The sequence below is a fragment of the Parasteatoda tepidariorum genome, chromosome 8 (genome assembly GCF_982258835.1).
Source record: "Parasteatoda tepidariorum strain Cologne lab strain chromosome 8, Ptep-v5.0, whole genome shotgun sequence".
Lineage (NCBI taxonomy): Eukaryota > Metazoa > Arthropoda > Arachnida > Araneae > Theridiidae > Parasteatoda > Parasteatoda tepidariorum.
Window position 1 is genome coordinate 105819129 of NC_141762.1, and position 121896 is coordinate 105941024.

Here is a 121896-nt window from a genome sequence, read left to right on the forward strand (position 1 = left end):
AATAAATCTACGTGTACACCCCTGCTGGCTACCATTTTTATGTACTTTTGAAAGAGTTGCATCCCAAAAGATATTTTCACGCTACGTAAGTACTTTTTTTGATATTAGAATATTATATTGTAACAAAGTACTTTTGTTTAAACAAATAAAAATTATTAACCGAATATGTAAGTGGACACCTTAATTAACATTTCAAAAAAATATTAGTTTTGTTAATTAACAAGCATAGTTTTTAACAAATGAAGCTGAAATGGTGTCTTGGGGACGATTGTAACAAAAAGTAAAGGGACAATTGTAACAGCTGAAAATAAAACTCATAATTTCAATTGCAATTGTTTAACCCCTAAGGTCCCATTTCTTATGTTTACAAACCATTACTTAACTCTTTAAGAACCACCAATAGTTTCCTATATCATTTATATTATGTTGCATGTGCATTATTTTATTTGTCACCTTTCACAGCATAAATTGAAATTTTTAACCCCTTAAAGTTAGAAGTTTAACCCTTTAGGACTCTGCTCATTATTATTTTTACTCCTGAAATATCCTTACTATTTTGATCAATTAAAAAATATATCACAACTATGATAATATGTATAATTAACTATGTTTTAGTTAAATTTATGAACTGTTACAATTGATCCCGTAAGTGGGGACAGTTGTAACAAGTGCAGGACTGTCAAAAATTGTTAATAACTAATATAATAACATTTAAAATAAGGTATTAATTTTTTTTTCTAGTAGAGGATAGTCTACTTTACTCGTCCGTCAATTAATACTAATAATATATTGGATTTTTTGTTAGTTAAAAATAGTTAAGTAAAAAATGTTACAATTGACCCCACTCTCCCCTACAAATCGCTAATTTAGATAATCAATTATGACGTGGTTTATTTGTGCCGATTTTGTCGCAAATCAAGTTATTTATAGTCACATGATTTGAAAATCATATATCGCTATTCGTACTTACGCGTTTTAAAAATCATACGTTTTTATTCTTCTCGCAATTTAAAAATCACACATCGTGATTCGCTAAAAATCACGTTCCGTATTGACATTAACGAGATTTAAAAATCATCCATCGCGATTCGTATTCATGAGATTTAAAATCGCATATCCCGATTTGTATTCTGGCGTTTAAAAAATCATTCGCTGTTACACTTCTCGTAATTCAAAAATCATACACCACGATTCGTATTCACACGATTTAAATACCACATTGCGATTCATATTCACGCATTTTAAAAATCTGACCTTGTGAGCCTTCTCGCAATTTAAAATATCAATTTCGATTCGTATTCAAGCGATTTAAAAATCACGACATCGTCATTCTTATTTAAGGGATTTAAAACTCAGGAAAGGAAGAGCACCATTTGGGATAAATTTCCAAAACTGATAAAGTTATCTGCATAAGTTTAATACAGCAGAGAACAATAGCTTCTGTAAAAAGACTGTTTTCCAGAATGAATTGGGCATGTTCAAGATTGTGGAGCAGTCTTTAAACAAAATCATTAAATTTTCACTTAATTGCCCAAAAAAGCTATCAGACAATTACATAGGAAATATAAAAACAAAAAACATTTTATTCACTTTAAAGAGATTTTAAAATGGTTAAAGCATTAAATGAAATTCTTACCAGAACCATTTAAGAAAAATGATGTAACACGCAAAACCTACCATTCCCCTTCATAGATATAAAGACTGCAGTTAATTCTGTAAAATGCAAAGAAAAAAAAGAAATTTTTAGATGAAATACTCAAAATTTCAAATAACACATCAAAATAAAAATTTACTCAGGACACTGATATACAACATATTGAATATGTCACAAGTGACTAACTGTAAAAAAATGGTAGCTGAAAATAGCTGACTAAATTGTATCCTCTGATAATAAAAGTAGAACACAGGTTGGAAAAAAAAAACTTTTAAAAAGTAGAGACTGAATGTTTGATAAAGGCAGACATTAACACATTATTTTTTTCTATTGAGGATCATAAATGAAAACAAATTGGGGATCGCAATTATTATTTAACCAGGGGGGGGGACGAAAACACTATCGAAATCTGACAAATCACAGCACAGGAAGGTGTATATAATAAATAACAAGGCAAGTTTGATTGCGTGTGGAAACAAATATAAGTTGAAAGATTGTTGAAAGCATGTTAAAGTTTCGACGTCCAATTAAATCTGTTTTGATGATTACTACATTCCTCTTATTCATTATTTTTTCTCTTGAATATTAATTCAGGACTCCTCATGTGTATACTTTTTATTTTCATTTCTTTAAAAGGATTTAAAAAAATACATATTATGAGCAGACTTTTCGGAACACTCTGCATAAGACAGGATTCTTTATAAACCTCAAATGCTTTTTTTTTGCTTCTTTTGCCATTTATCTCGTTATTATATTTTAATTCTTAGCAATTTCGACGTCATTTTTCGAGTTTGAAATTTTGCATTTGAGTAATCACTGATTTTTTGTGCACCGACTTCGAAGTCTAAAAAAAAAAAGCTTAGAAATTATATTCTTTTTTCATCGTTATAGTGACCCTCCAGGTAGAATTTTTGTCTGCGACAAACCTCAACATCTTTCTACAAGATATTTTTAATAGTAACAAATAGTACATTACCTATTTAAACTAACAGACGAGCTTCGTGTTTACAACAACGCCTGTACGCACAGAAAAAAACTGAATGTCAACCGTTATTGTATTTCTAATCATTATTTTTAAATTATTTAATATTTAATTGAAAATGTGATATTTTTTTTCATCTACATATAAAAATATTTCATATTTTAATATTATGGGCAATATTTTCACATTTTGAAAGAGTAAAAAAAAACATAGTAAAATTTTACACAACCATAAAATATTTCACTATAAAAAATACACATTATTGACATGAACTTTCACAGATTTTGTTTATTCATTATCATGGCGAACAACATGGTTATCTGTGGTTACGGCTAAGGTCTCCAACGCATGTAATTTTTTTGAAGGACTAGAGATCTCTTACATAAACTTGAATCTAACGCTCCTCTCTTCCAAATCTAATTTTTACGATGACTAAGTTTTTTTAATACACACATTTCATCGCTACACGGAAGAAACATTTTAATCAACTACTGAGCAATACTTAACTTCGTTATGGCTCGTAATAGATACGAAAACTAATCATGGAGTATCCAAATTAGGATCATTATCAATTTTTTTTAAATAGTTACCAAAGCACAAGTAGCTGTTAAAATCATTGCAAGCTTTAGAAAATAATGTTCGAGCTTAGATTAAGAATATAGACAAACAGTGACTAGTAGGAATAAAGGCTTAACAACATTCATCTTGTTAAACTCAAAAAATATTTGGACTCAATACTATAATAACCTACTCACTCTCGAACTGGTTGGGGCATAATAACTAGAAAAATCATAGAAAACAAAAAAAAGCAAAACAAAGAAAAATGTTAGAAAAAAGTAAGCATTATTACCTCGACAGCAAGTAAGCTTCCAGTGCCCGGAAGGCGGACAGGTCCTAGATTAAGAAATTCATTGCAACTACACTCTGCAGATGAATTTCTAAATCGTTACTACGGCCCCGGCAATACAAGCACATAGATTAAGTAATTCTTTTACCGCTAGCGATACAGAATTACTCAATCATATTCCGGACTTTCTGGAAGACATACCCCATCATCAACCAGTGCATCAATCGAACTGGTTGGGGCATAATAAGTAGAAAAATCATAGAAAAGAAAAAAAGCAAAACAAAGAAAAATGTTAGAAAAAAGTAAGCATTATTACCTCGACAGCAAGTAAGCTTCCAGTGTCCGGAAGGCGGACAGGTCCTAGATTAAGAAATTCATTGCAACTACACTCTGCAGATGAATTTCTAAATCGTTAATACGGCCCCGGCAATACAAGCACATAGATTAAGTAATTCTTTTACCGCTAGCGATACAGAATTACTCAATCATATTCCGGACTTTCTGGAAGACATACCCCATCATCAACCAGTGCATCAATCGAACTGGTTGGGGCATAATAAGTAGAAAAATCATAGAAAAGAAAAAAAGCAAAACAAAGAAAAATGTTAGAAAAAAGTAAGCATTATTACCTCGACAGCAAGTAAGCTTCCAGTGTCCGGAAGGCGGACAGGTCCTAGATTAAGAAATTCATTGCAACTACACTCTGCAGAAGAATTTCTAAATCGTTACTACGGCCCTGGCAATACAAGCACATAGATCAAGTAATTCTTTTACCGCTAGCGATACAGAATTACTCAACCATATTCCGGACTTTCCGGAAGACATACCCCATCATCAACCAGTGCATAAATCGAACTGGTTGGGGCATAATAACTAGAAAAATCATAGAAAACAAAAAAAGCGAAACAAAGAAAAATGTTAGAAAAAAGTAAGCATTATTACCTCGACAGCAAGTAAGCTTCCAGTGCCCGGAAGGCGGACAGGTCCTAGATTAAGAAACTCATTGCAACTACACTCTGCAGATGAATTTCTAAATCGTTACTACGGCCCCGGCAATACAAGCACATAGATCAAGTAATTCTTTTACCGCTAGCGATACAGAATTACTCAATCATATTCCGGACTTTCTGGAAGACATACCCCATCATCAACCAGTGCATCAATCGAACTGGTTGGGGCATAATAACTAGAAAAATCATAGAAAAGAAAAAAAGCAAAACAAAGAAAAATGTTAGAAAAAAGTAAGCATTATTACCTCGACAGCAAGTAAGCTTCCAGTGCCCGGAAGGCGGACAGGTCCTAGATTAAGAAATTCATTGCAACTACACTCTGCAGATGAATTTCTAAATCGTTACTACGGCCCCGGCAATACAAGCACATAGATCAAGTAATTCTTTTACCGCTAGCGATACAGAATTACTCAATCATATTCCGGACTTTCTGGAAGACATACCCCATCATCAACCAGTGCATCACTTGAACTGGTTGGGGCATAATGGCTCAAAAGAAAATAAAAAGATATCGAACTGGCAGGAACATAATCGTTTATAAAAATATTAGTAGAAAAAAAGAAAAACGAAGTAGAATAGTTATTAAAAAATAATTACTATCAGGATAGCAGCCGTGCCGATAACGACACATAATTTCTGAATCATAATCAGGACATAATATAATTTATATCGAGAGTATTATTAATTAATTTAGATTGACCTTCTGATCAAGAGAAATAATGATGAAGTTATTGTATGTAAATTAATTTTCATATTCAAAATTTAAATACTTAAAAAAATATGAATTAAAGCAATATAAGACTTACTAATATTCTATAAGCTGCGTGCAAAATAATTTGATAGTTAATAAACCTTTCGCTACATCCACCTTCTCTATTTAGTTTTGTTTATTTAAATGCAATTCTTCAAAACTTAATAAACACATGTCTTGGTATATAAATAATAAATCAATTCTGTGAAGAAAAATGCAGAATAGTGTTTTTTTAATGTTGCATGTTCTAAACTAATTTAATATTTAACTGAGAAATTAAGGCTTTGTTTTTCCAAATTTATAAAAGCATTCTCTTTTTTCTCTTTTTATCCTCTTTTTGTTTTTATTGTGCTTATATACAATTATATTTATAAATGAAGTAAAATAAATATTATATATATATATATAATATATATATATATATATATATATATATATATATATATATAATTTGTTCTAGTTTAGAACTTGAAAGTATTGACATGTTAGGTTTTTTTAAAATCTACTTTTGTTTTTCAATTTTCATCATGGCTGATTTATTAAAAAAATTATTTTTACATAGCTGCCAACTCTACTGGATTTTTCAGTAGACTACTAGTTTTTGGCATTTTCTCCGGGTCTACTGGTTTAATTAAAATTCTCCTGGTTTTTCATCATTTTTGAAAATTCCCTAAAAGTAAGTTCCCTAAAAAAATCCGTATTGAAATAGAATTTTTGCACAGCGATTTTAAACTGTTTTCCGTATATTCTAAAACTAATTTTGTTAAACTTACTAAAATATTATTTCGCATGTCTTGATTAAATTTACTAAAATATTATTTGGCCATTCTTTTTACAAGAATACTAAAATGCTTTATCCTTATTAGTAATTTTATTTTAGGTGGATGTAACAAATTACATATCATATGCTTTTTCTTTACTTATTGCATGTAATGAACAGATAAATATTTTGTTATTTGTTTTAGTTTTTCACAGTCCATGTTTTGGACTAATGTAAGAAAATGTTGGTAAAATTATTTATGTTTACAGGCCTAACTTTATAACTTATTTTTTATTATGAAGGGGTTAATATTTTATCATAAGTTAATTTTTTTTCCAAATCTATTTTTAATTTGTTAATTCATATATATATATATATAAATGTGTAAAATTTTTTAGATTAGAAAACGTTCCATACTCCATACTTTTGTTATACAGTGGAAGATTTTAACTATGCAAACCATGAAACAGGAAGCTTTGCTTTATATGAAATTTTTTGTTGCATAGATCATTTCCAAATAATTAAACTGACTTAATAAACATGTCAGATCAATATTAATGCTTTAAAATAATTTTTTAACAAAAGTACTTTAAAATACAAAAATAAGACCTAAAGTTTTTATTATTTGCAGGAAAAATTTAAATTATTAAGAGGATTAGAAATTAAACCCAACAAATGTATTGATTTTTGTTTGCTTTAAAGATAATAATTTTAGAGTTATACAGAGAATGACGGTTTACATAATTACATCATGTGGATCTTCTACTGTACTAATTTGTTATGCAACTTACATTTTATGAATATTTTTCAAAAATACATAGTTTTTGTGAGGAATTAATTTTAGTGAAATGATTTGTTGCACAGGTCATGGAGCTGATGTTAAATGTTGTGATTGGCATCCTCAGAAATCTTTCATAGTATCTGGCAACAAAGATTCTCAACAACCTATAAAACTATGGGATCCCAAAAGTGGACAATCATTAGCTACAATGTAGGAAACATTTTCTTTTATCGCAACATAATTTTTTACTCTATAGGGCATGATTATTTTATAAAAATCAAATATTTTCATTAAAATAAGATTTATTTTATTTCATTATTATTATTTTTACGTATACTAATCAAAGCTTTGATGTAATGTATTAATAATGCTTAATATTATTTAAAAACAATATTATAACTAAAGTATTTAATATCTCTAACTGAAATGGTTAAATTATTGTATAAGTATTGCAAATTTAAACAGGATGTCTGGTTCTTAGCCCGTTATTTTTAAAAAGGTAGCAAAATTTCTTAAAATCAATTTTAGAAATCTAAAATTGTATTTAACCCCTTCTCTGTTGGTGTCGCATCTCATACATTTTTGTGGCTATATGACATTCCTTGTGGCGTGAAGAAAAATTGTATAATTAATTTCAACACAATCGAGCTACGTGGTGTAACCCCACTATCAGATCTTATCCTTTTCTTCCCAACATAAATTTAATTAAAAATGGGGATATTTCCACATTGTGATCTGTCGCGCCAACTCCAATTGACAAGGTGACAAATAGATTTGAAACTAGCAATTTAAAAAACAAAACAAAAAACATGTAGATGTTTGTCCAGAGATTGCTAACTATTTTTAATTTTCACAAATTATGTCTAAATTTTCACAAAATTGTGAAATTTTAGACATGAAAACAGAATAACGTAGACAGACCCCTGAAAGCTGTAACATAGTTTCAAGTATTATTGATATTAAAATAAATTTGATATTTCAATATACTTCTTATAAATTTTATATAACTCCATTTGAATCAAAAATTACTGAACATAAGTCCCTAGCTACTATAAAATTTCCTTTTTATGTTGTCAACAAAAATACACAAAATCTTTTTGTAATTGCTTCTCTAATGCTTGCAGCTATTTAACTTGAAGAAGAAGAAAAAATTATGCATTTGAACAGTTAAAAAAAAAAATTTCATTTGCCCATATTTATGAAATTGTTGCATTATAGTACACTAAAAATTTATATATTTTATTCTATGTGCATTTTAAATGTTTTATATTATTATTTTAGATAATTTGGATGTTCTATCACTTTTGTTTAAATTGTTGACAAAAACTCTGATTGCACATGGTTCAGAACCTGAGAATACTTTATTAGGTATGAATGTTAGTTCCTTTTATTTGTTATTTTATTTGAACTAATTATATTAGTGATACTTTAATAGTAAATTAATTAATTAAATCAGTGCTGAAATTAACTAGGTGTTATGTTACAAAGTGCAGAATAGATTGTTTCATCCAATTAATTTTTGGATCCCTTGTAAATTTTGTAATGGAATGTCAAAAAATCCACCAGGAGTTTATTAAATATATATGCTCCTAAAGTTTTTAATATTAGGTTATTTGCGGCTAATATTTTTAACTGTTTAGTCTGTTCAAAATAAAAATGTTTGTGTTCATGTTTTACTTATGTAAAAGCATAATTTTGCAGAATTTATAAGATCATGTTTCATATTAGCTTAAATAAATGAGGCTAATCTGAAGTAATTTGTAACTGATTTTCGGCACTTAAAAAATTGAGAAGCCAGTCTTAAATATACGTTTGTTTCTTTGTTTTGTTTGCTAAATATACTTTTTCTTTTATTTTATCTTAACCTTTTGAAGGTTTTATTAGTAATAAAGAAAGTAAACATTAGGAAAATGCCCACTAATCTATAAAGTGATATTTATTCTGTGAGAAAAATAAATTATTTACTGCATTTAAAAAACATTTTTTTATAATACTTTAAAAGTTAAATTATAATAATATTGTAATTATCAAAATATACCATTTTTGCGATCAAAAAAATTGCAATGAAAAATATTTTTAAATATGATTTTAAAGGCAGGCTAGATTGAATTTACTTCTTTTTTCCTTACTGCACTTTTTAAAGTTTTAAGAATTTATTGCAGGGTAATATGAGCAAAAAATCTTAACTTTTAATTTCATTTTGGATTTATTTTGTATGGGCTGGAAAATGTATGGTCCTTTTTTTTCATATTAAAAACAATTCCTTTTTTTATCTGCTTATGAATAAAAAGTATTTAATGTTTTGAGTATTTCTTTTAAATATAAATCCTATCAGAATTATACAAGTTAAGCATTGCACAAATTTATTTTCCTTGTTCGAACATTAGCTTATTTAATGTTTATTTATTTTTCTTTTTATGTATCATACATATGTTTGTAACAGGTATAAATAATTAGATCATTTCTAAACAATGAACACGAACTCTTTTTTATCATTATGGAAATTGCCCTGTTTTTACATTATGTTTCATATTACCCTCATTATTCTTTGATTTCATTTTAAATTTCCTATTTTATTTAAATTGGACCTACATTTTTTTTTAAAGATCTTTTATTTTATTTTTTATTAATCAGAAAATTAGTGCACCCAATTAGTTCTCATTCAAAGTTTTGGGTACTTCATTAGATGTTTTATTTTAAAATTTAAACAAAAAAAATTATAATTTATGCAATTAATACTTAATATAAATTTATATTGCAGATGAATGTAGCCTTCTCCCGAACCAAGTGCTTGTACCGATAATTGAATTAGGAACACAAGCTTTAGGTGTGTACTTTGCACTTGCATTTGTGATCAATAACAGTGTAATTATTTATCACTTTTCTTTTGTTTTTTTATGATTTATATTCTTTATATTATGATTTATATTTTATGATTATCTAGTCACTATCGTAAATAGGACTGGGCTATAAATCGATGTATCGAGACATATCGATTTAACACATATATCGGCAAGACGATACAGCGACTTTCATTCAAGGCGATGCAACAGAAATCTGATTTAAGCCGTCGAGTAAAGACAACGAGCGCAAAACGATATAGCGATATAAGACACGCAAGGATATAAGATAACGATATAAGAGTCTTCTCTTACGTTCCGATGTCGACTCGCGCTGTGGAAGACGATGTTCGTTTCGTTATGTTGAAATGGCCTTGATTGGTGAGCTGTAGAATCAGAGTTTTGAGAACACATATCGTTATATCGCATGTTCCTTTTCGCACCTCTTAGCTTTTTTTTTGCTTTGTCGCGACTTTTCTTGTAGATTATTTTCAGTGGGACTAACTTCGTGATCGCCGATGTTACCTTGTTCTGAAGGCAATCTATTATTGAACAGAATATATAAAGAAGAGTTTCTTCATTAATTAGATAAGTTTTTTTTAAAAAAAAACTTCTTTTTATTTTTAAATGTGAAAATTATCAGCAATCTAATTTAGGCTCCCATAAAGAATTGAATTTGTTAGGTTATTTTTTTACTTTCTTTTAATTTATTAAAAACTTTTTGGATGAAACTTCTAATAATTTAATGAGTTTTTATTACTGATTTTAAATTTATAAATCTTGTTCTTTTTATTTTTAGAAATAAAGTTAAAACAAAATTTATTTTTGTCATTTGGATTTGGACATAAGTCAATCAACTTTGTTTATACAAAAAAATTTGAAAGGTTTGCGTATTTTATTAATTTTTTTAAATCATTTAGCACTTCGTTTTATTAGGGAGTATAATAATTTTTTTAAAAAAATATTCTTTTCATATTATTTGTTAATTAGCTAAATATATTATCGAATATCAAAATTTTTTATTTTTAAGAAATTAAATCTTACTTTGTTTTTTGTTCATAATTCAGTCATTATTTAATTTAATTTAATTATTTATCAGAAATGATAAGGTCCCGCAGTGGACTGATCGTTAAGACACGGTTCCCTGCAGATCACCGAAGTCAAGCATCACTGGCTGCGGGCAGCGTGAGGGTGAGTGACCACTTGGATCAACCTGCGTAGGGACTGAAGGTGTGCGGTATTGGTCCTCGTTAAACTGTTCTCCCATTCGTTTGATAGAATAATTGCAAATAAAAGTGCCTTTTTGTGATTTTTTTCAGAGTTTTTACTTTAAATATTATCTATTGTTGTAGAAAATTTATTTTTCCCCACGAAATCTTTATTAGTTTTTTTTAACTCACGTATGAGTAGTTATAAATCAAGCATTACAAAAAAGAGAGAGATTATGTGTTGTCAGATATAAATCTTAATATTTACAGTGAAGTTTTTAAAAATATTAAATAAAACTTAAAGAGTGCTAATAACCAGGGGTCTGTTTAGAAGAAATTTGGATCCGTTAACGAACCCTTCACAAAATATCTTTCCATAAAAACGGACCCTTCACAAAATAATTTATCTTTTAATTGGACCCTTCACAAATTTGTTTATCTTCATTATTGTTTTGTTAATTGAAGAAACCCTTCCCAGGAATAAAAGAAAGACCATTCGAAACGAACTAAGTTTTCCAAGTTTCCCTATGTTTAAATTCCAAATGTAGTATTCTAAGAAAATATTTCTACTTTTACAAGCATCATGTGCACATTCTTATTGATATTAAATTATATATTTTTTTTTGTAAATAAATAATTGATCAATTTATGATTCATAATCAATTAATTATTCTTAACATTGCATAATAGATTATTATGTAATAAAAATTAATTTCTAGCAATTTTTTAAATAAAATATTATAAATTTAAGAATTGTAAGTTTACTTAATGCGTAACACATTAAGAGTGATACATAACTAAATTGTGTTATTTAAAATATGTCAAATGAAATTATTAAATATGTGAGTGATTTTGTTTCCATTATTCGTCTGAGATGAATATTCTGTGTTGAGCAGTATAGGCTAAATGCCAAATATTTGTATGTTGCATCTCTAATTTAGAAGCAGCAATTGTTGAACAGAATCTTGTATCTATTTGCAATTTAAAAACTTCTTGAAAAGGCTTTTAGCAATTTTTGCAATAACTAGACCCTATTTGCACAAATTCAGAAAAGTACTACCCTGTTTGAAAGAGTACGACTTACCTCTTGTTTAATATTCACAAATTGTGAGTAGTTTTTTCACAATTTTATAAAAACAAGACCTTTCACAAAATGTCTGGACAGCCCCCTGATAACCTTTCTCTATTTGAATTGGTATAAATTTTGTAAATGAGTAAAATTTCTTTTCATTAATCTCTTCTGATTGAGTCACACATAGTCTGTTCTTTTGGATCAACTTTTTTTTAAGTCCAAAGGGTTATTTCACATAATATAACTCATGATTGTAAAGGTTGGGCCATTCGTTATTCTCATAGACTGCACCAAAAATTCTTCTAAGTATCCTCCTCTCTCTCTCAAAAAAAAAAAAAAAAAGTGTAAACAACCAGACCTAGTTTGTGTTATTAACACCAATCGCATTCGATGGCTGGGACATCTGTTGACCAAAACCCCTAAAAAAAATTTAACCTTTTTTATACTAGTAGGTACAAGAAAAAGGGGTTGTCCAACGACTAGGTGACTGGACGCAGTTGAGAGGGACCTAAAGATAATAGGAATAACTAACTGGAAGGCCATGGCACAGAATAGATCAAGATGGCAAAAACTTATTGGGATGGCCTTAGTCTTTCATAGGCTGTAGTGCCCAAGAAGAAGAAGAAGAAAGGATTATTTTACAAATTCAAGTGATCGTCCATTTCGTTATGTTAGCAAGTGTTCTTGCATAAAGCTAAAATGATTGTTTATTTAGAAACCAAAATGTTCTGCATGTTTGTGGAAAATATTGACATTTAAGAAGAAGTAAACAATGATGAGCGAGAGTGGATTGTGGGGGTTGGTGAGCGGAGCGAGCAGGGGTTGTAGCCTTCTAGTAAGATGAGAGTAAACAAACAAAAATAAAAAAAATGCAATTAAATTTGTATGCATTTTTATGGGAATTTCAGTTATAATGGCAATTTTTATGTCTTTGATATAATGACATTTTGTAACTTTTGATGTTTTTGTCCAATCTGACAGCCTCACATCATATCAAGGTCCTACTGTATGTATAAAATATTTTTCTTAATAACTTATGGAGATAATTTATAATAAATCTGAGTATCAAATTACATCATTGCTTTGTTACAAGTGTCTTGATTATTCAAGTTCTAAATTTCTTTGTTTTGTCTATCATTAGAGAGAATAGTTATGACTGTGCATATTAATGGATGAATAAAAAGTTTGAGATTTCACATTCAAATTAGGAAACCCACTTCTAGTGTAAGGAAATTTGGATGTATTGTTTCCTGAAGATCAATATTTTCCAAAGTCTGTTGGAATCTACTGGAAAACAATAATACTATATTATTTGTTTTCTTATAATGATGCTTTAATATATGTTAATTTTTGGTGTTGCTAGCCAAGCCCTGTTCATCATGGTGCGTAGCGTTTTTAAAAAGTGCTTAAAGGTGCTTATTTTCGTTATTTAATAGCCCTTCAAGGTGCTTTTTTCATAGGGTGTTTAAAAAGTGCTTAATTTTCCCTTTTGGAAATGGAGATTTCTTTCTTTACCCTATCGATTTTTTCCACGTATTATGCAAAATGTGGTTTTCTCATATGTGCTTTTCATATTGTTCTATGCAACGTTTCCACAATTCATTTAGCCACAACCCATTTCAACAATCAACAACAATCAGACCGTCGGTCATTAGTGTCCATGTTTCAAGAAATACTCGTGAGTCTGTATGAGTGTCTACTGAGCTGAGTTTGGTGAGATTATTGCTCTATCATATACAACTCTGTTCAATTTTGCAAAATATTCTCAAATTCAGACCTCCTGATATTGAACCGAAAAATCTCTTAATCAAAGAGTTCTTTGTCATTAACTAGTTATTTTATCATGATCAAGTAAAGTTTATAAAAATTATTTTGCATTTTGTTAATGTGTATAGTGCTTGAAAATATTTTTTGAGTGCTTAAAGATGCTTATTTTTTTTCTTTTAAGATTTCACTACTAACCTTGTTCATGAACTCTTTACCTTTACAGTTTGAGTACAACTCCCAACCTGAGTTTTTACGGTACAACAGTAAAGTTCGCACCATTGAAGGAACCATTCCTCAATTTCACAAGACTGATATTGTAAGGCATGTTAGCTTAAGACGCAATCCATCACTTGTAAGACAATGTACCAGGGAAGAAGAATTATTAAAATAATTATTTTAATTGCTCTCAGTATTCAACCGAAATTTTTGTTTGTTGTAAAATTATATACGTAACAAGTTTTCATTGTATAGTTTTTTAATATTGTATAATTATGTCGCCTGGCTAACCGTGGGAGGTTTTTGTGGTTTTCCTCTACACGTAAATTAAATGCAGGTTAGTTCCACCAAAAAGTTCTCCTTGAAGCAAATTTCTCCCGATACTCGATCCAGGAGTTCCCTTGTCTTCTGGATTGGGTTCAAAATAACAAGGCGACAGAGCTGAAGTCGTAGGCGAGTAGTCGTAAACCCAAAATTGAAACGGTTTGTAAATTCACTGTTATTTTATTTCTTCAATGTTGCATTGAAAAACTACTTATTTAGAAAATATTTAGCATGATGAACATAATTAATTTTTTCCTTGTTTCATCAGTCTTTAAATTAAGTGTTACAGACAGTTCAATTTACTGGTTTGGAATGACATCTAGTCTAGGTCTGAATTTGTTTTGGTGTCTGCACAAGCTGAAAATGAATATAATATAAATTTAATTTTCCACTCAATTTTAGTAATAAAATCTCCTGACTTTTCCAGAATCTTCATTAAAATTTCAATTTAATTCTGTATTACACTTTTGTTATAAAAGGCAATATTTTGTCAGAAATAAAATATACTTTTGTTCAATTAGCAATGAAACTTATTTCTTGATAGAAGATTTGCAAAATATTAAGTTTTGTAAAAAATAAAAGTATTTTTAACTAATTTGAAACAGGAAATTGTTTAACAAAAAATATTTTTCACAAATTAGTATTCCAATATTAATATTTCTAAAAAAATTTAATCGTAGCAAAATTTTTACACAGAATAATAAAAATATATGTTAGACATTGAGCCTCATTGGTTACTAATTGTTATAATCAATTTTAAAATTGATTATTTTTCAGGTTTGTCTGAAGCTTTTTTCAAGTTTTGGCAAAAACCTTAAACAAATCTTAAAAATAATAATAACTAGCCGATGAGTTTCAAAGTGAATAACTTTCACAAAAAAGTAAATAGTTAGTAAAAACTTAGTTGCTACAAGGTTAAACTTTTTTTGGATTATAACTGAAATTATATCATTAATTTGTAAAAGCTACTTTTTGTTTAAACATTTGTTTTAAATTTCTTCTTCAATCTAACAATATTTTCAGTTCTAATACTATGTTTTTAAGCTTTCTGCATAAATTAAATTTGGCTTTTAATCAGATGTAAGATGACTTACATCTTTAATAATATGTTTATTGATGAATTATGTTACTTTGAGTTTTAATTTTTTCAGATTTTGTGCTTAAAATCGTGCTTTGATCTGCAATTTATATACTTGTGTATTTTAAAATCTACATGGTAAACCATCAACTGAAATGTCATTTTTTACAAGAATAATATGTGATGTATGTTTGATCAAAAAGTAATTGTAATTTATTATATAAAAAATTATATATCTGATGACCTCATATCTTGCCTCATGGTGAAGAAATATATTCTGGAATTTTGTAAAATTTCCCTGAAAAAGTATGGGAATTTAGTTTCTAAATTTGAGTGGGAAACCTGACACAGCTTTGATTATGACAGCAAAAATTGCTATCTGAATTATGGATTTTAACAATGTGAGCAGTCAATCTCCCAATTCATTCAGATTAGCAGGGCTTTTGTGTAATTTGTATTTCTTTGATTACAATTATTACAGAATATGTTGTTTCTTACAGATGTTACAGTTCCTCCATATTAAAAGCTGTAGTACGATCAGCTGCCACAAGAGTTTGGGATCGACGTTGGTTGAGGTTTTGTCCTTATGGTGATTAGTGGAGATCAAAAATGAATATTTATTGTACTCTTTGTTGAACCACATTTTGTAATGTTTATTTTATGCATTTTAAATGTAAGTGCTCGTAAATATCATTTACTCAAGACTTTATATCAAGTTATATCACGTGTTTGAAATTGTTGATAATATTTTTACTATTTGTTTGATAATTTCAGATTTTTTCCTCCTTTCCAAACAGTATTTCCTGTTAAATAATATCAATGCATTTATTCAAGTCTCATTTTTTCAATACTTTTGTATTTATCAAGGAATAGTTATGGGGAAAAAATGTTTTTTTGCATAGTAACACAGAGTGCATAGCATTTTTAAGAAAGGCTTAAGGGTGCTTGTTTTTTATTTACATTTTTTAAAAGCATTTAAAGGTGCTTTCTGTATTCGAGGTTAGTAAAAAGTGCTTAATTTTCTAATTTTTAAAAAGAAATTTTTTCTTTCCCATATTGAATGTCATTCTAAATTTCAGAAAATGCATGATTTTCCCAATTTTCTCTGTAATATTTATCAGAAACTTGTTATTTTATCATGATTATTTAAAGTTTTTGACAATGTTTCTAAATTTTATTGATTTTATGTTTATAAATTAAGAACTTTAAACGATAGAAGAAAATGTTTTTTATTATTGCATAGATCCTAATTACGATTTTTTTTTTGGAGAGTAATTGGAAATATTTTTGGGTGCTTAAAAAGTACTTAAAAGGTGCTTATTTTTTGTTGAAAAATCTGGCTACTCACCCTGTAACATAAAAAACTTCAAAAACACGTTTTTCAAATCACGGATTAAAATTTAATGAAAAGTACAACTTAAAACAAGTATACGTTAAATAAAAAAAAATTCTTTTATTAGTTTCAAAATTAGGTTAGCTATTAACTCCCAAAAGAAGTAATTTCATACTATGAGCCCATTAAAAAATTTAAAATTTAGTTTAAAATTGTAAATTAAATATTTTTAAAATTAGATTTTAATATTTTTGATTGAAGTATCGCTAATTTTAAATGCAACTAAATGTCATTTAAAAAATATTAATTTGAATACAACTCCTAAATTCAGCATTTTTAAAATTCTGCAGTTATTGAATTAATCAATCAAGTTTTTTGTCTTTATAATATTTAAAAGTCCTAAAAATTCTGAAGAAAGCGGGTGGAATTTATAAGATACTTCAATCATTTAGTAGAATTATTTGTGAATAGTTCCACACTTCAACAAATCACAAATTTTTACAATTTGAAATTGTCTATTAATAGATTAGACAAAAGAGCGGAATTTCTTGGATCTATAGAAAAGTGATTTTTTAAAAGTTTTGTTGGAAAAATTACAATGTTGATAGGCAATTCTGAAACTAAATTGGCATGAATTTGTTACTTTTCAACCAATCATATTGAGATATATTCCTGAATAAAAATTTTATGAACATTATTATATTTGAAAATATTGGTGAATTTTTGTAAGAAATTTTTTTTTAAAGTATGTATAATTAAATAAAAATTGTAATACAATATATATATATATATATATATATATATATATATATATATATATATGAAAGGGTAGCAGTCATGGTGAGTGATGTTAGGCCACGCAGATAGCAGTTGGAAGGCAAAACATATTTTATTAACTTCACATAGTATATTTAAGACATTTTCTAGCAAAGGCGGAGCTCAAAATCGCACTCAAAAACTGTGTGCTTAAGTTTTTATCCTAGGGAAAGTAGCAAAGGAATTTCCCTCTATTTTGTTATATTTGAGGGGAAAAGGGAAGTGATAAGGATTACTATTGGTTTATGAAAGAAAACTAGCTTTTCCCACACAGAGTATAGGGAGATATGTCCTGCTCTTAATTAAATGCATAGTTGAGCCAAAAATAGATTTAAGAACAGGATGTGGCTTTTAAAAGTGTGAGAAAGTATTTCGTTTAGAATAATTAATTAGGATGAAGTTTTATAGCAAAGAAACTAACGTAAAAAGATTAATAGAAGCTTTTTATGTTACATCCCCCCTCTCCGAAAAATTTTAACTAACATCAAAAAAATTTTTAAAATTATCCCTTTGCAAAACTTTCCTTATGATGACACAATTAAAATAATAATAATAATATTTGTAAAATCAACAAGATATAAAGTAACATGAATTATAAAAAAAAACACACTCTCACACTATGTAAAAAAAAGTTTCATACTGAGTTAGAGGAAGAAAAAAAATTTTGAAGTGGTGCTACTATTGAAATGAAGTGTTAGATCTCCATTTTCAAACATTTTTTGTGATTAAGTTTTTTCAGTCCTTCTTTATAATCACAGTAAATAAAGTTATTCCTCATACTAACACAATTAAAATAATCTTTTCACTTAAGACAAGAAAATCTATAAAAATTTCCTAAAAGATGTAAATATTCATATTCAATAACAAGAAAGATACAAAAATATGAAAATGCAAGTGATATGAGATATAAAAATACAAATTGACACTTTTTATCAAAAAAATTTTCAATATAAAATGAAAAAAAACATTTGACACAATGGTCTTTAATCTGAAGTTTAAGACTTCAATATTTTTATTTCAATGAGATAATAAAAAGTTTGACACTTGGTCTTTAATCTGAAGTTTAAGACTTCAGTGATATTAGGGGAAATTGTTTTGTTGGATTAGGGGCTGTATTCCCCAAAAGGAGGAAAACAATCCCTATTCTCAACAATAATGTGCTGGAAGATCCTAGATTCAACAAGGTGCATAAATATTTATTTTTTTGGTTTTCACCAGAGACAAAACTACCATCGCCCCATATCCTACTAGATTTGGGTAAACGTTGAACTTGAAGAAACTTTGAAAGGTCGGATCTTCCAGAAAAAGGGGACCGCATGTTATATTGAACTATGCGTATTGTCGTCATATTCGGTGTTCTTTAATTTTATTTCAACAATGAAAAATCATTAAATTCAATATAAAATATAATCAATTCCATTTAAATAATTACATGTTTTTTATTCGTGACATAATTTCAGTTTGTCAGGTGGGTGGTACCTTCGCAATTTTGATGTATGAACTATTTCTGAATTTTCTTTATTATGAATATTCTTTTTATTTATTTTGTAATTAACATCAGAAATTTTTTCAAGAATTATATATGGACCGGAAAAAGTTGGGGTAAGTTTCCTAGTATTGGGATATTTAAAATCTTCATACATTACAGTATCATTAGGGGAAAATTCAATATGAGTAAATCTTGCATCATAATAAATTTTATTTTTCTCATGATATTGTTCAGTTCTTTCAACTGCAATTTTTCTTGCTTCTTCTACTGGTGGATAAATTTCTTCGGATAAAGGATGATTAAATGGGACTGTGCCAAACATTAAAAAAGCTGGTGGGAATTTAGTTACTGAATGTGGAGTTAAATTGTATTCTTCGGTTACTTCTTTTAATAATTTAGGCCAAGGAACTTTTTTAGAAGAATCATTAATTTTGCATTTTAATCGTGTTACAATGGTTTGTCCTAAACGTTCAACTTTTCCATTAGTTTCGGGTCTATGGGCTGTAGTTAACAATTGTTTGATTTTGCTATGTTTAAGAAATTTTTTAAAGTGGGAAGAAGTAAACGCGGCATTTCTATCACTCAAAATACTTTTAGGGGTTTGAATTTGAAAAATTTGGTGCAAAAAATTAACATAAGTTTCCGTAGTTATTGATTTAGATGCAAAAGACCACATATATCGAGTGTGCTGATCAATTACTAAAGTTAAATATTTTTTTGTAGAATTGTAATAATTAAAACCACCTACACTATCGATTGCAATTATTTCAAAAGGTTTGTCAACTGGGGGCATTTCCTGAAGTAATCCAAATCTTTTCTGTCTAGGTTTTTTATTAATTTGACAAGTATGACAATGTTTGTTAAAATTTGTAATGTCCAAAGTAATATTTTCCCAATAGTAAACAGGAGTAAGCAAATTAATAGTTTTTTGAATTCCCGGATGGCCAAATTTTTTATGAGTAATTTCAAGTAATTTATGCCTTAAAGAAAATGGAACAACAATTTTGGTAAAACCCTTTTTACGTATACACAAAACATTATCTATTTTAATAAAATTTCCAGTTAAATTATCATTTTGTTGGGCTTCGCGAATTTCGTCTAATTGCAAAAGATGTGAAAAATGGCTTACATTATTTAAATCAACATTACTATTGTGTTCACTATTGTCAGGAATATCTCGGGATAACATGTCAGCTTCAAAGTTTAAGGTGCCTTTTGTGTATTTTATATCATAATCATACATACTCAATAGTAAAGACCAGCGGAACAATCTACCTTTCAGATTTTTAACATTTTTTAACCAAACTAAAGCCGCATGATCTGTATGTATGGTAAATTTATTTCCAAATAAATAGTGATAAAATTTGTTTAATGCATCAACAATAGCAAGACATTCCAGTTCTGTGATTGCATAATTTTTCTCATAGTCTCTAAGAGAACGAGAATGGAATGCTATTGGATGTAAGACACCTGAAACATCTGGCTGTTTCAAAATTGCTCCAACACCACTTTGACTTGCATCAACAAAAATATGACATGGTAATTTAGGGTTAAATATTTTCAAAATTGGTTTACAAACTAAAGCATTCTTTAAAATTTCGAATGCCTCTTGACATTTGGGAGTCCAACACCAGGTTGTATTTTTCTTTAAGAGATTATTTAAAGGTGCTCTAATTTTAGCATAATTGTTTATAAATTTGTTATACACATTTATTGAACCTAAAAATCGTTGAAGAGACTTAACATTAGTTGGAGGTTTCAAGTTTTTAATTGCTTCAATGTTGTTGTTATCAGGAGTTACTACACCATGACATATTTCATAACCCAAAAATTGAATTTTAGTTTGCAAAAAAGAACATTTAGAAGGTTTTAATTTTAAATTTTCAAATCTACATATTTCAAAAATTTCCTTTAGATGATTTAAATGTTCTTCAAAACTATTAGAATAAATTATGATATCATCAAAATAATTAGCTGCAAATGAAACTTTATGTTTAGTGAGTATTCTACGTATTGTTCTTTGAAAAATACTAGGGGCGTTCTTCCACCCAAATGGCAATCTTAACCATTCATATAACCCACTATTGGTGACAAAAGCAAGTTTTTCAGTGTCTTCAGGGTTGATTGGAATTTGCCAATAACCACTTACCATATCAAGTCTACTAAAATAAACATTGTTCCCTAATTTATCTATAAGAGTTTCTATAAGAGGTAATGGTTCTGCATCCGATTTAGTGATTTGATTTAATTTTCTAAAGTCTATACACAATCTACTTTTTTTATTTTCATCTTTTTTATAAACTAAAGTTACTGGAGCAGAATAGGGAGAAGAGCTTTCTTTAATAATATTATGCTTTAACAATTCCTCAATTTGTTTATCTATTTCCTCTTGTTGTTTTGGGGAAGTTTTGTATGCTCGTAAGGATACTGGTAAGTCTGATGTTAATCTTACCCTTTGAGGTTCAATTCTTATTGTCCCTACATCATATTTATCTTTAGCAAAAATATCTGAAAAATCTTCTAAAATTTCCTGAAGTTGGGAATTTTTTTCATCATCATGAATTTGCATAATTCCGTCAACATGATTTTGACAATGTTGCGCACCATTATCACATTTAATCTCAAGAACATTTGAAAACTCAAGATAATTTTCAGTTTTGCTATTTAAATCTTTATTTTTAAGTCTATTTTTTATTTTATTCTTCTTTAAATTCTCTTTGTTTACATTTTTATTTTTGTTTACTTTTATGTCCAAACTTTTATTTTCCATAATCATTTCATTTTGTTTATTTTTAATTGATTTAACATTGTTTCTTTTATTTCTACTTTCCTTATTTTTATTCTTAGCTTTATTTTCTTTATTGATATTTTTGCTGCAATCATTAACCTGGATTTCAGGAGAAATGTGAAAAGACAAGTTGCTTTTATAATCCGAAAAAACTATCAGCTTCTTCTGATTTTGCATTACAACTCGTTCAACACAATCTATCACTAATTTAAACCCATTACATTCCTTTAAACCCAGTATGGCATAAGGTAGATCAGTATTTAAAATATAAAATTCCACTGACCTAGCTATATCTCCAATTTTTAAATTTAAAGTACAAGTGTGGTTAAGTTGCAAAATACCTTTTGTTTGTTTTACATTAACAAAGTCTTTTCTTTCTTTTAGGACATTATGTTTTTCAAAGAGCTTAGCCGGAATTATATTTAAAGTACTTCCTGTATCAATGTTTAACAGGATAGTTTTATTTGTCAAAATTGGGTTTTTGTCACTTATATTGTTTTTGTTTTTATTTTGTACATATCCCGTTACTATTAATTGACAATTTTGTTGTTGGTCACTTTCTTGTTTAGGCTGAGTTTGATTCTCAGCCGTAAAAATATTAGGTTTGTTTATACAATTTTGGCCCCAATGATAAGCATTGGTTATACCAAGCTTATCACAGTATTTACATGGCTTAGGAGGCAACTCCTGGGAAGCCTGGGCGAAATGACTTTGTTGTTCATTTCTTGGAAACTTTTCATTTTGAATTCTAGGTCTAAATTGGGATTGTTGGTTATAACTTTGACTAGGCCGGGAAAAGTTTTGATTTTGTTGAGGATTATAATTTGGATTACCCGAGTTGTTAAAGAATGGCCGCCTTGGTACCCAGCCTTGATATTGTGGTCCATACCCATTAAATTTGGATTCTGGTAATTTTTGTTTAGTTTCAGTTTGGGGTAAGACCGTAGGTACATCATGAATTATTTTCGAAACAATTGTGAGCCATTCAATCGGGGTTTTGGGTTCTTTTAAAACCAAAAGTGTCCTAATTTGGGGAGGCAAATCTATAGATAGACCCTCAATTATATGTTCATTACTTAAACCTATCTTTCTACCTAACTCTACCTTTTCAGTAAAATATGAGTTAAGGTCTTTAGCTTGGCCAGAAAATTTTAAATTTTGAAAATCGTTTAAGCCAAAGAGAGGTGAAAAATAATGTTCTTGAAAAATTTCAACTATTTCCTGATATGAATTACAATTAAGGCAGTTATTAATATACAATTTCAAAGCTGAACCTTTAATGAATTTTTGAAAATTTCTAACTTTCCATTCGTCATTACATTTAGCATCTAGAGTTTGTTTTTCGAAGTGTTTGAGCCAGGATGTGAATTGAACACCAATGTCAGGCTCAAAGACTAGTATGTCTGGTTTATCCTCTACATTTTGATGCATATTAAATTTGTACTTTTTGCCACTCAGTAAGGGCATTCAAATAACCAAAATAAATTTCATTAACTAAATATAACATTTAGAAGGAAGAAAAAAAAATTTAAATATATGAATAACACATATTTTGCTTTTTTAAACACCATAATAAAATAAAAATTTAAATTTTACTTCTACAATCAATATAATATACACTGTGATATATAATGCAATATAAAAAGTGATTCCTTAAATAATAATTAAAACTATAGTCATACTGAATCATAAGTGGAAAAAAAAAATATGTGATAGCACTAATTTTAATATCATTATTTAATTTAAACAAATAATATTATAAACCATTGAATAATAGCATCAATAAATGGAACTATTATCAAAATATAAATATTAATAGATAAATATAATATTACCGGAATAAATATTTGGAACAATAAACATAAAATTATATGTTCCTATTTCAATATATGAGCGTAAATGATTCAAAAGTATTCACGTTTAAAAACTTAAACTTTTGAGAGTAAATACCAATCACATCTGTAATTAATCACCAATAAATCACTTCTAATATTTGATGAATCACGCGCACACGCGAGCGGAATCATAGCTACCACTTGAGATCACATTTTTGGTCATCTTCCGTTCAAGGAAACACAGAACACTCGAGAAAATCGCCAGAAAACGAAATCAATTCGATTATATGCTGAACCTTTATCAATCCTCAATGAGACCGACAAGCAGCAAGCAAGTAGGGCAACAGAGCAAGCACTTGCTGTAAATCCGCAAGAAGCTAATTGTTGATGGTAACACACGGTAGGCGAAAACGAAACCAAAACAGCCAAGACATCAATTCTTTAACGGCGATTCCGGTACAACGGTGTAGAGGCAACGTCTGGATCCATTATGAAGGAAAGTCCCGAAATTCTCATTCTTTTAGTCAGGATATCTGTTTCACGAGCAACGCCGGCATCTCCTAAAACTTCATTCGATTATTTTCTTTCCTTTTATATTTATATATTTTTTACTTATTTGAAAAAAGCATTTTTTTTTTTTTTTTTAATGGAGCCAGTGAAAAAAAAAAAGTGCCAAACCAACTGCAAAATTTATCCTGCTAGGCTTGAAAGGGTAGCAGTCATGGTGAGTGATGTTAGGCCACGCAGATAGCAGTTGGAAGGCAAAACATATTTTATTAACTTCACATAGTATATTTAAGACATTTTCTAGCAAAGGCGGAGCTCAAAATCGCACTCAAAAACTGTGTGCTTAAGTTTTTATCCTAGGGAAAGTAGCAAAGGAATTTCCCTCTATTTTGTTATATTTGAGGGGAAAAGGGAAGTGATAAGGATTACTATTGGTTTATGAAAGAAAACTAGCTTTTCCCACACAGAGTATAGGGAGATATGTCCTGCTCTTAATTAAATGCATAGTTGAGCCAAAAATAGATTTAAGAACAGGATGTGGCTTTTAAAAGTGTGAGAAAGTATTTCGTTTAGAATAATTAATTAGGATGAAGTTTTATAGCAAAGAAACTAACGTAAAAAGATTAATAGAAGCTTTTTATGTTACATATATATTTCCAAAAATGTACAATTTAACATAACATTAAAATTTCTTTATATTAATTTAATTTTTTTCAAATATTACCTGTTAGTTTGAAAAAAATTATATATTGAAATATGATACTGAACTTTTAAATTTTTTTAAGGGAAGGCTGTAAGACATTCTGAATTCTTAAAATACTTTTTATATCGAAGTTTTAGTATGTTAAACTCCATTAAAAAAGTATGTTCACCATTCATTCAAGTTCTTTGTTTCATCTGTAAATTTTTCAATTTGATCTGTAGTGTTGACATTTAATGTTAAAAACATATATTTTTTTTAAATATTTTTGAATACTTTGTTTTAATTATACTTGTATTTTTTGTATGTACGGACATGTAATTATTTTTTTAATAAAATTGTTTTTTGAAAATAGTTAAGTTTATTTTTTTATTTGTTATACCATGAAATTACAGTGTATTGACATATGAAAAAGAAAAAAAATTTGAAATTAAATGAAATTGGTAATACTTAATGCTCTGAGCATGAGCTTTTAAGCTGTCAGTTTTTTCCCCCAACAAAAAACTGTTTCCCCCCCCCCATGTTATTCTATGGGAGAGTAGTGCAAAGCAGGAAGATTAGAGTGCAGGTGGCTCCAGGGCCCAACTTAATTTAATTGGGGCCCGGGGCAAAAACTTCTTTAGGGGCCCCTTTTGCTTTACTACTTCAGTAATGAAGAACCGAACTTCATGGAGGTATTTAGTTTTTCACCTCATTATAGGTAACAAACTACTATACTACTTTTATTTTACAAAAAAAAGTAGCACTCGACACTTCAAACTGCGAATAAAAGTAGTAACAACAGTAGTTTCACAACTTGTAGTGCTCTAATTCCGACCACTAAGTTCAATGTTCCAAGGATTTAAACTATGTTTTGTATGCAACCTATTAAGAAAGTTCATATATTAATTGCACTTAGCTCGCTTTGCATTCAGGAGCAGTGTTTGAACCTGTTTCGCCACTAAAAATTTAACGAGTGCAAGTAATTATAATTTACGATAAAATTGTAATCGTGTCTTTAAACCACGAATATGATTTTATTTTATGTCCGGTGTTGAAAAGCCGACCCATGTTTGGATTTACGTCTATCAATGTTCTATTCCTTGTTTTTTAATTTCGAACCCAGCCCAGAAGACAAAGAAATTTCTAGATCGAAAATTGGGATAAACTAGAAGAAATTTTTGATAGAATTTTATATGAAGAGAAAAACCATGAGAATCTCTAACGGAGCCTTAATGGCAAAGGAATTCTAACCTTTGATTTAATTTTAATTGTAAATTATAATAATATTCGTTTTACTTACAATTATTTATTCTGATCGTCTCTTATACTAACCAGAATATCAGGTTGGCCTATACTTATGCAAATCCGGAACCCCCTCTAGAGACGAAAAAAAAATTTGCATTTTTGGGTTATTTATTAAAACTTTATAAAAATCAGAATTTTTTTTACTCCATCTACTATATGGAATAAGCAATTAATATTCCAAAATATTAAGTAAAGGGACCGGGATAGCCTGGTTGGTAGGGAACTGGACCCATGTCCAAGAGGTCGTGGGTTCGATTCCCCGTCTGCCGAAGACGGGTGTTGTTAATGGTGACTGGTGCACGTTAAATCTGTCGGGTCGCAAAGTCCTCCATGTTCCTAAAGCAAATCAATGCCCTGGGGGTACTAATCCAGGGGTTTCCTTGTCTTTTGGATTCGTTCAAGAATACAAGGCTACTGAGTAGAACATTAGTAGTCGTAAACCCAAATTAGGTTTACGACTACTAATGTTCTACTCAGTAGCCACAGTGCAGACGTGACATATCCTCTGTGTTAGACTGATCAATGGTTAGAGTTCCCTTGCTGTCAGGCTAACCGTGGGAGGTACTCGTGGTCTTCCTCTCTATGTAACGCAAATGCGTGTTAGTTCCATCAAAAAGTCCTCCATGAAGGCAAATTTCTCCCAATACTTGATCCAGGAGTTCCCTTGTCTTCTGGATTGGGTTCAAAACGACAAGGATACGGAGTTGAACATCAGTAGTCGTAAACCCTTAAAATTGGGTCGGCTGTTCAAAGACGGTTACAAAAATAAATATTAAGTTAATTCTTTTCAAAGAAAGAAAAAGTTATAATAGCTTCTTTTTATGAATACTGTAAGTTTTCTTTTTTGTCATTTGTACTTTATAAACAAAATAATCGATGCTGTCTATTCTTTCTTTGAGGCGTGAGGTATTAAAAAAAGCAGACCGGTAAAAGGAAGAGCATGATAAAATTTTTAAAAAAGGGATTGGGAAACAATTCTTTGCCTCAAAAGACACGTTATATAAATTAAACGACGAATTGAATATTCAAAATTCGAAAATATCGTGATTCATTTTAAAATCTTTTAATGCGAACGAAATGTAAACGCATTTTCTTCTCGCGAAGATAATTTTTTTTTAAACTATCAGACTTAGTTTATCATTGAAAACATGAACCACAAATTGATTTTGTAAACCCCGTTTTCATTTAAAGATTAAAAATTAGCAAAATATAAAATGCTTTACATTTTGTTAATTGCTAACACTAATTTCAAAGCAATTTTAAAAACAAATCTTACACTTACCAATGAAGCTCGTTAAATCTAAGATAATTTGAGAAGAAAAATACTTTTTAATAATTATTTGTTATTTTCTATTATTTATGGCAAAATTTAAATTACAAAATAAATTTTTTTAAGTGACAAAATACAAAATTAGAATGAAATCTGCAGAGTAGTTCACAGTAAATCAAATTTAAAGTATACGACTTTTATAAATTGGATAACTCAGAAACCATTTAACCGATTTCGTTCAAATTTTGTCAAAATGTTTTGTTTTGTTAAAAAAGTTACATGCTTTGAAAAGACGTAAAAACTTACACACCATACAGTTAAAAAAATTGACAATTATTGAGCAAAATAATAAATAATGAAAAAAAAATTTTGTTTTTTGGAAAATCAAATCTTATAATTGTGTGAAAAAATGTTTTGGTGAACTTGATAAGTCCACGAAATACGGAAAAAGTAAAATTAACATTAAGGGACCCAAACGTAAGACAAAATTATAGGGAGCTTATTTTCCACAAATATGGCTACTTTTGTGGTCAAAAATCTTTCAGCTTTACAATCACTTTTGTGGTTTCAGCTATTATTCCCACTTTCCCAAAGAAAAATAATTATTTTTATTCATATAACACTTTAATTACGTTGAAATATCGAAAATTAAATTTAAAAAAATAAAATACAGTAAATAGAAAAAAAAATTTAAAATTTATCCGTGAGCAGGACCGAACCCCTGACCACCGAATCTACAACTTCTTTATCCAGGGCGCTAACAACCACAACACGACTCACACGTTGCTACCACGAATATATATCTTAAAGAACTTCCTTCCGGTAAATTAATGAAATCTATTTTGGCTCATTATGTGCCCCCTAATTAGCGTATAAAAATTCTCTTTGGTACGATTGTTTGGTATATAAAACTCTAATTTCTCTGCAGAGTTTGAAAATTATAAGTTAATATTGAAGGGAGTTACGGAGTGAGTCGTGTGCGTAGCTCCGGAGTCGAAATTTATCCGTTTTTCAGCCATTATTCCCTCCTTCCCAAAGAAAAATAATTATTTTAATACATATAACCCTTTAATCACGGTGAAATATCGAAAAATAAATTTAAAAAAATAAAATACAGTGAATAGAAGAAAAAAAATAAAAATTAACCCGTGACCAGGACCGAACCCCTGACCACCGAGGCAGCTAACTTCTTTAGCCATGGCGCTAACAACCACACCAAGACTCACACGATGCTTTCACAAATATATAGCTTAAAGAACTTCCTACCGGTTAATTAACAAAATCTATTTTGGCCCTTTATGCGCCCCCTAATTAGTGTATAAAAATACCCTTTGGTACGATTGTTTGGTACGTAAAACTCTAATATCTGGCCGAGTTTTAAAATTATAAATTTATATTAAAGGGAGTTACGGAGTGAGTCGTGTGCGTAGCTCCGGAGTCGAAATTTATCCGTTTTTCAGCTATTATTCCCTCTTTCCCAAAGAAAAATAATTATTTTTATACATATAACACTTTAATCACGTTGAAATATCGAAAAATAAATTTTAAAAAAATAAATACTGTAAATAGAAAAAAAAATTTAAAATTATCCGTGAGCAGGACCGAACCCCTGACCACCGAATCTACAACTTCCTTACCCATGGCGCTAACAACCACAACACGACTCACACGTTGCTACCACGAATATATATCTTAAAGAACTTCCTTCCGGTTAATTAACGAAATCTATTTTGGCTCATTATGTGCCCCCTAATTAGCGTATAAAAATTCTCTTTGGTACGATTGTTTGGTATATAAAACTCTAATTTCTGGCAGAGTTTGAAAATTATAAGTTTATATTAAAGGGAGTTACGGAGTGAGTCGTGTGCGTAGCTCCGGAGTCGAAATTTATACGTTTTATAGCTATTATTCCCTCTTTCAAAAAGAAAAATAATTATTTTTATACATATAACACTTTAATCACGTTGAAATATCGAAAAATAAATTTAAAAAAATAAAATACTGCAAATAGAAAAATAAACTTAAAATTAATCCGTGAGCAGGACTGAACCCCTGACCACCGAATCTACAACTTCTTTACCCATGGCGCTAACAACCACAACACGACTCACACGCTGCTACCACGAATATATAGCCTAAAGAACTTCCTTCCGGTTAATTAACGAAAGCTAATTTGGCTCATTATGTGCCCCCTAATTAGTGTATAAAAATTCTCTTTGGTACGATTGTTTGGTATATAAAACTCTAATTTCTGGCAGAGTTTGAAAATTATACGTTAATATTAAAGGGAGTTACGGAGTGAGTCGTGTGCGTAGCTCCGGAGTCGAAATTTATCCGTCTTTCAGCCATTATTCCCTCTTTCCCAAAGAAAAATAATTATTTTTATAGATATAACACTTTAATCACGTTGAAATATCGAAAAATAAATTTTAAAAAATTAAATACAGTAAATAAAAAAAAAATTAAAAATTTACCCGTGACCAGGACCGAACCCCTGACCACCGAATCTACAACATCCTTACCCATGGCGCTAACAACCACAACACGACTCACACGTAGCTACCACGAATATTTAGCCTAAAGAACTTCCTTCCGGTTAATTAACGAAATCTATTTTGGCTCATTATGTGCCCCCTAATTAGTGTATAAAAATTCTCTTTGGTACGATTGTTTGGTATATAAAACTCTAATTTCTGGCAGAGTTTGAAAATTATAAGTTAATATTAAAGGGAGTTACGGAGTGAGTCGAGTGCGTAGCTCCGGAGTCGAAATTTATCCGTTTTTCAGCCATTATTCCCTCTTTCCCAAAGAAAAATAATTATTTTTATACATATAACACTTTAATCACGGAGAAATATCGAAAAAAGAACTTTAAAAAATAAAATACAGTAAATAGAAAAAAAAATTAAAAATTAATCCGCGACCAGCACCGAACCCCTGACCACCGAGGCAAATAACTTCTTTAGCCATGGCGCTAACAACCACACCACGACTCACACGTTGCTTTCACGAATATATAGCTTAAAGAACTTCCTTCCGGTTAATTAACAAAATCTATTTTGGCCCTTTATGCGCCCCCTAATTAGTGTATAAAAATACCCTTTGGTACGATTGTTTGGTATATAAAACTCTAATATCTGCCGAGTTTGAAAATTATAAGTTTATATTAAAGGGAGTTACGGAGTGAGTCGTGTGCGTAGCTCCGGAGTCGAAATTTATCCGTTTTTCAGCCATTATTCCCGCTTTCCCAAAGAAAAATAATTATTTTTATACATATAACCCTTTAATCACGGTGAAATATCGAAAAATAAATTTAAAAAAATAAAATACAGTAAATAGAAAAAAAAATTAAAAATTAATCCGTGACCAGGACCGAACCCCTGACCACCGAGGCAGCTAACTTCTTTAGCCATGCCGCTAACAACCACTCCACGACTCACACGATGCTTTCAAGAATATATAGCTTAAAGAACTTCCTTCCGGTTAATTAACGAAATCTATTTTGGATCATTATGTGCCCCCTAATTAGTGTATAAAAATTCTCTTTGGTACGATTGTTTGGTATATAAAACTCTAATTTCTGGCAGAGTTTGAAAATGATAAGTTATATTAAAGGGAGTTACGGAATGAGTAGTGTGCGTAGCTCCGGAGTCGAAATTTATCCGCTTTTCAGCTATTTATACCTCTTTCCCAAAGAAAAAAAAATATTTATATACATATAACACTTTAATCACGTTGAAATATCGAAAAATAAATTTTAAAAAAATAAATACTGTAAATAGAAAAAAAAATTAAAAATTAACCCGTGACCAGGACCGAACCCCAGACCACCGAATCTACAACATCATTGCCCATGGCGCTAACAACCTCAACACGACTCACACGCAGCTACCACGAATATATAGCCTAAAGAACTTCCTTCCGGTTAATTAACGAAATCTATTTTGGCTCATTATGTGCCCCCTAATTAGTGTATAAAAATACACTTTGGTACGATTGTTTGGTATATAAAACTCTAATATCTGGCCGAGTTTGAAAATTATAAGTTAATATTAAAGGGAGTTGCGGAGAGAGTCGAGTGCGTAGCTCCTGAGTCGAAATTTATCCGTTTTTTAGCCATTATTCCCTCTTTCCCAAAGAAAAATAATTATTTTAATACATATATAATCCTTTAATCACGGTGAAATATCGAAAAATAAATTTAAAAAAATAAAATACAGTGAATAGAAAAAAAAATTAAAAAACAATCCGTGAGCAGGACTGAACCCCTGACCACCGAATCTACAACTTCTTTACCCATGGCGCTAACAACCGCAACACGACTCACACGTTGCTACCACGAATATATATCTTAAAGAACTTCCTTCCGGTTAATTAACGAAATCTATTTTGGCTCATTATGTGCCCCCTAATTAGCGTATAAAAATTCTCTTTGGTACGATTGTTTGGTATATAAAACTCTAATTTCTGGCAGAGTTTGAAAATTATAAGTTAATATTAAAGGGAGTTACGGAGTGAGTCGTGTGCGTATCCCCGGAGTCGAAATTTATTCGCTTTTCAGCTATTTCTCCCTCTTTCCCAAAGAAAAACAAATATTTTTATTCATATAACACTTTAATCACGTTGAAATATCGAAAAATAAATTTAAAAAAATAAAATACAGTGAATAGAAAAAAAAAATTAACCCGTGACCAGGACCGAACCCCTGACCACCGAGGCAGCTAACTTCTTTAGCCATGGCGCTAACAACCACACCAAGACTCACACGATGCTTTCACAAATATATAGCTTAAAGAACTTCCTACCGGTTAATTAACAAAATCTATTTTGGCCCTTTATGCGCCCCCTAATTAGTGTATAAAAATACCCTTTGGTACGATTGTTTGGTACGTAAAACTCTAATATCTGGCCGAGTTTTAAAATTATAAATTTATATTAAAGGGAGTTACGGAGTGAGTCGTGTGCGTAGCTCCGGAGTCGAAATTTATCCGTTTTTCAGCTATTATTCCCTCTTTCCCAAAGAAAAATAATTATTTTTATACATATAACACTTTAATCACGTTGAAATATCGAAAAATAAATTTTAAAAAAATAAATACTGTAAATAGAAAAAAAAATTTTAAATTATCCGTGAGCAGGACCGAACCCCTGACCACCGAATCTACAACTTCCTTACCCATGGCGCTAACAACCACAACACGACTCACACGTTGCTACCACGAATATATATCTTAAAGAACTTCCTTCCGGTTAATTAACGAAATCTATTTTGGCTCATTATGTGCCCCCTAATTAGCGTATAAAAATTCTCTTTGGTACGATTGTTTGGTATATAAAACTCTAATTTCTGGCAGAGTTTGAAAATTATAAGTTTATATTAAAGGGAGTTACGGAGTGAGTCGTGTGCGTAGCTCCGGAGTCGAAATTTATCCGTCTTTCAGCCATTATTCCCTCTTTCCCAAAGAAAAATAATTATTTTTATAGATATAACACTTTAATCACTTTGAAATATCGAAAAATAAATTTTAAAAAATTAAATACAGTAAATAGAAAAAAAAATTAAAAATTTACCCGTGACCAGGACTGAACCCCTGACCACCGAATCTACAACATCCTTACCCATGGCGCTAACAACCACAACACGACTCACACGTTGCTACCACGAATATTTAGCCTAAAGAACTTCCTTCCGGTTAATTAACGAAATCTATTTTGGCTCATTATGTGCCCCCTAATTAGTGTATAAAAATTATCTTTGGTACGATTGTTTGGTATATAAAACTCTAATTTCTGGCAGAGTTTGAAAATTATAAGTTAATATTAAAGGGAGTTACGGAGTGAGTCGAGTGCGTAGCTCCGGAGTCGAAATTTATCCGTTTTTCAGCCATTATTCCCTCTTTCCCAAAGAAAAATAATTATTTTTATACATATAACACTTTAATCACGGAGAAATATCGAAAAAAGAACTTTAAAAAATAAAATACAGTAAATAGAAAAAAAAATTAAAAACTAATCCGCGACCAGCTCCGAACCCCTGACCACCGAGGCAGCTAACTTCTTTAGCCATGCCGCTAACAACCACTCCACGACTCACACGTTGCTACCACGAATATATATCTTAAAGAACTTCCTTCCGGTAAATTAATGAAATCTATTTTGGCTCATTATGTGCCCCCTAATTAGCGTATAAAAATTCTCTTTGGTACGATTGTTTGGTATATAAAACTCTAATTTCTCTGCAGAGTTTGAAAATTATAAGTTAATATTGAAGGGAGTTACGGAGTGAGTCGTGTGCGTAGCTCCGGAGTCGAAATTTATCCGTTTTTCAGCCATTATTCCCTCCTTCCCAAAGAAAAATAATTATTTTAATACATATAACCCTTTAATCACGGTGAAATATCGAAAAATAAATTTAAAAAAATAAAATACAGTGAATAGAAGAAAAAAAATAAAAATTAACCCGTGACCAGGACCGAACCCCTGACCACCGAGGCAGCTAACTTCTTTAGCCATGGCGCTAACAACCACACCAAGACTCACACGATGCTTTCACAAATATATAGCTTAAAGAACTTCCTACCGGTTAATTAACAAAATCTATTTTGGCCCTTTATGCGCCCCCTAATTAGTGTATAAAAATACCCTTTGGTACGATTGTTTGGTACGTAAAACTCTAATATCTGGCCGAGTTTTAAAATTATAAATTTATATTAAAGGGAGTTACGGAGTGAGTCGTGTGCGTAGCTCCGGAGTCGAAATTTATCCGTTTTTCAGCTATTATTCCCTCTTTCCCAAAGAAAAATAATTATTTTTATACATATAACACTTTAATCACGTTGAAATATCGAAAAATAAATTTTAAAAAAATAAATACTGTAAATAGAAAAAAAAATTTAAAATTATCCGTGAGCAGGACCGAACCCCTGACCACCGAATCTACAACTTCCTTACCCATGGCGCTAACAACCACAACACGACTCACACGTTGCTACCACGAATATATATCTTAAAGAACTTCCTTCCGGTTAATTAACGAAATCTATTTTGGCTCATTATGTGCCCCCTAATTAGCGTATAAAAATTCTCTTTGGTACGATTGTTTGGTATATAAAACTCTAATTTCTGGCAGAGTTTGAAAATTATAAGTTTATATTAAAGGGAGTTACGGAGTGAGTCGTGTGCGTAGCTCCGGAGTCGAAATTTATACGTTTTATAGCTATTATTCCCTCTTTCAAAAAGAAAAATAATTATTTTTATACATATAACACTTTAATCACGTTGAAATATCGAAAAATAAATTTAAAAAAATAAAATACTGCAAATAGAAAAATAAACTTAAAATTAATCCGTGAGCAGGACTGAACCCCTGACCACCGAATCTACAACTTCTTTACCCATGGCGCTAACAACCACAACACGACTCACACGCTGCTACCACGAATATATAGCCTAAAGAACTTCCTTCCGGTTAATTAACGAAAGCTAATTTGGCTCATTATGTGCCCCCTAATTAGTGTATAAAAATTCTCTTTGGTACGATTGTTTGGTATATAAAACTCTAATTTCTGGCAGAGTTTGAAAATTATACGTTAATATTAAAGGGAGTTACGGAGTGAGTCGTGTGCGTAGCTCCGGAGTCGAAATTTATCCGTCTTTCAGCCATTATTCCCTCTTTCCCAAAGAAAAATAATTATTTTTATAGATATAACACTTTAATCACGTTGAAATATCGAAAAATAAATTTTAAAAAATTAAATACAGTAAATAAAAAAAAAATTAAAAATTTACCCGTGACCAGGACCGAACCCCTGACCACCGAATCTACAACATCCTTACCCATGGCGCTAACAACCACAACACGACTCACACGTAAATACCACGAATATTTAGCCTAAAGAACTTCCTTCCGGTTAATTAACGAAATCTATTTTGGCTCATTATGTGCCCCCTAATTAGTGTATAAAAATTCTCTTTGGTACGATTGTTTGGTATATAAAACTCTAATTTCTGGCAGAGTTTGAAAATTATAAGTTAATATTAAAGGGAGTTACGGAGTGAGTCGAGTGCGTAGCTCCGGAGTCGAAATTTATCCGTTTTTCAGCCATTATTCCCTTTTTCCCAAAGAAAAATAATTATTTTTATACATATAACACTTTAATCACGGAGAAATATCGAAAAAAGAACTTTAAAAAATAAAATACAGTAAATAGAAAAAAAAATTAAAAATTAATCCGCGACCAGCACCGAACCCCTGACCACCGAGGCAAATAACTTCTTTAGCCATGGCGCTAACAACCACACCACGACTCACACGTTGCTTTCACGAATATATAGCTTAAAGAACTTCCTTCCGGTTAATTAACAAAATCTATTTTGGCCCTTTATGCGCCCCCTAATTAGTGTATAAAAATACCCTTTGGTACGATTGTTTGGTATATAAAACTCTAATATCTGCCGAGTTTGAAAATTATAAGTTTATATTAAAGGGAGTTACGGAGTGAGTCGTGTGCGTAGCTCCGGAGTCGAAATTTATCCGTTTTTCAGCCATTATTCCCGCTTTCCCAAAGAAAAATAATTATTTTTATACATATAACCCTTTAATCACGGTGAAATATCGAAAAATAAATTTAAAAAAATAAAATACAGTAAATAGAAAAAAAAATTAAAAATTAATCCGTGACCAGGACCGAACCCCTGACCACCGAGGCAGCTAACTTCTTTAGCCATGCCGCTAACAACCACTCCACGACTCACACGATGCTTTCAAGAATATATAGCTTAAAGAACTTCCTTCCGGTTAATTAACGAAATCTATTTTGGATCATTATGTGCCCCCTAATTAGTGTATAAAAATTCTCTTTGGTACGATTGTTTGGTATATAAAACTCTAATTTCTGGCAGAGTTTGAAAATGATAAGTTATATTAAAGGGAGTTACGGAATGAGTAGTGTGCGTAGCTCCGGAGTCGAAATTTATCCGCTTTTCAGCTATTTATACCTCTTTCCCAAAGAAAAAAAAATATTTATATACATATAACACTTTAATCACGTTGAAATATCGAAAAATAAATTTTAAAAAAATAAATACTGTAAATAGAAAAAAAAATTAAAAATTAACCCGTGACCAGGACCGAACCCCAGACCACCGAATCTACAACATCATTGCCCATGGCGCTAACAACCTCAACACGACTCACACGCAGCTACCACGAATATATAGCCTAAAGAACTTCCTTCCGGTTAATTAACGAAATCTATTTTGGCTCATTATGTGCCCCCTAATTAGTGTATAAAAATACACTTTGGTACGATTGTTTGGTATATAAAACTCTAATATCTGGCCGAGTTTGAAAATTATAAGTTAATATTAAAGGGAGTTGCGGAGAGAGTCGAGTGCGTAGCTCCTGAGTCGAAATTTATCCGTTTTTTAGCCATTATTCCCTCTTTCCCAAAGAAAAATAATTATTTTAATACATATATAATCCTTTAATCACGGTGAAATATCGAAAAATAAATTTAAAAAAATAAAATACAGTGAATAGAAAAAAAAATTAAAAAACAATCCGTGAGCAGGACTGAACCCCTGACCACCGAATCTACAACTTCTTTACCCATGGCGCTAACAACCGCAACACGACTCACACGTTGCTACCACGAATATATATCTTAAAGAACTTCCTTCCGGTTAATTAACGAAATCTATTTTGGCTCATTATGTGCCCCCTAATTAGCGTATAAAAATTCTCTTTGGTACGATTGTTTGGTATATAAAACTCTAATTTCTGGCAGAGTTTGAAAATTATAAGTTAATATTAAAGGGAGTTACGGAGTGAGTCGTGTGCGTATCCCCGGAGTCGAAATTTATTCGCTTTTCAGCTATTTCTCCCTCTTTCCCAAAGAAAAACAAATATTTTTATTCATATAACACTTTAATCACGTTGAAATATCGAAAAATAAATTTAAAAAAATAAAATACAGTGAATAGAAAAAAAAAATTAACCCGTGACCAGGACCGAACCCCTGACCACCGAGGCAGCTAACTTCTTTAGCCATGGCGCTAACAACCACACCAAGACTCACACGATGCTTTCACAAATATATAGCTTAAAGAACTTCCTACCGGTTAATTAACAAAATCTATTTTGGCCCTTTATGCGCCCCCTAATTAGTGTATAAAAATACCCTTTGGTACGATTGTTTGGTACGTAAAACTCTAATATCTGGCCGAGTTTTAAAATTATAAATTTATATTAAAGGGAGTTACGGAGTGAGTCGTGTGCGTAGCTCCGGAGTCGAAATTTATCCGTTTTTCAGCTATTATTCCCTCTTTCCCAAAGAAAAATAATTATTTTTATACATATAACACTTTAATCACGTTGAAATATCGAAAAATAAATTTTAAAAAAATAAATACTGTAAATAGAAAAAAAAATTTTAAATTATCCGTGAGCAGGACCGAACCCCTGACCACCGAATCTACAACTTCCTTACCCATGGCGCTAACAACCACAACACGACTCACACGTTGCTACCACGAATATATATCTTAAAGAACTTCCTTCCGGTTAATTAACGAAATCTATTTTGGCTCATTATGTGCCCCCTAATTAGCGTATAAAAATTCTCTTTGGTACGATTGTTTGGTATATAAAACTCTAATTTCTGGCAGAGTTTGAAAATTATAAGTTTATATTAAAGGGAGTTACGGAGTGAGTCGTGTGCGTAGCTCCGGAGTCGAAATTTATCCGTCTTTCAGCCATTATTCCCTCTTTCCCAAAGAAAAATAATTATTTTTATAGATATAACACTTTAATCACTTTGAAATATCGAAAAATAAATTTTAAAAAATTAAATACAGTAAATAGAAAAAAAAATTAAAAATTTACCCGTGACCAGGACTGAACCCCTGACCACCGAATCTACAACATCCTTACCCATGGCGCTAACAACCACAACACGACTCACACGTTGCTGCCACGAATATTTAGCCTAAAGAACTTCCTTCCGGTTAATTAACGAAATCTATTTTGGCTCATTATGTGCCCCCTAATAAGTGTATAAAAATTATCTTTGGTACGATTGTTTGGTATATAAAACTCTAATTTCTGGCAGAGTTTGAAAATTATAAGTTAATATTAAAGGGAGTTACGGAGTGAGTCGAGTGCGTAGCTCCGGAGTCGAAATTTATCCGTTTTTCAGCCATTATTCCCTCTTTCCCAAAGAAAAATAATTATTTTTATACATATAACACTTTAATCACGGAGAAATATCGAAAAAAGAACTTTAAAAAATAAAATACAGTAAATAGAAAAAAAAATTAAAAACTAATCCGCGACCAGCACCGAACCCCTGACCACCGAGGCAGCTAACTTCTTTAGCCATGCCGCTAACAACCACTCCACGACTCACACGATGCTTTCACGAATATATAGCTTAAAGAACTTCCTTCCGGTTAATTAACGAAATCTATTTTGGATCATTATGTGCCCCCTAATTAGTGTATAAAAATTCTCTTTGGTACGATTGTTTGGTATAAAAAACTCTAATTTCTGGCAGAGTTTGAAAATGATAAGTTATATTAAAGGGAGTTACGGAATGAGTCGTGTGCGTAGCTCCGGAGTCGAAATTTATCCGCTTTTCAGCTATTTATACCTCTTTCCCAAAGAAAAAAAAATATTTATATACATATAACACTTTAATCACATTGAAATATCGAAAAATAAATTTTAAAAAAATAAATACTGTAAATAGAAAAAAAAATTAAAAATTAACCCGTGACCAGGACCGAACCCCAGACCACCGAATCTACAACATCATTGCCCATGGCGCTAACAACCACAACACGACACACGCAGCTACCACGAATATATAGCCTAAAGAACTTCCTTCCGGTTAATTAACGAAATCTATTTTGGCTCATTATGTGCCCCCTAATTAGTGTATAAAAATACCCTTTGGTACGATTGTTTGGTATATAAAACTCTAATATCTGGCCGAGTTTGAAAATTATAAGTTAATATTAAAGGGAGTTGCGGAGTGAGTCGTGTGCGTAGCTCCGGAGTCGAAATTTATCCGTTTTTCAGCCATTATTCCCTCTTTCCCAAAGAAAAATAATTATTTTAATACATATAATCCTTTAATCACGGTGAAATATCGAAAAATAAATACAGTAAATAGAAAAAAAAATTAAAAATTAACCCGTGACCAGGACCGAACCCCAGACCACCGAATCTACAACTTCATTGCACATGGCGCTAACAACCACAACACGACTCACACGCTGCTACCACGAATATATAGCCTAAAGAACTTCCTTCCGGTTAATTAACAAAATCTATTTTGGCCCTTTATGCGCCCCCTAATTAGTGTATAAAAATACCCTTTGGTACGATTGTTTGGTATATAAAACTCTAATATCTGCCGAGTTTGAAAATTATAAGTTTATATTAAAGGGAGTTACGGAGTGAGTCGAGTGCGTAGCTCCTGAGTCGAAATTTATCCGTTTTTTAGCCATTATTCCCTCTTTCCCAAAGAAAAATAATTATTTTTATAGATATAACACTTTAATCACGTTGAAATATCGAAAAATAAATTTTAAAAAATTAAATACAGTAAATAGGAAAGAAAATTTAAAATTTACCCGCGACCAGGACCGAACCCCTGACCACCGAATCTACAACATCCTTACCCATGGCGCTAACAACCACAACACGACTCACACGTTGCTACCACGAATATTTAGCCTAAAGAACTTCCTTCCGGTTAATTAACGAAATCTATTTTGGCTCATTATGTGCCCCCTAATTAGTGTATAAAAATTCTCTTTGGTACGATTGTTTGGTATATAAAACTCTAATTTCTGGCAGAGTTTGAAAATTATAAGTTAATATTAAAAGGATTTACGGAGTGAGTCGAGTGCGTAGCTCCTGAGTCGAAATTTATCCGTTTTTTAGCCATTATTCCCTCTTTCCCAAAGAAAAATAATTATTTTTATAACACTTTAATCACGTTGAAATATCGAAAAATAAATTTTAAAAAATTAAATACAGTAAATAGGAAAGAAAATTTAAAATTTACCCGCGACCAGGACCGAACCCCTGACCACCGAATCTACAACATCCTTACCCATGGCGCTAACAACCACAACACGACTCACACGTTGCAACCACGAATATTTAGCCTAAAGAACTTCCTTCCGGTTAATTAACGAAATCTATTTTGGCTCATTATGTGCCCCCTAATTAGTGTATAAAAATTCTCTTTGGTACGATTGTTTGGTATATAAAACTCTAATTTCTGGCAGAGTTTGAAAATTATAAGTTAATATTAAAAGGAGTTACGGAGTGAGTCGAGTGTGTAGCTCCTGAGTCGAAATTTATCCGTTTTTTAGCCATTATTCCCTCTTTCCCAAAGAAAAATACTTATTTTTATAGATATAACACTTTAATCACGTTGAAATATCGAAAAATAAATTTTAAAAAATTAAATACAGTAAATAGAAAAAAAAATTAAAAATTTACCCGTGACCAGGACCGAACCCCTGACCACCGAATCTACAACATCCTTACCCATGGCGCTAAAAACCACACCACGACTCACACGTTGCTTTCACGAATATATATATAACTTAAAGAACTTCCTTCCGGTTAATTAACAAAATCTATTTTGGCCCTTTATGCGCCCCCTAATTAGTGTATAAAAATACCCTCCGTCATTAGTATTTGAGTGGTATGGTGGTCAAGTCACCGGACAAGTAACTGACGTCTGTGGGGAGGGGTTCGCAGGTTCGAATCCCAGCCTCAGCAACTTTTCTAAAAAATTTCTTTTTTTTTCTTCCGCTTATTTTGCATTATATTATATTTTCAATGTGTTTTTCTATATTTTGGAGGATCCTACATATAGGAATTAATTTTTCTTAATATGGGAAAATAGCGAATTATGTGGAAAAACTGGAAAAATCCAGGAAAATTGGTTTATTTCCACTGTTCAAAATTATTTTTACAATATATTCTACAGTTTATCATGTGTAAGGTTTTCTATGAGTAGAATAGTGCATCTTTCTTTGTTAAAGATCGCATAAAGGAATAATAATAAAAAAATAAAAAATAAAATAAAATGGCGGGTTGGGGTTTGAATTTTGAAGCCGTCTAACTCCCTTTAATAATAAGTTATAATTTTCAAACTCGAATCCTAAGTAGGTGTCTATGGTCCAAACATAATGGCTGGATTAAATTTTTATAGGTGAATTAGAGGGTGCAGGGGGGCACTCAAAGATCTATTGCATAACTGACCATGAGAGGACTTTTGAAGCGAAATTGTGGCGGGCTTTTCGTATTTGAATGGAATGGAGGTCAAGACACCGGACTAATAACTGACGTCTGAGGCGAGGGGTTCGCAGGTTCGAATCCCAGCCTCAGGAACTTTTCTAAAAAAATTTCTTTCTTTTTCTTCCGCTTATTTTGCATTATATTATTTTTTCAATGTGTTTTTCTATATTTTAGAGGATCCTACATATAGGAAATAATTTTTCTTAATTTGTGAAAATAGCGAATCATGGGGAAAAACAGGAAAAATCCAGGAAAATTGGTTTATTTCCGTTGTTTTAAATAATTTTTACAATATATTCGACAATTTATCATGTGTAAGGTTTTCTATGAGTAGAATAGTGCATCTTTCTTTCTTAAAGAACGCATAAAGGAATAATAATAAAAAAATAAAAAATAAAATAAAATGGCGGGTTGGGGTTCGAATTTCGAAGCCGTCTAACTCCCTTTAATATTAAGTTATAATTTTCAAACTCGGACCCTTAGTAGGTGTCTATGGTCCAAACATAATGGCTGGATTAAAATTTTATAGGTGAATTAGGGGGTGCAGGGGGGCACTCAAAGATCTATTGCATAACTGACCATGAGAGGACATTTGAAGCGAAATTGTGGCGGGCTTTTCGTATATGAGTGGTATGGTGGTCAAGACAACGAACTAGTAACTGACGTCTGAGGCGAGGGGTTCGCAGGTTCGAATCCCAGCCTCAGGGTCTTTTCTAAAAAAATTTCTTTTTTTTTTCTTCCGCTTATTTTGCATTATATTATATTTTCAATGTGTTTTTCTATATTTTGGAGGATCCTACATATAGGAATTAATTTTTCTTAATATGGGAAAATAGCGAATTATGGGGAAAAACTGGAAAAATCCAGGAAAATTGGTTTATTTCCACTGTTTAAAATTATTTTTACAATATATTCGACAGTTTATCATGTGTAAGGTTTTCTATGAGTAGAATAGTGCATCTTTCTTTGTTAATGAACGCATAAAGGAATAATAATAAAAAAATAAAAAATAAAATAAAATAGCTGGTTGGGGTTCGAATTTCGAAGCCGTCTAACTCCCTTTAATATTAAGTTATAATTTTAAAACTCGGACCCTAAATAGGTTTCTATGGTCCAAACATAATGGCTGGATTATATTTTTATAGGTGAATTAGGGGGTGCGTGGGGGCACTCAAAGATCTATTGCATAACTGACCATGAGAGGACTTTTGAAGCGAAATTGTGGCGGATTTTTCGTACTTGAGGGGTATGATGGACAAGACACCGGACTAGTAACTGACGTCAGGGGCGAGGGGTTCACAGTCTCGAATCCCATCCGCAGCAAATTTTCTAAAAAAAATTTTTTTTCTTCTTCCGCTTATTTTGCATATTATTTTTTCAATGTGTTTTTCTATATTTTAGAGGATCCTACATGTAGGAAATAATTTTTCCTAATTTGGGAAAATAGCGAATAATGGGGAAAAACTGGAAAAATCCAGGAAAATTGGTTTATTTCCGCTGTTTTAAATAATTTTTACAATATATTCGACAATTTATCATGTGTAAGGTTTTCTATGAGTAGAATAGTGCATCTTTCTTTGTTAGAGAACGCATAAAGGAATAATAATGAAAAAATAAAAAATAAAATAAAATGGCGGGTTGGGGTTCGAATTTCGAAGCCGTCTAACTCCCTTTAATATTAAGTTATAATTTTAAAACTCGAACCCTAAGTAGGTGTCTATGGTCCAAACATAATGGCTGGATTAAATTTTTATAGGTGAATTAGGGGGTGCAGGGGGGCACTCAAAGATCTATTGCATTACTGGCCTTGAGAGGACCTTTGAAGCGAAATTGTGGCGTGCTTTTCGTATTTGAGTGGTATGGTGGTCAAGACACCGGACTAGTAACTGACGTCTGTGGCGAGGGGTTCGCAGGCTCGAATCCCAGCCTCAGCAACTTTAAAAAAAAAAAAAAAAATTTTTCTTCCGCTTATTTTGCATTATATTATTTTTTCAATGTGTTTTTCTATATTTTAGAAGATCCTTCATATAGGAAATAATTTTTCTTAATTTGGGAAAATTGCGAATAATAGGGAAAATCTGGAAAAATCCAGGAAAATTGGTTTATTTCCACTGTTTTAAATTATTTTTACAATATATTCGACAGTTTATCATGTGTAAGGTTTTCTATGAGTAGAATAGTGCATCTTTCTTTGTTAAAGAACGCATAAAGGAATAATAATAAAAAAATAAGAAATAAAATAAAATGGCGGGTTGGGGTTCGAATTTCGAAGCCGTCTAACTCCCTTAAATATTAAGTTATAATTTTCAAAATCAGACCCTAAGAAGGTGTCTATGGTCCAAACATAATGGCTGGACTAAATTTTTATAGGTGAATTAGGGGGTGCAGGGGGGCACTCAAAGATCTATTGCATAACTGACCATGAGAGGACTTTTGAAGCGAAATTGTGGCGGGCTTTTCGTGTGTGAGTGGTATGGTGGTCAAGACACCGGACTAGTAACTGACGTCTGTGGCGAGGGGTTCGCAGGTTCGAATCCCGGCCTCAGGAACTTTTCTAAAAAAATTTCTTTTTTTTTCTTCCGCTTATTTTGCATGATATTATTTTTTCAATGTGTTTTTCTATATTTTAGAGGACTCTACCTATAGGAAATAATTTTTCTTAATTTGTGAAAATAGCGAATAATGGGGAAAAACTGGAAAAATCCTGGAAAATTGTTTTATTTCCACTGTTTAAAATTATTTTTACAATATATTCGACAGTTTATCATGTGTAAGGTTTTCTATGAGTAGAATAGTGCATCTTTCTTTGTTAGAGAACGCGTAAAGGAATAATAATGAAAAAATAAAAAATAAAATAAAATGGCGGGTTGGGGTTCGAATTTCGAAGCCGTCTAACTCCCTTTAATATTAAGTTATAATTTTAAAACTCGAACCCTAAGTAGGTGTCTATGGTCCAAACATAATGGCTGGATTAAATTTTTATAGGTAAATTAGGGGGTGCAGGGGGGCACTCAAAGATCTATTGCATTACTGGCCATGAGAGGACTTTTGAAGCGAAATTATGGCGTACTTTTCGTATTTGAGTGGTATGGTGTCAAGACACCGGACTAGTAACTGACGTCTGTGGCGAGGGGTTCGCAGGCTCGCATCCCAGCCTCAGCAACTTTTAAAAAAAAAAAAAAAATTTTTTCTTCCGCTTATTTTGCATTATATTATTTTTTCAATGTGTTTTTCTATATTTTAGAAGATCCTTCATATAGGAAATAATTTTTCTTAATTTGGGAAAATTGCGAATAATAGGGAAAATCTGGAAAAATCCAGGAAAATTGGTTTATTTCCACTGTTTTAAATTATTTTTACAATATATTCGACAGTTTATCATGTGTAAGGTTTTCTATGAGTAGAATAGTGCATCTTTCTTTGTTAAAGAACGCATAAAGGAATAATAATAAAAAAATAAGAAATAAAATAAAATGGCGGGTTGGGGATCGAATTTCGAAGCCGTCTAACTCCCTTTAATATTAAGTTATAATTTTCAAACTCAGACCCTAAGAAGGTGTCTATGGTCCAAACATAATGGCTGGACTAAATTTTTATAGGTGAATTAGGGGGTGCAGGGGGGCACTCAAAGATCAATTGCATAACTGACCATGAGAGGACTTTTGAAGCGAAATTGTGGCGGGCTTTTCGTGTGTGAGTGGTATGGTGGTCAAGACACCGGACTAGTAACTGACGTCTGTGGCGAGGGGTTCGCAGGTTCGATTCCCGGCCTCAGGAACTTTTCTAAAAAAATTTCTTTTTTTTTCTTCCGCTTATTTTGCATGATATTATTTTTTCAATGTGTTTTTCTATATTTTAGAGGACCCTACCTATAGGAAATAATTTTTCTTAATTTGTGAAAATAGCGATTAATGGGGAAAAACTGGAAAAATCCTGGAAAATTGTTTTATTTCCACTGTTTAAAATTATTTTTACAATATATTCGACAGTTTATCATGTGTAAGGTTTTCTATGAGTAGAATAGTGCATCTTTCTTTGTTAGAGAACGCATAAAGGAATAATAATGAAAAAATAAAAAATAAAATAAAATGGCGGGTTGGGGTTCGAATTTCGAAGCCGTCTAACTCCCTTTAATATTAAGTTATAATTTTAAAACTCGAACCCTAAGTAGGTGTCTATGGTCCAAACATAATGGCTGGATTAAATTTTTATAGGTGAATTAGGGGGTGCAGGGGGGCACTCAAAGATCTATTGCATTACTGGCCATGAGAGGACTTTTGAAGCGAAATTGTGGCGTGCTTTTCGTATTTGAGTGGTATGGTGGTCAAGACACCGGACTAGTAACTGACGTCTGTGGCGAGGGGTTCGCAGGCTCGAATCCCAGCCTCAGCAACTTTTAAAAAAAAAAAAAAAATTTTTCTTCCGCTTATTTTGCATTATATTATTTTTTCAATGTGTTTTTCTGTATTTTAGAAGATCCTTCATATAGGAAATAATTTTTCTTAATTTGGGAAAATTGCGAATAATAGGGAAAATCTGGAAAAATCCAGGAAAATTGGTTTATTTCCACTGTTTTAAATTATTTTTACAATATATTCGACAGTTTATCATGTGTAAGGTTTTCTATGAGTAGAATAGTGCATCTTTCTTTGTTAAAGAACGCATAAAGGAATAATAATAAAAAAATAAGAAATAAAATAAAATGGCGGGTTGGGGTTCGAATTTCGAAGTCGTCTAACTCCCTTAAATATTAAGTTATAATTTTCAAACTCAGACCCTAAGAAGGTGTCTATGGTCCAAACATAATGGCTGGACTAAATTTTTATAGGTGAATTAGGGGGTGCAGGGGGGCACTCAAAGATCTATTGCATAACTGACCATGAGAGGACTTTTGAAGCGAAATTGTGGCGGGCTTTTCGTGTGTGAGTGGTATGGTGGTCAAGACACCGGACTAGTAACTGACGTCTGTGGCGAGGGGTTCGCAGGTTCGAATCCCGGCCTCAGGAACTTTTCTAAAAAAATTTCTTTTTTTTTCTTCCGCTTATTTTGCATGATATTATTTTTTCAATGTGTTTTTCTATATTTTAGAGGACTCTACCTATAGGAAATAATTTTTCGTAATTTGTGAAAATAGCGAATAATGGGGAAAAACTGGAAAAATCCTGGAAAATTGTTTTATTTCCACTGTTTAAAATTATTTTTACAATATATTCGACAGTTTATCATGTGTAAGGTTTTCTATGAGTAGAATAGTGCATCTTTCTTTGTTAGAGAACGCATAAAGGAATAATAATGAAAAAACTAAAAAATAAAATAAAATGGCGGGTTGGGGTTCGAATTTCGAAGCCGTCTAACTCCCTTTAATATTAAGTTATAATTTTAAAACTCGAACCCTAAGTAGGTGTCTATGGTCCAAACATAATGGCTGGATTAAATTTTTATAGGTGAATTAGGGGGTGCAGGGGGGCACTCAAAGATCTATTGCATAACTGACCATGAGAGGACTTTTGTGGCGAAATTGTGGCGGGCTTTTCGTACTTGAGTTGTATGGTGGTCAAGACACCGGACTAGTAACTCACGTCTGTGGCGAGGGGTTCGCAGGCTCGAATCCCCGCCTGAGCAAGTTTTCTAAAAAAAAAAATTTTTTTTTCTTCCGCTTATTTTGCATTATATTATTTTTTCAATGTGTTTTTCTATATTTTAGAGGATCCTACATATAGGAAATAATTTTTCTTAATTTGGGAAAATAGCGAATAATGGGGAAAAACTGGAAAAATCCTGGAAAATTGGTTTATTTCCACTGTTTTAAATTATTTTTACAATATATTCGACAATTTATCATGTGTAAGGTTTTCTCTGAGTAGAATAGTGCATCTTTCTTTGTTAAAGAACGCATAAAGGAATAATAATAAAAAAATAAAATAAAATGGCGGGTTGGGGCTCGAATTTCGAAGCCGTCTAACTCCCTTTAATAATACGTTATAATTTTCAAACTCGGACCCTAAGTAGGGGTCTATGGTCCAAACATATCTGCTTGCAGAAAATTTTTATAGGTTAATTAGGGAGTGCAGGGGACCCCTCAAAGATCTATTGCATATCTGACCGTCAGAGGGCTTTTGAAGCGAAATCGTGACTGTCTTCTAGTGTACGAGTGGTATGGTGGTCAAGACACCGGATTAGTAACTGACGGCGGATTCGAGGGGGCCAGGCTCGAATTCCAGCCTTATAAACTTTTCAAAATTTCATTTTTTTTTCTTCCGATTATTTTGCATTATATTATTTGTTTAATGTGTTTTTCCATATTTTAGTGGGTCCGACAAATAGGAAATAATTTTTTTAATTCGGTAAAAAGGCGAATAATGGGTAAAAACTGGAAAAATGCAGGAAAATTGGCTTATTTCCATTGTTTTAAATTATTTTTACAATATATTCGTCAGTTTCTCATGAGTAAGGTGTTCTTTGAGTAAAAGTGTGCATCTTTCTTTGTTAAAGAACGCATAATGTAACAATAATAAAAGAATAAAAAATAAAGTAAAATGGCGGGATGGGGTTCGAGTTTCGAAGCAGTGTAACTCTCTTTAATATTAAGTAATAATTTTCAAACTCGGTCCCTAAGTAGGGGTCAATGGTCTTAACATGTCCGCTGGAGCAAATTTTTATAGATTAATTAGGGGGTGCTGGGGGCCCCTCAAAGGTCTATGGCATAGCGGAACGTGAGAGGGCTTTTGAAGCGAAATCGTGACTGGCTTCTAGTGTTCGAGTGGTCTGGTGGTCAAGCCACCGAACTAGAAATTGACGGCTGTGGCGAGGGGGAACAGGTTCGAACCCCAGCTTTATCAACTTTTCAAAAAAATTTCTTTTTTTTTTCTTTCGCCTATTTTGCATTATATTATTTTTTCAATGTGTTTTTCCATATTTTTGTGGGTCCTACATATAGGAAATATTTTTTTTAATAATAGATTAAAAACTTTCGAATTCTGAAACTATTGGCAACTGAAAACTACATAGAATATAACTCTAATAGAAAGCGGTTTAGAAATTTTACGAAAATATTTGTGACAATTAAATACGAAAAATATTAAGAAGAAGGAAAATATCATAGAACAATCCTATACAACTGAAAAGAGGAGGAGAGGTAAAGGTGTAGGGCCAAAAGCATGGAGCCTGTCGTTTCCCCTGATGGCATATTCCAGCGTTGCGATCGCGAATTATTCCTTCTTTTCAAAAGAAAAATAAGAAGTTTTGGATAAGGAACACTTTGTTCACGTTATAATATTGAAAATATTGAAAATAAATAAAAATAAATCAAGAAAATTAAAAATTTCCCATTGACCGGGATCGAACCTCGAACCCCTCGGTCCACATATTTCTAATTACAACTTCTACAACTTACTAATTCGGCTAACTAGCCTGTGGTGCTTCTGACCCTTTTACGCCTCACAAGCTGTTGTCCTGATTATTATGCCAAAAGAGCTTCTCTGCGTTTTTTTTTAAAGGAATCTATTCTAGCCTATTGTGGGCCCCCTAATTTTCTATAAAAATTCCTTTGGTACGATTGCGTAGTATAATAAACTATAATTTCTGGCCGAGTTCAAAAATCATAAGCTTATGATAAGTACAAATATTTGATCATTTGTATGAGTAGCGTCGGAGCAGAAATTTATCCGTTTTTTGGCTATTGTACGCTCTTTTTAAAAGAAAAATAATAATTTACGGATAAAGAACACTTTATTCACGTTAAAATATTGAAAAAGAAAAGAATAAAATTAAACAAAATAATTTCTGGACGAATTTGAAAATTATATTTTAATATTTAGGGGAGATATAGGGTCATTTAAATGCGTAGCATCGGAACCGAAATTTATCCGCTTCTTAGCTATTATTCGCTCTTTTCAAAAGAAAAAGAAAAATTTTTTGGTAAAGAACACTTTATTCACGTTAAAATATTGGAAAAGAAATTTTAGAAAAATATGAAATAAAAACTTTAAAATTATTTCTTTTAATTAAATATTAAACGCTGTTTAAAAATTACGAATAATTTTTTGGTAAAGGAAACTTTATTCACGTTAAAGTAATGAAGTCCCGCAGTAGACTGATCGTTAAAACACGCTTCCCAGCAGATCACCGAAGTCAAGCATCACTGGCTGCGGTCAGTGTGCGCGTGGACCACTTGGATCAGTCTGCGTAGGGACCGAGCGTGTGCGGTATTGGTCCTCGTTAAACTGTGCTACCGTAAAGTGCTCAACTTCGCGCGCAGGTCGTCGGGCTACCGAAGCGGAGGTGCCATCCCCTCCTCAGAGGATCAAAATTTTGATGGCATGTCTTCGGATCATCCTCAGGGATGTTTCCCAGACCGTCACCAATAGCTAGTGCGACGTAAATGAACTACCACAACAACTAAAGTAATGAAAGGGAAATAAAAAAATTAAATAAAATAAATTTTTAAAAAAATTAAAAATTAACTTTTGATGATACTGCGCTCAGGTCATCGAGCTGCTAAAGCAGGGGAAGCCATCTCCCCTCTTCAGGGGATTAAAATTCTCACTCTACGATAAGTGAGCTATAAGCAAAATACTGCATACTGCAGAGAGTTCCAAAAAAGTCCGTCAGTCAACATCACTCATCATTGGTATTCACGAGAAAATTATTAAGATTAATTCAAACTACTAATAAGTATTAAAAATGGTTATAGCACAACTGGATTGTAAAAATTTACTGCAATACTTGAGTATTTTTCATATTTATTTGAGCTTTTAAGGTCTAGAAAGAGATACCATGTACGTTAGATAGGATCACCAAAAAACTAACTTAAAATAATTAATTTCCTTCAATAATTCTTGTGTTTTCTTTATATTTCTTTGAAATATTTACTTGTTTTAAAAGACATGTGCTTAAAATTCGCTCAGCTTTGTTAAGGAAAATAGCTTTTCTTAATGAAGTTTTTAAGCAAAAATGAACTTCAGACCCTGTTTAAGATTAAATGCGTTGTTAAATATTAATTTTTAAATTTTTGGTGAGCCAATTTTTGTTTGCTTCGATGTTTTAGATGTGTTATTCTGTTGTTTGTTGCAGATGTAGTTAAAAAATAAATAAATAATCACATGTATATTTCTGATACTAGTGCCCTGAGAATACAGTGGGACCTGTGCATATCAACAATCATCGCTTAGGTGCAAAAGGGTTTTTTGACTTGAAAATTTAAAAACAAACATGTAGTGGTTCCTACATTCACATTGCTTCAATGAACACTCTTAAAGAATTGATGAAAAGATCTGAGCAGTTAAAGGAAAACAAACTCTAGTAAGAGGAATAAAACTTTTTAATCTTTTCTTAAATTTTATCTTCATCTGAATATTCATTATATTATATTGTTATTCATTACATTACATTATATTGTTATCTTCATTTTGTTCAGTAAGAGCCAGATGCGGATGTTTTGTACTGCTAACTCTTAGAATCAAATGAAAAAAACATTTTTTGTGACATTTATTTTATCACAATATTATTTGTTAACTGTAATGGTATACTGGTAACAATGATTACATACTAAGTATGTTAAAACACAAACATCTTTACTGGCTGAATATTCCAAATGTCATATGACGTCTCCCCTTTAAGAAAGTATTCACTAAAATCATTGTTTTTGTATTAATTTACTAGCTAAATACCCGTTCTACGTATGGGGAGAGATCAGCTGCAATTAATTAATACTGAACAACTTTACAAAATCCTGCTCAAAACTTTACCACAAATTTTAACACAATAACACTAAAATTGTTTATTTATTATTTGTTCTGCTTCTGGATTACCTTACATTATTAGATTAAGCAAAACATGTTATCCCATCAAAATAAAGAATAACTGTTTTCATTATCATCTGGCAGAATGCTGTTGCTCGAGGCAACTCGTAATATTTAAAATTTACCACAATCAAGCTACTTCCTCCTGTAATTCGTGGGGATTTCGTACTACAGATAATCGATACTACTGGTAATACATACATTCGGGATACATGGAGATGAAAACCTCCCACGGTTAGCTTGATAGCTAGGAGACTCTAACCTGTGATCTGTCTTATCGCCTAGGATATTTCACATCAACATTGTGTTGAGTATGAGCCAGATGCGGAATTCGTATCGACGAGCCATCGCTGAGATTCAAACCCGGTTCATCTCATTAGAAGGCTAGAGCTCTACCCCCTGAGCCACCACGGATCATACTCATTGTTTATTTATGACTACCTATGTTCAACTCCATAGCCTTGTAATTTTGAAACCAATCCTTAAGACAAGGAAACTCCTGGATCAGTACCCCCAGAGATATTGATTTGTTTTGGAAACATGGAGGACTTTGCGACTCAACAGATTTTACCTGCATCAGTCTCCATTTACTACACAGGACATCTTCGGCCTGCCTGGGATCGAGCACACGAACTCTTGGACATAGGACCTGTGCCCTACCAACCAGGTTATCCCGGCCCTTTACTCATTGGTTTGGGGAATTACTTTGTCAAATTTTTTAGCTTCTACCATTGCTTTATACTGCTTACAATTATTTTGATTATTAGCAAGGATGCCATTGCCCATACATATAGCAAGCTCTTCTGGTAATAAAAGTTTTCTAAAGAGATTGATCGATCTTTTTATCGATGCTGTTAGCATTTTAAAATGACTTTGCACTAGCATTGACTGTTTTGTAAAGTTAAAAAATTTAATTGAACTTCAAAATGTCATTTTCCTGGTATGTCCTAAACAATGTTTCCAATAATAACTAGCTTCAAAACTTCCCATGAATTTCTCAATATCTAATTTTTTTAATCTCAACCAGTGTAAGCATTTCTAGAATATACGCAGAGGGTGTTATTTACAAAAACTTGGTTTAAAATAACTTTTTCTATCAATAATTTGTTTGTCTCAAGAACATCTGTCATTTTCTTGGCTACTTTTCGTTAGTGGTTTATAACCAAAATAGATCGAGCCAGCAATCAATATCTTATGTTAATGGATTGATTAGTCTCCTATATGATTAGTCTCCTATAGATTGCTATATGAACATGTCTTGTTGCATGACTAAAGAACCAATTTTCTGCTTCGAAATCTATTTAAAAAAAATTTTTCAAGGTGAGTAGGTTTTTGTGTTGTCATTTTCTTGGCTTTTTGAAATCATTAATAACATAAACTACATAGATTTATGTGAGTTATTTTAAGAAATCCTGTTTTCAGCAGAATATAAATGTCTTAAGCCAAAATATTAAATTAAAGTAAAGTTATATGCTATAAAATGGTGGATTTGTCATTATCCTGGCTTATGAATGCCAGAACATTAAAGTGTTACCAGAATTTTTTTTTAACTGCTAATACAGTAAGGAGGGAAAGCAAATATTAACCTAATACCAAGCTTATGTATGATTGTAATATGCTTGAGTGTAATCAAAGTTATTTATTTATCTAATAATTGATTATTATACACAATTTTTTTCTGTACATATCAGCAACAACAAAAAAAATTTTTGATTCTTCCTATGGTGGATAAAAATAATTAATTTAAACAATTTAAGGTTCATCTAACATAAAGGCCTAAGATGAGTTACTTACTATTAACTTAAAATTACTGTTTTTTAGACTTCAAAACTAATCTGTCATTTTCCTGGCATTCAAGATATGATGAATTTCTATTGTATTTTGTTTCTCAAGCAAATGTCAATAAACTACACTGCTGCCTGTAAGATATTAATAAGTGTAACTAAAGAAACATACAAAAAAATTTTTAGATAATTTTGAAGACTTTAAATTTGAAAAAAAAATTTGGTCAAAATTGTCATGTTTAGAAAGAATCACCCATATGCAAGTTTGGAGTTGCGAAGAAGAACATTGGTAAAATATATTTTCCCTCGAAAAACTCTTCAATCAGGCTCTGGTTCTCATCTCCGAATTCACATACTCAATTTTTTCACATTTTTTATTAAAGTTACATTGTATATTTTTTTATTTACATAATTAAAAGTAGATTGGTGCAATAAACAAACTGCCATATAATCCACAGATTATATGCCAGTGGTGTTTATTAACAGAACTGAAATTTCTGCCCTTACAGATTGTCCACCTTCGTGGATAAAACAGGAAATTATGGTAAATTTCTATTCTGTTTGAAATTTGAGTATCTTTGATCTTATTAATCTCACTATAAACTTTATTACTTGTTTATTACTTTTAAAATACTTTTTTTGTAGGATGCTAATCTATGCATGATCAGGGTAAAACACCTCTTCATTGGGCTGCTACAAATCCTACTTCTAGAGCATTGGATTGTGTTGAAATTCTCTTGGTAAGTTGTTTTCCTTGTTTCTCAAAATTTAACAGAGATGTTATCCCCGCATGACTGATAATTTGAAAATCCTACATAAACAAAATGGATAATTGGACTCTATTTATTGTTATTAATACTCAATTTATTCTTAACATATAAACGGAATTAATTTTCCCTTTATGGATAAATTCACTAATTTAAAAGAAAGAAAAAAGTCCTTGATTTAATTTGTCATTTGTTGTAAATGTCAACAATATATCTTTTGCGCCGTGGTAAAAATACAAATCTGCTGTGTTAATAATTGAGGAATTTGTGATTTTGGTGCCAGCGATGTGTAATCAAAAATTAATATTTGTGAACTTTATTTATATTTTTTATATTTAGTGTTTTCCTAAAAAATAGATATTTTTTTCACTTCATGAATAAATTTAAGAAAGGGGGGGTTTCTTATAAATAATGATTAAACTGAACTTAGTGACATGACAGCCCCTGGAGGGCCAAGGCCTACTGTTCCCGTCTCACTTTTCTTAAAGTTTGTGATTAATAATTATTATGAAGCAGAAAAAAAAATCTATTTTGAGATTCTTTTTTCACTTCCTTGTGTTTAAAAGATATATATTCCCTTTTATGTGCCTTTTAACTTCCTATAACCTATATATATATATATATATATATATATATATATAAAACTATAACCTATATTCATATATGTATATATGTTGGCAAGATTGAGAGACAATTCTATTAATTTAGCAAATTCAGTTTTTTTTCCAAGCATTCTCTTTGTTCTATGTTCATTTAAAAAAATATGTATTAACTTAATTAATTTAGGAGAAAGGCGGCAGTCGATAAATTGGCAAGATTCTGAGGAGATATTTTTATTTATTTTGAGAATTCTGTTTATTTCTGTATATGTTCACTTTGTTCTGTGTTCATTTAAAAATATCTAATGACTTTATGAACAACTTTAAAAAATACTTACTTCACTTTGATCTATTTTTTTAAAAAAAAGTACATATTTTTTCTTTAGGAGAAATAAGCAAATCTTATAAATTGGCAAAATTATGAGAGAGTCTTATTTATTTTTGTTGATGTTTACTTTCTCCTGTGTTCTTCTAAAACTACATATTTGCTTTATGAATTAATTTAGAAGGAAGAAAGTCTTATAAATTGGCAAGATTATGAGGGTAGATCAGCATTACATCTTGCTGTAGGTGCTGGAAACATTGAATAGTTCGCTTTCTGGTAATTTTAAAACATTTAAAAAAATTTAAATTAAGGCTGTTTTTTATCTTTAATTTTTTGTACAGATTGTGAATAATACCTGTCCAGGAGCTACTAATATAGACTGATATCAGAAATCTGTCTAGGTTTTTCTGTGAGATACCTATTTTGTAAAAATTTAGACATAATTCGTAAAAATTATGTTGAAAAATTAACACAAAAATGTGATGAAAATATGGATTTATCGTTTCTCACGGGATACAAAAATACAATTAAGAAAAAGTATTGCGTGAAACTACCATTTTTTCTGAAGTTGAATTTGTGAAGGTACCGCTAAGAGGTAGTAAATTAGGCCTGGACAAACCCCTAGATATGTGATGTCAACAAAAACTTTAGATTTTTTTTTATTAAAAAGATTAGATTAAATTAAAATACAGAAACAGAAAAGTAATAAAAAAATTCTTTATAATTTCCGTATTGGAATAACAACATCTAAATTTTTTAATATCTGATAGAAAATTTATTATTTAATTATAGAGTATTAAATTAGGAAATTAATCAACAACACTGAAACAGAGACAAAAAGATATTGCCCTGAATTATTTATAAAAATTGCTGATAGAAATTAATTTAAATAAAGTTTTAATCACAACTTTCTGATGATATTTTAGATATTAATATTGTTTGCCACACAAAACTGTGCTATTCTCACATTGTATCCATTATTGCAAACAACAAAAACAAGCTTTAAAGATTCATGCTTAGCTGTTCTTTTAGGAGTATTAGCAAAAAAGTATGTCTAATTTTTTTGAAAAATGTGATCCTCTTCTGTAATTTCTAACAATTCATAAGAATTTTTCTGAGAAAAGTTGTTGTTTTTATTTATTAATTTACTAAGTTGACAATAGTTTCATATTTTCCTTGAACCAATTGCCAATATATAGTTGACTGTTATTTTTAAATTTCTTTCAATTTTTTCCCTTTTTAGGTTTCAAAGGAAACATGCAACACAGATATATTAGATAATGTATTTGCACACCTCTACATTGAGCTGCTAAGAAAGGTAAAAATTGATTTAAAAATGAATTTAAACTGTATTTCCGTCTTGTGAGTTATTTACTATTATTGTTTTCATGCATTGCGTTTGTTGCTCAATTTACATTTTAATAATAAAAACCCATGTCAAACAATTGTTAACAATGTTAAAAGAATTTTATATGGTGTAATTTGTTTATGTACTGTGAGGGGACACAGTTCAAAGAAAACTTTTAAACTAATCTAAGTTGCACAAATAAACACAGGAAAATTTTTTTATGATGATTAGGCACATTTGTAGTATGACTTATATGTCTTTAGTAAGGGACCCTACAATAGCTCACATACCTTCATACCAGTAGCAAAAAATCTCCAGCACAGCAGCATGTATATTATAACAGCATTTGCATAGTACTTTTTCGTGTAAGTTTTCTTTTTTGAATTGGAACAGCTGCTCAAAATACTTTAAAACAAAATTTTGGCTCTTTCTGCTCAAAAATGAAAAAATATATATATATTTCTTCAAAATTGCTCTCAGCTGTTCCAAAGCTTCTAATGTTCAATGAACTAATGACCATTGCTCAATGAACTTTGTTCATTGAGCAAAAAGTGTAGCTTTAACCCAATTTGGTGCTAAATTTGTCTTCAAAAATCAGTTTTGTCTCTCCAAAGAAGCAACCACAATTTTCGTTTTTTACCTATATATCAATTAACGTGTTTAGTTGGACTTTTTGTTTTCCTCATTGAATAGAGTGCATCCTATAACTAATTACTAAAATAACAAAATTCACTTGTCCAGTAATTCAGCTTAAGCTTTATAAAATTTCCAAATACGCAATTTATGTTGTTTCAAAAACACAATAAATCACAGAGGGAACACGAAAAGAAGGTATTATGCATTCTTTGAAGCATGGGAATATCCAACATGAAAAAAATCTCGTCAGCAGATGTATGTAAGCAAAATTATAACCAAACTTTAAATATGTATGAACAAAAGTCTTTTTCTTATTAATCTCATTTCTATTGTATCAAATTACATTCTTGCTTTTACCTAATGCAGGCATTTGACCAGTTCTACTTCAAAACCTTAATTGTCCAAAGCTCTTTTTGTTTTGAATTTTTTTGTTTTTTCTACGAACATAAAGAAGAATTTCAATGGGCATATTGATCGATGAATAAAGACAGGGGACAGAACGTTTTTAAAAAGTACTTAAAGATGCTTTTTAGATTGGGTGTTTGTAAAAATTGCTTAATTTTTTCTTTTCCTAAATTAAATTTTTTCTTTGCCACATTGATTGTCACTACAGGTAACAAAAAGCGTGGTTTTCACAATGTTTTACTAATGATTTTCACAACTCATTGAGCCATAGTCTGTTCTTGTGTACCATTATACTTATCGTGTAGAAGCACCAATCATTTCAATGACTCGAGGATCTGCATGCGCTTATACTGTGCTGGATTCTTGCACTCATAGAGCAGTCAGCAAGCAGCACTTTGAAATTTTAGTCTCCCTTTGAATAATTTGATTTAATAAGGACTAATTGAGATTTTCTTTTTAATTATGAGAGTTGAGATGCCTGATTAACTGCCCTATATAATGAAGTAAAAAATTTGAGACTTTTTATTGTATCATGACTTTACCACATTCTTCATGGAAATTTGCTGCACTCTTAAATTGTTTTATGGAAAGAAAAAAAACCTGAATATCTTTTAATGGCAAGTTCTTAAAAAAAGAATGAATTGAGGAGCTTCCAATCTTTTAACATTTAGCAAATACAGGAAGAAACCTTATGTTACAGATTTTTCAATTCTAAATTATGCAATTTATATTTTTGTCCATTTTATATAAAAAAATAATTGAATTTAAACATTTAATAATTTTTGAATTATAAAATAGGATGAATGTAGGAACATTTTACTTTTAACAAAAATTTTTAGTTTCAATACTTGTTGTATTTTCATTTCAAAAATAATGAATTTTTTTTCATTGAAGAAATATCGACCAAATTACAGATTTTAATAAAAATTTAACATAGGCCATTCAGTAATTGTAATGTGAATTTATTAGTGTTTTCTTAATTTGTTTAAATATCTACACATCTTTATATGATCAATAATATTAATCTTATAAATGTTTTTATACAAAAACATTTATAAATAATTTTTATTTAAATCTAAAATATTCACTTGATAACTTAACCCTTTGCCTGTAATGCCTGAACTCTGTTCGGGTAAGGCAAATGCGCCAATTTTAGAATGCTGGCCTGAGTTTGCGCAAGAGAAAAATCGGTGTTTCACTTCCAATGCATAATATGTAATTTACCATTTTTCCATTGGATGGTGATACTTGTTTTTGAATTTTCCTGAGAAAGATTCTGTTCTTTTTAGCCATTTGTCAGATTTTTTTTCAAATTCTGCTGTTCTTCTCTTGGATGGAATTCATGACAGTTGATATAAATAATAATATTTTTCTATTAGTTTATTATATTTATCTTGAAATTTATGGCATTCAATTTATTTTGCTGTAATTTGAGAAAAATTACTGTACATTAACATTTCCCATTCATGTAAAAATGTTGAATATGGTAGTTATTTCATTTAAAATTTTGTTTTTATAGAAAATTATCTATTTCTAACATTTTGATGATATTAGGAAGCAAAATTAAAGAGACATTTTTTTCTTTTTTGGCGCGTTTTTCCCAAATATATTCCAGAGGCAAGAAGTTAAATTCAAGTTTAAGAATATATATATATATATATATATATATATATATATATATATATATATATATATATATATATATATATATATATATGAATGTAATAATTTGCTGTTTAATACTTATACATATTTCAGTTACATCCATGTAAATAAGGAAGATTGATTTGCTCTGTCATGTGAAAATTGGAAGAGTTTATTTTTTATATTTCCTGATTTTAAATAATTTTTTCTTAATTTGAAATCTTACTAACAAATTGTAAGTCTTTGCATATATAAATTCATGAAGATGTTGAGCTTGAATAAAAATAACTATGGTTGTTTTCAATCAAGGATTAGTTTGTGATAATTGTACAATAGTCTTATCCATTTTAGTTAGAAATCTAAGCATTTTACTTAAAAAATGGTTTTTATTTGATATTAAGCAATGTGATTACAGGACTTTGACTGATAACTGATTTTTTTCAAAATTCATTTTGCCAAATCTTGATCAACTTTGGATAGATAAATTTTTCTATGTCAAGTTTTCACTAACTAGTTAAGTCTTTAGCATTATTATTTGGCAATATCTTTTTATGTCATTATAGTTGATGATGCATATTTTTGTGCATTAGGCTTTGCTGATATTTTATTGAAAAAGAGCCTTTAGACTAGTGCTGATGACTCTGGTGCAACTCCTTTACCTTATGTTGCTTTTCATAATTATGCTGTAAGAAATTCATTTACATTTTATTTATTGTATTTCTACATATTCACAATGTTCATAGATATGTTATTTGCTTATTTTAGCATATTTTTTCTCCATAAATTTACTTAATAATTAAAACTAAGACATGCTGAATGCTATTTTGGGTTCTGAGGGTTATTTTTGTCACTTATGTAGCTGTGATTTTCTTATATCTATATAAGGCTAAAACATTTTAACTGAATTCAAAATATCCGTTTTTCTCATTATCAGCATGATGGCATTTTTGAAACATATTTCTTTGTTCATTTATAAGTTCTTTACATCTTCTATTTCCCTCATTATTTTACTTAACTAAAGTTTAGAAATTCTTAAATTTTTGCTCTTGCATTTGGTATTATTTTTATAATTTATGTAGGGTTTTTTTTATTTATTAAGCTATTTTTTTAAAATTAACTCAATTTTTCCCCTCATACTTAGATATAGTATTTTTGGTATAAATGCCAATATTAAGTATAAATGCCTTATATATAGTATAGTATGATGATGGTATAAATGCCAAGTAGTAAATATATAATATAAATGCTAAGTTTTCCTCATAATTTGATATGGTTATATTTTTTAAACATATTTAACCCTGTTTGGATTTTTGAACTTGTATTTTAAATTAAAACTTTCTCACTACAGAAATATATTTCAAATTTGTCAAAAAGAGCAATTATATTTCTCTAGATGAATTTCTTACTTAAATTAATGCAAAGTAGAGTTCTAGTTTTAAAATAAATTATTAATTTCTCTGAAGAAAAATAAATTTTCAATTTGGGTGTTTTATTTGTATGTTAATGAATGTCTGTTTAAAAAAAATATTTTTCTCTGTTTTAAAAAACGAAGATATGTAATTAGAGACCAATAAATAATTTAAAACCTAACCCTTATTTTTGTAAACATTTTACAGATTATTTTAGTTTTAAACATTATTAAATTAATTTTTTTAGAGTTACAACAATTACCTACCATATTCATAGTTGCCAACTCTACTGGAATTTCCAGGAGATTACTCGATTCTGCAAGTATCCCCTGGTCTACTGGTTTAATAAAAATTCTGATGGTTTTTATACATTTTAGAAAATTCCTAAAATTGAATAAGTTTCCTATCAAAATAAAAGTTTTGCACAGATTATTACTTGCTTAAATATTTAAATAAATATTACTAATACATAAGGAAGCGAGCCTCACTTATAATAATTAGTTTCAATCAAGTTCATTTAATGTAAATCATAACTGCAAAACATAGCAGTTTTTTTATTTTGATGACTATAAAAACTTCTAAAATTCCGTATGTATAAAATATTAGTACATTATCTTGAAATTTATTTTATTTGATAAAATCTGCTGGATTTTTTTCCTATTCATGTTGGCAGCTATATATGTTACTCAGTAAAACATAACCAGGTATACATATCATTTTATGTTTATTTAAATGAGGCAATCATATTTTAAATTTATCATTTTTTAAATTTATATCATATTTTTCTAATCATATTTATTGATGAGATTATAAATATAATGAATCAAATAAAACTAAATTATATGCTTCCCTAATCAAAACTCTTAAGAAAGCTAAGTATGTTATTTTGTCAAACAAGCTAAATATGTTAATTACAAGCTCTGGTTTTCATTGCTTTTATAACTTGCTGCATCCAGGCAAAAGTTAAGAAGGTAAGTATGAACTTAACATGTAATAACAATTAAAAATAATGTTTTTCATGATTTAGTGTATAAAAAAATTTAAAAGAAACATTTGCAATGAATCAGATGCATAATTATGGTAAGTTTCCTTCTCACTAACTTTAAAAGTGTAACAACTGTCTTTGAATTAACATGTTGTAGATACAGCTGAGAAATTTTAATTTTTATGAATTTTCCTCAGTGTATTTAAAGTTATTAAATATTTACGATGCATTTAAAGTTCAAGTTAAATCTCTTTTCAACACTTTGTTTTTGAAGCTACTGAAATTTTTAAGAATTGTTTTGTATATTTTGCTGGAAAGTTGTGGAAACATTTTTATCGAGATCTTTCATTTATGACATTGCTGATGCCAGTGGAAGGAATGCAATTTTATGGGCTGCTGCAAACAATGCTAATGACGTCATTGAAATTATGGCAAAGAATGGAGTTGTACTGGACTGTTCTGACATAAATGGTTTGACAGGTATTAAGTTTCTTTTATACATATATATATATATATACATTTTATATACATATTTTGCATATATATATATATATATATATATATATATTTGTGGAAATTGATTTTATAACTTTAACTTAGCATCTGTTTCACATCTTTGATGAAATTCAATGAACATACAAAATAATCATATCCATGTTTATGCTCACTCCTTCATGTTATACTTCTAAGTAAAAAGTAAAGTAATACTTCTTCGATAATAATGCTTACTTTTTCTGATTTGTTTTTAATATATATATATATATATATATGTTTGGTATATTTTGTAGACCTGCCCAGGAAGGCAGAAAATTATCAGATCATTTTATATTTCCCATAATATTTTTAATAATATTTTTTTAACGAAGGACAATAATTATTTAATTTAAAACAATTATTTAAAATTCAAGGTCTGCTTATAAACCCATGGACATTTAAAACCTGGTATTGTCAGGGAATTTTATTTTAACTCTAACAAGCACTAACTCTTTTTTTTCTTCTGAAATTGAATGCAAACTCTGTATAAAATTTAGGAATTAAAAATAACAAATAAAAAAACTGCCATATTAAATTAATATATTAAAACAAAATTTAAAAATGTATATATTGATTATTTTTACAGAGAAAAATTTTTTAACAATGTTTTTGCATTTTGTTTTATTTTGTGACACATTTTTTATCCTCACAAAATTTTCTAGCAATTTTTTTGTTTTGTTAATTAGATAAAAAATTACCTGCATTTTTTCCTAGCCTCATTCGATCAATGTAACATATTCTGCAGGCGTGCCCAGCTGAACATGTAATAATTTTGAGTTTTTCTGTGAGCCCCTGATAATTACATTTAATTCAGGAAGATCAAAACTCTGTATTGTGTTAAGATGATTTTAATATGACACGCATTGGTCTTAACTCCCCTCCTCCCTTGGCAGCAAAAATAAGTAGATGGCAAACTCCCTCTCTCCTGCTGAGTGCTTATGCAATATTTAAACAGCCTTTTATCTAATTACCGTTAAGTAGTCAATTTTATCTAAATAATTATCTTGTAGCTCTTCATTATGCTTCTCTGAAAGGTCATCTATCTACAATTAAGTTATTGGTAAAGCATGGCGTGCCTATCAATAAGAAAGACAAATGTGGAATGACGCCATTGCTGAAAGCCTGTGAGTTAAGGGGTCGTACCCTTATTTATTATTTTTAGCAAATGTAGTCACAAATTCTTATAGATTAGAGATTCACAATTATTGATTTGTCTCTTTCATTTGATTTTAAAGATAATCTATTATTATCAATACATTACTCATATCGTAGAATTTTTTAATTTTGAATTGAGTTATCATCCTCTAAATTACATATTTAAAAAATATATTAGTGGCATATTTACAGTGATTTTAAAAATATTGGATTAATAAATTTTTTCAAATTTGAACTAAATATTGGTATGAAGAAAGATTAACTAATTGAAGCGTCTTTATTTTTTTAAGGCGACAGTACTGTAACAAAATTTTATATACTAATCTTAGACTCACATTATTTGTTCATTTATGCAACAAAATAAAATTATCTTACTTTCTGTTCTGAACTAAATAATTCTGAATTTAAAAATCGTGCATTATTTTTTTGCAATAGAATTTGCCTTTATCCTGCACTAAACATACCAACACTTAATACATGCCTATTTCTACCATAGCCTGTCAAATGACCAGATTTTATGTTTCTTGATTGAATGTATCAAAGATGGATGTTAGGAAGGAAATAAAACTAAAAAAACTTTATTATAATTAAACAAATTGTATATTGCCAATTTTTATGTATTACAAACACAAAGAAAAAGAATTTTTAAATCATTGCTTAAGTCATTTTTTACATATACAGGGTGTTTCTATTGTACATTTTCCGCAAACATATTTCTTCTAATTACTATTATTTCTATAATTATAAGAATTATAATGCTTATAATTATTCTTATAGTTAATATTATTTCTTCTAAAAACTTTTGCTGTCTTGATTGTTTCGAGATTTTTCTGGGTAAAAACTAACGGTTAGTTAAATATTAAGGAAAGCTATCAAAATAAAATATAAGCTACTCACCAAAACATTTAGTTTTTGCCACTTTTTCTGACACAAAAATGCCAATCTAAAATTTTGGTACTTTCTCGACATTTGAAGTCACAGTTAATCTGATTGAACTAACTATGCAACAGTCTGCAGAAATGTGCAACTCATCCAATGCAATACGTTGAACACACATTATATTGTAATTTCTGATTCGATAACCTTATAAAGCAATAAGTTTTTCTCCCTGTCAAATGACTGGCTGTGGTAGAAATTGGTATACGACAAGTATTATTTGAAACAGACAAAATACAAAAAATAATAATAATAATAGTAGAATATTAACCGAATATAATTGTTAAAAAAAGTCATGTAGTCAAATGTGCAAAAACGATAAGATAATAAACACATTTTCGATTCAAAAGTTCTTAAACGGTCATTTGACTGATTATGGTATGTTTTATGTTAAGGAATTTTAAATGATTTAAAATTCCTGATTTTCAGTCACCTGAAAAATAATAAATAGTTTAATAAACAAAGCTAAATTATATTTAAGGCTATTGAAACATAGCTACTGTAATAACAAAAAGTAAGAAATGGGATGGAATGTCTAAATCAAAATAGACTAATCAAATTTATAACAGGAATAAACCAAGAATTGACCAAAATGTCCATATATAAATAATTGTTTATAATATAAATGATTTTATTTACGTGTGCCTTAGGAGGACATGCATATTTATTTCAAATGTTACTCCACAAAGAAATGCCTGCAAACATTCAGAATGCTTTTGGGTAAAAATCTCACTATATATTTTAAAGAAATGTGTTGATTTTTTATATTAATATCATTTTATAACGCATAAGTTCTAAGTAATGTTATTTTCCAATGTTCAATTTGAAAAAAAGTTCTTTTTTAATTTAATCTTTTAATAGAAATTAATGTTTGTGTATTCAAATTAGCTCTAATGTCATTTTTCACGTAGTTAGTTTTATTCTTTTTATTAGTTTTATAACTCTTTGTCTTTTTCAATTTGTTCAGTTTTGAGTATTGTCCACCCCTTGAATTAAAATTCATTGTTAAAATTTTTTTAATGCTTTTCTTTTAATTAGTTGTGAAATCTATCCTTGTTATTAGGTTAGATTTGTATATTTCTGACTATAGATCTGAATCTGTATAATAGCTGTAATTGTTTTGAATGCATCCTTTTTAATAGGTTTTATATTGCTTTGGTTGATATTTTCGTTTTCTTTAGAATAGTTCTATTAGTTTTTTGTTTGTCTAAATTTTGTACAACTAAAATTTTTCAATTGTAATTTGAGACCTTATCTTTTTACATTGTTTAACTGATAAAAAAGAGCAAAATGTGAACTTATTTTTTTCTAAATTAGCTTAATTTGGTCTGTCAAATTGTCTAGTAATGTATAGTAACGTGTAAAGCAATGAAATAAAAAAATAACTTTTAACAAAAACTTTTTCAGTAATGTAAACAGGTAAAATCATATCTCTTGAATACCGATCACAGTATTTGTGTTTAGTATAGCTTTTTTTAGTAGTTTTTATGGTATTTGCCTGTTTTTTGCCGCATTATGTTGTTCAATTGTTTTTTTTTTTTTTTTTTTTTTTTTTTTTTTTTTTTTTTTTTTTGAATCCTAAACAGGTCACATGTCTGTCCATCAATTTCATTTTCATCATTTAATGAAAATGAATTTCTATGTATTTACATTAACTTTGTGGATTTTTTTTTAATTTCAAAATAGTAGTGCTCCAATGCTAAATCATGCTAGAATATGATTTTTTAATTTTATTTATTTATTTTATTTAAACTAATAAATAATAATGATTAAGACAGGACTTAAATATTTATCATCTTAATCTTAAGTAACTCAATTTTTTTCAAATTGGTTTCATAATTTTTTTCTTACTGTTACAGTCATTGATATAAAATATATTATTTTCATAATAACTCTTTTTTTACTTGTTCAGTTTTTGCTTTAGTCTATCCCTTTTGATTGAAATACATAGTTAAATGTTTTCATCATCTTATTTCAGAATTTTTTTATCCTAATTGAGTCACATATCTTCACCCATTTCATTTTCCTCATTTTACAGAAATGAGTCTATATATTTACATCTAACTATGTATCAAATTTTAAAATAAATTCAATCGTAATTTTCGATAATCATAATTTTAAAATAAATTTTTAAAAAACAGCCATGAAAGAAACAGTAAATGCAAATGAAAAAACAGTAAATGCATATGCTTGTTTCCGTAAAATGAAGATGAAACCCATGTGACCCAATTAGGATTTAAAAAAAAATACTGAACATCATACATATATATGATAATCATATGCATGATAAAGCAAAAAGGATCGACTATTTAAGCACTAAAAAAATGACTCTGAATTAATTATATCCAGCAATGATGAATTTACTTGTTTTTTTAACCACAAAACGTGTCCTGTATTTTAATTATTTTTATTTTATTGCTTTAGAATAGATAATAATTGGGTCACATGCAGAGGTGATTGTGCTCTGGAAAAAATCTGGTTTTCCGGATTTTTCCCTAACCACGTTCTGGAAGTTTCCAGAAATCCTAGGTCCAGAAGTTTCAAGAAATCATCTATCACATTTATGTATAAAAATTCTCGTATATTTTATCTAAAAATATTAGAACTAGAATTTATACTTGGCATCTTTCATTTGTAAATATTTTTTTCTGGTAGAATAATAAATGTGATTAGAGATAAAAGTAAACTTATACATAATTATTCATTTAAATTATGCTGTATATAATTTATTTAGAATTTAATGTTTTGAAAATATCAATGATTTAACATTAATTTTTTGAAATCCGTCATGAATGATTTTACTCAAGAAATTTTCAGGAATTTTGAGTTGGGCTCACAATCAACCCTGCACATTTCTGTGCATGTATTTTACATATTATTTTCTACATACGGAGACAACCCCTACTTCTTTGGAATGATGTATTTTTCTGTCCTTTGATTTTAGTCACTCGGTTTTTAATTCTTTTTTTTTTTCTCTCATAGAGGTATACCTCTACATTATGCTTGTATGAGAAGTGGTTATTTGAATTGTGTATCAGTGCTTCTTGAATCGAATTTAGATCCTAACATTGTTGATAATAAGGTACCAATACTTTTGTTACTTTCTTACATTGTGTTTTTACTAGTATAACTACATTTTCAAAAGAATTTTATGAAAAACACCGACTATCTGGAATTTAACTAACTGCTCTTGTAATCAACATTTTCTAAAGTTCAATAAATAAAATCTTAAAAAAAATTAGAACTTTTCGACAATCTCATTAAAAGGAAGTTAGTAAATTCTTTTGGTATAAAAATTAATTCATCCGTAGTACTTTTACTCACTTATTTAATCTACTTTAGTTATGATTCCTGCAGATTATTTATTTTCTACTTTGACACTTTAAACTTATTTTATCTGTTTTACAAAATCTTTGTATATTTCGTAATATTTATTTATCTTCATAATTTTCATTTACCATTATTATAGTCTCTAACAATTATAGTTAATTTAACTTTATTTTTAAATGTGGATTTCATGATGTCTTAAATTTTTTTAAGTCTGGGTTCTTTTTCAAAAAAATAAGGTAATACCGAAAAACAAGGTTTTTGATTCTTGAATATTTGGAATTTTGCTGAAAATCTGTGCCTTTCAGATACTCAAGTTTTTACTGTATTTAATTCATTTACTAATTAGTATTTTTGTTTGAGTTTTTCTTTATAAATTAAACTGGGGCTTCAATGGTCAGCTTTGCTATCTAAGACTTGCTTATTCATATTATTAGTTCTGTTTTTATATAATAATTTAATCCTTTTTATTAAATTTTTTTTACCAACTAGAACTTGTTTCAAATGATACTGATACTTTTATACTGAATTGTTGATCTATTAATAATACAGTGGAAGATTTATACTATTTAATTCTATAAAATGCAATTCTCGATGAACCACATTAACTTAATTAAAGCATATTTAAATTGATAAATTTTGTTTGATTTTATTTCTAATTCTTCTGATAATTTTAATCTTTTACTATGAATTAATGCTTAAATGCATATTTTTGTGTTACAAAATATTTGCATTTTAAAATTAATTGAATTGAATATCAAGATTTATATCGCGCTATTTAGTGGTTAAGTTTAATGATATGCAAAATTATCGATATTACTGACAATTCTACATAATACAAAGACTAATGTTTGAAGGTTTGCATTATGTAGAACTTTTAGGGATGAGAGTTTTTTTCCTGCTTTTTGGTGGAATTCCGCTTGTATTTTAATTTAATAAAGGATATCTTAAATTATTTTTTTATTATAAAGTTTCGCTTTTTCGAATTTTTAAAAAAGGGATTTATTTGTGGCAATTTTTCTTACGTATGAAAATGTGGTTTAAAATTGCATTTAAGTAAATCTTAAACCACACTTTGCAATTCGTATTTGCACAATTTAAAATTATACATCGCAATTCATATCTGTGTGGTTAAGACATCTTACATTCAGATTCATATTTAGGCAATTTTAAAATCATGTATCAAGGTTTGTATTCCCACAGTTTAAAAAAAATAATAAATACTGCACATCGATATTTTTTATTAAAACATTTATAATATTAATTATACGCATATATACTTCACGTGTGCACTCTTTCCTCACTAAAAGTTCTTGTATTTTTTCAATAACCTAAATGTGTTTTGCAGGTAGCATTTTTGAACTTCGATTATTGTACAGCAATAAAATAGCAGTTATTTTTTTGCATTTTGCACCCTATTTATGAATTGATTCATGAATTATTTCATGTTTTGCATGTTTCTTTGAAATTGTTCATCAATATAAAGTTTCATTATTATTATTTTTATTACTGTATGATTTGTTTTTTATTGTTTTTATTGTACATATTAAATTTTTCAAGGGTAAATTACTTCTGCATTGGGCAGTATTGGCTAATCATTGGGAAATTGTAAAGTTGCTATGTGATTATGAGACAGATGTAAATACAATGATTAAGAAAAATGATTGGTGAAATAATTTATTTTCTTGTTTTATTCCCTTTGATTTTAATTTACTATTTGGTTTTAAGGATTTTCTTAAAATTAGACTATTTTGTTTTTGTTTGTTTGTGTTTTTGTTTGCCTTTTCAAAGCAGGCAAATCCTTAAAATGAGAAAAAAAAAGTGGGAAATCCAGTTAACAAATAACAATTTCCAACTATAAAAATTTCAAATTTTTTGTTGTTTTTCTACTTAGGATGTTGCAAAATCACCTTGCTTTTAAAAACTTTCTATCATGCACTTTTCAAAATTTATAAAACTAATTCTAATTAACTTTAAATCCAGAGATAGATTATTGCCAGAAGCTGCAAAAAAAATTTTTATTGTAGCTTATTGGTTGGGGGGAGGGAATCATTCATAAATTAATTTTTGTTCAGTTATACATTGTATCAACTAAACTGAGTTTTCCATGTACAGTTTTGGCATCTAAGTTTTTAATATTTATATTAACAGTTTTATATTTGTGATTGTAATTTAATCTTATTAAATTAAAACTTTATATTACTAGCATTGAAAATTTTTACCAATATGTATTTTCTTAAAACTATTGATATTATTTTGTTAAAAGTTAGAAAAAAAACTTGCAATTATTTTTATAAAATTTTAGATTTTGTACTTTTAGCCCCATAAAGCATTATTGTGCTAATAATTTTTAGTTAATTAATTTTTAAATTCTGAATTTTGCGACACATTTTATATACGCTAGATTTATGTATGTATGTATATGTGTGTGTATATATATATATATATATATATATATCCTTCCAGGATGCGCATCTGCCCAATTTTAAGACAAATTCGGTTTTTGATGAATTTTTTTAGCAAATCACAGCTGTGATGGTTCGATGGTTTTTTCTGTTCTGACTTTCAACCCTTTTCCACATCATGGAATGTAAAAACAGAAAGTCGCATAATAATTTTTATTTTCAATCAAAGTTTTGTGTTACTTGATTCCTTGATTGTAAAATTTACTGCACGCAGGTCATCAGTGAAAATTCGAAAAATATTTCCTTCTCAAACTTTTTGTCATTTTGTGTTAATAATTAGTGTGTATTATTTTAATTTGTATAAATTAAAATCTATAATTTTTATATTGGTTTTGATTGCTAAAAAATATATGCATTAGCTGATTTAACCTGCATTCTTTGAGAATTGTCTGATGAATCAAAAGAAGAGAAGGAAACATTTTGGATTTGAGATCGATACTAATAATAGATTGATAGTAATAATAAATTGATAGATTGAATAAATAAAAATATTAAAATTATTGTTAGTTTAAAACCAGTTATTTATTTTTCTTGACTTTCAACGTAGTAAAATTCTTTGTGGATGTAAGTAATGTTAAATTCACATATTCTTGAAAATATTTACATTTTTTTTTATAGAATTGTTAAAATTGGAGGTGGGTTTTATCATTGAATAGCTTTTTCTGGAGTCCTTAAGCATAGCAAGGATACCAGTAATGAGTGTATCAGCACCCATTAATGATCCTGTTGCTGTTATGAATACTTACCGCTCATATGTATCAATGCTCAAAAATCCTGTTGCGAGTAAGTTTAATAATTAGTCATTGGGAATTAAAAAATCAGAATTTATTTTCACTTGAAAATTTCTCATAGCAATTAAGTATTTGAGATTACATAGATATTATATTTAGTACTAAGGATGTACCTAATGAACAACTATATACTTATGGCTCATGTTACTTTGTTGGTAATGTTTACAATTCTCATACATTGATATTCACAAAAAATAAAATAACCAAAGTAATATACTTATAAATAAATCTTACTTATCTACTTAAATCATACTTACAGATAACTATATACCTATAAATAAATCATTGTATTTATCTGCACCTGATCAAAAATCATACTTAAATATTCTTACTTCTCATTTTTAATTTAATCAAATCCACATTTCTTTTTAAAGCAAAACCTTGATCAAATATATTTTATGCATTTATTGTAGTAACCTGTAATTATAGCTTATTTTATTTTTTGTTTATTTATCTGTCATTAATTCACTTTTCCTATTGATTTTTATATTGCACAACTTTAATTTTCTCTTTTCTTTTCTTTTATAGAGGATGAAAATAAATTGAAAGCGTTGCCAGAATTGAGTGGAGAGCTTGAAGTAAGGTTTAAATTTAATATAGTAAAATTCTATATTCAGAATGTCATTGTATGGGGAATTTGAAATTTATTTTTTCAGTTTCAGAAATGACAGTTCATTTTTCATAATTTCGCAGATTATATATGCCACAATTAAAGTCATTGTGCCGTTAAGCCCAGCATTCAATTCAATTTTGACTACCGAATTACAGGAACCTTTTTAAACCCCTCCCTATTTATTTAAATTGGCCTCCTATTTTTTGGTTTCATTTTTCACTTTTTTACCAATTTTTTTTCTTTTACATTAAATGCAATTGGCAGTTTAGTTTCCCATATATTGATAAATTTTTTTATTTAGAAATTAATGTTTTAGCATCAATTGTGTGAAGATCATTGAATTTAATTGAATGGCAATTAAGAATTTAAATTCTAAGAATTAAGGAGCATTCAAGTGATTGGCTCAAAAGCTTTTTAAAAACTGTTTAAGCAAGCTGAGACATAAAAACACTATTTATCCTCCCTCCTATATTAGTATTAATAGACTATTAATGATAAACACATGTTATTAGTTTTATTACTCTAATGAAGAAAAAAGAATATTTATTTTGATACATTACAGTTTGAATTTGAAACCTAAAGACTAGAGGCACACCATTGAAATCAAGCATACAATGTTTATAAAAATATTTTTTTAAATAATAAATAAAAATAAAAGAATTTGAATAGATGTTTAACTAACAATGATAAAAAGAATATTTTAATAAAATATTTGTGTTTTAATTTTATAATAAAAGTATCCTTTTATTTTTCAGACTATTGTTAGTAATCCACAATATCCTTCATTTTTGGATCAGGCTATAAAAATTTTCATCAGAATTTTAGGAGATGAAGAACCACAGTTCATTGCTGAAAAAACCACTTATGTATGTATTTTCATGTCATGCCAATGGGTCATTTTGTATATTTTAATGTACATATTTTTATATATATCCTGTATTATTTTTTATGAAGATAGCCAATCTAAATTTTTTTCATTTACTCTTTTATATTTTTTTTTATTCATACATTGTCAATTATTTAGTTTACATAACTGATGAACTTAATGATTACAGTTAATAGTCATTGATATGGGTTTAAGATAACAAAATTTGAACAGTATTTAAGAAATAATCTCATTGTTGCTAATGTCTGTAGGTTATGTAGTGTGTGTATGAAATCAACCTCATTTTAATGTCTTGGCAGAATAATCAGGTTTTTTCTATTTACGCTTGATCTCAGTATGTTTTTATACTCAAGAATGCTGTTTTTAAAAATTAGATTAAATCGGGTTAGTAATTGTCCTGATAATATTGATGTTCCTGATAAGAAATATTTTTTCTGTATTTGACCTGAATTTTGTGTGCGGATAGAATATTTGATTTTTGAGGAATGAATATGCAGATTTTTGAGAAAGTAGATTTAAAGAATTGAAAAATTTTGATCCAATATCTCTTTTCTTTCTTTTTTAAATGCTTGTCATAATCGCAATGTTTGATAGTTCCAATATAGGGACTGTATTGATTATTTACATGGTTTAGATATTTGGAGTCTTACCCAGAGGATTCATTGTTTCAACCTCTTTGGGAATTACGTCATTCAATGGAAAGGAAAATTGATAAGCAATTTTGCAACATCAAATTTTTATGATGTCGATTTCAAGGGTGATATGCCTACTTATTATTTTCACCAAATACAATAAAAAATCTTGTACGATTTCAAAGTTGCACAAATATTGATTGTTTTCTTTCATGTGATTCAGTCAACAAGCAGTTATAAAACTTTTAAATGATGAATTAGGGGATTGCTTACTAAAATTAATGTTCTACATAAATGTTAAGTGGCATATTCATAGCATTTTTGTTTTGAGATCATTGAAACCCTTCTTTAAAGAGATTAAAGAAATCTTCAACTCAATTACACATTTGAATTATATATTGGTATGAGTAAAATATTAACGAATTGATACTGCTCATTTTTTTAATGCAACAGTCTCATCAAATTTTTCCATGTTTTGATTTGGAACTATTATTTGCTGTTCTGTATTGATAAAATTATTCTGGAAACTTTTTGCTATGAACAAGTTATTTTTTTGCTGTGAAATTTTATTTTGTTACTATTAAGTAGAGTAAATTATACTTTTCAATTAACTGTTCTAAAAAATGCTATGCTGTTTCTAATCTGTTCTAATTTTGTCCTGTTTTTTTTATTTTTAAATTGCTGTCTTGATTTGTTCTTTGCCTTGCTACAAAGCTTGCTTAATGTCTTCAGCTTGGGCATTTTATTTAATAATAATGTGTATAACCTTTTTTTTTTATTTAAATATATTTGCAGTTTTATGTCTGTTCAAGTTTTTAGAGATTTATTAAATGTTTTTAAATTTACTAGCAAATAGGATATTTTATATTTTCATCATATAATTTCAAAATTATATTTGAGAACTCTGCTTCTTGTTATATAATATTTTAAGCATAAAAATCTGTCTGTTGTCTAATATTTTATTGACAATTTTTTTAAAAGGTAACTAATCGAACCAAATTAGAATTTTAATATTATGATATATTGTCACGAAACATGCATATTTCACAGTGTATTACAATATTTTTAAAATTTAACTTTTGACTTTGGTCAAGTTTTTGTTAACCAAACAAAATATAAAATTCAGAGTAATATTATAATCTATAATTATCAATGTCCATAATACTTCTAAAATTATCACATTCTATATTTATCATTTTCAATAAAGAGTGCAATTTTTTGATGTTCAAGAACTGTAATTGATAATTGTGTTTTTGATATTTATCATTATTGAAAATTATCATATACTCAATATGTATTCAAATTTACTCAATATAAATCAAATATTGTTATCACAATGGTTATGAATGAATGTTTTGTTGCTCAACCCTAGTAACTAATATGATTCTTGTTGTGGTTTTGGAAATATTTGTTTAAAATTATTATTTAATTATATATTTTAATTTGCTTTTTTATTACGATTTCCTTAAAAAATATTTCCACTAAACTATATTATTTTTTTTTTGGCAACTTTGTAAGAAAATTTTAGAAATAATTCACAGGCTCCCTACAAACAATCATTTGTTACCTCATGGCAAACCAATATTGTCTGTAATGTTCAAATCATTGGGAGGAATTAACAAATATCTTCTTAATAAGTGACTCAATTATATATATAATATATATTATTTAAAAAAAAAAACTTTAATTAATAAGTTGTGTGTAAATCAACTAGCAGGTATGTATATTTTCAAATGGTAACAATTATTGATCAATTTAATTTCCCTAACATTATAGGCAGAATAAGAACTTACAGTATGTTTTTGTTCTGCGTGCATTGTTATTTGTTGAGTATAATTGAAATACATAAAAATCAAGAGCATGTATCTAGAAAAGTTTAAACTTCTGGGATTTCATTTTTATGAGCCATGCTGTTTGATTAAAAAAAGTGTTAAATTTTACAGAAATATTGGGCTGTAAGTCTTTAGGCAACCAAGTGCCCAGGATTTGTAAGCCCGTAACTATAAATAATATTCTAATTAAAACTAAATTTATCTCTCCGTGGTAATACTAGTACAAAAATTATGCAAAGTAAAGTTTATTTGGTATAAATTTTGAATAGCTGAAAATATTTTTTAAAAACTGAAAATTTTCTTCTCTAGCATTTTTATTTACTTCTCTACATTTTATAATAATAAGTAAAAGATTAAGAGTTTGTATTTTCTTCATATTGTGGAAAAAAAGTGGCGCTTTTTGTTACAGAATTTGAAGTGAAATTAAAATTTGACTTACTGTGCTTCATCTCAAAACCGAATTTTTAATTTTAAATACTTGATAAATTTTTTATTTTTTCAGAAATTACTTAACTGCATTAGATTAACTACATTAGTACTACATTAGTACATACTACTATTAGATTAACTACACTAACTACTTAACTACATTCAGATGTTTACATCTGAACAGATTAGCAAATAAAATGTTGCTATTTATAAACTTAGAATTTTGTTGCTTTCATAAAAATTAGAGAAATTATGCTGATATTTTTCTCAACATATATTTCCTCTATATGTTTAATGTTGGAATTTTATGACTTCTCCTATACTGATTTTATTGATGTTTTATTTTTATTCAAATATTCATATTTTAGGTGGAAAATGAGGAAAACATATTGGTAGTTTTAAGAATAATCATAGAATTTCATAAGACCTTCAGGCCACCATGCAGCTTTGAAGTAAGAATGTGTTATTTATATGATTTATCTTTTTCAATGAATTTGCTTTTGTATTAATATATTTCACAAATGTACAGATTCATGGAAAACTATTTTATTAATCAACTTTTGTAAATTTTTGCACTACATTGAGTGGAATGTGTTTCTGTAGATTTATTAACTTACATTTGCACAGGGAAAAGAATATTGACTTGAGTGGATGTCATTTAATGTATCTTATAAGAGATTTTAGATTTTTCACTTGTTTGATTAATTAGTTATTTTGCACTTAAAAGTTTAAAAAGATATTAATATAGGCTTCCATTATAATGACAAATGCTTCTATGAATAATTCTTGATAAAATGGGAGAAGGAAAGAGAGGAAGGTAATGGTTCTGTGATGAATCAATTTATAAATAAAGTTTATAAGCCTATAATTTGCAATATAAATGTCAATGATCACAAGAAGTTAACTCATTTTAAATTCTCTGTACAGAAATTTCTTGCCAAATTGTTCCTAAAGTTTTCTTGTTTTAATTTCTCAAGGTTTTTCATAGACATTGCTTAAAAGAATTTCATATTTTTTGCTTTTATTTAATGAAAAATTCTGAGGAATATTGATGAGTATTGTTTTTCCAATCCAAATTGCTATAATCCTGAAGAATTTTTTTTTTTTTTAATAATAACGAGTCTTAGTCACAAATTAATTTTTTTGAATATAATAATATGCTATTTTTGCACTAAATTTAAATGAAAGTCATAATGAAAAAAATAAATATATTGTGGGGTTCTTTTTAATTTTAGTGTGACTAACTCAAAGTATTAGGGGATATGAAATATCAATGATTCCCCCACAACACAATAGGAAGAATTTATTAGTACTTTGAATTATTTATACTTTTTTTATTATTTTAAAGTCCAGTGTGAAAGAAACCTTTAAAATTTTCATGATTTATAAAGTAGAGAAAAATAAATTAAAAAGAGAATTATGGAGAAATATAGAAATTTTCTCCATTCAGTGTTTATAAGTTTCTCCATTCATTGGTAATTTGTTCTAAATAAATCTTTTTAATGTAATTAAAACCTCTTTTTTTAAATTTTTTTATTTTCATGGTTTAAATACTTTTTTTTATTCACTTATTTTATATTATTTGTTTTGGTACTCTTCACCTGCATGGCCTGTTAAACTTCAATATACCAAAACATCAAGCATCTTAAAATAAAACTTAAGTGAATCTAAAGGTTGCATGCAGTGATGAGAAAATAATGATATATTTAATAAAAAAATTTGCTATTACTAACGCCTCTTCAACTTACAACAAATAAAAAAAAAATCATGAAGACTAGTATAATCAGCATGTGACTTCAAAGCAAAGAGAAAACGTGTGAAATATTAATAATGATATGGTTGTGTTGCTTAAAAATAGGGTTCAGCAAATTTAAATCTATGTATTAAAATAAAGTAGATTTCATCATAAATTTTATCACTTGTAAATATTTTAATTCAATACAATTTTCTGTAGTATTTTTTTTAAAAAAAATTGTATATTCTATTTAATTTGTTGAAATTTTATGAAACATTTATGTGTTTTTTTTCCCTTTAAAATTTTAATTAAAAATGATTAACTGTCAATGCTTTTTTTTGTTGTGTGTTTATTTAATCAGAATTGGTTTATGACAAACTTTTTATTGAAGACGAAAAAATATGGTGTATAAATATTTAATACTCTGAATTATTCAATATGAATACAGTTTTGTGATATATAAACAAGCTCCACCTTTATTGTGAAAACATATGAAATTATAATAATTATATGATTTATTTACCATATTGTATAATTAAACATCATGATATTAATTATGATTATATTAAAAAAGGCAAAATATTTGAAAGAGCATTAATATAATGTATGATTATTATTAATATGATTCTTAATAGCATCGTGAAATCTGTTGGTCACACTATCATGTTACATACCGATTGAAAGAGGAAAATATATTCTAAATTGGAAAAAATAATTAAGCTTTTGTGATTTTCCGATTATTTTTAGATACAGATGTTTCTGCTTTATGTAAAGAATATTTACAAAAATCTGCCTAATTACTTGCATCTTATGTTTGAACCACGGCCTACTCCAAAAGTAAAAAATTTATCAGTAGCTATTTTGGAACTGTTATTGAAAGAAACATTTACCATAACACTGATTCAAATTGAGAAAAGTTAAAAAAGGGGCCCAAATTCAACTACTCAGATCAGAACTTTTTATTAGTTATTAAAATAATTATTAGTTTATATTATATGAAAATTTCAAGTCTTGAGTTTAAAAGCCTTTTTAAATACATGTAGATAAGATTATTGTATTTTTACTCTTTCATTTCCTGAGTAAGCAATAAAAATAGTTATTTGACTAAACCATTATAAAATTTAAACTATTTGTCGTAGCCTTGGTAATATTTAAAAATTATCTTATTCCCAAGTATGAAAGGGTTTCCATTCCTAAAAAAGCCTTAAATTTAAATATGGTTTTAGGATCCCATTAAAAGGTCTGTTTTGCTTTCTAAACCTTCTTAAAGCTCATTCATATTTTAATTTTGAAGACTTCAATTGCATTTTATAATTGTTTTCATAATTATTCTTGATGCTATTGAATTTAAAAATGATATTCAAGTAAAATTAAAAAAGTTATGAAGTAACTTCATTTATAAAAGCCTTAAATTTAAATATGGTTTTAGGAGCCCATTAAAAGGTCTGTTTTTCTTTCTAAACCTTCTTAAAGCTCATTCATATTTTTGAAGACTTCAATTGCATTTTATAATTGTTTTCATAATTATTCGTGATGCTATTAAATTTAAAAATGATATTCAAGTAAAATTAAAAAAGTTGTGAAGTAACTTCATTTAAAAATTTAATGTGAGGAACGTTTTTTTCGTAATTTGATTCTAAAACGTGCTTGGAATCTTTTTTCTTGCTTAATTTATTTGAACTTCAGGTCAATTTTTAGTGGTATTTACTTTAACATCTCTTGAAAAAAAAATTCATGTATGCATGCTTTCAATCTGTATAAGCCTTCAAAGTTAAGGAAAAATTTTCTTATTATTATAATAGAGATGCACTACCTTTTGAAGTGAAGGTCCACATGCAGAGCAAATTGACCTATGAAGGGTTGCATGCCCAAGAATTTAGACAGGCATGTTAACAGCAATTATAGGTAATAATTGTTTTATAAACATCATTGCTCTCGGCACTAAATTCTTTTTATCGGGTAACCTTGTAATATATTTATGTCAAATTAAATGCCTTTAAATGTTAAAAATTAAAAACTGATTACCCAGGGAAAAAAAACAATCAGAAAATCAGAATCAATTTATGAGAAAAGAACAGATAAATAGAAATAAATTTTTAAAAAAATGGGGAAATTCATTTTTCTTTTATCACATTACATAATGCAAAAGTCCATTTAAACATTAAAATTTTAACGTTCATAGAATTAAATTAAAAATAAATAAATAAATATTCTAGTTAATAAAACAAATGCAGGTTAAATTCTTTTGTTTATAGAGAGTTTGTAGGGTTAAAAATGATTCAAATTAAAACAAAACCCTTTCAGTGCAAAATAAGATTCTGCATTTAGTAGGGAATATACCCCAACTTTAAAACATTAATTTTAAATAAATTACAAGTGCAGGGGCTGGAAGAGAAAAGAAAAAGAAAACATTAATTTTTTTAATTTTGATCTTAAGAATCTATTTTTTAATTATTATTAATTGGTATCAATTTAATCTATGGATTTATCAACTTAATTACATGAACTTACAGAGCTACCTATGATTGTAATCATACTAACTTGTAATTATACTATTTTAGAATAATTAGATATAGTACAAACCTTAGAAATTAAACTTTTTAAAATTTTTTATTTAAGAGTTTTAATCCATTGTTTGATGTCCTATCCCACAGTTTTGAATTACATCTGCTTATTTAGCTTTTTTTGTTGCATTTTTAATACACAGTTTTTAAGAGTAAACTTTTTCTAAATTAAGCTGAAAATATTTTAATTTTAATGATAACAATATTATAATAATATTTTAATTTTTAGGAAAATTAAAGTATTGTTTAGAAAGTCAGGCATTGTTAATCTTTCACAGTATAAATATTAAATTAAATAAATCTGAAAGATTTACATACAATTTCTTTTGACTACAGATTGCATAAAAACATACATTGTGTGGTTTTTACATTTATGATATTTTATAAAAAAAAATTTTCAACATGCAGCTGACTTAACTATCTTTAATTGCATATTCAAGCTAAAAAAAAAAAAGAAGTTAAATTTAGAATTTGGAAATTTACTTTTCAAGCTAAGTTTTTATTATGCTTCAATTTGAAAGACTTACAAAAATTTAAAAATAACCTTGTTAAGTCACTGAAAAGACACTGTATTAGTGTAATATTTATTTAACTTACAGCATTACCTGTGTCCTTTTACATTGGGTTAGTTCTCTGCCTTGGAGATTTTGGAACTTGCTCTTAAATATTCTAGCTATATAATTCAAAAGCCGAATATTTTTTTTATTTGCTTTAATTTTGAGATAAAGAGTAGAGTTATTATATTTTTTTTAATAACAAACAATCTATTGAATTAAAATATTTTAAAAATAACTTTTATTTTTTATGCAAGTATTTTCAATGGTACACAGACAGTTTTTTATTTTGTCCTTTTCAAGAAAATAAAAATTCATATGAAACTTAGAATTTGAAAATTTGATTGATGCATTTTAAACAGAAGGATCAATCAGTAAGAATGTTCCCTAGGTTTCCAAAAATCGTGATTTGTATTTTTTAAGATTTTGACTGTTTTTCTTGTTGTTTGTTTTTCTTGATAGAATTGTTTAAAATATTGTTAAAAAAATTATTAGATTAAAAAAAATGATGTCATGTGAAAAATATGAACTGGATCATTCAAAAACTCAACTTTCAAATTATTGTTTACTTTTCAGAAACCGAAGGGACTTTAAGCAACCTCCAAAAGTTCCCTGTCCCTGAACTCACCCATCCTTTTATAAATGTCATACTTTGTTGCTTATAATGCATAATGAAGGCATAACAATTTATTGTATCAATAAAGTTTAACTGGTAGTTCTCTTAACCAAATTATTAGCATGGTTCTCCAGTTTTATGTGTGTTTAAAGAAAAATGTTAAACTGAAAATTACAAAATTACTTTCTTCTGTACTTTCTAGCATTAAAAATTGTTACTTTGTGATTTTTCTTTTTTTTTTATATTGTTCATATATTTGATTTCTTTTACAGGTTTATTTAATCCCAAGAGCTACTATGTCCTTAAAGGCACTGGCAGAGCTACCTATAATTGTTGTCTTGATGTACCAGCAATATAAAATGAGTGTTCATAAAGATGTCGAAGAATTTGTGCCATTGATAATGACAACTAATACTTTACAACCCATAGCTCAACAGAGGTAACTTAATTTTAACATTACTCAAATATTTTTTTCCATAGAAAGTTTAATATTAGTGACTGTACTTCAATGTTGAAATAGTCTATGAAGTGATAAATGTTTTAGTAAATGTCTCTTTGTTTGCCAAATTACTCTTAGATGATAATATATCTATATATTCGATAACTAAGAAATCTCTGGAAGTATTAAAAATGTTGCACTTCAGATTCCAGAAGTTGGAAGCAGTTTTCAGTTGATAATGATCATCGTCAGTATTTACATAACTTTTGATTTATCTAGCATTGATTCTCATATTTGCTATAATAGTATTTGTTTTATTAAAATTTTCTTGTGTCTAAATGAAAACTAATTTAAATTTAGCAATGTGAAATATCACAAAAATATATAATTTTGATTAATTTCAGAACAGTCATGAAGAAATAATTTCTAATTTTATAGAAAAACTCATACATCCAATAAAGTTTCAATTAATTCACAACATGTCCTATATAAGATAACGATAAAGTATTCTCTTTGATGAAATGCATCTGAATGTGGATATGTAATTTTTTAATTCTTATTCTGTTTGGATCAAATCACCTAAACTTAGAATATATTTTTTTTTTAAATATCTTACAACCAGCTCATAATTTAATTACGAAGTAGTTAGCCTAAGAAATATTTGTCAATATCACAAAAAATTTGATATTTTGTAATCTTTTTCAAAAATAAAAGCTTGTTAATCTTTTTTTAATTAAAACAAATGTTGTATCCAAATGAAATCAGATTTATTTTATTGGTCTCAGTTTTTATTCTTATCCTTGATTAAAATTCTTATCCTTGATCCTTGATTGAAGCTGGAATGTCTTTTCTTTTTCTTAGAAAAGGTTTACAGCAAAAAATATTGCAAAGTGTGAGTAAGTTTTTTTCTAAATATCTTAAAACAATGTCATATATTCAACTAAAAAAATAGTCTAAGGAATATTGATGATATCGTATATAACATATTTTATTACTTTGTTACACTTATTAAAAATGAATGTTTCTTAATTGACACAAACATTTTACTATTGAGTTCAATGTAACTTATTAAGTTGATCAGCCCACTAGGTATACCAAGACTATAATTAACACCACTCTTGCATCACCTTTTAATATACTGCCCTCTTCTCAAACTAGGCTATCAAATTGGTACATTACAAATGGTCAACTTGCATGATTTTTGCTGTAAAATCTATTTTATTGATTTTGATCTTGATTGTTGTTTTATCCTTGACTCCCTTGTCATTTTAATTTTATTTTTATAATGTTTGCAGTCAAAATATAGCAGAAAATATAGAGAGAAACTTTTTAAATTAACTACTTGTATGTAGGATATACCTTAAATGTCTTTCTTTTTGACTTATTTTATATTTCATACCAAATGATCAAGTCAGAGTGGTTTTATACAATAAAACTCTTCAGTATTGTTTTTTACTTATTCAATTGTATTCTGTGAAAGAATTTTATGTTCAATGACTCTGTGGGACAAAGTTAAACATTAAATTTTATATATTTAATTTGTTCTTTGGGAAAAAAGCAGACAAAATACAGAATGTTTACAGAAATTTTATTTTTTGTTTTGTTTTATTTTAGGAGCAATCCATCTCTGAACAAAAAAGTTTATGTTGACTTTATGCCTGCACAGATAAAAACATTAACTTTTCTGACTTACTTAGTTAAAATATATCAAGTGAGTGGGTTAATGACTAATATATTAAGAATCATTCTTTATTTTTTTTAATAAATATTTTTTATCCTGTATTTTTAAGGAAATCCCTTTGCTGCTTAGAAGTACTATAATGTGGTATAACAATGTTGAGCACTCTACTAACAAATTTTAAATAAAGAAAAATGTGACAAAATTTTGTAATGCTTTTGTTTAAAATAATGAAAAACATTGCTTTTTCTTGTTTGAATGATTAGAATTTTCTATATTCTCAAGTTTTGAATACATATAAATAATAAATTTTTATCTGTTCTCTATGAACAAAGTTATTGGTGTTGATTGCATTTTGTGTTGAAATTGAAGGGCAAAAGTTTAAAAAATTAGGAAAAAGGGAGTCTAAAGGAATCCAAAAGAAAACTGTTAATGTACTAAGAAAAATTGTAAAATGCCTATCATTCAATGTCATGGATCCTCTATCATTCAATAAGATAAATCTAACTTCAATTGATTTCAGAAGAACTCTTGATTTATTAAAATGAACTTTACAAAATAGAAAAGGATATTTAATGTTTTAGAAACTCTTACTATATGCTTTCAAATTATAGTGAATATTTAATTTGAAATTTCACTTATCAAATATAATATTTTAAAACCCTCCTAAGTTAAAAAATGTAGCTCATGTTAATGTCAAATGTGGGTTTTATTTTAATAAAACATACATGTAGTAATCAATTTAGTTTTTAATCAACTTAATTTAGTTTAAAATTCAACTTCGAAATGATTATTTCCTACATTTTGGTTTTTAAAATTTGCTGCTTTTTAAAATCGAGTGTTCTCAAAACGGATGTGATTTTAATAAGCAGCATGCACTGTATTTATGTTTATCTGAGTGATATTATCCTAAATTAGTTGCAAATTTAATTTTAATTCAAATTTTGATAATAATTTAATCCAGCTGTGATTTTAATTTGATTATTTCTTTGTAGTATGTTGTGAATGAACATTCCTCACAGTTTGCTAAAGGAATGATAGGATTGTTGTATCTATGTCCTCAAGAAGTGGCCCACTTGTGCAAAGAATTGCTCGTAGCAGCCCGTCATATTTTAGCCACAGAGCTAAGAGATAATAAATGCTCTTTTTTTATTACTTAAATATGTCTTGTTTTTTTTTTCCTTTATTCTGAAACATGTTTTTTTTTCTCTTTATTTTTAAATAAATGACTCATTTTTTTAAAAAAATGTTTACTTTAGATACCATTTGGAAAATATTTCTGTTTAAAACGCTCTCTGTGTGTACAAGCTCTCCTTATTTTTGAGAAATTCTTTAATTTTTGTGCCATTTTTCAGAATTGTGCATATCTTACTAATTATATCTGAAAATTAATGACTCTTAGAAAAGGAAATTTGTAGAAGTGTTTGTAATAGCAGGATTTTTTAAAAAAAGAATAGCAAAATTATATTTTGAAACAGCCTTTCTCAGCCTAAAATAATTCATAATTTAAATACTATTTTTTTAAAAATAAACTATGTTATTATGTATATTTCATTTGCTAAGATGGAGTAAAATACTTTTCATAACAATGAACAAACAACTAAAAAAAGATTTTACTCAATGGCATAGTTGCTATTAATGTTTAAATTAAAAAATATAATGTAAAAAATGTTTCATTTTAAAAAATATCCTTGTATAGTTCTTACGATATTCCATATGTTCAATAATGTAAAAGTCTTACAAATTTTTCAACATTGATAACTATTTCTTTATATATTTATACAATGTGAATTTAGTTTTCCTCAAAGAAAGTCTTACATGTCTAATTAGAACAGTAAAAAAAAATTCATTTTCTAAGTGAGTCAAGTTAATAAACCTTAAATATCTTATAAAGAATACTAGATTAAATATGTATTATGTAATTAATAAAAAATTTAAAACTTTTTTGTTTCTTCTTTTTGCTTTTAGTTTATTTTGGTTTGTGGAAGTTGGAATTCAAATATTTAATTGTTAGTAGTTATAGATCAACTGCATTTACCAAAAAAAAGGGGAGGTGAATGCATTATTAACATTAATTTATTCTAGCTTTAATATTTAATTGGTTTTTAAACGTTTTCAAGGATGTTATTAGCCAACCAAAGGTTGAGCCTCTCGGATAAATATACAGAAATTTCCTTTCTTCCCACTTTTCTCTTGAATAACAGGGAGAAAACTGATTTTATGATGATTTTATTATTTGCAGCTTACAATTCAAAAACAGACTAATGCTCAAAGATGCTTTGAAAATCACTAGTGTTTAGAAACAAAGATTTTTCAACACTAACAACAAGATTTTGTATTTTGCTTGAAAATTAGGGGTCTTCATGAACTGCTAGTTGCTATTTAGAGCATCTCATTTCCTTGGAGCTGAGCTTACCAAACTCACAGATTTCTCCAATTCTTAAGTTTCACTTTAAACATAATTTCAACACAATTTACTATTGTTTTAAAGAAAATCATTCTCTAAAAGAGTTTACGATGACAATACTGAAAGAAAACACAAATAATTAAGATCAAAAGGATAAAACTTCTTTGAAAAAAACGCGCTAAGAAGCAGCAGAAATTTCAGAAAAAAGTATCAATCAGGCTTCGGTGGTCATATTTTTATTTTATTTCATTTGTTTCTCGTATTTACGATGACAAATGATATTTATTTTAGAATATTGAGTCTTGTTTATCATCCTGTTTTACTGTTGAAAATATACAGTTGTTACAGTTACTTCTTAGAGTTTTTGAAAAAGATAGCTTGCCTTAATTTAACGATTTCCCATTTGTTATCTGGAATTTTTTTTTTTAAATGTTTGGTTTATTGTTATAAAAATTTATATAAAACTTCAGTTTATTTTGAGAAAAACTTGAATTCAAACTAAATATTTTCATAAGTTTTTTGAAAGGCAAAAAAAAAACTTTTTGCTCTTTCCAAAAATCTAAACTCATTTCCTCTAGTTATTTTATCAAACACTTTTTAAATCATATATCTATTAACAGGTTTGTTTCTGCCATGTCAAGTACAGTATCTATATTTTAAATGGGATGGAGGGGAGTTACAAATTTTTTTTTTTAAATTTATTTTAACCATATTTTCAAGTAAAGTTAACAGTTTTCTATTTTCAGAATTTGTGCCATCCCTTGAAGAGCTTTTTGATGAAAATATATTAATTGGAACTGGATGGACATCTTATGAGTCATTAAGGTGATAGTTTTGATTCTTGTGGCATTAAATTGCATTCTTTACACCATTCCATTCTCTAACCATTCGGAAGAGTAGAATAAGAAAATTATATTGAAATTGAAAGTTTCTCGAATCTTAAAACCAATTTTTATGATTTTAATTGTGAAACTAGTAATATATTATATTAATACAATATGTTCACTTTTTCTTCCTTTTTGTAAGCCTAAGAAATTTTTAGGATTATTTATTAACATTTCTGTTTCACAAGAATTGCATCACTTAAAAAAATCATACCTTATGTCAAATTTAGATTTTTTACTAACAAGTAAATATCTTCTTTTTTTGTTGTTGTTATATCTCTGAAAGCGGGGGGCTGTGTGTTTGATTCTGGTGTCCATCCAAAAATCTAGTAAGTATAGATAGCAACTAATATGTTATGACTGAAGGTCCTTCTAATTTTGTAAAAATTTGGAAAAGGAGGTGCCAGCTCAATCACTGATTATCCTTCACTCTACAAAATTCTGTAAAACTTTTACCAAGGCTGTTACAAAGCATTAAAAAGGTCCAAGTTTTTTGGCTATTTTTAGATTTGTGGTTAAAATGGTAATTATGATAATTTCAAATTTGACCAGAAGGCCTTTTAGGCAAACGTGTTGAATCAATAAATTCAAATAATACGTGGTTCATAGCATTTCGTTTTCGTTCGTTCGATTTTCGTTTTTAAAAGCCCTTAAAGGTGCTTTTTTCATGAGGTGTTTTTAAAAAGTGCTTAATTTTCCCTTTTCGAAAATGATAGTTTTTTCTTTACCATGTCGATTTTCACCACATATTATGCAAAAAAGTGGTTTTCATATTGTTCTAACATTTTTAACAATTCATTTGACCGCAATCCATTTTGGCTTACATTCGATCCGTAGCGTTTAAAAGCGCCAATCGTTTTACATGTTCAATAAAATACTTTGGATTCCACAGGTGCGTCTACTGAGCTTGGTCAGGTGAGATTATAGCCCTCGCATGTGCAACGCTGCTGCTTTTTGCAAGATATTTTCAATTTAAGGCTTCAATTTTCACCCTCTGAAATCGAATCAATAAATATCTCGATATTTTTATGGTGGCTAATATAATCAGGAAAAGAGTTCTTTGTCTGAAACTAGTTATTTTATCATGATCATGTAAACTGTTTGAAAATTATTTTGCATTTTGTTAATGTATATAGTGCTAAAAAATATTTCTTGAGTGCTTAAAAAATATTTAAAAGGTGCTTATTTTTGGTTGAAAGATTAGGCTACGCACCCTGTATTATATAAGTCAATAAATTCAATTTTCCTTGTTGCCCAAAATCTATTAGATTATATAATATAGTTAGAAATTCAATAGCAAGAGGGTGATAATTAATTTTAATATAGGTTCCTAAGTTTCTAATTCTAACATATTGGTGTTTCGTTAAAAATTTAGATAAAATTAAGGTATAATCAGTTTATTTTTTATTTATTTTACTGCTGTTTGAAATGGATAAATCATAATATACAGAGATGCTAAAAATATCTACAATCTAACAGCATGAAAAAAATTACAAAAAAGTTTAATTAAAAAGATTATGTGTCTTTTTTATTCTGTTTTTGCTTTACTTAAAGTGCCAATATTTAATGAATTGTTTTATTGCTAAATGCTAATTTGTCAATTATGTTATTTTTAATTAAGTGTTCTATTATGTTTACTTGGCATCTAATTTTATAATCTTCTAAACCTCTGCTTCAAATGTTGTATTGCAAGTTATCTGAAATAATTTTCTTTGTACAAACTTTTTTATTTTCCTATCAAATTGTTTTAAACTGAATGAGATAATTCAGTGAGACATAAAAACATCATCTGTTTCTTGTGCTGAAAAACCTTAAGAGTTCACAGTTGTCCTAATATTCCAGATTGACGGGATGAAAAAAAATTTGTTCTTGATTTTAACTTTTTGATCTAATATTCACAATTTTTTTTGTGTATTTTCTGATCCTCCTATTTTCTACAAGCATGAACTTTAAAAGATTTGGTTTGTAGAATAAAAGGATTTTGGTTTTCAAATTTTTTATTTTATTTATTATTTTAATATAAATTGATAATGCTATTAAAATTTCAAAATTTAGTAGTTCCAACTCAGAGACTGTCTATCAACTACATATATTAAAGATATTTTATTGTGTAGTCTGTGGGCTAATAATAGCACTTAGATTTTAGTTGCTCTTTGAATTATCTAATTTTGTTTAAAATACTAATAAACTGCTTGGAAAGAGAAAAGGTTTATAGTATTGCAATTTCTGTATTGCAATGTAAGTGTTTTTCCTTTCTTTTTGCAAAATAGTGTATTTAGTATCTAAGTATCATAGTAATTTTGCCTATGCATTAATTGATTCTACTCTAACTTTATGTGAATTTTTCACAACCAACATTTAGTAACATTTAGTGAACTTTGTTTTAGTAGAGAAAAATACACCTTTTTACTTTGTCTTTTGTATTTTTCAAAATTAGTTTAACCTTGTATACTGTTCCAAAAAATATCTTGATTTTTTTTTTTTTAATTGTTTGAGTTTTTCTTTTTTTCATTATGAGGCTTGGAAAATATATTCTAAATTAAAATTTCTTGTCAAATGTATTATATTTCACAGCTCTTTAATTGCCTTTACTGACTGTGGTATTACTTATTTTAATGTTAGAATCTTGTACATTTTTAGGCCTTTTGCTTATAGTACTTTAGCTGATCTTGTGCATCATATCAGACAATATTTATAGTTGAAGGTTCTGGCTACGGCTGTAAATGTGTTCTCAAAAAAATTTCATGATGAATCTTTAGTAACTACAATTCAAACAATGTCTTGCATGCTTATTCTGAATTTAATTGAATGCATTAGAATATAATCTGATCAAGAAAATGTCAATGTAAGTTCTTTTTTTCTTATTAATTAAAATATAAATTTTAGGCCACTGATTAAATTTATTATAATGCAAGGCAATAATGCTTTTAAATTGTGAAGAATTTTTATTGTGTGAATAATAGTTGCATTTTAATAAAATCATGAGAGTTGCTTGTGCAGTTAAATTTATTTTGTTACACTTTTTATGTCTATAAAAATATGATGTCAATAACCATGAGAATCTGGCAGCATATCAAAGCCTTATACTTTCAACCATGAAATGCATTGTATTTTTCACATTATATTCTTCTAGCTATGAATTTCAACCATTTTTATACCTTAACTATTCTTAAAGTGTATTTCAGTTCAGATTATTTCATGGTATTATAACTAGTTTATAATTCATGGTATTATAACTAGTTTTGTTGTTCTGGCAATGAAAATTGTTCTTTGCTAACTATTAAGTCTATTGTAGAAATTTTCCATATTTTTTTTTTCTTTTGAAAATTAGTAATTTCCATAAGAATAATATTTGTAGCAACAGTAGCTCTGGTATAATATGTATGAAGCAGTAAAAAGTCATCTATGATGTTTATTATATTTTGAAAAAAATTTATGCTTTATTTATAGCCGTGAGTTGTTAATGAGGATGCTTGAAGTTTTAGTTTTAAAACTACTGCAAAGCTGCAACTGCCTGTTCCGCAGAAAAAAGTGTAAGCATACATTTACTTTCTGTTAAATTTATATAGTTGCTTATAGTGCTTGTATTCACAGTAAAACTTGAAAATGTAATAACTCCTTGAAGGAAATAATAATATCCACTATTTTTAACATCTTTTGACTAGTATTAATCATTTAGAGTAGGAAAAAAAACTTGAAGGATATTTTCAATTGTCTTAAAGAATACTAATTTTAATATTGTCTATATAATATATATTGTCAAATATATATTATATAAATATTGTCTTAAAGAATTTGTATCTGTTCAGTGCGGATAACTGCAAATGTATTTTAGAAATCATTCTTGTCACACATATTTATAATTGAAACACAAAGAATGAAACTTTTATTTTACTAAAAGGCATCCACTTTATTTTTTTATTTTTTAATGCAAATAAATATCTATCTATATCATTGCCAACAGACAAAGTGCAAACATAACAAGCAATTTCAATGTTAAACACCTACTCACCAAGCTTTTTTTTTTCGTTCTAGAAATGAATTTTATACATATCAATCTTTAAATTCTTGACAAATTTTTGAATTTATTTAGTAAGATTAAAAAAATAAGTGGTGTACAAATATCTATTTTCATTTATTATTTTTCCCCATAAAGAATTTTCATACATTACAATTACCTTAACCTTCGGTAAAATAATTTTTTTTAAAGTCACTATTAGTTAGTTAAAACTAAAGATTCTCAAAAACTGTTCCTTTTACTCCTCTCTCATCAAGTTTTGTGATTGGGAAAACTATCTCTGTTAGTACATATCTGTACTGTTTTTACTTAAAAACTCTCCTAGGGTATTTTGCATATTTTCAAAGCACAAATATGCTGTGCTATAATAAAATGGTCTAGACTTAAAATTCTAACTCTGATGAATTAGATATTTAGTAAATACTTGTCCTATATTGTGTCATAGGATTTTAAACTCATTTACTACTTGTTTAAAGTTACATTTATTAAAATAAAAATATTCTAAAAACATTGAACAATTTTTGAAGTTAATACCTGAAATTTTTGAAAACATTAAAATGTTTAATTTTGTTATATTCTTCTTAATTTTAGTTCTCAACCTTTAAAACCTCAAACCTTGGCTATTCCTGCCTCACACTCTACCATAGTTGCCTCTTCAAGTTCTTCCCTTTCAAATGTAACACCTTACGTATCTACAGCTCAGCATATCACCACACTACATGTTAATCCACTTAGTTTTGCTCCTGGAGTCCTCCTCGGTGGAGTTAAAGTAAAGACTGAAGTTCCATTCAGGTGGTCTATTAGACCGATGAGATGAAAAAGTAAGATTTGAGAAAGCAGTCGTGTTTACGCATTTTAAGGTTTTTATCATTACTGTTACATTTACTTTTTTAAAAAAAAAAAATCAGAATTGCATTTTCATATAATTAATACAGTTGAACCCTGCTACGAGAACAATTGACTTGATATTTGCGACTGCGACATTGTTTTCCTCACGCTGTTGCTACACAGCCTTGATCACACAGAACAGCACCCACACACACTCGACTGCTAATTTCAAGGCGAGAGCGACCGCTCTAACAACCGTGATTTTAATACAACTCTCCTGAAGTCTGGCAAAACAGCAAGGAATCAACTATTGGTATTGGTTCATTGAATTCTATCACAGATAAAATTCTGGTGAGGAGTATTCTAGCATAGCTACCACTACAATCATTCACTAATCTATATGACATGCTAACTCAATTCCATCTAGAGGTACCTTTAGATAGATGACAGTTGACATGGTCGGTAGCTTATCCCCTCACTGGATTGAGTTTTAAATGAATTATAATACAAAAATGATAACAGCCATCAATGAACTCAAGGTCAGTCTTCTAGTGTTAAAGGTCTTTGTCAGACAGAAAAAGGATTTCATGTAAACATCAGAGAATTATATAAATGTAATTTCTGAATTTATTTTAAATATTGAATCAATATTTTGGAATATCTTTTTTATTATTCATTGAAAAAATAATTATGATCAAATTAGTTAAGGTGAAGGTAATTAAGGTTCCGTTGAATATAATTACCTTCAGTAGCAAGTCAGTTTTTGCTACAATTAAATAAAATTAACCAAAAATTATGCCAAAATATTTTTTAGTTATTTAATAAATGGGGAAATTGTGTTCAAAATAATTATCCTTTATTTAACGATAAAGGAAGTACTCTTTTCCTATGTGAAAATGACCCAAATAAGGTACTGCCTGCAATGTTATTCATTCCTATTTATCTCTTAGATAGTAAAAATAAACAGAATTTAAAATGTGGTGATACTAATAACTATAAATTTTTCTAATAACAATAAATTTTTCTAAATATTAGCTTAGTCCACTTGTTTCCCTATCTGTTTTTGGTACAGTTCTTAAAGTGTATCAGAAACTCAGAGATAGTTTTTTTTTTTTTTAAATTAAATAGATATAAATTATTTTTAAGTATCACATTTTAAGGTATATAGACATATATACCTTTAAAGGTGTTTGGCATATAGCCTTTTCATGTTTTTTAGTTTCACTTAAATTTTTTTTCTTGTGTCCAGAAGTTATTAAGCTGTTAAATTTATTTATTAATTGATATTCAGAGAATATTTTAGTAAAGTAAATACAAGTGTAACTTTTCTTGGATGCCTTCTTTTTAAAGCTTTTTAAAGTTGAGCATAATTTTAGATTAAGATATTTAACATTTTGCATTACATCACAAATTTTTATGAATTATTTGACTTTTTGAAACAAGTGTTGATGAATTATTTGATAAGTGTTGATGAATTTTTTTCTTAATTTTCCTATTAATTTTATTATCAATACATAAAATGTATATTAAACTTTCAAATTGCATGGCAGTTTCAAAAGCAGTAATTTATTTATATCTTAATTTATTGTCATAGTTAAACTTTCTATTTTATATATATTTTCCAAAAAATATTTTTTGGGGAAATTTTAAGTTAGCTTATATTCTGTGTGATGTGAATTTAAAATCAGAAATAGTGCTTAAAAATAGATTTTTTTTTTTTTAAGTTAAATATTTTTTTCAGGTGATTTTTATGGCTTTTTTTTTTAATTTTATGATTCTGTTTATCATGAAATGCATGTTATGTTACAGAATTGTTTCTTAATTTCTTATAATTTTTTTTTTAAATTTCAAGTTGATTTTCAATATTTAAGAAACAAAATTATTCTCATTGATGAATATAAACCTTTACATGTAATTTTCTTCATATTTTTAGGCTATATTTGACTTATTTTAATGCTTTAAAAAATAATATTAATTTTAATACTAAAGGGATATTTCAAACTGTTTTACATATTCCTCAATGTACATGCTTTATTGGAATTGCATTAAAGATCAAAACTATTTAAACAAATTATTTTAAAAAAGTAGTTTTTTAATTTTTGTTAATTACACTGAAAAAAATATGGTCAGAATCATCCCTTTTTCTATATTAATACCATTAAAATTGCATGTCTCTGTGATTATATCAAAATATCACTTTGATTAGTTTTTTCCCCTTTATCTTTGCTGTTCGCTGTTGTAACTCATAAAAAATGCAGCATATAACTAGTGGCATACTTTCTTAATCTTTTTGCAACTTTTTTTGTGCTATGTTGCAATGCTTCTGCAGTCACTATAGGGTGTAAGTATAAAATTTGATAGTAAGATATTCTTCTGGTAAAAATTATATAGTTTTCAAAATTATAAAAGAGTTTCTAAGGTTACATTCTTCTCAAAGAAAAAGTGAATGTTGTTCTTATTTCTACTATCATGCTATTCTCATAAAATTTGAGTTATTTCTTCTTTTAACATTATAGAAATTTAAAAAAAAAAAATTGCATTATTTTTTGTGTTTTATGCTATTTTTTTACAAATTAAATACTATTTTTACCTGAATATTTGACTTTGCTATTACTATTTTTTTAATATGTGTTCCCTATCAAATTATACATTTAATTTTGTTCCTTTATTTAAATTGTTTCAGATTCAAACACTAATCCAAGTAAGCAGTACCAACATAAAGAAACTCTAGTTTTTATTAGATTGATGTATGCTCTACAATCTTTGGATATTTATGCATTAACAGTCCCTACTCCTGGACAAGTTGTTCAGCAGCGACCAATGACGTAAGCATTGTGTCAATTTGAATGCTTCTCTTATTTTAAATTAATTTTTTCCCATAAAATTTAGACCATCAATAGCTCTGCTCATAGAATAAGCTCATTCTTACTTATAATCTTATCTTATTACTTATGTGCTTTTATTTATTTTTATTTTATTATTATTGTATTATTGTTATTATTATTATATTTTTTTGGTACTTTTTCATTTCACCGGCTCAAGTAAATATGATTATTTTTTTTATTTGTTTATTTATTTATTTGATTTTTTTTTTTAATAGCTGTAAAATAAAAAGAAGAGAAAATTGTTTTAAAAAAACAGTGAAAGAAAAAGTATATATATATATAGCATAATAAATAAAAACAAAAAAAAACACAATGAATACAGTGAAACCTCGATTTTACGTCCCCCGAATTTACGTTTTTCCCGCATTTTACGTTTTTTTCATCAGGACCCAGTTTTTCCGTATACCTCCAATGTTAATTTTACCCGGATTGTGAGTTTTTAATTTACGGAATTTCCCGCATTTTACGTTTTTTGTAGAAAGAAAAAAAATAAAAAAACGTTTTAATAAGCAATATTTAAGGTTTTTTACCGAAAGCAACTTGTCCGGAAAGCTGTAGCTGAACTAGAGAACGGAAACCTAAATGATGCCTGCAAACTAAAGTTAAGTGTTCTGGAGGCTATGCATTTTATTTCTGCTGCTTGGAGAAGCGTTACATAAAAGTGCATTTCCCACTGTTTTGAAGAAAGTGGAATCGTAGCTTCTAATGAACCGTTCGCAGATGCAGGATTAGCTAGACTAGACCCGGAGAATGACAATGAAACAGTTAGCTATGACTTCGACGAGTACATCCGAGAAAACTTAGCAACATGCGAAGCTGAGAGAACCACTGCTCCATCCGTGGACGATGTTATGGACTTTTCATCCGCCGATGAAGATGAAGGAACAGAAGCACAGCCCGTTCCTTCTTTCAACAGAGCATTGAGAAGTTCGCTAATAGTGAAAGACTATTTTCTATCATACAAAGACCAGGAAAAAAATTTGCAAAAGATTTCAGTCCTGGAAGATTAGGCATTTACTTTGAACTCAATGTCTAAAAAACAATCTACTATTACGCACTATTTTGCACCTAAATTACATGATTCTTAACAAAAATTGTAAAAGTGATCTTGAACTGGTATGTTTTTTTCTTTAAATACTAATATTCTTTTCGTAAAATATAGATTTTAATAGTACCTTTTGAAAGAGTCATCTTTACTACCTTTCGTTTGTTTTATTTTCCCATTATTATTATATGATTTTTTGCTATCTAAGTATTTCCCGTATTTTACGTTTTCCCGGATTTTACGTTTTTTTTACCCAGTCCCCTGAGAAACGTAAAATCGGGGTTTCACTGTATTAAGAAAAACAATAAGTTTCATTTATTGTGCATAAGCTGCGAGTAAATAGAACTTATAAAATAAGTTCAAAATGTAGAGAAAAGAAGGGAAAAATTACAGAACAATGAAAAAAGGGAAAAAAAAAGAAAAATAATAATAAAAATAAAAATAACAAAACCTGGGGGGAGAAAAGAACAAAATATTTTTAAAAAATCCGGAAAATAAAAGATTACTATTAATATATTCTATTACTATTAATAATGTCTTCATCTTTACAGTTGTCACCCCAAAACACATATTGAGGGCACTGGCTTTATCGTAAGCAAAATAATACGGCACTTGATTTTGGATTTTGCGGCAATCTCTCTGAGACTGTGTAAGCTCAGAATTAAGGGAAAGTTCTTTAATTTCAGTATTGTCTGTTCTTATGCACTAACTGAAGATAAAACAGAGGAAGAAAAGGAAATATTCTATGAAAATTTAGACAAAATTTACTACAGTTGTCCAAAATATGATGTAAAAATTATTTTGGGAGATCTAAACGCTAAAGTAGGTAGAGAAAGGGAATTTAAGTTTGTAACTGGTGGATTTAGCCTACATGATACAACCAATGATAATGGACACAAATTAATTGATTTTGCTGCTTCACATAATATGATTATAGAAAGTACATCCTTTCAGCATAAAAATATTCATAAAGCTACCTGGCATGCCCCATGTGGCACTTATGCTAATCATGTACTAATTAATCATGTAACATATTAATCATGTACTAATTGTCGCAAGGCATTACTCAGACTTGATGGACGTGAGAACTTATCGTGGGGCTAATGTGGATTCAGATCATTTCTTGGTTATTGCCGAAGTTAGATCAAGATTATCAAATGCAAAAAAGTTTAAGGGAGAGAATATGACTGTGATAAACTTAGAAATGAAAGGATAACACTTGAATATTGCGAAAAAGTAAAGAAACAGTTGAATTTAAAGAATTGTGGCGGTACTGTGGAAAATAAATGGAAAAGTATAAAAGATAGTATCTGTAAGGCTCCCAATACTCTGATTGGTAAAGTAACTAAGAAACAGGTTAAGGATTGGTATGATATTGATTGTGCCATTGCTAATGATAAAAAGAATGTTGTATATAAACATATGATACAAACACACACAAGAAATAGTGCAGAGGAGTACCATAGATGCAGAAAAGAGGTGAAGAAACTCTTTAGGCAGAAGAAAAGGGTCTTTGATGAACAATTGTTGAAAGATGTTGAACATCTGAAATCCATTAATGAATGCAGAGCATTCTATCGGAAAATTAACCGCAGTCGATTGGACTTTAAACAGACCTCTAGTCTATACAAAAACAAATTTGGTGAAATTATTACTGATAAACAAGACATTTTAAAACGATGGCATTAACATTTTAAAGAAGTTCTAAATGAAAATTATGAGGATGTTGAAATAATTGCACCTGAATTCCCAAATGACATAGAAGTTGAGGCTCCAACAATTAAGAAGATCAGGGCTGCAATTAAAAACTTAAAGAATAAGAAAGCTGAGGGACATGATCTTATTTCAGCTGAACTACTAAAAAATTTTGAACATACATTATTGATTAATTTATTTGAACTTATTACTGGCATCTGGCTCTCTGAGATTATGCCAACTAATTGGAATATCAGCATTTTGTGCCCAATTCACAAGAAAAGAAATCCTATGACCTGTGCCAACTATCGTGGCATTAGTCTTCTTTGTATAACTTATAAAATTCTATCTAGAATCTTATATCTTAGGCTGTTACCATTTATTGACTCACAAATATGAAAATATCAATGTGTATTCCGTGCTGGAAAATCAACTAAAGATCAGATATTTTGTCTCCGTCAGATTTTAAAGAAATCAATGGAATTTAACATTGAAACACCTTTTATTGATTTCAAGGCTGCTTTTGATAGTATCAATAGAAACTATCTTTTTGAAACAATGAATACTTTTAAAATACCTTCAAAACTCATTAAATTGATGAGACTTACATTGAAAGATACAAAGTGTAAGATTAAGTTTCTGGGGTCTCAGTCAGAAAATCGTGACACGTTTACAGGGAGATCTATCTTTTTTTTATTGTTGCGCTTGACAGAGTAGTTCGTGATTCAAACATCAATACCAGTGGTCACATTTTTACTAGATCAGTACAACTACTTGCATATGCTGATGATGTCGATATAATTGCTCGTTCCCTTCCTGCCCTGAAATAAGATATGAGTTTATGTATAGTTTTCTATGAATATTAGTATAGTTTATACCATTAATATTAGTATAGTTTATACCATTGTTACATTACTTTTTAACTTGAGCATGAATTATCATAATGTTATTTTTACTTTGACTTCTGTGCAGCATACTCACATCAAGCTTACATGTTTTTAAATTGTACTTTCAACCTAGTTTTTCAAATTTTTCATTCTAAAACAATGATTACAAGAACAGCCAAATATTTCTCTTTTTCATATCTATGTATTGCCTTGAGTTAAATAAACTTGAAAACAAAAGAAATTGTGAATATTTTTTTAATATAATGCTTTTACTTTTTTAAGTTAAAAATAAACTGTTTAATCAGGGTTCGCACGGTACTTGAAGAACCTTGAAAGTCCTTGAATTTGGTTGAAAAAAAATCAGCGTCCCAGAAAGTCCTTGAATTCTGCCATAGGGTACTTGAAAAGTACTTGATTTTTTAGAAATTAAAATACTACTAATTTTTCTTACAAAAAAGTAATGAAAAAAAAATATAAATTCAAAGGAAAATTATAGAAATTCTAATCATGCAATTTTTAATGCTTGAAGTGAAAAGAGGTTAAAGAAGATGCAAAATTGTTCTCTCCTAGATTTTTCAGACCAGATTGTTGTTCATATCTCTGATGTTTTAAAAGCTGAAATTTCTAGCAAATTTTAGGTTTTTTAGTCATAGTTTTCGAATGATATATAATGTTTAATTGATTTAGAAACATGTTTAATGTGTGTTGATTTCATTATTACGACAGGTTAATATTGTTGTCCTATTTGTTCTTTTAATTTATGTAAGAAGGATAATTAATTTTGTATCATTTACAATCAAATTTTTACATTCAGTTTTTACTGCTAATAAATAAAGTTTAGTCCTACAGGTTTCATTGATTATGAATAAACATCGTGATTCACATTAAACTGATTCTTGATTTATGGATCAGAAATTTACATAAAATGTTCTACGAATTGTGATTTAGATGAAAGTGATTGATGAATCACATATCGAATATTACTTTAAAGTGATTTGCAAATTACTCATCAGGATTTGTATTAAGGTATTTTATAAATCACATCATGATTCACATTAAAGTTATTTATCAATCATGCCTCACGATTCTTATTCTAGTAGTTTACAAATCACGCATTGCGATTCACAAAAGAGAGATTTAAGAATTACCACCCACAATTCTCATCAAAATGATTTTAGAATCACACATATCTGTCCTATATTAAGCACCTTTCGAATCACAAATTGCAATTTGTGAAAATTAGGCATATTCACAAAATTTACATTTTATGAATATATATTTTAAAGAAAATAAAGCTTGGTAAGTCTTAGTTATCTGTAAAATATTGTTCTACAATAGATTTTATTATGTTCAAAATACATTACTGATTACTTAAGTAAGGACATAGAAAATTTGATATTAAAATTGAAACAGATATGTTAAATAGATATATTTTGATAATTTATCTAATTATATACATTTCCTGTAACCTAAAATTTGATCTAACATATTAAAAAAAAGTATTTATATTTTAAAAACCGTGCAATTACACAAACTTTATCAATTATTTACTATGCTTGTTTAATGTAATATGCATTACTCATTCATTCAGTTTCATTAATTCTAATTCATTTGTCATGAAAAGTTTCACTGATGCTAGTTTTAAATGTTGGCTAGTATCCTGTGTCAATTGGAGTTTTTTTTTTTTTTTGGTCAATTGGAATTTTTTAAAGTAATTTGAAACAGCAATGTAGCCATTTGTATTATTAGCTGATAAATTTAATAAAGAATTTTTTGTTGTTGTCAAATAAGCATTATGATTTAAAAATATACAATTTCTGCTTCTACGTAATTGTAAAATCTGGTTGACATGTACTTTAGCGTATAACAATAATATCGAATAAGTCCTTGAAAAATTTGATTTTAGGTCCTTGAAAGTCATTGAAAAGTCCTTGAATTTTTTTTAAAAGATTGAGTGGGAACCCTGTCAAGTATCAATCCGAGGCTTTTCAAAATATAAGACTTTGCATTAGCTAAAAAAAATGACAACTGCTTTAATCAGTGGATATCATGACACAACAATATTTCCTATTTTTCATTGATAGGTTGAAAAAGTTAACCAATATGTCACAAATACTTCATGTTATATGCTATTTTTTTAGTTCTCATGAAAATCCTTTTTTTTTTCCTTACTTATTTACAAACAATTTAAAGAAAAACGAAATGATATTACTTCATTAACTTTTTCTACATTTTTATTTGTTTAGAAATTATTTACAAACGATGCTCACTACTTACTGTTAAAATTTTCCTGCTGATGATGCAGACATGGTTGCAGCTCAAAACAAAGCTATAATTGAAGTTGTTCAAGAACTTGTACGACAGCCGACTCACCAAATACATGTGTTAAAGATCAGAGTAAGTATTTTTAATTTCTTTTTCAATAACTTTAATAACAAACAGATTTATTTCTTTAGTTTAATTATGTAAAAAATTAAATATTATGAACAAATATATAAATTAACGTGAATGATTTCCTTATAAATTTATATGGTATAATACTATTTATAAAAAAAGAATAATTTTTTATCACTCAAAGAACAAGTTGAAAAAATTCAAAACTTCAAAGAAATTTGTCATCAGGGTTGTTAGGAGACAGACAACCCTGAATACAGAAACTTAATTTTTTAATTTAACCAAGCTTAAGTGAGTACAGAAAATTACAACTTAAATTTTAGGGACCATAATTGTTTTTCCCTAAAATGTTCATAATACCGGAAATTTTTAACATTAAAAACATAAATCAGGTTGCGTAGCGTTTTTAAAAAGTGCTTTTTTTTTTCGTTTTTTAAAAGTCATTAAAGGTGCTTTTTTCTTTGGGTGTTTTTAAAAAGTGCTTGATTTTCCCTTTTTCAAAATGAGTTTTTTCCTTTACTATGTTAGTTTTCGCTTCAAATTATGCATAAAAGACACAGTACACATTGTTCTATTCAACGTTTTCATAAATAATTCAACCCCAACCTATTTCGGCATATTGTCAGTACGTAGCGTATGAAAACGCCATTCGTTTTGCATGATTGAAAATTTCATGATTTTTGACAATTGTCAAAAACAATGCCAAAAGTTTTTTTTTTAACAAGATAAAACTGTCAATTGTCAAAAATTTTCCAACCCAACTATGGTATTTTTTTAAAGTGCTTAAAAATATTTTTTGAGTACTTGAAAAGTGCTTATTTTTTCTTGAATAATTTGGCTGCGCACCCTGTAAATAAATTTAGTTTATCATAAAATAGTTTAGTTTATCTTTACACAGTGTTAAGCAAAATTCTTTGAAAATTGGAAGATAATAATTTAAAATTTCAAAAAGCTTAAAAATATTACAGCAAAAATAGCAATGTGTTGCATTAAACTGCAATTGTGATTTCATAAGTTATTTTTAAAAAATTTTTGAACTGCATTGTTCAAATTTCAAAAAGTAATGCTAAATGTTTATCCCTTTGCCTCCATTTTTAATAAAATTCTTCCTAAGGTTCATGGATGAAAATGCATGATTATTCGTAAAAGATAAGATTTTGCAGTCATATATTATCTCTAATTTTCTGGATGTTTGGCATTATATTTTTGGGACTCAGACAATAATTTGGTAAGGATATAATTATTGTAAATATTATGTAAATATATTTTTTATTTGTGGCAAGTCGTAAAAAGTTTTTTCAGACAGGAAAGAGCTAGCTTGTGAGTGGTAATTTCCCTTTACCTGGTTTAATTGAGGAAAATCCTTTTATGTATGATTTTTTATTAGAAAATATAATCTTAGTATTTATTATGTTTAGAGGCTTTATCAAGAATACGGGAAATTTTAATTTCTGAACATAGAGAAGCTGTTTGATGCTGTTATTAATTGGTAACTTGTAGCTCAATTATTTCAAGTTTTAATTTTTGTCAAGTCTTAAAAAAAATATTTTCAGACTGGCATGTGAGTGGTAATTATCTCATACCTGGTTTAATTACAGAACAATTACTATTGCCTCACAAGCTGTAGATAATTGTTGTAGTCATTGCTTTTCAATTTCCGTTGAATATCCAATTATAAGCGAATTTCATTGAAATCTGTATTCACACTTGAAATACAGATGTCATGGAACATATTCATAACTTTTAAACTTGTCTTATTTACTGAAAAAAATTGACTTTAATCTTGGAATTTGATACTACTCATTCTTAGCTTAGCTGGATGATCACGCAACTGATCAAATTCTGCATGTGGCAATTATTTTGAAGTTGATGTAAGTAAACAATTTAATTGTTTACTTACAATTAAACAATTTAATTGTTAGTTGATTTTTAACTGTTAACAAACTTAGTAAAAAGTATACTTAAACCTTACAATTCCAGTTGGGATAGGTGATGTTGCTTCGATAATAATTATAGACGATATATGTTGAAAATAAAGTAAATCATAAGCGATTAAAAACAGAAACAGGATGACTGTACGAAACTTTTATTTCGTAAAATAATAATGCAGAGTTCTTGTTGCCTAGTTTACATTTGACATTTTAGGAAAAAATAATGTATTTTGAATAATGATATAAATAAGAATAAGCCATGGGAGATAAACTCACTATGACCTGTCTGATTAAATGCCAGTTAAGAAGTGCATATTTAATTGTTGGTTTGGAGTACAGAAGGAGATCCATTAATAATGGACAAAGCCAAAATTCAAGCCAATTGTACTAATCTCAAAATATCTAATGTTAACATTTAATTAAGCAGGCTGGAAATTTAATTCCAGGAAGTTTGTTAAAAATCAAAGTAAACCTATTAAATTGTTTTTTGTACACAGTTGGGACAAAATTGAATTATATTTATTTTAGTTGCATGAAATTAAAACGTTAACTATTGCATTTATGAAGAAAGAAAATCATAGAAATATGTAAGTTTTTTTCTTAATAAAATTAATTGATTTTTTTAATTGTGAAATACATTCTCGTTTTTTATTTTATTTTTGGGGACTATTGAAATAAAAAAAATAAAGTTTTACAATAGTTTGTGAAATTTTAACTGAGGACATTGAGAAACTGTGTGAGATTATTGATAGATTGTAACTTGTAATTTTTATTTCAAATATATTCTTAGCTTTTATTATCTGGGTAACATTGACGGTCTCTAAACTGTTTTGTTTAAATTTCTATACATATTTATGTGAGTTAATTCAGTTTGAATATTTGTAGGCATGGAAAGTAATTGCAGAAGTTAGAAATACAAGCATCACGAATATTATTTAACCTCATAAAGAACTGCTCATTGATTATGTTCCATTGCGAAAACACAACCTACGACAAAACTACTACGAAAACACAGCCTGTGCTATCTCCAATAGGATTGTTAGACGGGTATACTTTCCTCATCACTTTAGAACCTCGTCTTTTCTCGTATGTAAAAGAGACCTTTTAAAAGTTCTATTAATATTGCTTAATTATTTAAAACATATTAATATTGCTTAATATTATTTACAAACAATATTATAAGTAAAGAACTCAATATTACTAACTCAAATGGTTAAAAAAAAATTGCAAATTTATTACTGTCGAAATAAAACAAGTTACATATCAAATGAAAAGTAAATAAATTTAGATTAGAAAACATCAAAAAAAATAAATTATTCTAAATTGATCTTTGCAGTTCATTATTTCTTATTTCTCAAAACATAATCCTTGTCTCTGAATTAAAGGCATAATAACGATCTGTCATAAGATTAATTTGAGAAGATTGATATTTCATTTAAAACCCATCAGTGATCCTGTTAAATTTTTGGAAGCTATGGAAGCCCTTTTACTCTCTCTTAAACGAATTATTAACATTTCTCCATAATTTTGTCTTTCAGTGCATAGCTTATTATTTTACTTCAATTAGTATACATTGTGGGGATAGTAGTTAACCACAATATCAACCTTCATCTATGAAAAGGTACCCCTACATAGAATCGAGTTAACATGTCTTGTATACTAGTGAATTGGAATTACAGTCGAACCTGTTTATCTCGAATCTCACGGGAAAGGCAAAAAATTTGAGATTAAGAGGTTTCAAGTTATACAGGTACTCATGTACAACTCTTATGTACGAGATGAGACTCTTATGTACAACTCTGCTACATTTTGCAAAATATCATCAATTTCAGGCTTCATTTTCCACCCTCTCATTTTGAACCGAAAAATCTCTCAATCATTTTATAATGGCTAATTTAATCAAGAAAAGAGTTCTTTGTCATAAACTAGTTATTTTATCATAATCATGTAAAGTTTCTAAAAATTATTTTGTATTTTGTTAATGTATATAGTGCTGAAAAATATTTCTGAGTGCATAAAAAGTACTTGAAAGATACTTATTTTTTGTTGAAAGATTTGACTATGCTCCCTGATCAAATACTGATTGTATATTAGGGTGCACTGAGTTTTTATTTTCAAAACACTAAAGTGTTTTTTTTTTAAAAAAAAGAGTCTCAAGTGAAAAGAAAAACACTGATACGTAGCTGCCAACTCTACTGGATTTTTTCCAAGTTTCTCCTGGTCTACTGGTTTAATAAAAATTCTCCTAGTTTCTGTACATTTTAAAAAATTCCCTAAAATTGTGTAAGTTTCTTAAAAAAATCTCCATTGAAATAGATTAATGCTTCTTTAATTATTTAAACAAGTACATAATGCATAATGAAGTAGGCCTCATTTAGAGATATCAATTTAAAACTTTTTTTTTGTTCTAAAATCGTTCAGTTTATTTTTATTCAGGACTCCATTTTAAATTAATGAAAAAAAACTCTTTTAGCTATCTCTGATGAATTAAATGCCTTTTAGTATTCAAAGTTATGAGTGAACATAATGCATAGTATTTTAAGTATATTTAATGTCAATCATAACTGGAAAATATTAAATTTTTTCTATTTTTATTACTATAAAAATCCCTAAAATTCCTTATGTGTAAAATATTTAGTACATTATGCAACAGTTATTATGAAATTTATATTATTTCGTAAAATCTGCTGGATTTTTTCCTATCTGTGTTGGTTTCCTATCATCAGCTATGCTGATGGGTAAAAAACTAATATTTGATGATATCTTCAAATCACTTATGTCACTGAAAGTAAGTGCTTGAAAAATGAGAAATATACAAATTTCTTGCTATTTTATTTTTTAAAACTTACTGCCATGAAATAATCATTAAAAAAACAAATTTGTTAAAGCTTTGAGTCTCTCCTCTGGGAGTAAAATAGATATCTACAAATTTTAATTTTATGTAATTTTTTTTTCTTCTTACATAAAACTCTTTTTTGGAAATCAAGTGTCTTAAAAAATAAAGCTTTTTTTTTGTTGCTATTTAACATTTTGTACTCAACATTTATTTTAACATTTTTTGCTTAATAAAGTAATAAAAGTTTGAAAATTTAAAATAAGTATTGTGATTCTTCAGTTTTCTATTACATATTGCAATGTTTAACTTCATTGAATTATTTCAGGATATGAAATGATCCGTATGTGAGCATCTTTAGAAGGTTTTCTTTATCTCTATGAACTGAACATTGAAATGCTTGTGTTTTAATAAAACAGGTGGGAAATATTTGCTTCTTAAAATGAATAATAATAAATATGAATTGTGTATCTTCAGAATTCGGAATTTTTTGGCTGGTAAAATTTGACATTAAAAACTGTGGTTGGTTAGATTTAGAATCATAAAAACTATCTCAAACTTTTTTTGTTCCATAGTTAGACTTTGTAAAAGTTAAGCATTACATAATTATTGAGTAGCAATAAACTGCTACTCAAAATTAACTGTATTATTTAAATTACAGTGAACTCTTGCTACTACGATATCCCATACAACAATAATTCCCTTATTACGATAATATTTCATAGTTCCGACAAACTTGCATGCGAATGAATGTCATGCTGCTCTCATTACTACGATATTCTCTGAAGCAATAAAACCCCTGTAAAACTATTTTTTTTCCAAATTTCAACCTTATTTTCTCTATTTATTATCGGTTTTCAAATAATGTAAAAAAATCTTATTTTATCATCTTTTGCTAATTTTTTTCCATCTTTTCTGATAAGAGTTTTGGGTATTCATACTTAAATTATTTGATAATGAAAATTATTATGCTATTTGTAATTGTGAATTCAATATATGATTTTAGTAGTAACTATGTTTAATATGTGATTAGTTCATTTAATGGTATTGATAAATTGGTTATGTTCTTTTAAGTAATATAAAATACAATTTTACATAAAATATTGCAAACATAACTTAGATTTTTTTATATAAAATATATTAAAAATATCACTTATTTTAATTTTTTAAGAAATTCATAATTTTTTTTTCTTCACTTATTTGAGAATGACATTAAAAAGCTCTAAAATTAATATTATTATTTAAACTAGATTGCTATTTTAAACTGTTTAGATATTTGATATTTCTTTTTGAAAAGGGGTTTATTCCATTTGGGTTGAAAATTTAAGAAATTTGAAATTTAAATTTAATTGGTAAAAACAGGGTATTCGCGCACCTGGAAAGTCATGAAAAATCATGGAAAGTCATGAATTTTAGTATTGAACAAAATTTGTCATGATTTTTACTGTTTTTTAAAGAAAATCATAGAAAGCCATGGATTTAGGTCTCCGAAAAATCTAATTTTTAAAATGGAATCCCCCTCCCCAATTTCATCCTGTTCCAAATATCTGAATTTATAACAAAATCACCACTCAGTCATATTTTATTCGAATATAAAATGATTTTATCATGTTCTTTACAAATTTTGGTGTTCTTTCAAAAAATGAAAGAAAAAACATTTCTAGAGCGAATTATCTTTTTAGCTTCTGTGATTTAAGAATTTTTATTATTATTTTTTTTAATTTTATCAATTTAAAATTCTAGCTTAAGCAAACCAGTCATTGGCAAATTTTTTTTATTCCGAAATGAGAACAAAAAAATCAGGAGTATTTCTTTCCTTTCTGATGAACAAGTAAAGTATCTTTAGAATATAATTATGTAGAAAAAAAATTATTTGCATTTGTATTTTTTTTTCAGCTATCTTATTGTTTCAACTCTTTCTTTACTCTGTTTTTTAAATTTAAAATCTATAAATATGAAGATGCAGAGTATGACTGTTTTGGTTATAACTATCATTTCAGTTAATGTTATTATAATGCTTTTTTAAATGTATTGTTCCGTTTTTGTCAGAAAAAGTAGTAACTTCGTTAAGTCATGAAAAATTCTTGAAATTAGTCATGGAAAATCATGAAAAGTCATGAATTTGAAAATCTAAAGTGTAGCAGATACCTTGGATATACATATGAAGGTCCTGTAACCAATTAAGTGCAAACCGCCAAACAGCACTTTTATTTTCTGGGCCTATTTAAGTGACGAGTTATACCGCCGCTTCCGATAATGCCTCAAAACCAACGGTAACGGACCCCATTGTGTTTGCCTTTTGCTGTTAACATTCCGAAAATGCCAGCTTACGGCCTTACGTTTGCCATGAGGTGTGTGCTTACTGGGATTATTTATTTTCTTAATCTTATGATAATTTTTACATAATGAAATTAACTTTAATGAAATTATATTTGTTTGATATTAAAGCATGGATCTGCTTAGAGTATTTAAAAAATGTGGACAAAATGTTGGTTTATTAGAATAGTAGCATATAATAAGTTGTTGAAGATCCTGCTATGTTTGTTTTTTTTTAACCACTTTTGTAATAACTTTTTTTCAAAAATTCAATAATAAAAAAATTAAATGTTAATTTAGTCTAAAATGAATTTTTTTCCACAAATACAAAAAATTTTTTAAGCTAAATAAAGTTATTTCATGGATTATATTTAGCTAAAAACAAATAATGAACTGAAATATCCGCAACTTTCATATTAATTTTTTCAAGGATTATGACTTTTAAAGTTACTAAGATTTTTGTAAAATAAAATTTTTAAATAAGTTATAAGTTGGTGGTAGAAAACAATTGTGTTGTAACTTACAGTAAGGCGAATTCTTTGTAATAAGTTTAACTAAGTTCCTTTTAAAAGTGGTTCAACTAATTAAACTTCTTTTTTGCAACTAAGTTTTATTGTTTTTATTTATTAAATATTGAAAACTGATTTAGAAATCGATGGTAAAAGTCGAAAATCATCTCAAAAAAGATAAATAATTTACATTCATATTATTGCAATTTTCAATTTAATTTAAAATTTGCATTATCATTCAATACTTCACATAAAAATGAAAAACATTCTTATATTGTAAAAGTCAATTTTTCTACTTATGCATTACATTTGGATGGTTTGTTCAGTGTCTAAAATAATGACAAAACATACCTAATTTATTTCATAAAGCTTAAATTGTATGAAGCAGTGTGACATGAATGCATAAATTACATATTAAAGATCTAAAACTTTTATTTATTCAAACTGTATTCTTGTTTTAATCATTTCTAATAATCCAATTTTTTTTATGTATCATTTACTTTATATGAATGATGCTTGATAAAAATTTATAAGAAACAATATTTTTTAAAATTATTTTTTTTGATTGAAATACAAAGTTAATGTGTAAAGTGTAAGTTAAAAACATTTTTAAATAAACTTCATAGATTATTATAAAGATTGTATCAATGCTAAGAACAAGTTTATGTATATTATAAATAATTTAGTATACTAATTTTATTGTAATATTATATGCGTTTTACGAAAATAATATATTAAAAAAGTAAAAATTATTTTCTACCTAAGGCCAGACGGTATTGGAACTGTGACTGTTGAAAAGAGATATTCTTGCCAATATTGAGGTACAATTAAGAATACTTCTTGAAAACCGAATTACTCATTTTAGGTACATATATTACTCTTTTCTTTATAATTTACTCTAAATTAGCTTATTATTTAAAATCCACTAGCAAATTTGTGGTCATAAATTTTGGTTATCCTCTTAGAGGTTGTCTCTAATGTACCCCAGTTCACTTTTTTTTTCTTTTTCTTCACTCTGGACTTAGTTAATAGCAAAGTTTTATCAGTTTATCTGAAGCAGATAATATTGTTTACATTTGGTACAGTATGGCCAATTTTTGAAGCTCTTCTCTTAACTCAACTTTTTTTTAAATTTAAAATATTGTTTAAATCTTTTTATTCGTAGTTTAGTGGGTGTAATTAAATGCTAAAGTTTTAATTTATGCCTGTAATATTCATTTTAATGTTGCTTTAATTTTTCTTTCAATGTGACTTGAAATAAACTGCCCTTTTTTTTCATTTTTTAATTTTAGTTGATAAGTATTCATCATTTCAGGACCTTACCATTTTATTATTTAATTTTTAAGAGTTTTTTAATATTATTTTGCTTACTTAAAGTTATTTAAATTATAATTTTTTATTCAATAATTGCCCTTTTGGGGTATTTTCTTAATTGACATTTAAAGGATTGCTCCTAAATTGTTTATGCTATTTAAGCAATTGAGAAGCTTGGGGCAATAATAAAGTAAATCTTTTATTTATTTTTTTACTGTGCTATAGCTATACTATATGGTACTATAGTTATGTACCATATAGTTGCTCCAATCAGTGTAAAAACCAACCACAAATGTAAAATTAATCCTCTACTGTGTGATAAATATTGTGTTAAATAACTATTTAAGGCTATAGATTTTGTAAATATTTTTTTTTATTTTTACATTTAGCTCTCCTTAACTATTTGTGCAACTAAACCTACCTTGTTATATTTCACCAATATCTTCTTTGATATATGAGATAGGCTTGTTTATGTTCTAATAGAGTGCTTGCCAAAAATATTAGTTCTCATATTTTGCCTTGTTTTATTTTCTGAAGCTGATAAAAAAAAATTTCTTAGTAACATAGTAGAGCACGATTCATATTTCACATATTTCCAATGCATTCTGCGGAATACTAAATGAAAAACCTTGCAAAGTATGAAATAAATTTCCGATTTGATAAAAGCTTTCAGCTTTAGAGCTGGAGATGTAATTTTCATCAACCCGTGAGCACAGTGACGTTCTCATTGTGTCAATTGATAAACCTGTGATGACCAATCAGATTCAAAAAATTAGATATGTTTTAACTTTACTTTTTTAATAAATTAATGTGAAACCTGGTGAAGTTTCATTGTAATTAAAAGCATCCAAAAAGTACCAGGAAAATCTTAAATGTACTGTTTTTTATTACCTATTCACTACACTACTTCTTTTAAAAAATAGCGTACTTCATTGCAATCTACAAAAAATTTAGCAATTACGGTAATCTCTCGACTTCTTCTGACCACTGTATAAACTTTACAGTAAATTATTCATTAAACCTCTATCGATAATAGATTCATTGTTTATATGTACTAATAAAATCCAATTCTAGGTTTTAATGAAAGACTTCGTGACTCCAGCTTTTCCAGAAGAATTCAGAGCAGTTATTAAAAAATTTTAAGAAAATGCAGCACTAGAATATCAGAACAAGCCAAAATTGAAGGTAAATTATTTGCAAATTTGGGTAGTACTAGCTTTTTAAGTATAAGCACCTGGAAAGTCAAGAATTTTGGTATTGAACAAAATTTGTCATGATTTTAACCATATTTTTAAAAAAAATCATGGATTTAGGTCATTGAAAAATTTAATTTTTGAAATGGAATTTACCCCCGCCCACCAATTTTATGTTCTGAATATCTGAATTTTTAACAAAATCCCCACTCACAGTCATATTTGATCAAAATATAAAGTGTTTTTATCATGTTCTTTAAGAATTATGGTGTTCTTAAAAAAATGAAGGAAAAAACATCATTTCTAGAGCGAATTATCTTTTAAACTTCTGCGATTTTAGAATTTTTTATTTTATCAATTTAAAATTCCAGCTGAAGCAATCCAGTCATTGGCAAATTGTTTTTCTTCTGTCAGGTGTATAAGTCAACCACTGTGTAAACCAAATATGAAAATTTCTAAAATTAGAAAATAGATAAGTAAAATTATTAAATCTCTCTGAATATTATACATTTACTCTCAAGTAAAGATGATATTTGAGACCATCTCTAAAATATAAATTCAATTGTTATTGTAAAGTCTTTTTAAATATTTGGAAATACAAATTCTATGGATGGGGGTTAAACTTATTTTCTGTAAGACTCAGCAGGTGAAGTTTTAAATGTGAGATCCGAAGAAAGACAGTGATAATGTTACAGAATCTGACAGATGATGATCTGAAATCTTTAAATTTGTAGCTTTATGGTATGTCTTAAAAATTTCCATTGTGCTATATTTTTCGAAATACATAAACTTTTCTTAATCTTAATTTTTCAGAACGTATTTTAAGGAATTGTTTTTTAAAAAAATCTATATATATAAAAAAAATGTGAGAGAAAATACAGAATTAATTCTATATAATTTAGTAAAAAAAGGGTTTTGAAAGGAGTAAATTGATACTGAGTAATTCATACATGTCTTATTGTTTATAATGTGTGAATATTTCATATTCAACAAATGCCCAACTTTACTATAACTGGTTCACCAAGAGTTGGCACATGGCTCCACCTACTCGGACGCAGAGTTAATTTTTGCGCAGGATAGGAGAAAAATTTTCGCACATAAAATTGAGACAACCCTTAATGCGCGCCAAGTGCAAACAGTGAATTCTTTTTCAGTCACTTACTTCTCTTTATCATCTGCTATTATACCTTTTGTTACTCTAGTTAATTAAATATATTTCACATTTAAAAACTGCTGCAGCAAAATGTCTCAAAAAAGACACTTTTATTACCAAATACCAACCTTGACCAGGTTTGTTTACATCCTTTTCCTCAAAAATAGCAAAATAGTATCGTCGGAAAATCACTTGATGGAGGCGGAGCCAAGTGTCAACTCCTGGTGAATGAACTATACCAAAGTCGAATCCCCTGATTTTTGTAAAATTTTTGGAATTTGAAAAGTTGACTTATGCACCAGGACATACAATAGCAATGAATAGTTCTTTCCATTGAAACACTTTATTTTTCTGAAGTGAGTTTTAACAGTTTAAATTTAGTCCCACAGTGGACTGATGGTTAAGACACGGCTCCCGGCAGATCACCGAAGTCAAACATCACTGGCTGCCGTCAGTGTGCGGGTGGATGACCACTTGGATCAGTGTGCGTAGGGACTGAAGGTGTGCGGTATTGGTCCTCGTTAAACTGTTCTACTGTAAAGTGCTCGACTTCGCGTGGAGGTCTTTGGGCTACCGAAGCGGGGGTGCCATCCCCTCTGCAGAGGATCAAAATTGTGATGGCATGTCTTTGGATCATCCTCAGGGATGTTTCCCAGAGTGTCGCCAATAGCCCATTGTGCGACGTAAATGAACAACAACAGTTTAAATTTAGAAATATTAGTGCGTGTACTGTATATTTTCATTCAAAAGGCAAAAAATGTGTTTATGCATGTATCAGGTCTACTTTGATTTCATCAAGATAGGACTTTTCTTTTCCAGTGCTGTTGCTGAAATTTCTTTATTTTATTTTTCCTTTATTTGTTTTTTGGTGAAAAATACAGAGGTTTGGTAAAATGCTTCACAAGTATTTTTCTTAAAGCAAAAATATGCAATTTTTTTTTTAAAAAAAAGAAAAATATTGCTGACGTATATATCTAACAATCATTTTAATTTTTGAAGCTAATTAAGCCTGTGATATTATTCACTGAAAACTTTTTTAGAATTAGATGAACTTTTCTTTGCTTTAAATGTATTTTTTTATATAAATTATGTATAGAAGAAGCTTTCTCTTAAAATTAATAACTTCATGTTTAAAAATAAGGGAATAATACGTAAAAATTTTGTCAATCAAATTCATCTATGCTTTATTCATTTTTTATTCAAAAATGTCCTTTTTTCTTGTTATAGCAAAATTAGGATATAGTTGTGAAGAATACAGATGTTTCTATTCTAGTTAAAGCAAAATTAAATTTGCAGAATTAAATCAGAAATTTATTTAAACCAAAATGAAAGGAAAGAATAAAGAAGTGTGACAACATGCTTTAGTACTTGAGAAATTATTCCTTTCGGCCTATCTCTCTTTCTCAAAATAGAATTGTCATTGCTTGGTGACTTTTGCATTTGAAACCTAGCAGTTTATGTCATGTCCTGCACTATGGGGATTCAAAGATTGCTAATTTGCTAAAAAACTATAAAATAAAAAGCATAAAATAAAATGTTTTGAAAAGTAAAGGATTCATCCAAAAATGTTAAGTTCATCATCACTTTAAGGGACTTCATCAGTTTTTTTCAATTAAGTTTTATTTATATATTCTCTTAAATGAATATTTTACATATTCATTATTATAAGTAAAAATTAATATTAATATAATCTTATAGTGTTTTCTATCTTTGTTTTAAAGATAATTATTACTTTAAGCAACTTGCTAATTTTTAAAACTGCATCCTGAATGTAAATTTTCAACCTTCAGTCATTTCTGATCTACGTGTATATCTTCTTTATAATTTGTGTTAGCGCAATTCTTTCTTTACTCTTTTCTTTTGTACCTTTACTCTTTGTGCTATATTTGGCTTTGTGTAGAAATTGAAGGTGCAAAACAACAGCAGCAACACCTCCTGAAGAACAAGTAAACTTTAGAGTTTGCTAATTGAGCTTGAAATTTGCTTTTTTCCTGTTATTCCTTTTTCTGTAGTGTTTATGTAACTGCATGTAATTTTCATTTAAAATATATAATATGCATAGGCATAATAATAGTTGGACACATTTTATGCTTAGGTAGTTCCGGTTCTAATCTTTATTAACATTACAGCTAAAATGAGTCAGTTGGTTGCTTTTTATCTTTATAACAGTTAAACCTGTTAAAAGAGTTTTTCATGAGAAAGGAACAGCTTTTAATTGAGTTGAAAGTTATAATATCTGACCCATATTGCGTTAATAAAATTTAATGTACATATTACAGACTTAAACATCCATGAAGGAAATATGTACTTAAGTGTCTCTTCTAAACGAAATCAAGTAGAATTTATTGTTTCTTCTTTTCCTAAGCAATATATTGTGGAAAACTGTCCAAGTTTTTAGTATCTTTCTAAACCTTTTATAACATCAAATGAACTAAGAATTTTTGTATTATTTCCTTTCTACTTATTTCTTCACGTTCTGCTCATACAATACCCCCGCTTACTTGACGAACTATTCTGATGGCTTATTCTCTCTACACTTTTCATAACACATGTTTTCCTGAATTAAGTGTGAAGGTCAATGAAAAAAGTGACCACACATTTAAGACCACCTAAAACTTTTTCTCCCAGAATCCATAGATTTTTGCCATGCTTAATTTCATTTCTAAAAACTTAAGTCTATTTTCTTTGATTGATTTTCCATGCTTTGAAAAGAAAATTACAATCTTCTTAACAGTTGAAAACAAAACTTTTTGAAAATATTAATTTACCATTGTGGAAATAGAAATCTAAATGGTAATGTAAAGCTTTTTAAAAGGGAACTTCTTTAACAGATTTCAATTTGTGTGTATAGATATTATATATAGGGCACAAAATTAGTGGTAACTTAAATATGACTTGGACCTTTATAAAATAAATAGTTAGTGTTTCTAAACTAGCAATCAATGTTAATTGTTTTTGTATTATTTCTGTTGTTTTAGTTATTAGTCCTTTGGACTAGTGACTAAATCTTCTTAATTTCTACCCCAATATACATTAATGTTCTAATAACATGAATTTGTTGTTCACTTTTTTGATTCTATCAAGAAAATATTTTCTATACATATTTTTCATGTAAGAGTCATATAAAATCATATTTTACACAGTACTGTTCATTCACTGGAAGTATTCCCAGTGAAGGACATGCCTGTTTCTTCACTGGTTAAAAGTTGTTTTTTGTCTTTTAAACAGAATTTTGATGTATAATATGACTAAAAGTACAAGAAAATTAAAAAATTTCTTTTATTTTCATTAACTGGAAAAAGAACCCAGTAAAGAAACACTTGTTCCTTCACTGGTTTTTCATCGTTTGGTGATCCAGTGAATAAACACCCCCTTATCTCAGTACTTGATTATGCTATGGTGCTTTTAAAAAAATAAAACCTAACTTCAATAACTATATTTTGAATTCTCTTTTTCACACTGAGAAAAATAAGACTATTAAATGCAATTAATTCCACTTCAGACATATAAATACAAACACTCACCTTATAATTTTTTCAACAAAACAAGGTGTTGCAGAGATAATAACAAATTCAAATTTTTTTCCAGAGAAGTCTATTTGACCAGGTAATCCAAAACATTGCTAGATGACTTCCTATTGTTTGGCAGTAAGCTATTGTTACCAATCAGTCTAAAGAAAAACTTTCAAATTCTTATTTTTAATCAATATATATGAAATGTTCCTTCACTGGGTAGTGTTCCTTCACTGGTTGGTTTACCCTATATTGATTATGTATGTATATTGATTGTGTACAATTATGTATGAAATGTTTTGAATATTGCTTTTGTATATTGATCATGTTGTTACTCATTAGGGTTCAAACTTTTTAATATTTACTTGTTTTTTTTAGATTGCTAGAAAACATTCTGAAACTCTTACGATGTGGGCTAAGTAATTATTTGCTTAATGCCATTTAAATACTCTTAAATTTATTCACTAATGACCAAGTATATTAACTATTGTTTTCTTTATCAATTATTATCTATGCATATAATATATTGACAATACAGAGAGATCGTGACAACAGAAGTAAAAAAAAATTGCAATTTAAGGCAATGAAATTTAATATTCAAATTTTTAATTGCAACAACAAAAAAAATTTAAATTATTTAAACTACATAAAAAGGAAAAAATTCGATTGAAATTAACTAATCATTGACAGGTATAGGTATATTAAAAATATATAACCTGTTTGATTATCAAAGAAAAATCAGAGAAAGTGAAACAAAAATATCAGAATGTTTTTGCCCCATAATTTTAAATCCAATTGTCTTAAATGGTGATCATCATATCCTGATATCCTTTTTGTTTCTTCTTTTAAATATTAATTGACAACACCCTAATATGCATAATTCTTTTTAAAATCATTTTTGACAAAGATTTTAATAATGTATATTCAGGGTGGTAATAACTGAGTATCCTACTTATTATTTAGTTTATATTAGTAAAACTATTATAAAAATACAATTATTGAGTTTTCATTATTTACTATGAAAGTTATCAAAAGTGATACTGCAGTAGCTTCTAAAACTTTATATCAAATAAACTTTATTTCAGAATTGTTATCCAGTTCAACATTTTAATAATTTTGAATGGCACAATATCGAAATGTATATCTACTGTTCTCCCTAAGCCTAGCGGCTTGTCCGCCCTGAACCCTATAAATGCCCTCTTTTTGTAAAAGTAAGCTGCCATCCTTTAAAACACTGCCTTTTTATTCATATTCCATTTTGAAAAGAATTATTTCACTGTTTAAATAGTAATTACACACTGGTAAAATTATTTGTTTATAGGTTTAATTTTGATTTCTATTTCAAATATTAACTTGTTGAGATTATTTTCAACTTGCTAAATTTTTAAAGGTATCTTCTTTTCGGGCTTGGTTTATTAATAAATTTTTGAAGTAATTTTAAAATTATTTCTTTTAATACCCGCACATTTAAATGTTTATTTCCTCATAATTTCAGTTGATGTTATAGAAAAAAGCTTTTGAGTTGTTTATCAATTTTCAGTGTACTTTTTTTTAAAAAAATTTATGCTCAGAGATTGTCTCTTAGCCTCTTGCACAGAGAATGCCTTTAATTATTTTTGCAAACTACAAATTTTGAAAATGAGAGAAAATTATATTTTGAAATCTACGCATAAAATAGCATAAGCGGGATTGTAGAGGATCAGATACAGTTATTACATAATATTACACATTTTGATAAAGTTTTACATTGCTAAGTGATGCCAGGGAGAATTCTGGTGTATCCTATCAAAAAGGATAGCATATAATATTTTTGTGCAACACATGAAGTGATAAATAGTAATATTAATAATATAGTCTTTAATAATAGTCTTAGTAATATTCTTAGTTGTCTTAGTAATATAATAATAGTCTTAGTAATATTAATAATAGTTTTTAATTAAATTAGTAATAGTCTTTTGTGTTTATATTGGTGCCTGGTGAATTATTGCTTTACTTTATAGCTTATTCATTTATAAGAAACTCACCATCCAAAAGCAGTGCACTTAGGCTTTCATTTGACGTTCTGGCTCAAATTCAAAAATATAAAATTTGCTAACCAGGTGAGGTATTTTCATTGCTTTTAGAATTATTTCAATTTATCATCATTATTTATTTGATTTCATTTTTTCTCTCCCATATTTAATCATGTTCTTTAACTATATCGTTGTTTGTGTGCACTTATTAATGATAACAATTTAAAACAAAAGAAAATCAGCAAAAAAAATTTAAAACCATCAAATCAATTTTAAAAGAAATAATTTTTTATTTGTATCTGATATGCTGTGTTGTACATTTTGTCACTTGTTTGGAACCCTGAGGAGCAATTTAAATCAGTCGAATAATACTTCATAAATGCTCATTAAAAGGAACAATGTATTTATTATCACTTACTTATCATAAATTACTGTAATAATTGTGTAATCTGTAATAATTTTTTTCTGTGCAAATGATTTATAACCAGTACAGGGTTCCCATAGTCCTTATAAGTCCTTAAAAACTGCTTAATTTTTATTTTGGAGAATAAGGGCCCTTAAAAGTACTTAATTTTGGTACAAGGTTTTTAAAAGTCTTTAATTTTTTAGCATCATTATAGTTGATAGGAACAATTTTTCAATTCAATTTTTTGAAACAAAATGTCCTTTTATCACTCAGAATTAGACCCTGCATCGAGGGTAAAACATTTAGGAGAGATAAAAATTAATGTGTGTAGGGGGGAGCTATAGGTAAGTGGAAGAAAGTATGTCCAGTTATTAATATATTATTTCTTTCATTAATATATTCTGCCTTTTGCCCAGAATGATACTCTTTGAGGAGAGTGAAGCATTCTAAAAGAAAAGAATAGTGTGAACAAGGGTAATACTTCACATGGAAAAGATAGTGCTTTTTTGGGGGGGGGCAGCAGTTTTAAGGTACCTAAGTAGAAGACACACTAACCTTCAAAACTGACAGAATTCAAGAAATTCAGTTCTACTGGTAACACTTCTGCTTATAAGGCTTAAGTAAGACTCTAAGAGAAGAAGTATCAGAAAAATTTTTGAACTAGAATCCATAACTAAAACTATTTCCTAAAATCTTGAAGAATTAAATAAATTTGTATAATAATTCAATGTGTAATAAGTGAACGTAAATTTATAGAAAGCATAATGTTTTTTTTTTTAAATTCATGATTGTACTAATAAGTAAACAGATCTGTAAGAAATAGGGTGTGAAAAATCCCAGCCCACCTAAATTTTTCATCAAAAACATGGAGTTTATTGATTGGGTTTTTGATGAAAATCCCAAGTTTTTTTTTTTTTAAAAAAATACTTGAAATATTTTTCCTATATAAAAAAAAAGCATGATTTGCTTCTAACAAGAAAGTTAAGTATTTGGTAACTATTTATAATTTGTTTTGTTGCAATGTAAATTTTTTTTAAAGTTTTAGATTGTTACGCTATTATTTTTATTCCTTAAAGATAAGCAAATTGTTACATAAAATATAAATCTACTCAACTGAATGATCCTTAGATTTTAATAATAATTTTAGTTAGTTAACATTGCAACTTAATATACTGTTTTTAATTTATGTTCAATTTTAGGTTACTTTAAAATTACTTCCTGTTTTTCGCCAGAATATTTACTAACATTAAAGTAATTCTTAATAACTGCTTTGGCTGAAAATAATTTTGTTAAAGTTCATCATAAAATTAAATCTGGCACATTTGCTGGCCTAGTAGCGAAATATAAAAGCTTGTTGTTATAATTATTTCAATGTTCTTGACAAATTTTGTTATTTACTCTTTTTTTTTAATATGCATGAAATAAATTTCTACACTTAATTTTACAATTCAATTTCAATGAAATCATTAAAAAGGAAATGCAGGCTAATTTCATACTTTAACTTTTACAATCTGAAAGACATTAACTTTTAACAGTCTGAAAATGCTTTACAAAAAACTCGACCCTGGTTTGCAAAAATTACCTAGTACTTCTTTGGCAAGCAGTGTCAATTAATACAATTATATCAGTTCTTTAATTATAATAAAATTGTTTTTTTTTATTATTTTTTTATTTATTGATTTTTTTAGAAAGGTAAATAATTTGCACTGCCACTGGTGACATATGTATATTCGATGATAAGCAATTATACTATTTTTAAAGTCCTTAATTTTTTTTAAAAAAGTGCTTTATTTTTTCAAAATATGGTCCTTAAAAGTGCTTAATTTTTGCTTTGTTAAAAGAGTAGGAACCCTGCAGTAGAAGTTACAAGCTTCTTCAAAGTAAGCACGTAATCAAAAAAGAATTTTAAAGTTTTTTTGTGTCAATAAATATCTGTTTTATGCTTCCCTGTTGACCAAGGCCTGTGAAGCTGTGGGTTTTTCTGAACATTCTTCATCATCGCTGTTGTCAAGAAGCGATTTTTCTTTGTTTTCTTGAATGATAAGAACATCATGTTCTGTCAATGCTCCACATCTTCTAACATTGTCTGCAGTAACATGAATGGATTGGGTTTAGTCTTTACAGGGTGGCTCTTTTTTATTTATGTCAAAGAAAATAAATTTTAAAAAATCTGTGCTGTGACTAAGTATTAAATGTTGTGATGTAATATCCTGTGATTGTCTTGTTCTTTAAATGCTGTTATTTATGTCTAAACTCTGATGGATTCTACAATAGAAATAATAAATAAGATTAATCAGACACTACCCCTCTCTTTTAGACGTAAGTAACCTGACTAAATTAGAGACTTGCAAAAGAATTGAAAATAAGAAACCGAGCAGCAAACCTGTCGTAACAATAATTTATTTAATTTTAACAATTTAACTCTCAATGTAACTTTGTAACCCAGTAACCTATCAACACTTAGACATAACTTAAAATTGTAACAATGAGAACTATCTTCCTTTAGTTTTTACTTCTTTTACTAGACTGTAACTATGTGATTCAAAAATTCATTTTTGCAAAACCCATTATAACTATAATACTTGAGTGAACACCTGAATGCTAGAAGATTGAGTTGAGAGAATTAGTTCAACCTCATGACAAGTTAAACATGTATGGAGGAAGTGGGCCAATTTTTTATTGTTAATCGCTAAAAAAAGCTTTATAAAGCTTTTTTACGGAAAAAGCTTTTTTAAATAAGTTTTTAAAAAAAGCTTATTTAAAAAAGCTTTTTGGTAGACTAGCAAAGCCTGAGAGCGATTGCCTAATTGTGGATGTGTGCTCCAATGTTCTGTTAATTGCGTCAACATGCCTTCAGATATTAACACCCTTTTCAACTCCTTTTTTATGTTTTGATTTTTAAGTGACGAATGCACCAAATCCCAAAGTATGAGTTGGAGTAGCGCTTCCACCCAAAAGTGTAGTGAAACTACTCTGACGGTGTCACAAGTAGTCCCGGAAGATGTTGGGTGAGCCAGGTTTAATAAATCGTGGGCATTTTTTATTTTATATATATATATATAATTGTATGTGTGCATGCCTATAACACTTTCCTGGTTATTGAAAATGTTCTCTTAAAATGTATACTTCCGTGTTAAATGATCCTCTTTCACTCTGTAATTCAAGTTGATTCAAACTAGTACATGCAATCCTTTGTTAGATTTACAATTTGAAAAGTTGTGTTTTTAACTATATACTCAACCATCAGTTGAAATCTTAACAAGATATCTTGATTGCAATTCAAGATATCTTGTTATCTAATTGAAACAACTTGTTCTTGTCTGTCTTTTGCCGAGAAAAAAATATTTAACATTTCTATGAATAAATGTTACTGCCTATATATAATGTGATATATTTAACATTGCTGCTTTGTAATAATGTTTATTATGCTTTTTAATAACGAGTAGTGAAACTTCTCTGAAGGTGTCGGAAGTTTAATAATTTGTGGGTATTTTTCTTATATATGTAATTGTATGTGTGCATGCTTATAACACTTTTCTGGTAATTAAAAATGTTCTCTTAAAATGTATACTTTTGTGTTAAATGTCCCTCTTTCACTCTGTTACTCAAGTTGATTCGAAGTAATGTTTTCAATCCGTTTTAGATTTACAATTTAAAAAGCTGTGCTTTAGGTTATATACTTAGCCATCGATTGAAATTATCACAAGGTATCTTGAGTGCAATACTAATTTGAAGCAACTTGTTCTCTTCTAGCTTTTACCTGGATTATATAAGGAATTATTCTTTAAATATTTAATATAATTTGTTTTTAATAAAAAAAATGTTTTAGTATTTACATTGCTGTTTGTTCTACTGATGATTTACATTTGTCCCGGAGAATAATCTCACAGCATTGTCTGCTTAAAGCTTTTCTGTGAGATATGTTTACCAGGACTTCATGTTTCTACTATGATTTATGCAGATACTCATTCGCTTTGAAGAATGTGCCATAACAAGTCAAAATTTAGTCATTAATTTTGTTATATGTATTAGATATAATTGTAAATTTTTTAAACTCATAAAAAATAATTAAGCTCTTTATTATTTGGCATAGTTGTCAGATATTAATATAATTTATGTCTTAGATTAGATTCTGACCCACTGCAGAACTTTAAGGTAACATGATTTCAATTTTTTTATCAAGAAAAATGCTTCTATTTTACAGCTGAATAAGCAGACAAGACTTTTAGCTGCTCCTTTACTCAGGATGTTGCCACTAGTAGCTGTCGTAAACCTTATGTGATTGCACCATCATAGAGTCAAGCTGTCTACCAATACTCTTAGTCTATTGTATAAGAACAAAAAAAAATAGACATGCTTCAAACATGCTTATAGCTTGTGTAGACATGCTTATTTTTTTTTTTGTCCTATTTTGTACTTCTTACATATATGCTGTACTCTTACTTACCACTTAAAAATAATTAAAAAGGTAAAAATAAAAATTATCAAAAGAAAATGTATCTCATTTATTTATCATTTCTTGAAGATACATAAAGCTGCTATTTTATAGAATATCTATCCAAGATACTTAGTTCACTTTAGATACAAGCTTACTACTATTTCACTGCAACTGTTTCAATTTAAATAAATTGCAATTTAGAATTTAATGCTTCTGCATTTAATTAAAAACTTTTTAAATTTAGAAAATATGTCCAATAGTACGTTAGTAGAAGTCATTTGATTGATACACTGATAAGTATTGAACAATAGAAGCTAGCACTAGACTTGAAGAAAAGCCACAGTTTTCGGAAACTAACTTTCATTGAAGAACACAACGATTTTGTGTCACTTTGATGATTGTTCTCTCTCTAAAAATTAAATATTGTGCCCTCTTTCCCTGCCTAAAACCTGTTTTTATCCTTTCTTTCGGCAACGACGTTATATATATAAAAGAGTGCATCAACGTGACACATAAGAAAAAAGCAAGATACTAAAAGAAAGAAACAGAACAGATTTAAAAAGACATATTGTTAGCTCAAAAGACATTATATAAAATTTATCATTTAATTCAGTCACTTGAGCATAAAAATATTATACAATTGTATAAACTTTAAATACAATATTCTGTTAATCTTTAAAGACATTCTAATTTATAAAATTTGAAAC

The 121896-nt window shown here is 28.5% G+C and overlaps 2 protein-coding genes and 1 long non-coding RNA gene across 14 annotated transcripts; all 3 read left to right on the top strand.

Moving 5' to 3' along the window:
- The first annotated feature begins 6805 nt into the window (after positions 1 to 6805).
- LOC147806630 (uncharacterized) lies at positions 6806 to 15927 on the top strand. Of its 2 annotated transcripts, none has more exons than XR_015436055.1 (5): positions 6806 to 6995; positions 8067 to 8153; positions 9547 to 9612; positions 13896 to 15691; positions 15791 to 15927. It is a non-coding gene; the product is annotated as an uncharacterized LOC147806630 (long non-coding RNA). The 2 variants fall into 2 exon arrangements; XR_015436056.1 differs by having other exon boundaries at positions 6809 to 6995; positions 13896 to 15475.
- Positions 15928 to 50207: 34280 nt separating this feature from the next.
- Positions 50208 to 61802, top strand: LOC147806631 (uncharacterized). Of its 11 annotated transcripts, none has more exons than XM_087169584.1 (6): positions 50208 to 50654; positions 50763 to 50941; positions 53735 to 53793; positions 53871 to 53965; positions 56160 to 56234; positions 61714 to 61802. In XM_087169584.1, exons 4-6 carry the CDS (start codon positions 53882 to 53884, stop codon positions 61753 to 61755), a joined length of 201 nt encoding a protein of 66 aa, XP_087025710.1. In that variant the 5' UTR covers positions 50208 to 50654; positions 50763 to 50941; positions 53735 to 53793; positions 53871 to 53881; the 3' UTR covers positions 61756 to 61802. The 11 variants fall into 11 exon arrangements, 6 of the variants coding, with proteins under 6 accessions (XP_087025710.1, XP_087025709.1, XP_087025708.1 ...); XM_087169583.1 differs by having other exon boundaries at positions 50209 to 50654; positions 53735 to 53769; XR_015436059.1 differs by lacking the exon at positions 53735 to 53793 and adding an exon at positions 55098 to 55192 and having other exon boundaries at positions 50212 to 50654; positions 61714 to 61796.
- Positions 61803 to 61946: 144 nt separating this feature from the next.
- LOC147806632 (transcription-associated protein 1-like) lies at positions 61947 to 121101 on the top strand. The gene is made up of 20 exons (XM_087169589.1): positions 61947 to 63001; positions 66951 to 67050; positions 68856 to 68962; positions 70379 to 70543; positions 71080 to 71129; positions 71920 to 72030; positions 75312 to 75395; positions 80685 to 80851; positions 82466 to 82562; positions 83525 to 86149; positions 88461 to 88665; positions 89271 to 89353; positions 90430 to 90659; positions 93350 to 93491; positions 99425 to 99575; positions 102389 to 102589; positions 104665 to 104755; positions 107927 to 108026; positions 109550 to 109660; positions 120956 to 121101. The coding sequence occupies exons 4-10, from the start codon at positions 70456 to 70458 to the stop codon at positions 83687 to 83689; spliced, it is 762 nt and encodes a 253-aa protein (XP_087025715.1). The 5' UTR covers positions 61947 to 63001; positions 66951 to 67050; positions 68856 to 68962; positions 70379 to 70455; the 3' UTR covers positions 83690 to 86149; positions 88461 to 88665; positions 89271 to 89353; positions 90430 to 90659; positions 93350 to 93491; positions 99425 to 99575; positions 102389 to 102589; positions 104665 to 104755; positions 107927 to 108026; positions 109550 to 109660; positions 120956 to 121101.
- The last annotated feature ends 795 nt before the right edge of the window (positions 121102 to 121896 follow it).

Coding starts and splice junctions, on each gene's coding strand:
- LOC147806631 (XM_087169584.1), top strand. CDS start 53,882: ATGCATGATCAGGGTAAAACACCTCTTCATTGGGCTGCTACAAATCCT. Junction 53,966..56,159: donor ATTGTGTTGAAATTCTCTTG/GTAAGTTGTTTT, acceptor TTCCCTTTTTAG/GTTTCAAAGGAAACATGCAA. Junction 56,235..61,713: donor ACATTGAGCTGCTAAGAAAG/GTAAAAATTGAT, acceptor TGCTGATGCCAG/TGGAAGGAATGCAATTTTAT.
- LOC147806632 (XM_087169589.1), top strand. CDS start 70,456: ATGAGTGTATCAGCACCCATTAATGATCCTGTTGCTGTTATGAATACT. Junction 71,130..71,919: donor AATTGAGTGGAGAGCTTGAA/GTAAGGTTTAAA, acceptor TTTATTTTTCAG/ACTATTGTTAGTAATCCACA. Junction 80,852..82,465: donor CAACCCATAGCTCAACAGAG/GTAACTTAATTT, acceptor GTTTTATTTTAG/GAGCAATCCATCTCTGAACA.